The sequence below is a fragment of the Meleagris gallopavo genome, chromosome 21 (assembly GCF_905368555.1).
Source record: "Meleagris gallopavo chromosome 21, MGAL_WU_HG_1.1, whole genome shotgun sequence".
NCBI lineage: Eukaryota > Metazoa > Chordata > Aves > Galliformes > Phasianidae > Meleagris > Meleagris gallopavo.
This window is the reverse complement of record NC_139424.1, coordinates 2,681,081-2,801,376: the sequence shown is the minus strand read 5'-3', so window position 1 is coordinate 2,801,376 and position 120,296 is coordinate 2,681,081. Positions and strand designations below refer to the sequence as shown.

The 120,296-nt window shown below is 48.9% G+C and overlaps 2 protein-coding genes across 9 annotated transcripts; both read left to right on the top strand.

The window, feature by feature from the left end:
* The first annotated feature begins 3,499 nt into the window (after window positions 1-3,499).
* CLIP2 (CAP-Gly domain containing linker protein 2) lies at window positions 3,500-61,984 on the top strand. Of its 4 annotated transcripts, none has more exons than XM_010721814.4 (17): window positions 3,500-3,523; window positions 15,153-15,374; window positions 28,053-28,591; window positions 35,756-35,880; window positions 38,642-38,855; window positions 39,758-39,955; window positions 41,214-41,317; window positions 42,594-42,654; window positions 45,843-45,947; window positions 47,703-48,647; window positions 51,503-51,560; window positions 52,772-52,855; window positions 53,585-53,741; window positions 53,843-54,002; window positions 54,618-54,803; window positions 57,915-57,977; window positions 58,604-61,984. In XM_010721814.4, exons 2-17 carry the CDS (start codon window positions 15,263-15,265, stop codon window positions 58,613-58,615), a joined length of 3,123 nt encoding a protein of 1,040 aa, XP_010720116.2. In that variant the 5' UTR covers window positions 3,500-3,523; window positions 15,153-15,262; the 3' UTR covers window positions 58,616-61,984. The 4 variants fall into 4 exon arrangements, with proteins under 4 accessions (XP_010720116.2, XP_085096903.1, XP_010720115.2 ...); XM_010721813.4 differs by lacking the exon at window positions 3,500-3,523 and adding an exon at window positions 3,670-3,898; XM_031556415.2 differs by lacking the exons at window positions 3,500-3,523; window positions 45,843-45,947 and adding an exon at window positions 3,673-3,898.
* Window positions 61,985-68,226: 6,242 nt separating this feature from the next.
* On the top strand, window positions 68,227-118,774 carry GTF2IRD1 (GTF2I repeat domain containing 1). Of its 5 annotated transcripts, none has more exons than XM_085240732.1 (28): window positions 68,227-68,517; window positions 83,933-84,061; window positions 85,837-85,978; window positions 89,141-89,287; window positions 92,358-92,541; window positions 93,694-94,004; window positions 94,378-94,467; window positions 95,374-95,457; window positions 96,133-96,316; window positions 97,251-97,276; window positions 99,373-99,493; window positions 101,160-101,197; window positions 101,371-101,451; window positions 102,672-102,761; window positions 103,011-103,070; window positions 103,399-103,464; window positions 104,555-104,738; window positions 105,461-105,519; window positions 105,682-105,741; window positions 106,437-106,520; window positions 107,591-107,774; window positions 108,240-108,268; window positions 112,732-112,779; window positions 115,137-115,214; window positions 116,273-116,465; window positions 116,805-116,842; window positions 117,740-117,876; window positions 118,521-118,774. In XM_085240732.1, exons 2-28 carry the CDS (start codon window positions 83,939-83,941, stop codon window positions 118,593-118,595), a joined length of 2,916 nt encoding a protein of 971 aa, XP_085096858.1. In that variant the 5' UTR covers window positions 68,227-68,517; window positions 83,933-83,938; the 3' UTR covers window positions 118,596-118,774. The 5 variants fall into 5 exon arrangements, with proteins under 5 accessions (XP_085096858.1, XP_085096857.1, XP_085096856.1 ...); XM_085240728.1 differs by lacking the exon at window positions 68,227-68,517 and adding an exon at window positions 68,650-69,062; XM_085240731.1 differs by lacking the exon at window positions 89,141-89,287 and having other exon boundaries at window positions 68,386-68,517.
* Window positions 118,775-120,296: the final 1,522 nt, after the last annotated feature.

Sequence of the window (120,296 nt, the reverse complement as noted above, 5' to 3'; positions counted from 1 at the left end):
ACTTGTAGATACCAAAATCTCCTTAAGTTCTAGCCACAGACAGGGAGCTTTTCCAACCTGGCTCCCCTCCCTTGACTTTGATCTTCTAACACACTGTAGTTTACGCAGAGGAAATGGGACTTTCTTGCTTCTTGCAGGTCCTGCACATTCTGTAGCTCTGGTAGTAGAAAACATCTGGTGCTTCTATTTGATCTGCAGTATTACTTGTCAGGCCCAAACAACAGGGAAATAATCTCCTTTTTTCATGCTCTACAGCCTGGTTCTAATTTGTCACAGACCCTTTTCAACCAGGTCAGAGAAAATGATGAATCTTTTCACCCCTGGCAGCAGAGAGAAAAGCCTGGTGGCACATCCTTGAGCAGAAACTGAAGAGAGGAGTAATTTTTTGGCATAAAAGGAAAAAAACAATCGCTGGGCCAGAAGCAATTTTGCTTTGCAAAACATAAGATGGTTTGGATGGTTTGATGGTTTGCAAACTAATGGTGTTGTTGCATACAAACATGACAGTTTGGCAACTGGGAAAAGGTAGAGTTGCTACATTATGACTGTTTTTGCCTCCTTTTGTTTTCCTGAGGATGCACTGAGCTACACAGAGGTATGCACACAGTTGCCAGGGGCTTTGCAAAGTAGCTTCATGCAGTGGTTCGAGTGTAGGATGTTGTGCTGGGAGATCTGATAGGCTTACTTCTGGCTTGAATGTGTATAAGAAAGAAACATATAAACAGAGTAGAAGTACATCATAATAACCACAGTCTGGCACCCTTAGTGCTGTACCTAGCTGTGCTACTGGGTTAGAGCAAGTCTTGGGAGGGTAAGCTAAGCTCTCCCAGTCTTGGTTTCCATGCCTACAAAATGCTGGTGATGTTTGCTCCTCTTTGAGGTCAGTAGGCATGGAAGTCTTTTTATCAGAGCAAAGCTTGCAGTGCAGCTCTCGGTTCTCCTGACATGTAAAAAAACAGCTAAGCAAAGGACAGCCCAACCTTCAGTCCTGACCGAGTCAAACAGCAACCTTTAGGGCAGTAACAAAGAAAGAAAATGAAAATAAATGTGCAATGCTGTGCTGGAGCTGAAGGTTTGCTTTGAGAACTCATCCACTACTTAAACTTGGATCGTTCCCCTGGCCCCTCTTTACCAGAAATAAGATGTTGTATATAAGTAGTACCAAATATCCCTTCAGGCTCCATGTGCTGTGTTTTTCTATTTGTGTGTTGTGTTCCTTTCTTTTGGTCATCTTTGCTTGTAAATGTTTGACGCTGAGGTGCAGACGTTGACAAACATATGTCAGTTTCTGCTGGATGACCATGGATACAGAGCTTTTTCTGTACAGGACTCAATCCCCTACTTGCAAAGAGGAGGTGCTGATAGTCCTCATCATTGTAAGCTGAGATCTTCAAACAAAGGGTTGACAATATTCTGCTGACTAAAAAGAGGAGGTATCCAGAGCTCCAATGCCAGCATGGTCTGGAGTGCATCACTTGGACACTGTATCAGTGTCTGTATCAGACAGAACTTCAAGCCTCCATGTAATGGATGCTGAATTTCTCTGTAATCTACTGGCTGTTGGGCTCCTAAGTATAGTTTTTGTAATAAAAATGACTTCTTCAATAATAAAGTGTGGTCCATTTTATTGTGATGCATTTATGTGGTGTGTTGTCCCAATTTCCTCAGCAAGGAGGGTTACTTTAAAAAGGAAGAATGGAACCTGACTGTGCTAAGGACTAAATTACACTGATGGTTGAAGTTTAAGTAATAGTTAATGTACTAATTTCAGAATAGGAAATATACTAAAAAAAAACTCTTGTAAAAGCTTTTCTTGATTTTCATAATTAATGAGAACTGCTGTGATTCTTCAGTATATTTTCACCTGCGCTTTCTTGTACGGTAAGAAGTGTGTAGGAATGCACAGCAGTCAAGCTGGTAGAAAGACTTCTTTCAGAGCACTTCAGTGCTGTACAAGGCACACTCACCCCCTGGAGGATCCTGGAGCTGTTCTGATGAAATCTTGTTTCTCCCAGTGAACCAAAGCAAGGTCAGGCCTTCAGACAGGAACATATCTAACATCGGCATCACCCAAATAAGTGCCATCAGTTGTGCTGGGTGTTTCTGGAAGGAGGATGAGTGGGGTTTGTATCACTTAAATTTCTCATTTGACCTAATTCTCGAGTACCACTCTAATTGTTGGATGGAAACTGGTGTTAGAGAGCAGAGAATCAGAGGTATCATAGGGGAGCATAACGTTTAGGTAAGCGACAGAGCAATTGTCCTGTCAGCTCTTGAGAGATGCTCCATCCCTCTGCGCTGGGAAATAAAATGGAAAGATGCTTCAATGCTTAGGCCATCTCCTACCTGCTTATTCATGATGGCAGAACACGCAATATTTTTGTTCCTTTTATTCCCCTAGGTACGTGTGCTCAGACCTGCAGGAGTCCAGAGGAGGACTCAGGAGCACCCCGTCTCCCAGCTCCCTTCTGGTGACACGCTGTCTCCATAGGCAACTACAGAGAAGAGACCAAACATCTTGCATCCACACCCGCAAACACCGACTTGTGTTTGGATGCAGGGAAGATATCAGGAAGCTCAACGAGCTGGCAGTTGAAGCAGAGGCGTTGGTGTCGGGTGCTTCAGTTCTATTTTTGACTTGGACCAAGCATTTCTTTTCGATTCAGCTTCCCATCTGCGAGATGGAAAATAAGGCTGCTTGAGGGTGGATCGTTCTGCTGAGAGCAGGGCTGTCAGCAGGTGATGCTTTGTTGAATTCTGCTTTGTTCTGCTCTGCTTTGCTGCCTGCATCCCTGCTGTGCATTCCCGGGCTGAGGATGGAGAAGGGTCACAGCATCCAATGACAGAACTGATGTCAGGTGGGACTCTGCACTGTTGTGACACGGCCTGGGGCCTTTTGCTGCAGCATCTGAGGTGCAAAGGTTCAGCTGCTGCCCTTTGGATGAGCCAGAGTGGCTGCAGGGCCAGAGAAGTACACTGAATGGAGCTGCAGCCCTTGTGTAAAGCACTTTCATTGCTGTCCAAGGCACGGATTTGAGTTTGGAGACAGGCACAAGTGGTGGAGTCACCATCCCTGGAGGTGTTCAAGAACAGTGGAGGTGTGACTCTGAGGGACATGGCCTAGTGGGCATGGTGGGACTGGGCTGAATGGTTGGATGTGGTGATCTTAGTGGTCTTTTCCAGCCTTCATAATTCTATAACTCCATGGCCCAGCACCGTGTGCTTCCATCTGATGTCTCCAGCTCTGGGATTAGCAGCAGACGGGTGGTGAAGGCCAAGTGACAGCCATCAGCTCAGCCCTTCCTTCCTGCCTCTGGGTGAAGGAGCTCCCACAGGCTGCAGGTGCCTCCAATTCACTGCATTCTCCAGTCCCCAGCAATTAGAGGCTTCCTCCTTTTTTTCCAGGAAGTACCTCCAACTCCTCTTGATCGTCTTGTGCCAGTCATAGCTGCTAGAACACGACTTAAGGGAGCCTCTCCCTTCCGGAGCCCCAACCCAGAGCCGCATCTGCGCCGAGCAGAAGGTGAGACCCACGTTCGGTGTTTTTCTCCCTGCTCTTTCAGGGCGCTCCGGCTCTCGGGCAGCCGCTCCCCCCGCTCCCCAGGCCCGCCGCTAGGCGGAGCGGCTCTCCTCCCTTCCACCCTCCCGCTCCGCTTCCGCCGCGGTCGGGGCCCGACAACCAGCGGCATTTCGGTGCGGGGCGGCCCCGGAGCCGCCCCTTTGTTCGCGGGGCTGTGGGGCCGGGCTGTGCCCGCAGCGCCCGGCATCCTCCTTCCTCCTCCTCCCCCTTCTCCTCCTCCTCCCTTCTTTTTCCTCCCCCTCCTCCAATCATCGCAGCTCCCTCCGGCGCGCAGGGAGTGGCACGGCGGCCGCCCGGCAAGGCTGCGGGCTGCGGAAGGTAAGGGGGAACCGCGGGCTGGGATGGGGGGCAGCCCCAACAAAGGAGGGGCGGATGGATGGACGGATGGAGAGATGGAGAGATGGATGGGGCTCAAGCTCATCTCCGGGGCTGGGCGCTGTCAGCACGGATCTGCCGCGGTGTAGCATTGTCCTTGGGTCGGGGAGGGAAAGACACCGTCCTCGTTACGCGCTCTGTGCCAGGGGCTGCGCTGTGCGCTCCGGGTGGGGCCGTGCTGCCGTATTGCCGTGCTGAGCCCTCGCTGTTCGCCCACCTGGGAACGGCCCGAGTCCGGGCGGCGGCCCCGTGGCCCTGCTCAGCTCCGGTGCTGAGCGATGGAGATCGGGGTGGGCGTCAGCATCGAGCGCCGAGCGAGTTGGAGCTTTGCAGCCGGAGAACTGTTTTTCTTTTGTCTCCGGCTGCTGGCTGGGCTGGGTCTCCCCGCTGCCTTTTTGTTCTGATACAACCTAGCTATCGACTAAGGCTGTAGGAGTGGCTGCGGTGGGATTATTTTTGTTTGCAGCAAGGAGATGTGTTCCTGCGTGCTGCTGGGGGGTGGCAGCACAGATCTCGGAGGGACCGAGCGGCTCCTTCAACTCCTGGCCCGTAGCACCGAGCCGGGGGGGCCCGGGCAGAGGCGTGATGCTGTCTCGGGGTATCGGGGTGGCTGCAGCTGCAGTAGGGGAGAGCTGGGAGACAAAGCGTTGTCAGTGCTGCTCTGTGTCAGCCTCAAAGGGCCACAAAGCCCAGCTCAGGAGCAGAGCATCCTGCTGGAGCGGATGGCAAGTTTCATCGCTGCTGGCTTGAAGGTTTTCCATGGGGGGGTGACTTGTATTTTAAGAATGGGTCGGTGCGTGGCTGTGTGTATTCGGGGTGGATATACCTGCATACATATGGCCAGGTTTGTCAGCCTTGTCACTTTTCCTACCCCTGCTGGGCAGTGTTCTCCCATCCAGCGGTGCTTCAGGGCCTCTTCGGCCCCCCTGCCCTGCTGGGGAGGGGATGCTTTCAGCATAACACAGCCCCTTGCCTTGGACTTAACTTGGGTCGTTTTAAGAAGTGACCTACCTGCTGCTAGAGCCTGCTGGGATGAAGGAGGAGCTGCGTGCTGGCAGAAAGGTGCCAGCAATCCCAGGGCTTCAAAGCACGGCGCTGCCTCGAAGTGCTGGCACCAACCGCTGCAGCATGGCAGAGGCTGCACTGCAACCAGTTTGTTTCAGGGGCACATATGTGCATGGCATGCCTTCAGTTAAGGGAAAACCTGAGTGTTCCAGAGGTGCTTTTAGGGTAAGCATAGCCTGGGTTGCCTGCTGAGACCAAGGGCTGTGTCTGCTGTTCTTCTTCTCCTGCTGCCTGTGGCCCTGGAGGTGCCATAATTTAGGCCAGCAAGGAGCATTCCTGGTGCTCTTCCTCTTTTTCAGAAGAAATGATGAAGAACTTGGAGGGGTTTCCCAGTGTGGAGGGATGCGTAAGGGTTTGTACCCTGCACATCTCTGGGTGGTGATATGGGGAAGGGCAGGGTTTCACCTCCCGAGGTTGCTGGTTTTATTTTGCAAACGCTTTCTCTTCCATGAAGGTTGAGAGAGAACAAGAATATCTCATATTCTTGTCATGATCCTGATGAGGACAAGAGGCAGCCTATAAAGCAGGTTCCAGATGCACGCTGTTGGTACTGCTTTGTAGAGTGCATGGCAGCATCGATACAGTGAGTTGCAAAGCTCAGGGAGAGCCCACATACAAGCATTGGAACCTGTGCATGACTTGTTGCTCACCTACATCAGACATTGGTGTGGGCTTAGCTCAGATTTCTGAAAAAAACAGACCTTAGTAATGCCTTGTGACCTGTTTTCCCCTCTGTCTCCCAGGGGAGTGCAAGAGCAGCCGTGCAAGCTGGTGATAAGGGACAAGCAAGTGCTTTCTGCTGCTGTGTTAGATGGCTGGCAATGCCTGCCTGTTGTATCACTGCTCTGCGTGACTGGGAACGTGGAGTCCAGCAAGACTGGGGCCTTGTAGTGCACCTGGCCTTCTGACACCTAAATCAGAGCTGCTGATGAAGAGGGCAGACTGCCAGTGGTCACTCCAGGAGCCCAGAGTGAACACTTTGTTGAGCTGTGGTGCGAAATGGGACAAATCCAAATTGCTTTATTCATGTTTGGGTTTAACTTCTCACTCTCATATTGCTGTAGCTAACAGTGGAAAAATGACTTCACTGCATGTGACCGAGTCTGGCACCTTCACATAATACTTAGTGCTATTCCTGAAAAAAAAGAAAAAGAAAAAGAAAAAAAAAAACAACAACAACCAAAGAAATCTCACTTTAACAAAAAAAAACAAAAAAAGCAGGATTCCTGCATCAGGCTGTGTGGAGATGATTCCCTTGACGTGGCACCGTTCTTCATTTTCTAAAGGAGTGAGATGGTGTCCATAAATTAGCTGTGGTTGCTTCAGACAGAGCGTAAGCCAAGAAGTACGTGCAGAGAAATAGCACTGAGCATTGTCATGTTGTGCTATCAGTTCTGGTGTGATGGCATTGAATGTGATGCTGACTTGAACTGGGCGACTTGTTTGTTTGTTTTGGGAGCTCGTGTTCCCAGCTCTAATGCTAACTCCCTCGGTGACTCCATCTGTGCCTGGGGCAGCCAACTGGTTATGTTTAAGAAGCATTTATACTCTGTCTATGATCAATCAGAATGACTTCCCAACTCTTTCGTGTGCTGGTAGAGGTGGGGAATGGTTCATCCCCACTATGTGATCTTGGGAAAATCCTTTCCGTCTCTCTGTCAGCTCCTCCCAGGTGCGTGGTGTTGCAGCTTTGAGGTCTGAGGATGAAAACTGTGGGTGTTGCATATCCAGACCTCGGGGTTGAGGTGCTTTTAATCCTTCTTCTGTGCTCCGCCATTCAGTTTCTTTAAGGAAGATAATGCAAGTAAAAGTGTATTGCTTGTCCCACAGCTCTTTTTGGAAATCCAATTGGATTTTTCTGAACAACTGGTGTAGTGCAGGGAAAGCATACGTGGGTATTGGTTACACCAGAGGGAATTCACCAAAATCTGGGATGATGAAAACCCCACGGGGTGATCTGACCCATCTGTCTGTCCCGGGTCCCTTTCCCTGGCTGATCTGTTCTTCTTCCACTGACATATTCCTCCCTTGTTATTTACTGCATCATGTTTTGGGAACGCTTGTAGCCGCCAATTAGTGCTGGAAACTTTTCAGCAGTGCTGCCAGGCGGGGAGCAGCCGTTTGTTGCAGCAAGCAGTGCTTTCCCAGCCCTGCAGATGCTTCCATTCACAACCTGCAGTCACATCCCCGCAGCAGAATCTGTCCTGGGTGTTGGGACAAGCCCTGGGAAAGGAGGCTTCTCCTGGAAGGTACAGAGGCAGCTGTTCCGTGAGGTGTGTTTAATGGGCTTTTTAGCCTCATGTTTGCCTGCTGTGCAGTGTTTTTGATGCTGCCTCTGGTCAGCCCCCTGCATGAAGCCCATCCTGGTGGTGGAAGTGCTCCTAACTATATTTAGCTGATAGCTGTTTGTTTTATAACACCGAGGTCTGTGCAAACTGGAGTAGGTCAGCTTGCAAAACCTCAAATAAGTATTCCTATTTCTCTGGACTTCTTCTTCCGAGTTTGTCAACATGGGATGTTCTAGTTGATCAATCCACCAGCCATTGCTAACGGAGTTTTAATGATGGACAACATGACACAAACCTGGAATTAGAGGGATTTTTGCCTTTTTTGTGCTGGTTGTGTCTTCTGCTGAGCTGAACCTGCTTAATCACCTGCTGTCAGTACCCAGAGCCCGTGTCTGATGTTGGAGCTTTACAGCTGCGTTGCTTAGGTGTTCCCTTTGAAGCACTATGAGAATCCCATTGGCCAAGACTGTGGAAGAAGAGATGTCTCAATCCATGAGATTAAACAGCCGTATTGTGGCAGTTTATTTGCTGTTGGGAGGAATAGTAACATCTGGTGTTAGGAGCATCTGAAATAAGGTTATGTGTTATTACTTCCAGCACACAAATGTGGAAATGTCAACCCAATGGATGCTCTTGGGTGGGTGAGTGTATGGCTCAGGTTTATGGAACGCTATGATATATTCTGCCAAAAATGAAGAGAGTGCTCTTTCTAGAAGAGGAAACAACTTGGTTTTTATTCTTCTTTTTGGGGTGAAACAGGACCAGACTGGCTTAGAGATGTGCTATTACTCTGCATTATAATCTGCTCAGGCTGTTGCCTGTAGCCCCTCTATGCTTGGCTAGATATGATTATGTCTTGGTCTGCTTAGGAAATCACAGCTGTGGTCCTGCCCAGCCACCCAAAGCTCTCAAGTCAAACCTCCCCCATGTAATGCAGTGGGCAGCCATCCTGTGGCTGTGCGTGTGGCTCAGAGCCTGAAGGCATCAGGCTGCAATCTCAGTTTCTTTGCTCCTGATATAGTCTGAAGTCAATGATAAATTGCAAGGTGTGGTGCAGGGCAGAAGGAGGTAATGTAGCAATGCTGTCTGATAAGGATCCGATTGGATCCAGCTTCCAAAAATGATTATGATTTTTCATCATCGATAAGAACGGAAAATGACAGAACCACAGGATGTCCCAAACTGGAAGGGACCCATAAGGATCATCAACTCCTGGCTCCACCCGAAGTTTGGATAAGAATTTGAGTAAGAGGTGATGCATCGTGTGCTGTGATGTTTGGGAACTACCTGAGCTCCTGGCTCTTCTGAGTGCTGTTGTGCTGGGGTTGCAGGTAACGAAGTAGGAAGTTCTGAGCAATGCACACTGACCAACATAGAGCTGTTACCAGCCTCCTTGTCCTCACCACTGGTTCTGTTGGGAGCTGTGTAGATGTTGGTGCCAGCTGTGGTCCAGGCAAGTTGTAGTGCTTGGTGAGGCTGGGAACAAAGCTGCTATCAGTGTGTGTGGCATGAGGTCAGCTTCATAGGTGGGGGAGGAGAAGGATGCTGCAGGGAATACCTCCAGCATGCCCCAATGCTGCCAGCACAGGGATGGAACTCTGGGTGTAAACCTGAGTTCCAGTGAATAACAAATAAGGTGTCAGGGTGAACTTTAATGCTGTATTAAATCAAGGACTCAACAGCAGGGAAATTCCTTGAGTTCAGCTCCTTCTGCAGGGCTGAGTTATGGCAGCATTCATTGGGTCCAGTCTGAATTGCAGTGTTATCAGCTCTGTCCCTGCAGGATGGCAGCTCTGCTGTGTATCATTCCTTTCCCACGTGAGCAATGCTGTGTTGCTGTCCTGTTATTTCTGTAGGACGCTGACCCCTCCTCCAGGGCTTAACACCTGGCAGCAGGGACTCCTGCAGCTCCCAAACCTTCCCCACAAATTGGGGATGGTTCTGCTCTGTAATAAATATGGAATTGTTGCTATCTACAGTGCCACTCTTCATCAGATGTTCTGCCACAAAAGGAGCTGAGCTCACCAGCACACCCAGAATGACTCCAGTGGAGTCAATCACCTCAGGTCTCTCTTTGTGGTTTTTAGTTATAGAATGCAGTAGGATGCTTTTATACATTCCTCCTATAATAACCTTTGTTTTACCACTAAAACAAAGTGGTAAAACAGGATGATGAGTCTATTGGAGTGCTTAGAAGTGGTTTTAAAAAGGTGTGAAGGCTTTAAATGAAAGGCCTGCAGGCTTTCCCTTTGCATTCTGTGCCAATTATGAAACTTGAGTGAGGAAATAAACTCAACACAAGGTTGTCTTAGATGTTAATCACCTTTGGGAGATGTAAGGAAACTGATGGTAGCCATGGAACGTTGTGGCTGAGGATCCTGGTGAGTTCTGCAGCATGGGAGGTGGCAGGGGATGCCATGCTCTTCCCCGTATCTGATGGCAATGCAGTGTTTTCATTCCTGAGGCACTCTGCCTGCTTCTCTAGGGGAGGAGGAAATGTTTTCTTGGGAGAGGACTCTGACCTTAATTAAGGATGAGTCTCTTATTTCCTCTATGCTTCAATGAAACGGAAGGATTTAACCCTAATCTGACACGTGCTGCAGAAATTGGTTTCTGATTGCTTGTTGGAAGCAGTAACTAATCAGAGAAGTGCGAGGGGATGGGATGATTGCCTGGGATCAGATGGGGCATCAGAAGGAATTAAAAGATAAAAAAACCCCTTTCTTCTCAGCATAAGCTTTTCTCTTCTAGCAGAGCTGCAGTTTGGCTTTATCAGATCATGGTGTTTTTGTGTTCTGGATTCGTTTCCTGAGCCTTTTGCAGGCCAGACTCAAACCATTCAGTCTTTAGGGTTTTGCTTTTAAGGCAAAATTCTTCTCTTAAACCCTCTCCCCCATCTTTTCAGCACAGCCAGCATGAGCCTAGGGCACCAAATCTTAACCTGTGCTTGCCTGTGGCATGCAGGGAAGTGGGCAGCAATGTAATTATTCTGAGCTTGAGGTTTATTGCATGAGATTCTCAATTTTCTGGGGGGGAACGGAGTGCAGAAAAGCTTGAAAGCATGGAGTGAATGCAGCACAAATGCCCAGAAACAAGAAATGAAGCAACTTTACATACATTTAATAGATACCACTACATTTAGGCCAGTGATGGTTTTGTAGAAAGTCTAATAAATGAATACAACACTGAAAGCTTTTTGCCTTTATCTTTTGTGCTTACTGAAGTGGTGAAAAGCTCCTTCAGGTGGACCCCCTCCTTCTGTAGCCATTGGGTTTCAGGGATGCTCTGGGCTCTGTTTGCAGCATTGGCACTGACTAGTGCGGGAGGTTCCTGCAACCAGTAATGCTATGGACAAACCCAGAAACCTGCTGAAGGCTCTGAGGTGCAAAGCCAGAATATAGGTAGAAAGTTTGGTTCCTGCATTTGTGCTTAACTCTCCTGGATGTGCATGCAAGGGATGTGTCCAAACCCAGGTGCTGCTGAGCTCAGCTGTGTGATGTTTGGCATCATATGAGGTTGTTTCTTTTTCCTTCAATTTCTCCATATGGAATCGCTGTTATTACCTTGTCTCTAGCTGAAGGTGGAATTCCTGGACTTCCCAAGCTTTGTCTTTATTATTAATGTAAGCATCTCTGTGAACACAGCCACGCAACTGCATCATTCTATAGCAGCCCTGAAAATGGCTGAAACTCTCTTTGTGTTCCTTCTGCTTGTATATGTGCCCCCACAGGGCTGTGTACAGAACCCCTGGGGTTCCTCATCCTCAGCCTTCATATGCAGAAAGCAATTGCATCACAAAACATCATCTGAGATGGAAGTGGGTAAAAGCAGGCTTCATTGTGCAAACCTTTTTGTATCCAAATAATTGCTTTAGGAATTGCTGGTAATGTGCATCAGTCAAGATTGCCTTAAACAGAAGTTTAAGTTGTACTGCTTGTCTGCACTGTCTGTCATTCAATTCCCATGCAATACAGCAACCATCATTTCCTTCAGTACGATAACTGGTCTGGGTCTTAGAAAAGCTGTATGCATCACTGACTGTAAATTTAAATCTGCAGGTAAGGAATCAAATTTTGCAGATTTAGAAAATTAGAAACCTCAGTTTTGGCACTTAGACTTTGGGCTGTGTACTTAATGTTAACAAAACAGCTCTGTATTTCTCTATAAAGCACTATAAGCGTTGATCCATTCCAGCAGTGCTCAGGCACTTGAATCTGTGTTCAGCACAGATTCTGTGCCTTGCCCAGAGTGCTGTGTTGGATAAATTCTTCTTACATCCAGACCCATCCAGAAGGCAGCACCAGCCACAGGATGGGACTTGGCCCAAGTCAGTCTGTCTAGAAACCTGTTCCCGTGTTGTGTTTTGTTCAGTACATGGAGGTGAACAGATATTCATGAGAGTTTCCTTCTAGGGAGCGTGCTGGGTTTGAAGATCTGCTTTGTTGGTATGGCCATCTTGAATTGGGATGGTGTGGATGCCCATTTGCCACATGCAACGTGCCTTGCTGAGGGCAGGAGGGATGGGTAAAGCAGAAAAACTTGAAGATGAACCTTTTTCAGCCTTGGCAATATAGGTTTTGTTTCCACCCCCTCTACCCTATTTGAGAAATAACTGAGATCTCAGCACCTCCTGCTGTTCCTCTGTTTTTGATATATGCTGTTATGATGCCTGGCCCATCTTACAGATACTTCATGTATCCAGTTATATCACTGCTGGTGAGAGGTATTTTTTGGGAGTACATCTGCATTTAGCTGAGAGCTGTTCTCCTTGAATCTGAGCCTGGGTGACTCAGATTTGGCTGTCCCCTTTTCCGATGGAAAGATGGAGAACAGAATGTTTTGGTCATTTGGAGCAGCTTTTGTATTGTGCATTCCTGGGATGGTTTTTTGTTGTGGGAACACACAAAGCCATTCATCCTGGTATGACAAGACTGCAGGAAGAATCCAGTGGAGATCTTGAAGACCTTTGTAGTCTGCATCATTTTTGACGAAGAAGGAAAAACAAAATAAGCTGAACTGGCCCCTGAGTGTTTATAGGGGCAGATATTTTTAGATATTTTTGTGGTGGCTTTATTTTATTTTATTTTTTTAACCTTGTGGCAGGGGGAAATCTCATTTCTGTGAAGTTAGGCTGGAATATTAAACTTGGGCAGATGATATAAGGAATAGGAAAAAATGGCTCAAGTGTTTCTTACATCCCATACAACAGCATGTTTGTGCGTGTTCAGAACTGTGCTAAGAGCACCTGTTGGGGTGCTGAGGATGCAGTACAGAAGCTCAGAGCAAGTTGTTATCTCTAATGGAGCAGGGCAGTGCCCTGTGGAGATGCTGGCCCACGTCCCAGCCTGAGATGTGACTGCAGGATCAAAGCTGCATTGCTTGGGTCTTAGAATCGTAGGATGATTGGGTTTGAAGAGACCTTAAAGATCATCCAGTTTCAACCCCATGCCGGGGCAGGGTTGTCCCCCAGCAGGTCAGGTTGCCCTGGGCCGTGTCCCACCTGGCCTTCTGAATGCTCCCAAGGGTTGGGCATCCATAGCTTCTTTGGGCGGTCTGTTCCAGTGCCTCACCACTATCTGAGTAGAGAATTTCCTCCTAACCTCTAACCTGTGTTTCCAGTGTTTTAGCTTAAAGAGGCTTGGATGGCTCAGGGCAGCCTGGGTGAGGATAATGACCTGATGGTGTGACTCAGGATTGCCCAGACTGAGGTACTGGGGTTGCACACAGGGTGGCACCTTGGGCACTTATCGAATTTGTTGTGTGACGTGGAGCCCTGTGAGTATGGATGTGCATGGGCTGTATAGTAGAATAAAAGCAGCTCTGTGTTTGCAGGGTAGCTTAATTAGCAGCCCATGGAGTTTTTGTTTTTCAGCATCAGTATGTTGAAAGCATGTGTTTGCATCAACGTTTCTGGCAGAAATGTAATGCAATGGGAATGCACTTCCTCTTATTCCCTCCCACCCCGATAAATAAAATCCAGTCCACCTGAGAAGGAAGGCTTTAAGTATCTCCAGAGAAGGACATTTGCCCACCTCAGTGGGCAGCCTGTTCCAGGGCTCTGTCACCCTCACAGTGAAAAATATTTCCTCGTGTTCAGATGGAAATTCCCGTATTCCAGTTTGTGCCCCTTGTTCTGTCACTGGGTGCCATTGAGAAGAGCCTGGCCCCATCCACTCAATTCCTGCCCTCTGGATATCAATAAACACTGATCAGATTCCCCCTCCGCCTTCTGTTCTCCAGGCGAACAGCCTTTCCCCATACAGGAGATGCTCCAGGCCCACATCATCTTTGCATTCACTCCAGCAGTTCCATGTCTGCCTTGAACTGAGGAGCACAGAAGTGCACACAGCACTCCAGATGTGCCCTCCTCAGAGCAGAGCAGGAGGATCACCTCCCATGTCCTGCTGGCCACACTCCTTTAATACACCCCAAATTTTTTTGATCTTCATGGCCACCAGGGCACCCTGCTGGCTCATGGTCACCGTGTTGGCCACCAGGACACCCAGATCCCACTCTGCTCCCTCTCTCCCTGGTCTCCTTTTGTTATTCTCTCATCTCTAACTCAGTGTGGGATGGCTGACTTACTGCTGAAACACTCTTTGGTGTCTCAGCATTCCAGGAGATTTCGGGAACGGTTTTGGAATTTTTCCTTTTTTTTTTTTTTTTTTCTTCGTTCCCATCTGTGTGCCTGTGGTTCTCCCTGGAGAGCTGCCAGCCCTCCCCTCTTGCCTGTGCTGGGATCCTTACTCACTCCTTAATCACTTCTCATCCTGGCCATTGCACTTCTCCCCTCGCAGCATCTGTAAGACTTTGCTACGTCAGTTCTCTCAAATGATGCAGACACAAGGCTGTCTCATCCCATGGCCCAGACCTGGGTGTCCTCACCTCCTGGCTGTGCTGCTGTTCCCTTTGCAGTTTGTTGCCATTGTCCCTGTCTCGCTCTGCTGCCACCTCCTTCTGCCCACATCCCTCCTCAATCAGCCAACCGTAGCTTCCTTTTTGCTGATAGTCTCAATTTTTTGATTGTTTTTCTTTACCCATTCGGAATGTTTTTGCATTTTTTCAGCAACTTAGTCATTTCCTTTCTTTCTTTCTTTTTTTTTTTTTTTTTTTTTTAATTGCCATCAAACTTTTTGCTTGAAAAGTTCAGTGCTTGTTAATGCTGCGTACTCACATTAAGATGTCTTATTCCCTTTATCTTCCCCTTTGGGGGAAGCCTTGTTTTCTCTACCAAGATTGGAGATTTATCCTTAATGGAAGGAGCTAAGAGCCCAGTGATGAACACTGACCTCTTCCTTACTCCTCGTGTTGGTTTGGAGGAACTGAGGAACTGCCCTGAAGCTGTGTGAACATGGGGAACATGCAATGAGCTGTAGTGCCATGGGGTTGTAATGCCCCTTTGGGAAGGCCCTTGCAGAACAGGAGAAGTAGATCTTGGCTAACTGACCTAGAGAGGTCATGGGCATGGGTTGATGGTTGAACTAGATGATCTTAATTGGTCTTTCCAGCCTCAATGATTGTGTGATTCTAATGGATGAGATGAGACTTTAGAATTTAAAGAAAATCAACAGTCCCAAACTGAATTTGAATTCTTGTTTGGTTCTGAGAATCTTCTGCTCTAATCTAGGTTGCCAGGTTGGAAGTTACTTAGCAAGATTAAGGAAAAGGCTGTAACACAAAAATGGGAGACCAAGGAAATCTCCCTCATTTTACAGGTGCAGAAAAGAAAGATCATGTCACCTACATGAAGCGGGGCACTGCTTTCTGCAAGCCTGCTCGTGCTCTCCCACCCATTTCTGTCTTATTTCTCAATAATCTGACTTCCCTGTGCTCTTCCCCCCTAGGTCTGTGGCGATGGAAGAAGAGACCCAACATCGAGGAGCCTGAGTGCTGAACAGCAGGACAGCACTTGGAGACACTGGTAGCAACAACCTGAGATACAGAGGCAGCAACCATGCTGAAGCCAAGTGGACTTAAAATCCCTGGCAGGACAGGGAAGCACTCCAGCCCAGTGGGACGAGCATCAGGGACAGCAGCAGCGACTGTCACCACTGGTACAAAGGAAGGTAGGAACTCCATCAATGGGGGCATGAGCTGAGCCAAGTGATAGCCAGGTTTAAAGGCAAAGACCCAGTGGTGCTCAGTGGGGTGAGAAATTGCTCATCTTGTAAGGAGGCTGATCTTGAGCGTGGATCAAAACAAATATGAATGGGTGGTTAGATGTCCTCCCTTGTCTGATTGATGTCTCCTGTCTGGATTGGATGTGATCCTGTCTTAGATATGGGTGTGATTGCTCTGGCAGTCGGGCATAGCCACAAAGCATGGGATTGCCAACATGCATAGCCCCCAACCCAAGTTTGGGCAGATTTGATTGACAGTGTTTTTTTAGCCAAAAGGTGCACTGGTGTGGTGCTGTGAGGCAGAGAAGGAATTGTAAAATTTGAAGAGCTGGTAATACTTGTGCAGATGGGAACCTCACTCTGGGATGCCTTAAACACTGTCCTATAGCCATTGCTTCTGGCCTGTGGTAATGTTTTAGTGAGAACCAGGCACTGAAGGTAATTTGTCCTGCACTAGTTATCTCAAATTAGTGCCTTTGTTTCAATAGAACGATTGGAAGCTCTGGGATATTTATCTAGACACACACACGTGTCTTATTGTCCATTTATCTATATCCTGGGTATACACAAGCTGTACAGACTGCTGTATAAATTACACTTCAAAAGGGTTTGAGTGTTGTTTAGCATTTTCTTCTGGCTGTTTTGAATGCTGTGGTTTTTGTTTTGCTTCATAAGGTCTGTGGGGTCTTTGCATGGAATGCTTCTGCTCAGTGTTGAGCAAACTTGGCTGTGCTTTGTTCTCACGTGGCAGGGGCTGTGCTCTGCTCACGGGCATACATCATCTCTGCTATTCTTAATTTGAACAATATTGTTAGAACCAGTTTTAACTTGTCGTTGGTGCAAGGTGTTGTTTGAGGGGCTGGTGACCACAAGAGATTATGGGCGGAAGTAGAGATCCTTCCCAGTACTACAACATTGTAGGGAACATCACTGTTGTTTCCCAGCTGGCCACTTGACTCTGCTGGTTCTTAATATTAGAGTAATTTCTTAATTTAGCATCCAAATCAAAGAAAATAAAAGCCTCCTTTATCTGTTTCCTAGAGGGATGCTCAGGTTGACAAAGGAAATTCATAGGGTAAGGATTATGTGTTTATTTTGAAGTTGTTCCCTGGATTCATTTCTGTATTTCCCCCACTTTTTTTCTCCTTGCTGTATGTCTGTAGCTGAGAAATGAACTCTTAGGACTCTAAGTGACTAATTACCACTGGGTGTGAATCTTTCAAGGCACAGTGGACTGATAGTTGCGCTTGGTGTGGAGCTGCTTTCAGTTGGTTTTTATCCTAAGAAAAGCTGATGGGGCAGACCTCAAGGCTTTGCACAGAAGCATCCCAGCAAACACAGCGAGTGTGTTGCAGGATGAAGGAGTCATTGCAGAGAGCAGCACTGGGGGCTGATGGGACTGCTATGCTGAATGCAGCACTTGTTTGCTGCAGCCTTTGTGCCTTGTTCAGCTACAGCACTCTGCCAGCATGGGATGCTCAGCAAAGTCTGGGGCAGAGTCATTGCTGGGTGGCAGAGCCCAGCCACAGTGCAGGCAGTAATGGGAGGAAGAAAGAAGTCTCCTAAGCTTGAAACACATTTGTAAAAGAGAACCACAGATCTGCTGAAGTGCAGAATTCAAATGCAATGGTATACAGTCTGTTGGCTCTGAGCTGCCTCCTGCCTTTGGTAACCTGGGGCTGGCTCAGGAAGATCCTGCATATGGATTGAGTCTTCCAAATGGGCAGTGAAGAGAAGGTGTTCGTTCTTCAGTTGTACCTGAGAGTTGTCAGAAAACCATTTGATGCAAATGTATATTGGGAAGCTTCAACTTTTCTTCCTTGTGCCTTCCCTTGAGCCCACCAGTCTTGTCTTGTCTTGTCTTGCAATAGTGGTAGGAAATATGCTGTCTTTTATTCTTTGACTAGAATATGCATAGGTGATTTGATTGCTTCTTTTCTACTATTCTATTCACGTTCTTCTGTAGAAAGTCAAGAGTCTCTCATCCATCTCTCATCTCTTCCTTTTCCAGGCAGTGGAGATGTACCTTGCTGAGTGCTTCCATGTACTCCTGACAGCTCATATAACAAAAAATATGATTGATAGAGACATGAGATGTGTCTCTGTGTATGTATATATTCACAGTTTGTGGCTTTGTGCCTTTGTGAAGACCCCATATGACATAGTCATAGCATGTGAGGAAGAATGGGCATGGCATATCTGAGTTTTGCCCTGGACGCTCTTACTCTGGTTCCACAGTTTCTTACTACTTCTTTGTCATTGAACTTTCTCAATATGGAGATTTACTGCATCTCCTGCCTCATGTGACACTTGGGAAGGTCTGAGGGCTTTTTGTGGTCTATTTAAATTGGAGCTAAATGGGTATTTCCACTGAAAGTCAGCAGGAGAGAGGCAGCTGGCATGGGCTCTTGGAAAACGTCCGCCTCAATGAGTGGTGTCCATGATGACTCTCCCACTCCCTTTCTCTTCCATAAAGCTGAAACAATGGAAAAAATAAGTTTTATTTTGTTCTGGTGACTGTTTTTCTTAAAACCAGACTGAGAATTCATCTCTAGCTGTGTGAGGACAGGATTTCCCACACATGTGTTGGCCTATTTTCTGTGCTTCAACTAAAGAACGTTACTGCCTTCAACCCTGCGTGCAAGCAAAGTTTCTGTGCAAAAGGTGTGGGACACTCTAAAGGGCTCAATATATCATTTGGATTTCTTTTTCTAAAAAAGCTCATACGTCTTATTTTCTACCCCACCCCCTCCTGGGAAAAGTCTGCTTTTGCCTGGAGCTGCAAAATGGAGAGAGAATGGAAGCTGTGATGAATGGGCCCACACAGCCTCCAGCTGGTGGAACAGGTGAAGGGAATGCTGGAGCCAGCTGATGGGAAAGGCTTTCCTCTCCAAGCAAGCTGCTGTACTGCTGCTCTGAGTGCTTTTGTCTGCTTTGTGGGGTTCTTAAATCTCGTCTTCAGTCGAAGAATGTTGGCAGAAGGCTGGTGGAAAAAAGGAAAACCAGTATATGTAGACAGCATTGGGTGAGAATGGGACACTCCTGGTAGAGGCAGAGCAGCCCACACCAGTGTCTTTGTCTGCAAGACTGGAGTGCATCCAGTCTGAGCCTGGTGTAGATGAGCTGTGATGGAGTTGGATGCAGCCATAGTGCTTGCTTTGGGCTGTGTGATCAACGGTGTGGGATCTCCAGAGCTGTTGTTACCGTTCCTTGTTGAGAAATTGTTGTTTGGTGGTTTTTTGTTAAACAGGATTTCTCACTGTTTTAGTTTAGGCTTTTTATTAAGGTGCAAGAAGGAGGGCTGTTTTTTCTTGCTCACCAATGTATTAATTCTCACTTTGAAATAAATGTGAAAGACACAAAACTACTGTTTTGTCTGAAACACAATCAGTGTGGTTGTGGTGCCCGGAGCAGCTGATTGACCAGAACAGACAGAGGGAGCTGATACTTGTCTATTCAAAGCTTTGTGCTCTTGATTAATATTAAACTTAGGGTGTAGTGCACTGGTAAATTGAGAGAAATTACCCTACACCATGGGGCTGAGCCTGCCATTGTCATAAAATCATAGAACGGCCTGGGTTAAAGGGACCACAATGATCATCTTGTTCCAACCTCCTGCTATGTGCAGGGTTGCCAACCGGCAGACCAGACTGCCCAGAGCCACGTCCAACCTGGCCTTGAATGCCTCCAGAGACCAGCAAACATCTGGTTTTGACACTTTGGTTCAGCCTTCAATTAAATCCATGCTGCAAGTGTGAATGGATGTTCCATGGGTTGGATCAGCAGTCAGTACCCGGACACTGGTGATGCAACAGTCAAGTTTGATTGGGCTTGGTTTTATCTTCATGGATCCGTTGAAGTTTAATTTCTAGGTTAGATGCTGCAGCATCAGCAGATATTTATCAGTCTGTAGTAACAGCCATGTTTCCAGCACACAGCATTCACCTGCTTGGGAGTTACCTGGAAGAAAACAGCTGTGTGCTTTCAAGTGTTGCACAGAAGAAAAACTGCAGATAGTATTTATGGTTTGTTAATTTAAGATCTGACAGAAAGAGGTGGCTGCTAGGGGTATTTGGAAAGTTGATAGGGAATTGATTATGGGATGCTTAGGAAGGTTGTATTCAGCTTGGTGCAGGTGTTTGTGATGCAGGAGGGGGTGATGCCTTGCAGTATGTTATCCCCTGCTCCCATTCTGACCAAGGGAGGGACCTTGGGAGCTCCTTTCCCAAGGAGGTGATTTGGTGCATGCCAACAAAAGGGCATTGAATCCCCATTGAATCTATCTTGGTTTCATCAGCTTTACAGATAGCATTTAGAGATGACTGAGAGTCTGATTTTAATTGTCTTAACTGTGAGATGCTCTTAGTGGGATTTGATGTAGTTAATCCTTAAACATTCGGTGCGCCCTCTGCAGAATGAGATGTGAGCACATGCTGAAGGCATACGGAGGTTGGATGCCCTCCTGCTACCCGTCAGCAGCTCCTTGCAGGACACCATGGAAGGGAAATCTCTTCCCACAGATGTCCAGCCTGTGGGGGGTTTGACTATAATGAACCAAATCCATTCAACTTTTTTGCTTTACTAAATCATCTGAGCACTGGAATGATGTAAGAGCAGGCAATGTGCATTATGTATCTGGAGAAAGCCCTGTGCTCAGAGTCTGTGCTGGAGCCAGAGCTGTATGAGGCTCTCCCAGTCCCTGTGATTTAACCTTTCTTTCCCCTACTGGGAAGGATTCAGTGATCTTCATGGTCTTTTCCAACCTTAATAATGGTATGATTCAGTTGTTAGCAGTAGGGGCACTCCACGTGGCCGCTCAGGTTGTATCCTGTGAGTCAGCATCCCAGATTGCACACACGCAGCATCTTCATTACATTCCTTGCACTGGCTGCTCTTGACCCTCAGTCTGGACCCAGTCTGATTGTTAAGTAGTCATTGCTCGTGATGGAACAAGCTAGGCTATTTTCTGGTACCTTCTCTTCTGGAGTTCATTGGCAATGAGCTAATTCCATCACTTTTGAGTGAATGAGCCCATGGCTCTTCTACACACAGCTGCTTGAGCAATGTGCTGCTTGGCTGCTCTTCTCCCACTTGCTGTAGGAGCAGCAGCAAAGCCCATTTGAATGGGAACAATGCCCGAGCAAAAATCCTGCGCTTGAAGGCTGGTGAGTTCAAAACTCTGCTGGTTGATTGCTTGGCCACTCTTTGCAGTGTTTGGTACTGAAGATAAATTTCTACAGTTTTGAAGGTGTCCTGAGACCGCTCCTCTCTCTGTGCAGCCGCCAGAGCTGTGCCTGGGAAACCATTTATAAATGTCTCGTTAAAGACCCGTGTCTGCCTCTCTCCTTGTTTTTTTTTGCCATTGGATCAGTTCACTGAGAGCAGCTGTCTGCACTTCTGCAGCAGCACCTCCGGAACTGAGCTCCTGCCTTACAGATTCCCACAGCCGAGGAAATCACAGACAACTGCATGGACACATGTGCAGGGCATGCAGGCATTGTGCTGAGCTCAGTCCCGACCTTTTGTACGCTCACGTGAAAAGGAAAATCTCTAGGAAGCCACACTTGTGCTGGAAGTGCCACTGGGCAGAGAGCTGTGCACACCAGTGATTTGGGGACGGCGATCTCACCGTGCATTGCTTGAGCTGGCCCCCATCAGGAACCCCCTGCAAATTCGTCTCATGTAAGTGCATCCACCACACTGTTCTCATGGGATATCGTGGCTCTGTGCTTTCTAGCTGCTTTCTGACTCTCCCAGCGCGTAGTTCTTAAGGGTTTCCATCCCAGGGATCTGGGTAGGGTGACTGCTTTGAGGGGCTTGGGGATGGGGCGTGATAAGTCTTTACAGCTAAGTGCTTTTTCTAAATGGCAAACTGTATTTTCTGTTAGGATCAGCTGTAGTCAATAAAGCATGTAATGCTTCCAAGTGGAGCGTTCCAATCAGTGATTTTTTGTTATTTACTTAGGAAAGAATGAAGCCTGTGTGGTTCGGTACACCGTGGATTACTTTAGCCCTAGGTTGTCAAATGGGTCTGTGGTTTATTTCTGGAGGCTGGGGAAGGAGGCATGGGTGCTCTATTCCTTCTGAAAGAGTGGTTGGGCACTGGCAGAGGCTGCCAGGGGAGTGGGGCAGTCACTGTCCCTGGAGGTGTTCAGGAGCCATGGAGATGTGGCACTGAGGGATTTGGCACTATTGGTGGGAGGTGATGGTCGGTCTGGATGATCTTAGAGGTCTTTTCCAGTGTTAATGACTCTGATTCTGTCAAACCTGAAACACCTTTAATATTATGGGATTTTTGTTTGCATTCTTTTCCAGGAAAGCAGGGTGCTGTTGCTCAGGAATGTGATAGATGGACTCTGTTTTCAGGCTGGAAAATATCACACAGCAGATTGAAGTACAAATGTTGAAAGAATATACTTAAGGTTTTAAAAATAATAATTATGTAAAAAAATAACACTCTAATCTGGATGAATAGATCTTTCCATATGCTGCATGCTAATTACCACTCAGTGAAAGAAATCGTGTGCGTGTTTTGCTAGTCACTTCCCTTGTGCCCTGTGCTGCCAAGAAGGATCTGCTAAGTGTATTTTCTTGAATACCATTGTTTATACAAAAAAAAAAAAATCCAGGAATATAACAAATACCTTCTCCCAGTTTAAGAACAGCCAGCCTGATATTATCTGATCTGGTGTAGCTGTTATGAACTCAGAGTTCCAGCACTGCTGTCTCCAGTGGGCACCGAGAATGCTTGTCTCGCCCATGGCAGAGCAGCTTTCGTACCAGCCACCTCCTGAATGAGACCTTTATGTGAATGCCTTTATTCAATACGTCTGTCTGAGGTTCAGTGCCCTCCCAGCTGCCTCCGAAAGACAAATATCGACCTCAATGGGCACCTCCTTGCATTCAGAGCAAATCCACTTTGCAGCAGCTCCCATTTGCTGTTGCTTGCTCATTCATAGTTCCCATTTGGTTTCTTATCGTCCTCCTTCTTTTCCTCCTCGTTGCTGACTTTTTTTCTAGGTATTTTTGCCTGCGCTGTTGAAGTTTGCATCAGATCTTGATATCTGCACAGTGGGGCTTATTCCAGGGAAGAACAGCAGGGACGGCAGATTTTCAGGGTGCCAGATGCAGAGTTCATCTCCATGCCAGCCCTTACATTCGTGTCCCGTGAGATAAGCCATTACAGACCCAACTTTTCAGCTTTGAACTTGGAAAGCTTTCAGTCGTTGTTTCCCAGTCAGCCATAAATCTCCGGGGCTGCTTCCTCCCACAATGTGCTGCCAGGCACTCGGCCGTTCCCTGTAAAGCATTGCAGCCATCCTCTTCCCTCTTTCTTTCTTCATTCTCCCACAGCTTGAAAAGGCCGTGATAAATCTTGCAGGAAACAGCTGCTTCGTCGATGTGCTCAATAATTGGAATTGGGGTAGAGCGGTGTGGGCTGGGTTTCGCTTGGCTGCCAACAATATCACTTCTGTGTCTTCCAAGCTGCTCTGATCCCTCTGTGGGAACCTGGAGAACCACTGTGAGCCAAAGGAAGCTGTGCCACAGGTTGGACCCCTTGTTTCTTGCCCGGTAGAGCAGACAACAGTGTATTCAACTCTGAAAACTGGTGCTCTGGACTGCCCTTTGGTCCATGGCTGTATGGAACCTTTCAGCTAGCCGTGCCCAAGCCACGGCTTGCAGTCTGCCACCAGTGAGGTGGTGCATTTCAGCAATGATGATGATCAGTGACCTCCACATATTTTTTTTACAAGCAAAAAGGAAGGGCTAATGGTAGTGAAAATAGCGTTTTGTAACTGAGAATGTTACTATCAGAGTTATTGTGCTCTTTGTAGTTGTTGTCATTTCCATGGAAATAAATAAAAAGCATTACTTTTGGAGCAACCTACATATATGCAGCCCAAGACAATTCCTCATCGCTCAGTGTGGCCCAGGCAAACCAAAAGGTTGGGCACCCGTGCTCTGAGCTGTGACCATTGATTTGGTAACTGGTGTCACGTTGTGCATGGAGGTGCTCCCCAGCCACAGGGCAAGCTGCCCAACCCAGCATCCTATAGCCTGTCTACAGTTTTAGATATATGGGCTGATTTTTGGGTGGTCCTATGTGGAGCCAGGAGTTGGATTCAGCGATCCTTATGGGTCACTTCCAACTTGGGATGTTATATGATTTATCAAGTTAAGCTGGTGTTGCGTTAGGTACAGATCTATTTGTTTGCCTTGTGGTTAAGAACAATCAAACCCAACAACAAGAAAAACCCTGGCAATTAAAATGCTGAAGGAAAGCCCTCTCTGGGGGCATTGTATAGCTCTGCTGTAAATATAGTGCATTTTCTTCCTTTTTCCCTCCCTTCCTGGCACAAGACACTACGCTGGGATATCTTTTTTCCTTTTTTCCTCTTTTAAACCTAATGTGCCTCCATTTTATCAATTAGCTGCCTGTCTCCCGATTCCCATGGCAACACAACAGGCTGTTGAGTTTCTGGTGCTGTTGGCAGTCGGGGTGCCTGGCATGCATCGCGGGAGCCGTGAGATGACAAAAGAGTTCTGCAGGGAGTAGGAAATACATGGGTAATGCTCACTGTGCACCGCTCCTCATGCTAAACTACTTCTCTTTTCCTCTCCCTCCTCCCCTTCCAAAATAAGTTTCCTTTCTCTTTGTTTCAGTTACACGGTGATAAGGACTGAGTGTCGGAAGACATGGATGTGTTGGAGGGTGTGTGGCTTTGTTGGGTATGGATGGCACTCATAGCACGGGGCTGTGTGTGTCATTGGGATCTTGCTGTGAAGGTTATCCCTTCTGATGCTGGAAAGAGATGGAAAGCTGAAGCAGAAGGCAAGGAGCAGAGCTTGTTTGAAGAGGGTTTTTCCTCCTGTACCGTGCTCCAGGGATCCCAGACACATGGCTTTCATTGGCACGGTAATGAGAGCCACGTGAGCAGGCTGAAGCTTCAGATCCAAACCTTTAACCTCCCCTGTGCTGAGCTCAGAGGAGTTTGTCTGGCTTCTGTGCCTGAACCAGCACGGGGTGCCCGGTCAGCATCAGCTTTGACATGGGAGGAGCTTACAGAAAGGGCTGCAGCAGGGCTGCCTTAGCCTTACAAAAGCAAAAGGGAAAATGGAGATTTAGAGTTGGATAAGATGTGCGTTTAGCGGATGCTGCGTCTGACTTTGATTTCTAAATCGTTGTTCAGCCCTGAAAGCTGTGACCTACAGGAAGACCATTTAAATTGGAAAGAATGAGCTTGACTAATGAGCACAATAGGGTTATAAAGCTGGAAAGCCGGAGCAGAGGAGATCCCACACACTGTGCTGTGTCTCAGAGCCTGCTAGGAGCTGAGCCAGGCAGGAGCTGCTGTCTGTCCTGAGGTTCGTGTTGGATGGAGCAGCAGAGAGGGAGGCAGTGATCTCTGGGTGTGAAGGAGCAGGAATTTCTTCTTTACCATCATAAGGTAACTGCTGGTGGGAGGGTTGGAGCAGAAGATACTCGAAAACTGTGGGGTTTTGTTGTTGTTGTTGTTGGTTTTTTTCCTTGTTTCTCTAGTGTAACTCTGTTCTCTGCTTTGTACCTGAGAACTCTACTGTTGCTTTGTTGTTAGCAACTTTTCATGGAGCTTTCCTGCTTCGTTGGTGACATGGTGTCCAACCAGGACAAGCAGACATCCAGGTGACATAGGCATGGTGAAGCTGTTTGGGTGCCTGTAGGCTGGGGAGAGCTCAGGAATTCTGAACACCTGGGTGGCTTCCCACTCAGCTCCTATAGGAGAGGTAACCCCCGGTGTCAGCTCTTAGAGGGCAGTGCCATTAACCAGTTCTGCTGTCAGCTAATTTCTGCTGCGGGCTATTCTAATATGCTCTTGGGATCAAGGACAGATCAGTCAATGCTGCCTTTTGCCTTTGTTTGGAGCTTGGCCTAGCTCTTGCTGAAGGGGGGCTGTAAGAATGAAGGAGACAGGCTCTTCAGCTGTGACAGGACAAAGGGAAATGGCTTCAAACCAAAAGAGGGGAGATTTAGATGAAATATAAGGAAGAGGTTTTCTGCAATAGTGGTGATGAGGCACAGGGATGGGCTGCCTGGAGAGGTGATGGATACCCCATCCCTGGAGATACCCAAGGTCAGGCTGGAGGGGCTGTGAGCACTGATGGAGCTGTGGGTGTCCCCGTGCTTTGCAGGGAATGGGACCAAATGCTCTTTAAAATCCCTTCCAACTCTGAGGATTCTATGATTTTCAGCTTGCTCTGGGTGTAGTGTGATCATCTAATTAACGGCTCTGCCAGACCTGAAGGTAGGAAGAATGGGTTTAGTTTGACCACTGTTGTTTTGTGCACTCTGTTTCCAGGGAAAACCTTTTAATTGTGCTGTTGGAAAGTTGGTAGCTTGGTAATTTTTGTGTATGGGTAATGAAAGCCATGCATTGGAATACCAAGTTCCTACACTATAGCTGTAATGAAAATAAACCTTCTGGCAGTTCTTCTCTTACATGCTGTCTCTTGGAATAGCCGTATGCTAAACGACCGTAATGCTTCTGAGTGCATGCTCTCCTCAGAAACCTGTAATTAGACACTTTCTCCAAGATGCTGTAATTGCTGCAGTTTGGCAGGCAACTAAAATGAACAAAGTCTATGAAGTCCCACTAAAATGTCGGCTTTATTTCTTTTACTGGAATTCTGTTTGGCACCAGGAGTCCAATGGGAACTCCCACTTTGCTTTTCTTCTGTCCTAGATGATTTTTGGAGGTGTTTGCTCTGGTGGGTGCTTCTGGATGTGGGTGTAAGTTGTGCTGCAGTGTTTGTTCAGCCCTGGGGCAGCCTTTCTTCCTTTCTGTGCTTCTGAAGGGCTGAGGTGATAAAATGCTGCAGACATATCTGGCTATTAAACTGTGAAAGACTTTTATACCAACTCCGGAGTGCTGATGCTCTGTTCTTTCCCCTGGAATCAGACCTCCAGCACAGCTCAAATTACTTCGGGTTGAGAGCTTTGTGTTCTCTGAGCTGTGCAGGAGCTGAGCTGGATCTGTCAGACCCCATTACTTGGAGAAGAGCTGTGGAAGTGGTGCTGGCTGAGCTGTAGTGATGGCTGAGGCTGGATGAATTTCACAGTTCAAATAAGCACTCACTTTTGGATCATCCCTGCCACTGTTAAAATTTCTTTGCCCACCCTGTCCAAGAGCTGTTGCCCACCCCCCTCTTTTGACTTGGGGAAGCTTTAATGAAGTCCATATGCTCTTTATTTTAGTTCCTCTGGGGCCTAGGCTGAAAGCATGATGTTTGTAGTAGATTTTGTCACTGGGGTCAGCAAGCGTAGGGTCACTGCTAACTTGTTTGCTGGAGTTGTTGCTGACCCTTCAGGTGCAGCCATGTACTTAAGGGATATGGTTTAGTGGGCACAGTGGTGATGGGCTGCTGGTTGGACGAGATGATCTGGGTGGTCTTTTCCAACCTTAATGATTCTGTGATATTACAGGAAGTTTGGCCAATCCCAGATAAGCTGGCCATGACCTCTGGGGACAGTGAATTTCCAGCATCATCTGCAGCTTTCCTTCTCCCAGCAGAGCATAGCTGTAGTTCTGGCTTCAGCTTGAGCAGCTGATGTAGAAATAAGAGCATTCCCTATTGCAGGTCTGAATTCTGTACACTGAATGTCAGCCCTGGAAGAGCTGTGCTAGTTGGGGTTTGTAGATGCTTCCTGTTTATAGATGCTCTGTTTATATTGAACATACCCCAGGTGTCTGCTCACTGCTGGCTTCTGCTCTGCAAAGGGCATGGCAGCAGCTGGGGAAAGCAAATAATTTGCAAAGGCAGCTGTTGGATCCCACAGAAGCTATTAACGTCCTCCAGTGGGACACTCAATGCTTGGGTTAACTGTATGCAGACCTGTGGTTCTATAGAGTTGACTAAAACATCAGTGCCCACTCTTGTTTTAGGGTAGAAAGGTGACTGGCATTGTTCTTGGTTCCTCTTTTTTAAGCACCTCCCAACACTCCTGTTCTGTTGAGCTTATTCAAGCTGCTATGCAAAATATCCTCAATGCTGTAATGGAACTGGGAATAAATGTATGGTATAATGGGGGATGATGACACGGAGTTTGTCGTTTATTTTATGTGAGATCTGTAGAAACTGGGCAGCACGTAGAGATTTCAGTTCAAACTGCCTTTCTGCCAAGGAAGATTTGTAATTAATGGGGTTGCCCAGTTTCTAACCTTTGCCTGATGTAAATGTGCAACCTGAGCCATGCTCCCAGATGTTTCCTTTTTGTAAATGCCCTATGCTGGTGTTTTGGCTGCCTCTCTACAACACCCTGAAAGCAGGCTGTGGTGAGCTGGGGGTTGGCCTCTTTTCCCGAGTAACAGCAATTGGATGAGAGGTGATGGCCATCATCAGTTGCTCCAGGGGAGGATACTGGGGAAAAATTCTCAGAAAGAGTGGTGATGCATTGACACAGGGAGGTGGGGGAGTCAACATCTCTAGAGGTGCTCCAGAAAAAGGAAGCTGTCACGCTGAGTGGCGTGGCCTAGAGCGGTCATGGATTGATGGTCGGACTAAATGATCTTAGTGGTCTTTCCAACGTTAATGATTCTGTGATGTAGGATTCCTCCTCATACCAACCCCTTTTCCCTTGGTTTGCAGGCTCACCTCTTCACAAGCAAAGTGCCACCTCCACCTCCAGCGCCGAGAAGTCGGGATCGAAGGCTGCCGAGGTGGGCGATGACTTCCTGGGAGACTTTGTGGTAGGCGAACGGGTCTGGGTGAACGGAGTGAAGCCAGGAGTGATCCAATACCTCGGGGAGACACAATTTGCTCCGGGCCAGTGGGCGGGAGTCGTGCTGGATGATCCCGTGGGTAAGAACGATGGCTCCGTTGGAGGCGTGCGCTACTTCGAGTGCCAGCCGCTGCAGGGGATTTTCACACGACCGTCCAAGCTGACGCGGCAGCCCGTGGCTGAGGGCTCAGGGAGCGACGGCCCCTCCGTGGATTCGCTTACAGCTCAGAACTTGTCCCTGCATTTGGGGACGGCCACGCCACCGCTCTCCACCCGCGTCATCCCGCTGAGGGAGAGCGTCCTCAACAGCGCCATGAAGACGGGCAACGAGTCGGGATCCAACCTGTCGGACAGTGGGTCTGTGAAGAAAGGGGAGAAGGACCTGCGGCTCGGGGACCGCGTGCTGGTGAGTTGATGGTGGGGGTAGCCTTCAAAAGGTGAAGGGTAAGAATTTGTTCCATCCCTGGGTGCTTCTGGTTAAGTTTGGGGTGAGGGAAGGATGATGGGTGGTGGTCAGATGCAGGGCGGAATGTGGCATTGGGAAGGGGGTTCCTTAGCCAAGCATTAATTGCAAAAACAAACAAACTTCTGCATTAATTGTTATTTGGGATGCTGTATCTTGTGGATATCTCTTTTTCTTTTAATTGGTGCAAGACAACTTACTCCAGAGTACTGCTTGCTCGGGGCTTTCCCAGTACAATAGAGTGCCATTGAGAGTGACTCAAACATGAGAGGGAACTAGAAGAAAAATATTACTTTCTATCCCAGCAATGCTCTCCATAATGGTGTGTATCACAGCTTTTGAGGGGTTTGCAGAGTGTGTCTTGTTGTATGTGTTCATGCATACTCTTTACTCCCCTTGTGGTGCTCCAGTTTCTAAGATATTGGATGTGATGTTAAATCCTTTCCCATACAGAAAGAAACTTGTGATTATTGTTACTGAAGGGTGGGACATTGCACTGAAGGCTGGGTTATCTGTGACTGATATCTGTTGTTTTAGAGTGACTGGTGGTGTACTTGTGCTAAAATGGCTTACTGGAAGTTTGGCCCAGCAAAGGAGTCGTTTCTTCAGTGGAGATTGAGAAGGAAAAGAATATCACAGTTTTGTTCAGCGTGGCTGATGAATGCTGTGATATCAAATGTTGTGAAGAAGCCAGCATTCGGGCACACACCTCTTCCTTATCCATGGAACCGAAGGATGAAGATGACTTCAGCCAACGGGGGTAGCAGATTCCAGGAGTGGGTCTTTGTGCATCCTGGACAGCCTGGCTCCCAGCTGTGTAGTTTATTTGGGACATGTGGTTCTAATACCAATAGCTACAGCTGGGAAGTGTAGGCAGACCTCCCCTCTGGTTACAGACAAGGGTTTGGCTTCATGGATGGATGCATCATCCCTGCTGCTGGTCCCACTGCTTCCAGGGGCAGCAGCAGAGATGCTCTGTTCACACACACTGATTGGGTTCAACATTCATAAGCTCATGGGGAAAAAAAACAACCTTAGGAATCTGTCCTTCTCTGGCTGGTTTGTCTGCTTCCCTCTTGTCCTTCACCTCTTGGAGGGACAGTGCTCAAGTGAGGACTGCCCCTTTTAGCAGCAGCAAAATATGCAGACTGAGCATTCAACATGCTCATGTCACAGAGACTGCTGGTGATTTTCTCCCTGGCCTTCTGTTTTTTGTTTCTTTGTTTAGATTGTATTTTTGTTGTTGTTCTGTTTGTTTATAAATGAAATGGAAGCCCTCCCTCCAAGCCTGCTGCCTTATCCACCCCAGATGTTGTGAGAGAGAATTTTTGCTGTTCTTTGTTACTGTAATGAATAACTTCAAAAGAACAAATCTGAAACAAGCAGAAGCTCTCAGCTTAGGGAAATATCAGGAGCTGTTTGCATGCAGTAGCAGAGATCTGGGAAAAGAACAGATAGAATCACAGAACAGTTGAGGTTGGAGACCACTAAGATCACCAAGTCCAGCCATCATCTGGATTTGAGCCATTTTTGCATTTCTATGTCTTTGTTCTTAGAGCCTTTCCAACTGAAGCAGTTGCTAAGAGTAACCTAATGGAGTTTTCCACTAGAAGAGTTAGGTAATGTTTGCCTTTGGCACTTCTGAACTCAGACTTTTTCTCAGAGATGCAAAAATTGCATTAAAGAGGTGAAAAAAGCCCTCCACCGTGATGCTGTGGAACTCATTTCTTGAGGTCTGGCAGATGAATGTGGAACAATTAACCTTTGCTTTAGTGAGAAGGGAGCTTCCCAAAGTGTGCCAATTGCCTGAGTGCTGCTATTAATGCGAGTCTGCCTTGTTGCCTTTCTCCAGGGACAGGACGGATGGAAAAGGAGATGGAGCAGTTGAGCACTTTCTGCTTGAGAGGAATCTCTGCTATGTTGTTTTTTTTTTTTTTCCCCCTAAGAAAATGCATTTTACATGCTTTGAGGGGGAGGCAGTTGAACAGCTGAACTGATTCCACCCTAAAGTGCTTGCTTAAGGATGGTGGGAAGGAGGTGATTTCTCAGTAAGGAAGTCTAAATAAAGAATATCCTTTTCATAGAGTTGTTCTGTCCTTTAGCCATCCTTATGTTCCCAAACTGAGGTTGCACAATTCCATACTGAAATGTAGTAACAAACATGACTACCTAAGGGCCGTGGTGTTTCCTGATTGACTGTATTCCTGTGGAGTGCTGCCCCAGATACTCCTCAGCTGGATTCTGTGGTTGTGATGTTGCCAGAACTTGGAGGTGGCTGAAGCTGCAGTTGCTCCTGCAATGGACAGCACTGGAGGTGGGATGTGATGGAGCCTTGCCTTGCTGGCAGGCGACTTTGGCTGCTGGGAAGGTGCTCTGGGCTCACCTCAGGCATGTAATAGCAATCACTTTCTCATCTGTGCACTGCAGAGTGGTTTTTGCCAGCAGCGTGTTGCCACCTCTTGCTCTTGGCAAATGGCAGGAAATTCTCATGAGTAAACTAATCGTGTCCTCTTCTCTAGCACCCCTTGCAAACCTACACACCAGACTTGATTTGCCAGCCCAAAGCTGCAGAAAGCCTTTAAACAGCTGAGTGATAAATCCTTGCTATCAGCAGCTCCCTGAGAGGGGAACTGCAGCCTTTGCCTCTCTCGTTGGGCACGGGCAGCCGTGAGCTCTGCTGGCAGCTTGCTTTGAGCTGTGTCAGCCCTGGGACTGAAGTCTTGTTGCTGTGAAGGCATGTGGGGCATTAGGAAGGAACTGAGGAACTTAGTGAAACTAAGAGATAACAGCACATAAATAAAAAGCTGCTGCCTTGCCCTGCTGCAGCGTTAACCCTTGGAGGCTTTTTGTGCATGCACACACCCTCCTAACCATTCATTTAGGCCAATGCACTGGTCAATGCTTGTCTTCTGTGTGCTAAATTTGACATTAAATAAGAGTTGTGAGTGCCTCGTGGCAGAGCAAACTGTATTATTAACATGGGCGGACTTGGTATCAAAGGCAGCCCCAGGAAGGGATGCTGTAATTGCAGGCTTTCCCCTTGCAGTGCATCCCGAGGGCATTATTTTCTCACTGCTGCCTGAAAGATAAATGTGTATGGATGCCTTGTGTCAGCAGTGCTGTGCTGCGGGGATGGGCGAGCCCCAGAGGTAAGTGTTTGGGTTAAAAGAGGTTATAAAAATTCCTTTGTCATGAACAGTAATTACACACCTGAAGAAGAACCAGATCTCCACCTTACCCAGCGGAGCGCTCTGCCTGGCTGCCAGCTGGGATGTACCCCTGTAAATGCTGACATGCATTTCCCATAGGTGTGTGTTCATCCCCCTGTACTTCCAGGTGGTTATTTCCCGTGATTTGAAGGGTCTGGATGCAAAATGCTTTGCTTCTGCTAAAGGCATTCTCTGTAAGTCAAGTCCTGTGTGATAATCTTCTGCCATCGGTGCTTGGAAGAGCTAAATGGCAAGGAGCTGGGAAGCAGCTTGTAGCACTCAGCTCAGTAGAAATATGCTCCTGAGATGAGCACAAGGAAAAGGCAAATGCCTGTCTGAGGGAAAGGATGGCTGCTTCAGCTTAATGCTGGGTAAAGCCTGCCCCTCAAACAGGAGCAAGAAGCACTCCTCCGTAAAGATGGGCTCCAGTTCTTGTTGGTATCATCCATTGTCGGTGTAGAATTAACAAGAACAGCTCGTGCTGTTCATTAGAAGTAGTTGGCAATCCCAAGACGATTCCTCTTCACTCAGTGTGGCCCAGGCAAACCAAAAGGTTGGGCACTCATTCTCTGAGCTGCGACCACTGATTTGGGAACTGGTGTCACGTTGTTGTGCATGGAGGTGCTCCCCAGCCACAGGGCAAGCTGCCCAACACCCTATAGCCTATCTACAATTCTAGATATATGGGCTGATTTTTGGGTGGTCCTGTATGAAGCCAGGAGTTGGATTCAACGATCCTTATGGGTCTCTTCCAACTTGGGATATTGTATGGTTGTATGATGGTCCTCTGAGTAAAGAAAGCACAGATGTGTCAGTATGTTGTGCTTGTTCATGTTCCCACCTTGGTCTGCAGCCTTGCCTTGTGGAAATGGCTTGGAAAGGAGCAGAGAAAATGAATGAGGATGGAGTATGAGATTTATGAGCAGGCAGCACAGCATCATCTCTGTGGTTTCTGCCTGGGGATGTGCTCAAGCAGGGGGCTGCAGCCTGTGAACTGTGCCTGACACTGGAAAACAGTCCCTGTTGATCTGAATTAGTGTTTTTGTTTTTTTTTTTCCCCTCTCCCTGAGCAGTGAATTGCAAACAGTGCATCACTCACAGGCCCTGGCTTGAGGTTCTTGCTGAGAGTGAAAGCAGGGTGTAAGGGAAAAGAGCAAATGCAGATGACAGGAGTTGGACCTGCAGCAGCCAGATCAAGACATGGCCTGGTGCTAATTGGACAAATTGTTTAAATGATACATTAGCAGCTCTGATGAAGACAGTGTCTGGGAGGATCAGCATCATTGGCTTTCCAGCCCTGGGACACTGGTCTGAATCCAATTTTGTCATTCTGATGAGAGAGCCATAGTAAAATAGGATGTCAGTGTTACTACAGATAGCAGGAAGGTGGGTGGACCTCTTTGATGACACAGTGCTTTTCTGGTGCACTCTGAAGGATACAGAACCATTTTGTATCTGTGGCTTCTCATCATTCTGAAGGTCAAGCTCAAGACTTTGAGACTGCTGGAGAGATTTTGTTGAGGAGGTCAAAACACAGATCTCTGGACAGAGGCATGGAAAGGGAACTCCATACACTCAGTGCTGGAGGTGTATTTGTGGCCCTGAGTACTGTGCCAGGTGGACAGTTATAGACAGTTGTTTCATTTTGTAGTGAAACTGCTTCTATCTTCCTCCCAAGGTGTGATAGTTCTGATTTGTTGAAGGGTATAATAGAAACAAATGCTTCTGTTTTGATGAGCCCATTTGCTGTGTCTGCTGATGTGACCTGCCAGCTGGCTTTTTCCAAAGCATGTTGTTTGTTTTAGCAGTGTTAACAGATTATCAAGGCTGAATAAATCTGTGTGTCTGTGTTGGATGAGTTCTTGAGGCTCTCCATCCATGGGAGTTTGTTGTGTTTGCCAAAAGTTGGGAGGTTCACCATGGGCTGCCATGCAAGTATGACAGAATAACTCTTAAAAGAGAAAAATAAAATGGAATCACGTAGCCATCTGGGGGAGTTCTTTGCCCAGAGAGCTGTTGGTGTCCCATCCCTGGAGGTGCCCAAGGCCATGGGTGGGCCCTGGGCAGCCTGAGCTGATGGAGTGCATCCAGTCCACAACATGGGGTTGGAGTTGGATGGTCTTTGGGGTCTCTTCCAACCTATCCACCCTTTGACTTGCTGTGCTGTTTGGAAGTGGCCCTTTGTAGAGGCCCCAGAGCAGTGTGGTGAGAGTCACAGTGATGGAGGGAGCTCATCAGGTTTTTTGAGGGAGCCTCCCAGAAGTGTTAAATTCTTATCGACGACATTAGGATGAATTACAACTCCACTGAACTCATCTTGCAGCTCAAGGAACGTATTAGAAGGACATTAAATCATTGCATTAATATTAAGAGAATAAAACTGTCCAAGCTCAAATAAGTCAAAAAAGAGGACTGCTGTTTGATCATGAGTAAAGAATTTTACTGAGACTGCTTGAACCTATAACTGGCCGAGTACCCAATACTGAAATTAGACCATTTCACTCCTGCGCACAGTTTAGGACCTGAAAACTTCCTTGTGTTGCTTTTCCTCCTTCCTGCAGTGAATCGAGTTTTCTCCATAAGTAACACTTGGCTAAATTCCTAATAAGGGAAATTACAGAAGATGAACTTGAGCTGCATGCAGCTTGGCCTCCTGGGATGAGGGGTAGGACCCATCCTGCAGAGCTGTGCTCTTTCAGGTGCAGTTATTTTTAGGTTGGGAACACTCATTTCCATTTGCATAAACATGTTCAGGATATTTAGTGATTAAGGATTGATAAACCTGTTACATCCTCAGCCCAGAATATATAAGACTGGAGATTTGTGTTCTGTCACTGTTTTCTGTAGGATAATATAATTTTGTTGACACCCATTAATGTAAAATTTAATATAAGGTAAATTAATAACCACCAGTCGTTGAAGATAGAAGCTGTAGATTTAATTTTAAGATTGTTAAGCTTTCTTCCTTGAACACAGGCTTAGCAGAGGCCAAAAAAGGTTTAAATTATGTGCTGATTCACTTGAATCCTTAGAACATCCCTCCTACTTCTCCATCTTTCTTGTCTCAGCACAAATATCTAATGAAACCCATAGGTGTAAAGATAGTGGCAGCTGGTAGAGCTGCTGCTCAGTGAAACGTGTTCTCATTGCAGTGATCAAAACATGGCTTTGTGCATTCCTGACCTGCGCTGTCCTGGGGTCTGCTCTGCACGTTCAAAGTTTTAAGTGTACAAATGGGAGCAAAAGGTGTGATTTATTCTTATTTCTCCATGGTGGAGGTGGAAAACCAGGTGGCAGTTGAAGCCTCACAGTACAAGAAGATGGTATTTTAACTCAGTGAATTGACGTAGAGTGCGTAGGTATAAGCAGAGCTCTTTCTGAACAAAATATCTGTATTTTGAGAGGTTTGCTGGAAGGGCTGTTGGCTATGTGCTAGCAAACTCTACATGGGGATGAGCTGACAAGCAGTGAGAATGCTTTGCTGCTCAGATTATCCCTTTGAAATCCTGTCCCAGAGCTGCCAGCTGAAAGAGCAGAGAGCTGAAACCCCATTAGTGCGGATGCTCGTTCTTTGCAGAAGGCTGTGCTTGGAGGGCTGAACTCCTCCAAGGCCTGACAAGCGACTGTATGCAATTAGTTGATGTTCTTGTTGTATTTGTCCTGACGTCTCCCAGATAGGCATGTCAAAAAGTGGGAGATTTGCTTGTAGATGGGAAAGATATCTTTAGTGCCAGGAGGCTTTGGTATGAAAATTATCTGTTCTGGTTTCATTACATCTACAGTGGAAAATCTGATAGATATTATTTTTCCCCCTTCTCTCTCCATAGCTATCCCAGCTTTAATTGACCTGCACTAAAGCCATTTTTGCCTCTAACCCTCAGCATTTTATCCCCAACAGGTTGGTGGGACGAAGACAGGAGTTGTGCGCTACGTGGGAGAGACAGATTTTGCCAAAGGAGAGTGGTGTGGAGTAGAGTTGGATGAGCCCCTGGGGAAGAACGATGGGGCTGTGGCTGGGACAAGGTACTGAGCTCCCCAAAAAACAGCTCGGGCACGTGGGGTCCAACCACCTCTTGGGTGATGGCACCAAACACCATTTGGGGCTGGGAGGAATGGCTGGGGTGCTTGGTTGGATGTGGTGGGGTGGGAGGAAGAATCCAGTTCTTGCTTTTGGTTGTCATCTGTTCTTGTATTTAATTCTGTAATTCATAAATCATAAATTGCTAGGGTTGGAGAAGACTAAGATCCCCAACCCACTCCCACCATCCCTGCTGTCCACATCCCTCAGTGCCACATCTCCATGACCCTGGAACACCTCCAGGGATGGTGACTCCACCACCTTCCTGGACAGCTGATGGATCTTACCAGCTCTGCCTCAATGGACTCTTCCACCATTTTTGTTTCAAAAAAGCCTTTGTTGTATCTAGATAATCAGGCAGGGACACCCAGCAAGCTTCCCAAGCAATGATGTTTCTGATCACATAGAAATTGGATGAGGGAGTGCCCCCAGCATCGCATCCTGAGTTTGGTGATGTTCAGATCTGAGTTACGTATCAGTGCTTTGACCCTCATCCAACACAAGTGGAACTGATTTCCTGTCCTCCACAAGCCCCTTTCAGGGGAAGTACAGTTGATTTCTCAGAGCTTCTTAAGGGAATCTCACATTAAAAGTGAGCTTTAACTTTGAAACAACTCAGAAACTGAGAGTTCCTTTGCTGTTAGGTCTCAGGTTCTGTAATAAAGGTTTCTTGTGTTGAATCAGCAGTCATATGTTCTGATTTAAAATCAGAGAAATGCTGCCTTGTTCAATGTCAGGGCAAGAAAGCAGTAGATGATTGGCAGCAGATGGCTGAGTTCCAGCCTATTCTCAAATGAAAAGAATCAATGTGATGGAGTGGATCCAAGTCCCTGCTTTCTTTATCATGCAAAATAAATTATCTCTAAGCTTAATCTTCAGGTTGTCAAGAAATGATTTATTGTCTTTGTGCATATGGGATGTGAGGAAGGCAGATGTGAGTGGTTGGAGTGCTTTCTGCTTCTTGTCTTCACACCTCTATTGCTGGGTTTTGAAAGCCCAGTTTTTGAAGGCCATCTTTCTTCTGGAACTGCTGTGTCATGGTTTTGTTTTGCTATGTTGTGTATCGTGTCTGCAAGATGTCTCTTGTCTTGCATTTCATGCTTTGTTCCTGCTCTTGATTCCATGGCAGGATCAAGGAATTGGAGTGAATTCAGAGTTTCTGGTTAAAGAGGGGAAACTGAGGGGAAGTTGTAAGGCACCCCTGCCCTGTTCATCCCAGCCAATGATGCAGATCTCCTGGCATAGTAAACGCATGCCCCTGCTCATCCCTTGAGCCTTCATCTAACCTTCTGGTTTTGCAGCAGTGAAAATGCCTCATTGGCAGCTGCCAGCACGCACTGATTTTGTCAGCAGGGTTTTAGAGGAAAGCCCTCATAATAAACCTGACTCCCTTGGGGCATGCAGGCACCCCATAAGCTGCCTTCCCAGTGTTTGCCATGGCTGCTAGGTGTTTCTGATACTGCCCTGAGTTCATCCTGCCAGAATCATCTGGGAAGACACTGCCAAGGGTTCTGCTTTGGTGCCTGTTGCCATCTAGTGAGCATGCTTGGCCTGGCTGCCCAAGGCTCTGTGCTGCAGTAACTGGTTGCTACAGCTGTGCTAAGGTAGGGAAGGTAATGAGGGGTAAATGAGCGAGCAAAGGATTCCATCTCTGTTGAGGTGAGCTCTCTGGGTGAGCTGATGGTAGATCAGCTGAATTTACTGATTCTCCTCAAGCTGAAGAAGGTTTTCTAGCAGATGTTTCTGCTGACAAGTGTTCAGGACCCAATTCCTGTTTATGAACTGTGTAAAGGTTAATTGCAACCACTTCCAATCTGGACTAAAAGTAGGTGGGTAGATGCAGTGTGATGCAGGTTCTAATTTGCAAAAAGCTGCTGAGGGCTGTGAGGGGCTGTGTTGTAAAACCCCAAGTACCAGTTTGTGCTTAGAACGTGTAGACCAGTGCCGTGCTGTTGGGCTGCCTGTGTCAGTTGTGGTTGAAAAGATGATGCTGAGGAGGGCTTTGTCTGGTTTGCAAGAGGTCATTCAGATTTTCCTGCTTTTTTTCCATTCTAGATTAAGATCTGCCTGTGGCACGCTGGATTTTCCAAGAGCCTTTAGCAGCAAACGGGGCGAAGCAGTTTTGGATCATAGGGTCTTTTTTTTTTAAAGATTATTTTTTTGGGAAAGGGGGGAGGAGGGGTGGAGTTGAGCAGGTGTTTGAAAACAAATTGCTCTCATCTGGATGGGGATCAGGCTGTTCTCTGGCCTCCCAAGCACACAGAGCTCTGTGACGCAGCCCTGTGACTGCTTCCAAGTAAAAGCAGTTTGGAAGCAGCTGCTCATGTCTGGAGAAAGAGGACTTGTGCTGGGCAGAGCATGAGCTGAAAGCTGCTACTCCTCATGCTCTGGAAGGACAAATTTACTGGTAAAACACAATGCAGAGCTGTATGGTTTGTGAATACACTCTGCTATGAGACTTTCCTGCTAGTGGGGTGGAGAGCACGCAGATGCTGGTTTGAGGAGGCCTGGTTTGCTTCTCAAAGGCAGGAGTTCGTGTGCTCTCATTGCATTAGTGTATTGGGATACTATCTGGGCAACCACATGGGTCTTTCCTGGTAGCTCATCAAAACGTGTAGCAATCAGTGCGTGGCAATGCCCTTCTGCAGTGCTTGAGCGAGGTGGGTGCTATCACCCTTCTGATACAGAGCACCTCTCCTGTTGCAGGTATTTTCAGTGCCCTCCCAAGTTCGGCCTCTTTGCTCCCATCCACAAGGTGATTCGGATTGGGTTTCCATCAACCAGCCCTGCCAAGGCGAAGAAGAGCAAGCGGATGGCCATGGGAGTGTCTGCCCTAACCCACAGCCCCAGCAGCTCCTCCATCAGCTCTGTCAGCTCCGTGGCTTCGTCTGTTGGGGGCAGACCCAGCCGCAGTGGGCTGGTAAGTGGCTTTTTCCACTCTCCATCTGCTGCTGGGACTCAGCTCTGCGAGGTGGGAGGGCTGGAGTTCAGTTTCAGCAGCTGCAATGGGGCAGCTGCTCCTTCCCTGTCAATGAGATGAGGAAAGTGGAGTTTGGGATATGGTTTCCGACCTTACAAATTGGACTCCTTCCACGGATGTGAGAGGTGTAACCAGACACTGAGCAATTGTGACCATTAGAGTCACAATTTGCAATAGGCTGCACCTCAGCTCTGCTGCTGTCAAGTGCGAGTTTTGTTGTAAGATCCTTGCACAAAATGCCATTGCTCCCTGCCCATGTGTTTGTGTAGCAGTGTGCTGTTTAGCAGCTCTGCCTTCCAGCCCTGCAGTGACTGCATTTTAGCACCAAGGGCTGACATCTCCTGGATCACATGCCTTATGCTTTGGAAGATGCTCAAGAAGGCAGACACCAGAGCAGCAGAAATATTATTAAAAGCTCTGACGTAGTGTGTGCTGCATAGCACCTGCAGTCCTCTTGGCTGGGGACAAGGGTGCAGTATCCATCACTGGGAGTGGATCCAACCAAACAACATCACTCTCCTTTTGAGATCAGTCGTCCTAACTGAGCTCGCTTTGGGACTGCACCAGTGCTGGACATCAACAACATATATTTTAAAAGGCAGGCAGTACAGTACATGCAAATCTTTCTTAACCCAATTCCCACCCTTTGGGAAGTGATTCTTCCATTGTAGCATGGCAGAGCAAACTTCCGCAGACTCATTAACCTGACCTGTGGGGCCCAGAGGTTCCAAAGCTTGAACTGCAGTTCTGTACAGCCTAATAAATGATCAGTAGCCTAGACTTCAAGCTGTTCTAGACTGGGGAGAACATGGCTTTATTCTGTCTCTTTAACTCTTCTCCAGCTGACTGAGACCTCCTCTCGTTATGCCCGTAAAATCTCTGGCACCACGGCTCTCCAGGAGGCTCTGAAGGAGAAGCAGCAGCACATCGAGCAGCTGCTGGCAGAGCGTGACCTGGAGCGGGCCGAGGTGGCCAAGGCCACCAGTCACATCTGTGAGGTGGAGAAGGAGATCGCCATCATGAAGGCCCAACATGAGCAGGTAGGAGGAGGGGTGGCCCAGAGGGTGCTGAGGCCCTGACGCTGCTGCCCAAGGAAGCTGTGGGTGCCCCATCCCTGGAGGTGCCCAAGGCCCTGGGTGAGCACTGGGCAGCCTGAGTTGGTGGGGGGCACCCAGCCACAGCAGAGGGTTGGAACTGGATGGGCTGTAAGGTACCTTCCAACTCAAGCTGTTCCATGGTAAACATGTAAACATGGTTCCATGTGCAAACTAGGCTCTAATTTTTTGCCTTTTGTGTGGAGGTAGCTTCCCATACAGCAGGCTTTCTCCATTCCTGCCTTTGGAACACGCTCTCTCTTTTCCAAGGGAGGAGCACGAACAGGGCTATGCCAAACCAAGGACAGAAGGTAGTTTGGTGGCTCAATAGATCTGGGTGCTAAAATGCAGTGGGAAGCAAGCACAGTGCCCTGAGCCACCTGCTCTGGCCTTGGCTGTGGTTGCACTGCAGCGTTCTTTGATACTATCAGATGCTGCTGAGAACATCAGCTCAGTTGGTGTAAGTCCCTGCTTATCCAGAGGGGATGATTTGATCATATTAAGCAACTGTAAGGAAAGCAGGGTGATCGTGCTAGCATTTTGATTTTTGTTCAAGAATATATGTAGATGGTATTTTATCCACCTGAATGTACAAAGAAAAGAGTTGCATGTTTATGCTGTTCATCAGTGCATGGCCCTCTAATAAACTGTTCTTGCCCTGAGTTCCTTGCTGCTGTCTATAAACCCTGCTCAGCTGCAGGGAGCAGGGATGGGTTGCACTGACTCTCTTTGTGGTGGGCTACACCTGCCTGCCAGAACCATGGGAGGAAATGGTAAATCAACTGCAAGCTGACGTCTTCCTTCTGGAACGATATTTTCTGGTAGTTATCAGTGATGAATTAATGGAAGCCTAAAATGAATCTCCTGCTCAGTGATGAGGGCAGAACTGGATCTGGTGACTTTGGACCAGATTTTCAAAACTGTTTGGGCTACAAGTGCTTAAATCTAATCAGAGCTGGATTCTCCAAAGGGTTCCAATCTGAAAAGCACTGAAACATGGATCAGATTTACAGCTTGGGGAGATTGAGCAGGTTTTTTTGATGCTCATGTCCTGGACTTTTTGGCAAATCTACCTTCTTACAATAGCAGCCTCTGAAATAGATCATCAGAACCTTCTGTTCCCTTGTTCTGATCCTTTCTTTAAACAGCTCTGTACCTCAAATGTTGCCAGCTTTTGTGAGTCGGGCTCTTTTTGTTGCTGCAGTATGTCACAGAGGCAGAGGGGAATCTCCAGCGAGCACGAGCACTGGTGGATGGGATGCAGAAGGAGAAGATTGAACTGCTGAACCAACTGGAAGAGGAGAAGAGGTAAAAATAGGAGTGAATGGGTGTGGGAGAGTTGAAACCATAGAGGAGATGAAGCTCTTAGTTGTGAATGGCATTGGCTGGATGTAAGGACAAGAAAGTGACTGGAGAGACATCCTGGGATGTCTCCTTGTATTTTACATGTGCTGTGCTCCCCTGTCTTGGCTACTACAGTCTGCCTGTTGTGTGGTTGGACCCATATTCCTGCCAAATACAGGTAGTTTTTTGGACAAAAAGCACTTCTGTTCCTGATGGGGACCCCAGTTACAATTTTCAGGCTGCTTGCATGTCCAAGAGCGTGTGACAATGGCAGATATTGCCCTAACTGTACGTTGTGGGCAACAATTCTCTGCCACTGCTGGCTGATGGCCAAACAGCCTTGGTCTCCTGCTGGGCTATGAAGCTATTGAAGGCTTCCAACCATCTTCATTCTTTTTTGGTTCCTGATACTGAAGATACTGAACGGGGAGAAGCAGCATATATATCTCTTTGTGATGTGGTAATTTGTGGACGTTCTGAGAAATGGAAGTCAAACTGGAATACAGTGCGATTCCCCTCGTCCCAGGGGCCCCGTGTGATGATGCATGCATTTCCTTTCTGGATGAGAGGAAAGATCTGTTTGTCATTCTTGGAGGCCAATTGCTCCATACGTATAACTGAGCCCTCCAGTGGGAACGAAGGCATTTCTGTGTGTTAACTGAGAAAGCTGGAAATGGTGCTGGTTTCAGTGGGACGGTGCTCCTCCTGGAGAGGAGTTGTTCATTCATGCTCTCTGGGCAGGCAGCTCATTTTCCCAGCTCCAGGAGGCCCTTTACCCCACGACAGCTGAGCTATTTCCTAAATATCAACAGATGCCTCCTCTAATTAGGGGAGGTTTAGACAAGGAAGCTTGTTTATGAAGTTAGATATGTACTCTCACAGCTATTTTTGTCTCTGTAACTGAATCAGAGCCCTTACATCTGGCTGCCAGCGTAACATCTTCATTACTGCTATTTTTTTTAAATCAGTAAAGAGAACAAAGAAGACTGAATTCAGCAGAAGATTGAATTACTGTGTATTATTATGAGATTTTATGTTCAGACTTTGCAAAAGAGTCCCAGGCACTTCCAGTTTATGTGTGTTTATGCATGGCAGATTGATGCAACCTCTGCATTTTTAATGTAAAGTTCCTTCTTTTCTCATCTTTTTATTGCACAAGGATGGCCCATGTGCAACGGCTGCTTGTAGGGTGCTAATCTGGGTGTTACTGATTGCTCTTTGTCTCTTCTTCCTCCCACAGGAAAGTGGAGGACTTGCAGTTCCGTGTGGAAGAAGAATCCATTACCAAGGGGGATTTGGAGGTAATTCCCACTGCCCTCACTGGGATGTGGGGGCCAAACTGGGAGCTGTGTGTGTAGTAATTCCTACCTGACTCTGAGCAATGCATTCTCTTTACTGATGGTTGTGGATATGCTACAAAAACTGTGGCGATTGATCTTTGGTATGTTGCCCCATCACTGGTAACAGTAGGAGCTGCCTAGAATTGCTCGTGTCCAGCCAGCCTGGCTTTAGAATTTCCCATGAGTTGTCAAGTTGTGTTAAAATTTGTTGCAATTAATAAACTGGAAGTGGTATTAGGAGCTTGTCCTGAGTATGTGCAAAGAAGGAGAAGGAAATGTTTCTGTGAAAGTGAGGCTCTGCTCTGCGAGTGTTACTTGTAGGGCTTTCCTCATCTTTAGCTATGGTGCTAGATTGATAACAGCCAGGAAAATCAAAGGACCTACTTCAATTCTATTAACAGAGGGCCAGGAAAATGTGAAAACCAGGTGATGGAGTATGTTGCTATGCATGTGACTGTCTTGGTATAAACTTCTATTTATCCAAAAGATATTAGAATAATGTTTGATGGTGTAAATCTGCAGTGCCCTGATGCAGTCCTTCGCCAAAGGACAGCAAAGTGCAGTTCCTGCCTTAGTGAGTGGGGAATGAAACGGGTTTGATACTGAGCTGAGCTGATTGCTTTCCCCCAGTGCTTTAGAGAAGGGTCATTGATCCATTGATCCCTTTGGGATGAGCACCAGGTGTGATGCTCAGAAGTGATTCTCCTTTTCTCTGTGGTTTTTGGCTCCAGGGTTTTTGTTTTTTTTTGGACAGTTCCATCCTTGACACATTATAAACTTGGAGTTTTTCAGCATTTGGAGCTATGGATCCAATATTTAGACATTCGATAAAGTGGGAGGATTTCTGTGTTTAGCCTTGAAATGTGATCATGATTTAAGTCCTCTTTTGATCCTGGTTGGCACTGCTGATGCTGTAGTGCTTTGGAAGATGGAAGGCGATGGCAGGGAAAACAAACAAACTTGGCAGAAAAGCTTTTTATAGTGGAAAACTCCTGTTACAGAAAAATATTTCCTTGGAGAGGTTTTATCTTGTGCTTCTTGCCTGGAATCTGCATGGCACTTCACACACCACTGGAAGTTCTGAGACTAATAATGGGAATTAAGTCTGAAATGCAGTTCTGCCCTTCCTCAAAGGAAAACTTTGATTTGAGGCTGACTCTTGGGGACTAGGCAAATCAAATGGCATAAAATTAAGTAATAAAGCAGAACTTCATGCAAATCTTAAATGAAGCTGTGTTTAAGGGCTGTAGAAAGTCGGTCCAACTTTCTTCCCTGTTTTTTTTTTTTTTTTTCTCCTCTATTTTCATATTGATTTTCAAGACTTGGAAAACAGTGGGTTTGATGGATGCTGAGAAGGAATATCAGGTGGTACTGAGGTAGCTTAGCTGGAAATTTGAGTGCTGACCTCAGGAATCCTGAGAATGTCCTTTGTGGAGATTCAGAGATGAGTTCTGTGATGGGTCAGCATCTGTGGGCTAAATGACTTACCAGTAGTGAGGGCAGTTCCAAAAGTTTACATTACTGAGGGGTATGTGGGTATTTTGAGCAAGAGTAAACTAATGAAAGTTCATTAGTGTTAATGGAACAACCATCCCTGTGAATGAATTCCAACCTGGAGCTCCATCTGAAGGTGGGGATCTTTGAGCTGTGTGGAGAATGGGAGAAGCCACAAAGTTAGAGTACCAAGGCTTGAATTTTCTTGAATTAGGATGTGTTCAAGCAACTTCAGTGCATTGCAGTGATGTGAACCGAGAAGTTTGATAATGTTTGTGTTTTTGAGACTACACCTTTTTTCCTCCTCCTGGGCTCCAACAGACCATGTATGATATGGAGTAATCTGAATATAACTGGTAGCTGAGATCTTCACAGTGTATGTAAAATGGTATGTTTCAAGACAAGAGAAACATGGATTTTTACAAGTATCAACTTCATTTGTGGACAACCAATCAAACATTTGCAAAAACAAACAAACACACAAATCATAAAAACAGTTCCAATAGAAAGAGCAGAAAGCAAATAGTTCTATTGAAAATGAAGGTCAGAAAACAGGTTATAAATAGATTTATATCTATATATAAATCTATCTGGTTCAGAACAAGTTCCTTTTATGGTAGGTCCAGTTTATTCCAAAGGAAAATGTTTTTGTAAGCTGAAGCATGCAAGAGGTAAAGTTTGCATCCACTTTTCCCTTGTATCCCCTCTTTCGTTTATGGGAAACTTAATGTGATGTGACAGTGATGGTTGCAGAGTCCAGAAGTTTGCCACCAAGGACCTCTATATGGTGCTTCTGCTTAAAGGGAAAGCACTGTATGAAGTCAGTGCTCTTGGATTTGGTCAGGTTATGACAGCTTCTTGTGCTTAGCTTACTTATCTGTGCTATTTTTCTCAAGCTGTCTTTTGTACAAGGCTACTAGTCTTAGGTTTTTGAAATTGCTTTGAAACTCACAGCAGCCCTATTCAAAATTAAGCCCTGATTTGTATTACAGCCCAGTATCTATGTTTCTTTGATTTATGCTCAGTGCAGTGTGGTTTGGTTTTAGCAGATGCTGAGCACAGTATGACCTCCTGTTGTGTTTTTTCCACCTAGTGCAGGGTTCAAGGTGTCTCCAGAGCAAAAAAGGATGGGAACTTCCAACTTCCTTTTCAGTCAACCTGAAGAGCAAGAGACCTCTTTGTGTATCATCACTTCTTGCTTTGGAACCCAGAACTGCAGCGTGCATGGTGCACAGTTTGAGATTTTTATTTTTTAGTAGTCCTACTGTAAATCTGATCAACCTTGTGAGGAGAGATGTGGGAGAATCACTGCAAGATCGTTTTGTGATGCAAGGATCTTGTACTGGTGGTCTGCAGCAGTCAGAGTTCTGCTTTTTAGGAATTACCTACTCCTAATGCAGAGGGCTGTTTTCCCCTTGGATTGCATTTTGTTGTGAATAGCTGCTATGAGTACCATGTAAAATCCCACAGTGACCATTTTCTGTTTGGTTGGATTTTTCCTGCTTGTTTGGATCTTTATTCTCCTCCTGTTGTGAACTACCTTTCCTTATCCTGTATGCCAGAGATGATGTTGCAGCCTTCTCTTTCCCTCTCTCTCCCTCTCTCTCCCCTCCCTTTCCCCATCTCTACTCTTCCTTTCCCCCCTGTGTGACCAGACTCAGACGCAGTTGGAGCATGCCCGAATACGGGAGCTCGAGCAGAGCCTGCTGTTTGAGAAGGCACAGGCTGAGAAACTCCTCAGAGAATTAGAGGACACCAGGGTAATCCACTCCCACTTACCCTGCCTGCAGAACAGCGCTTGCCCCCACATTGATGCTCGTGATACCGCTTTGGGTTTCATTTTGGTTTATGCGGTTGATTGGTTTTGGCTTGAATGTAGGCATCCCTGATTTTTATTTGGTTTGGTTTTTCTTTGCTCTTTCCCTTCCTGGAAATGGTAGCACTGTCTGATTTCTAGCTTGGCTTCTTGCGGGGAGGACTTGTTTCCCAGATTGAGCTTGCTTCTCTGCCCCATGCCACCATTTGACCATGAGCTCTTCACAACTCATCATTCAGTTAACATGCTCGAATAATACCTGCAACCCTGCACAATTCATGCTGCCCAGAGGCTGTAATAGGAGATAACATTGCAATCAGCATTCCCTTTGTCCCCGCTCCAGCCGTAGGAGCTGTGGTTCGAAATGAAGGAGCAGTGGTGAGACCAAATGGGACAGCTCCAATCCTTGTGCAGCAACGTATGTACGCACTGCCCATGTGAACCTGCACCCAATCCTGAAAGAATCATAGAATTGTTAAAGTTGGGAAAGACCTCTAAGATCATCTCGTCCAAATGTCCACCTAGCACCAACACTGCCTCTAACCCATGTCCCTTTCCTAAGACACTCCAGGGATGGTGACTCCACCACCTCCCAGCAACATGTTCCAATGCCTAACCACTCCTTCTGAGGAGAAGTTCTTCCTAATATCCAACCTGACAGCTGCCAGATGTGGAAAGATCTTTCTCATGCTGTTGGGTGGTATGGGAATGGCCAGCTCACTGTGATGAGCCTGCTTCTCAGCAGTGGGTTTGTTAGAGTTGAAAACACAACTGTAAGGTTTTCCAAAAGGTTTCTAAATGGTTGGAGTGTCCCTTTGCCCAACCAAAAGCAAAACTGTCCAGTCCTCCTGGGCTGGCGGTTGTGGGGGGTATGGTGAATGAAGTGGAGTTGTTTTGACACTGGAAGATTCAGTTGGTTTCCTTGTTTCTTCTGCTTTTTTTCTAATATTTTAGCTGGTCATATCTCCTCTTCTACATCCATCGCCAGAGCACACCCAACTCCCCGTGACCAGCAGGCATTTCTGCCCTGTTAGGTTGTGTTCATGTTGTATGGCACCGATCCATAGGCCTTATGCTCCCTGTTAACCATCATTAGATTTGTTGTCCTGCATCCTCTTGCCTTCTACCTTATTTTTTACTTTCCTGACAAACTCTAACAAGTACTCACGCATAAAATCCCTTTTCCTTTTTACACCAGGGTAAGCAAATGACAAGCAGAGGTGGGGTCTGTAGGCCAAGGTTTGCTGAGCAAGAATGGAAACATTTTGCTTAATGCTGGTTTCAATGCTTGCGGTCTTCCTGCATGTGCAGTCACATTTCCTCTGTGCATCATCTGGCAAGGTGCCTGGTCTGGAAATATAATGGCCTTTCAGGACATTATTTTTTCATTAACTGCTGGTGCTGCTCTCTAGCAAACTTAAAGGGTTTTGTCAAAGGTATGTATTTCTGTCTTGAAAATAAGTGGCTCCTATTAGAAAAGCAAACTGTAATTGGCCCAAAGATGTAGCTGTCAGTTATCGGTGATAATTACCCTGGTGCAAAACTGTGCTCAGGTTGGAGGGTGCTGGGTGTCCTTCCCCTTTTATTTGAATTTTGACTAATGTACTTCGGATCTATTTCCACCAAAGCCAGTTTCCTAAAGGGATGGGTGCAGCGATGGGCAGCGGGTGCTGACTTTCTCTTCTCTGTCACATTGCAGCTAACCACGGTGGCGGAGCAGTCCCGGATCCTGCAGCTGGAGGAGGAGCTGAGCCTGCGGCGCAGCGAGGTGGATGAGCTGCGGCAGTGCTTGCGGAGCTCACATCAGGCAGAGACCCCCGAGCACAGCCTTGGCTTGCAGTCTGAGGCACTTCGTCTGCGGGATCAGCTGCTTTCTGCCAACAAGGAGCACCAGAAGGAGAGCAGCCAGCTGAAGGAGAAGTATGAGAAGACGTTAAAGAAGTACCAGCAGGAAATGGAGAAGCTGAAAGCCGTCAATGAGAAGTATTCGCAAGAAATTGTTGACTTGAAGCATAAGGTTCAGCAGGCCACCAATGAGAACATGGGGCTGATGGACAATTGGAAGTCCAAGCTGGACACGTTAGCTTCTGACCACCAGAAGTCTCTGGAGGACCTCAAAGCCACATTGAATACAGGCTCTGACACCCAGCACAAGGAGATTGTGGAGCTGAAGGCGGTGGTGGAGAGCATCAAGATGGAACACCAGCTTGAGCTGGAGAACTTGAAGGCAAAGCATGACATCGAGACGGCTGTTCACATAAAGGAGAAAGAGAGCCTCAAGCTGAAGCTGCAGGAGGCTGTGGATGAAGTGGAAAAAAGTAACAGCAACTGGAAAATGCAACTGGAAACCAAAAGCAATCAGCACCTTCTGGAGCTCCAAGACGTGAAGGACAAGTGTCGGGATGCTGAGCTGAGGGTGCATGAACTGGAGAAACTTCACAGCGAATACAAAGATCAGACACAAGCAATAGCTTTCTTGAAAGAGCAGATTTCTTTAGCTGAGAAGAAGATGTTGGACTATGAAACGCTACAGAAAACAGAAGCCCAGAGCAAACAGGAGATCCACAGATTGCAGGAAAAAGTGCTTGTCTTAGAGAACAAGCTGCAGTCCATGGAAGCCTTACATCCTTCTCAGCATGCAAATGTATGGCTTCTGGGTCGCTTTGCTTAGTTGTTATCACTGTTAATAATTCTTCATAGGAGTAGCACTCAGCTGCTGTCTTTTGCAGTTTGCTGAGGTTTCTGTGGTTTTACTTTCTGTTGATGATGCTTTTTCTGTGCTGCAACTGCATTCTGGGGATTTTCCATCCTTGAAAGCCATTACGGTGGTATAGAAAGTAAGAGTCAAATGCAGGTGGGCCGCATTTGGGTTCAAAGCTGTGTTAGTGCTGTGATAGCAGACAGGACTGTCGTGGTTTGGCAGGGAGAGGTGTTCATTCTGAGAAAGCAGTGCCCTTAGCTGAAAAAGCATCATTTCTGCTGTGCATCTGTTGTTCTCTGAGGAGCTGCAACAGGCTTCAGGAGCAAGGTCCTTCAGGGGAAGGTGGAGGATAGGATGAAGGAAGCACTGCGTGTGCTAAGGGAGAACATGGAGTGTGGTTTGAGAGCCTCAGCAGGGTTGAGCTGGTGTGCTGGGTGGAAAGCCTGGCCTCATGGCATATTTGGGAGATGTTATGAAATGCTGTAATTTATTTGGGTTGTAGTGGGAGAGCTGCTAGCAGGGTTCATAGTGGCATCAGGCCAGGGAAATAAAATGCCTGATTGAATGAGAATCCTGAGCCTCCCCCAGGAAGGCTAGGAGAAAAGCAGTGGTATTGTGAAGTATATAACTCACTCACAGGCTTTTCACTGGAGTAAAGCAGGGAGGTTGCCACCCGTGGCCCTAGAGCAGGACCTCTGTTTGTGTTTGGCTTTGGCAACTTGAGCTTGTCCACGTGGGGATGAGGAAAAGGAAAATAAGCCATGAAATGTGCACATTTTGAGAACATTCATTTGAAATCTATTACCAGAGATGTAGTCTGTTCCAGACTGAGGTGCCAATGAAGTGGATATAATGTCTGTGTTTAATTTGCCAGCATGAACAACCCCACTAAAATCATTTGTACCACTAGGCAACAAAGTAAAGCCAATGAATTAGCGTTGGCCAAGTCGGAGCTTCATGCCTGCAGAAGGACATCCTCCACTGAAGACAAGGAAAAAAGGCTGAGGAGGGATCTGCAGCATTAATGGTCCTGCAAGGGTTGCTCAACATGTTTCCTCTAGTAAAGATGGTCATGAACAATAAGTACAGCTGTGGCTCTGGGAAAAGCGAGTTGTAATTACAGTGCATCGTATATTATAGCCAAGATTTAAACAAGAATGAATGTAAAAGAAACTTGAGGTTTGTTCCAGAGCCATTTAAACAAGTGAGAGGGCTCTGGGGGATTTTATTGGTATTGGATTAGAACCAGGGAGTCTTGAAGTAATTATTTTTAAGTGTGTGTCGATTAAAATCAGGAAAACTTGGGAAGAAATGCATTGATGAAAGCCTTTGAGTGTCATAGAATAAATTCTATCTTAAAACATCTTAGCTAATTTAATGTGACTGTAGTATTAGCTATCCAAATATTTTGAGCAAACAAATGTCTCATGACTGTGAACGTGCCTTCTTTCCTATGTCTCCAAGTGAGAACAGAGCAGTTAAATAGTTTTCTGTGCCAGAAATACATCAGGCAACGTGTTTCCCCTTCAGGTGTGCTCCTGCTTCTGTTCAAGCTGGGTCCTGCAGTGTGCATGAGCTGCTGGGGCTGACCCTGGGGCTTTCAGCAGTGGTGGCTGCAGCCGTTGCTCAGTCTGAACATTGTGTCCTAAAGTCCCACCCAAGGCTGCTGGATGGGAGGAGGCTTCAAATGCTGAACTGTAGCCTCTGCAATGGAAAACATTTTTAATATTTACTCGTTTGTTAGTAAGCAGGTAGAAGTCAAAGGCTGGTAGTTGCATGGTGCCAAATTGGACAGGTAATGAAATTTCATGCTGTAGCTTACCTGAATCTGCCTTGAGATGAAGCCTGAAATCTGAGAAGTGGGTGTTAGGCAACTGTGTGCAGCTCAGTGGTGTTTTAGGGGAGAAATTACCCTGGATGAGGCAGAGGTGAAGTCTCCTGGGATAGGATGGATTTTCCCTTGTTAGGGGATTGTACAATGGCCACCCTCTCTCCAGGGTGTTTAGGATTCCCTTGGAATCTCCTGGCCTTTTGCACTGAGTCTGGAGAGATAAACTATAGGATTTTGTGGGTAAAAAAAAAAAAAAGGAAAAAGTGAGAAGAGATGCATGTGAGAGGATTTCCATCTGGATGAGAGCCCATGCTTCTGTTGGGTACCATGCAGCAGGTGCTCAGTGTTAATACTGCTGTGGATGTTGTCCATGTGTAGGCTGGGCACAGTTTGATGCCATTTGTCTGGCTTTTATTTGAGACTGTCATGTCTCGAGAAGACTGACAGTCTGTGCTCTTCCTGAGGTCTGCACTGTAATTGTTTTACTTAATTGTAATCATTAATGCTTCAGGCACATTGTTTCTCTTGGCAATCCTATGGAACTATGCCTGTGCCATTCCCATGTGGGGTAGAGCTGTGTTACTCCAAGTTGTCATCTTTAATAAGTGTATTTGCACCCAGTGGAAGTGTTTGCCATTGTCTAAGTCTCATGAGGTTACAGATGAGATGGAGATCTTTGTACATTTTTCTGAACAGGGGCAGTCTTGAAGTGTTGATGAGAACACATGAACAGACATCCTAAAGGGTGTGCTTTATGGAGGGGTGCTGGATCAGGAGACCTCCAGTAGTACCCAAGTAGAGAAGCAACTCCACAAAAGTCTGTTTTCCTCTTGGAAGACTGTAAAGCATCCAGAGTTGGGTGCCAGTCCAACTTCTGATGCTTGGATGGGGCTTTGTGGTTGTTGGTTTTGCTTTGAGTCTTTGAGTTAAGGGCCGTTTTATATCTCATATTCTAACTTTATTTCAGATGATTGATACTAATGATATTTCAGAAGAGAAGATAAGGATGAAGCAGACCATGGAAGGTATGTCATGAAACATTCCAGCAACTCATGTGCTGTCCCTTCCTCTGCTGTTCTGCTCTTGCAGGCACAGCTACACGAAAGGAGCTTGAGAAGTCATGTTTTTCTTTTTTTTTCTTTTTTTCTTTTTTTTCTAGATAGCATTTGCTCTCTGCCCTCTCTAATGAGCAAATTAGAGTAGTAGTAGAGGTGGAGGTTTTCAGTTTTTGTTATGCACTCATCGTGTAAGTGGTGCAGGCTGGGGACAGATATGGAGAAATGGGCTCGCTCCGTCCCATCCTTATGTTACAGAGGTAAAACATGGTCACTGAGCATGCTGTGCTTCTATAAGTGCACTGCTCATGGTAGATATTTTTATTAAGCTTACTATAAATCATATCCATCTTTTGAATAAAGCCCAGAATTTATCCACTCGGGAAGTTTAGATGATGTAGCTTGGAAGCTGAATTGCTTTTAGCCTCCCTGACCAAAAGGGTGAGCTGTGACTCCCAATCCCAGTAACGACAGAGCTGCACGATTGCACCTGAATGACCAGACAGACTCTGGGCTCTCGCTTCCTCTTGAAAAGGATGTCCTGTTGTGTGTGCCTTGAGTTTGGTCCTTTGTGGAGAATTTGGGGCTGATCTGAGACACGTGAGATCTTTTCTGATCACCCCTTCCCTTATTCATTCCTACAAAACTCAGGTTTCCTCGTTCTTTCTTAGGGTTTATTGGTTTCTTTTTAGCAGAAAAGCCTTGCCAGATGACAAAGAGCTAACTTGTCTCTTCCATTTTCAAATGGCACTTGATTTATAGTTATATCTTTTTCTCAATTATTCACCTGTTTTCTGCAAATCCCTTTCTAAAGCCCTTCTGAGGATGCAGCAATCTAAAAGGAGATCACAGGGACTTTTCCAGGAACTTAGATATTGCTCAGAGTTTCATTACCCTTTATTTTTGCTCAATTTTGCTTTCTTAAACCTGTATCATTGGCTTCCTATCTGTGTAACCTGCCTCCTCATGCCTCCTAGTGCTGAGTGGTGATGAGATGCAGGGTGAAGAATGTGTGTTACCCCTCTGCTGCTGCTTCTCTGCTGATGTGGAGTTGCCTCTGGTGCCCATCACATCCCATTGATGGCACTCTGAACCTTGACCCTAGACTCAACACCTTCCTGATTTGCACAGAAGTTTTTCTAGGCTTCTAATCCTTGTCTTTTCTTTTCATCTTACTGAAGACCTTCAAGACAAACTGAGTAAAAGAGACAAAGAGGTGTCATCGCTGGTGTCCCAGACTGAAGCCCTAAGGGCCCAAGTAAGTGGTAAGTTTCCCTAATCCAGTGCAGGTGGGAACAAGGTGCTTCTCTGCTCATCCTTCATCTTGCTGTTGAATAAGAGCCCAGGTGCTCAAAGACAGGTGTAAAACATGGCACTGTCTGTTAGTGGGTGTTGCTGGTAAAAATTTGAGAGTTCTAGTCCAAGAGAACACATGATAGAATCATAGAATGGATTAGGTTGGAGGTGGCTGCAGAGATCATCTGCTTCCAACCCCCTGCATGGGCTAGTTGCAAGCCCTATCCAACCTGGCCTTCAATGGCTCCAGGGATGAGGGACCCACAATTTCTCTGGGCAACCCGTACCAGCACCTTGCAGCTCTCTGAGTAAAACATTTATTCCTAACACGTAACCTAAATCTTCCCTCTTTTATTTTAAAGCCATTCCCCATTTTCCTGTCTCACACTACGTAAAAAAGTCAGTCCCCCTCCTGCTTTGTAAGCTCCCTTCAAGTACTGGAAGGCTGCAATGAGGTCTTCCCAGAGCCTTCTTTTCTGCAGAAGGCATTTACATGAGCAAGGAAGGGTTTGGGCTCACTGGAAGAAATGGAGAAACAAATGGAGCTTGGTGTGATGTTCCTGAAATCTTCCCTTAAGCGGGGCCAGATCTAGAGCTTACCAGCCCTGTGGTTTTAAGACTGAGAACTGGGAAAGTTGAAAGTAGAAGTAAAGGAGTAAGCAACTTTTCTTCTCCCTTGTATCTTCTGCTCCTCCTAGCTTTGGAAAACAAATGCAAAACTGCGGAAAAGAAGGCAGATTCGGTGTTAAAAGAAAAGAAGAGGCTAGAAGGGGAGCTGGAAGCCTTGACCAGGAAAACACACGATGCATCGGGGCAGCTGGTCCTGATCAGCCAGGAGCTCCTCAAGAAGGAAAGGTCAGTGTGCAGGACCGTGTGTGTGTGTGTGTGCTCAGAGTGCTGTAACCACCATTAACCCCAGCTGGAATGTCCTCACCTCTTGTTGCTGCTGCTTCCAGGAGCCTGAATGAGCTGAGAGCACTGCTGCTGGAGGCAAACCGGCACTCACCTGGGCCTGAGCGTGACCTGAGCCGGGAGGTGCACAAGGCCGAGTGGCGGCTGAAGGAACAGAAGCTCAAAGATGACATCAAAGGGCTGCGAGAGAAGCTGGTTGTGCTGGTGAGAGCCTCAGAGCCCCTCCTGGCCTTGGATACGAGGCTGGAAGGCTCTGTGCTGTGCTGTGGGGCTCACGCCCACCGCGTCTGCTTCAAACCACGATGATTGTGTTCGTAAAATCGTTAAGGTTGGAAAAGACCGCTAAGATTATCTAATCCATTTGCTATTGAGCATCTGATGGGAGCTTCCCTGACTGTGCCTGGTGTAGCAGCACCTTGTTAAGCAATGACACATGCATCCATCCTGCCCCACTGCTTCCCTGTTCCCACAGATCTTAGATCCATGGCTCACTAGGGCTAACACTGTTGGGAAGAAACCGAAGGGACATCAGTTCCCCTCACTGCTTTTTCCTAGATCAGAAGATGTGTAAAACAATGTTCTCTAATTCCTATGTACTTCAGTGTCCTCCAGTGGTTGAAATGTGAACAGCATTTGCACTGTTGGGAACAGATTGGAGCTGTGCTGGTTGTGTTTGACACCATACAGCTGTGCTCTGACCCCATCTACTGTTGAAACCAAAACACGGTTCTATTGAGTTACTGCAGATTTGTACTCTTTAAGTTTCCACAGCGATTGGTTCTAATGCCAAACATCCCTGTTTCCACTCTGTTACACAAGGACAAGGAGAAGTCAGTGACGGACCAGAGGCGGTTCTCCCTGATTGACCCCTCGTCGGAGTCGGAGGTGATCCGGCTGCAGCACCGCCTGGTCAGCACCGAGGATGTGCTGCGCAACGCCCTGGAGCAGGGCCACCAGATGGAGAAGCTCATGGAAGCCATGAGGCTTTCCTCGGAGAAAACACAGGTAGGGCACACAGATGTCTGTTGCCCAGGTCACTCATCTGTCCCAATGAAGATTTCGTGTGAGTTCTTCTTGCTTTCAGGAAGAGAAATATTTCTTGCTCTTGGATTTAAAAACAAAATAAAACACGAGCTGTTAGTGGGATAATTCTTAACTAATTTATAATGTCCTTTAGAATCATTTTTACAGTGTGAAAGTTGAGCCTTTCTGCCATCTCTGCTCTTTGAGAGAGCTTTTCTTGCTCTCCTTAAGCACAAACTTCAGAAGCGACTCTGGGAAAACATTTTTCATTTCTGCTATGAACTCCTGGAGGCAGGAGTACCTGATCCTTACCTGATCTAAGTATCCTTACCTGATCCTAAGTACCACAGCGTTCCCACTCAAGTTGCTCTCTTCTCTTCCCAATTCATTCTAGTATACCTGTGTTTCTTCTCAGAAGGCAGAACTGCTTCTGTTGTTGTCTTGCATCTTTCCTTGTGAAAATGAGGGCTGCAAATAAATAAGCTCTTCACGTTTGGCTTTTTCCACCGCCTACCTGAGGTGTTTAAGTCCTGACTGATTCCTCCAGTGCAGTGACCTGCCCCTTGCACCAAGCTTTTAGCTTTGTAGGGTAGGAGAACGGCTTGGGTTGGGAGGGACCTTAAAGATGGACTCGTGTCCTCTTTCACTCCAGTTGTATTTTCTCATCTGCTATCAGGTGATGGCTCAGGTGCTTCTCTGATACTTGCTCACTTAAGTTCTGAGCTTAAAAATGTCTTTTTTTTTTCTGCAGTATTAAGTGGCAGTTCATGTTAAGATGGACACAGAAGTACACAAGCTGGTGGACAAGGACAAGGAGCAGAGTTTTACCCAATGCAAGTGTAGATATGTTGTGCTAGGTGATTTGGGGGTGCTGTGTCTTATTCTCTCACTGCCTTTGTACAGTTTGCAGATGCTCCAAAGGGCCCTTTGCATTGCATGGAGGCAGGCAGGGGGATGCAAGGTTAAAAGTGCAGTCCTGACAGCAGTGCTGTCTCAGCTGAGCATCAAGCTGGTGCTGACATTTCCTTCTATCCTGCAGTGCTGTCTGCTGGTACCAGACAAGATAGCTGTGGTGATGAAAAATTTGTGGCAGTCCAGGACATGCCATAATACTGTCAAGACCTCCAGAGTGATTTCTGCTCTTGCCGTTAATTGCTGCGTGTTAAATGAAAATGCATCATGACAGCCTTGGCTGTTGTAAGTTATGGGAGGGGTGGGGAAAGTTTGCTTTAATGCTAAGTCCCCTGAGATCAGGAAATCCTCCTTTCCACCTTCCTGGCTCCAGAGGTGGTGCAGATGGTGATTATTTCTTCCCCAGCTGTAGAAAATAACCTTAAAGTGAATTGGAACGGACTTCATGAGGTCAGCTAATCTATCTTTGGCATTACTGTGATACCTTCATGCCAAGGTAATCCTTGAGATACGACAGGATAGCATTATTCCTTCAACTACAAACTGCAGTACCGAGAGACGGGGAGAGGATTATGGAGGGCATTGGGCTTCACACTTCCATTGATGTCAGGTTTATGAAGTGCCCAAGTTACGAGGAAGTCTGGATCAAAGCTCTCAGGTTTCAGCATGATGTCTGCTTGTCCTTTTGCCTATAGAGGGGAGCTGTTAACAGGGATTTTGGGCTGAGCCTGAGGACATAGCTGGCCTAAAGAGCTCCAGGTGCAATACTTCTGGAATCGGTAATGCTTCTCGAGGAGCCACGTTTCCGCTGTAGCCCATTCTGCAGTGCCTTCTGACCTCCTGTCTCCTCTCTGACAGCAGCTGCTGCCCAGGGATCTGGCTTGGCATCGCTCTCCCTTTGTCTGCAGAGCCTTCACAGTGTGCTTGAGGAGGAAATCTCTAATTACCACAAGCTGCTGCTGCTCTCCCTTTGCAGGCTTAGTCAGCCCCTGCGCTCTGCAGCCCTTGATGTGCATGGCTGGCCTTGCTATTAGGCAAGGAGACTCAGGAGCTGGGGGAGCATAATGGCATCGTGTGTCTTTGTCTCGTTTTCTTGTAATTGCTGCCTCGCTGTGCAGCTGCAAAGTACTCGTCCTATAATAGAGGAAGAGGGTCTTTCTGTCTTGGGAGACCCTGATCTCCCAGCTTTGCAGGAAATGACAAGGATTTGGCACTGAGACCTTTCCTCGGAATATATGTGGTGATTGCTCTGGGAGCCTATTTAATTTCAAGTGAATTACACCACTTTGTATTCATTACTGTGAGCATGCACTGAGATCAAATTTCCAACCTGATTCCTGGCACCCCAGCTGCTCCGTGTGCAGATGGGTGTTCTTCAGACAGGTAGGAGATGCTGGCATGCACGACACCTGCACTGCTTTGGCCATGGGTGCAGCAGCAGCTTTATTCCTCCATCCATCCAGGCAGGACTCAAGAAGAACATTCAGTAGGGGTTCCTAAGTGATGCATTTAAGCCTGGCAGTCTTGTCTCATCTCCCCATAACTTCTGGTTTTGCTGTCACCAGCAATCCACCGACAACAGTGAATCTGATTACTGAGACCCAAACAACTGATGTGTGGCATGCTGTGACTTCAGGCTGCAGCTTTCTCCTCTTGTTTGTGCGGGTTGTACTGTCATTTGGAAGCTGAAGGGCTCCGTATTACCCCTGCTGAAGTAACATTATAAATGTTTAAAGTTCTTGGGTTTTCTAAAGATAGAACAGCCTGTCCTGGCTGCCAGGCTTGTCCCCAGGGATGGGAAACGGGGAATGGCGATGTCCTTTTTGCTGTGGTGATGTTCCTTGTGCTGAGCTGTCTGCAGCTAAAGCTGCCCTTGGCTCGCAGTTTGTTTACCAGGATTTAAGGGTCAGAAGTGAAGAATTGCTCTGTGTCCACGCAGGAGCTCAGGGGATGTTTTATAGCTGGGAAGGATGTAATCCCTAATGTGGGGACTGGGCCAGGATGCAGGGATCAGGAAGTTTCTTGCCAAAACCGATGTGATGTTTTTGCTTTCCTCTGTCCTTGTGTGGAGTGGCCACTGAGTGTTGTTGGGCTGCCAAGGGAGAAGGCAAACCTACCTCAGTCCTTGCAGGCAAGCACCAGTGTCCCTCTTCAGTAAGCACTGTCTGTTCTCTATTGCAGCCTGTTGGAAATTCTGGATCTGCTAATGGGATTCACCAGCAGGATAAATCCCACAAGCAAGAGGTAAGTTACGAGCGGAATGTTGTTTAAAGTGGTGACTGTGCTTTCTTGCCTGCTTTGCTGGGGACAGAATTTGGATGGGGACAGAATTTGGATGGGGACAGAATTTGGATGGGGACAGCTCTGCCAACACAGCAAGTTGCACCAGTGCTTCCCACGTGTGGAGAGAACACTGTACCATTACAATCTCTGGAAGTCAGAGGAAACCAGGAGGACGCTCCTTGGTGTGCCTCCCTCCAGCAGCAGGCACTTGCTCGGGGGGGAAGCAGCTGGGAGTTTGTCCTCTGTCTCCTGGGTCGGTTGCCTGTATGACTTCTGGCAGGATGAGCCAGGACCTGCTCAGTCTCATATCTGCCATCCTCTTCACAAAGTGACGTTCCTGGGCCGTACCATCGTGCTCTCTCCTGCTGTTCATGATGCAGGATAAGGTCTGAAGCCTCAGACTTCAGCTGCCTCTCAGGGCAGCCTGAGGAAGCAGCACTATGGCTTGCTGGGCAGTGCAGTGGGTCAGGACACAGAAAGCCTGGATTCCCAGTCCCGCCATCCCACTCTGCAGCTCAGTTTCCCTTTCTGTCAAAAGACCTCAATGCTTGCCCTCATTTTTGCTAATTAAGTCTCTCTTCTTCCAGGAGAAGCTCTGATAGAGAAGAGGGGAAGATGATCATTTCATGCCGGTATCAGCTCCTGTGCACAGTCAGGAAAAACAATACCACATCTGGCTTTAGCACCTCCAAAAGACTAGACACAGTATTTTCACTTTAAAGAAGGACAATGTTTATAGTGTACTAACGGATGTAATCGGGACAATCCTGGAGCCCAGTTTTCCAAGATAGCTGTTGTTCCAGGAGGGAGCAGGAAGATCTCTCTGGGTTTGGTTTCTTACCTGTGTTGGTTTGGACTGTGGAATTTGTGTTGCTTGAGCAGCCCTTGTCCTACCAGCAGTCTGAGTGATGGCTGCACCCTATGGTAGCTGAGGTGTCAGTGAGTCCCAGCAGCCCCACGGGAGCTGCAAAGGGATTTGCTTTTGGTGTTGAACACTGAAGCATGTCCTGAGGCTGCACGCTGCCCACGTAGTCTGTCCCTTCCCTCCCACTCACCCCAAAGACCTGCACAGTGCAACCTGCTGGGCTGGTGGCTCACTGCGACGTGTAGCTGAGGGAGATGGGATGTGTGTGTTTCCTTCCCTGCCTTGTAGAAGACATCTGGTTCTGCAGCAAGGAGGCTTCACCTGGTTCTTGTATCATAGCGTGTCATGTGAGATGGTCTGATTTCAGAGGGGTTATTTATTTTGTTTCTCACCCGCTGCAGTTTGGGGAAGGAGTGGTGGTGTGTCCCTGCGGAGCACCAGGCAGGGCTGCTCTTCTGATCCATTGCATCTGTATGGGGGGGGGCTTCAGAGACCAGACCCAGACAGCAGCTCACTGCTGGGAGCACTCATGCAGTAGGGGCTGTCTGCATTTGATGGCTACAGAAATCCTGTGTGTGACACAAACACGAGCAATTGGAGCAGAAGGAATCCAAGGCGAGAGCCCACAAGGCTCTCATGTCTGTGCACAGCAATGTAGGCTCAGGCAAGCACCCAAACTTCCATCTGGAATCCTGAGTGCTCCGAGCAGCAGGTGGGTGCTGCTGTGTCCTTCTGCTGTGGCTGTGGTGCTGGCAGGCAAAGGAAGCACAAGTTTGCTTGGTTGATTGTTCCTTCTGTTGGAAGCTTTGCTCCTCTCTCCATCTTTGCGCCAGAGCTCCCAGGGACATCAGGATGCGTGCAGTAAGGGGAGAATGTGTTCTTAAAGCTGTGAGGCAGCACCCCATGAAAGTCCAGTTCACATTCACTGTTGGGTGCTACAGTGAAAACAGGAGAAATAACAGCAGTCTCTTACCAGGCTTCCCTTGGTTGCCTGAATCCTCCAGTTCTCAGAAGTTCTCCTGGTACGATGGGGCTCCTGTGAAAGAGGACAAGACAGAAAAGGGCAGTGGGAGAGATCTGAGCCAGGCTATGGGCAGATGAATGTCACTGCATGTCAACTTTTTGCCTTCATTTCCTATGAAATTGTGCAATTTTTGTTAGCGTGTTGCCAGATTGATGTAATGCTGGACCTTGCTCACTGGTTGCAGGGTTGATGAGTTCTTCTGTTCAAAGGGAGCAGGAGAGGAGAAAGAGGTGACTTCAGGGAGTGCAACAAGTCAGCAACCACAGATACGTCTGGCTTAAGGAAGGGTGTGGGATCCATTGGCTGGAAATGATGCTGGTCGGATCCCACCCTGCCTGGTGGAAGTGTTTAGTCAGTTCTTACCACCTGGAAGATTGCCACCAACCTGCCTAGCACTGGGACTTTCCAGGGGACCAAAATCCTGGTTGGTGTATTCTGTTGCTCAGGAAAATCCCAGGGACAGCATTCCTTGTTCCAGCTTGCAGCAGCCAACACCTCAGTGCTGTTCCTGAGAATTCAGGGTTGGTATTCCCCAAAGTTCTCCTGAAGTCCCTGCAGCAGCTCCTGATGCAGGTGGGCGAGCTCCATTCTTTTGTTACTTATATTTCCCCTGATGGGTTTTTTAGTGACTTCTTCTATAGGTGAGTTTGAGTTTTCCTCTTCCCTCTTTGAACTCTTTGAACTCATGCTGTGTGCAGGGCAGGATCCCCAGGAGTGTTTATGGGGAGCATGTTCCATTAATTCATTGCTGCTGCAGCTTCTCCAAGGCAGCGGCAGGTGGGGCAGAGATGGCCTAAAGTGAATGCTGCTGGTCTTCCCTGGCTGTATGTAGCTGTGCTGCTCCATGCAGCCAAACCAGGAGGTGGGGGCTCTCCTGGCCATGCTGTCATGGGCAGCAGGGTGTAACTTGGTCCTCGTGTGCAGGTCTGTGGGAGCTGCTCGCTGGGCACAGGACGTGCTGTCACACATCTGGGTTCCACCTCATCACTAAAAGGTGGCTGGGGCTGAGGTAAGACCTCTGCTGGGACTCCCAGGGGCAGGCAGACTCCAAACCAGGGACACGCTGGGAAAGGGCAAGGAGGACGTTCCCCAGCCCCTCTATTTATTTGTAAGTTTAATTGCTATTTTTGCCTATATGTGGTGGTGTATAAAGTATTTCACAATATTCGGTCTTACTGGCTTCGTTCTTTGGGGGAGATGTCCAAGGGCATCGCAGCACGGACGCACCCATCCCTTGTTGGTGGCCAGGGACCAGCCCTGTTTGTGCCTTTACTCCAACTCCAGCCCCGAGGGCGGTGCGGGGGCTGCGTCCCACCCTGCTGAGTGATGGGCTTCTGCTGAAGGCTGAGACATTGTCAGGTACACCACGTCTCTGTTTGGTGATTCCTTCTCTCTAACCCTCTCGACCAAAGGGAAGAATGGGTAAATCGGCGTTGGGTGAGTTCAGCTTTATCCCTCCTGCAGTACCCGAGCTGAGGGATGGGTGCTGAGGCTCTGTGCCGTTGCCTCCCCCCTCTGCCTTGCAGTAGAGATGCATGAGGGTTTTGTTATGACAAAAAATGCAAATGACACTGTAGAAGTCTTAACAGAAATTCCAGTACTCCGTTGTTCTGCAGCTTTAGCAGCTCAGCACTACCTTGTAGGGAATGATTAATACACTAAGATCCTATAGGCCTCATGTAAGTTACCAGAATAAAGATGTTGCTAGATGTATAAATGGATGATAACCTTTTACTCGTACAGTATGTATGACAATTTTGTAGATTAGTCATTTTTTGGCTATCAGATTTTGTTAGTATGATATATAAAAAAAGACAAAAAAAAAAAAAAGGTTTGACTGCTAATGTCTATTTTGTTATTTGATTCATTTTATTTCTTCTGTACAAAAGCTGTACAAATCTCAGTCTGTGTAACTCCTCCCCATCTGTATCCATGTACAACCCCCCCCCTCCTGGCTTGCTGCTGTTGGTGAGCTCATTACTAAACAATAAAATCTGTGGCTGATGTTGGGCCCCGGTGCTGCTGTCCCTCCCCAGCAGCCCAGGGCCCCTGAGGCTTTGTTTCTTCCCACTGTCCTTACTCTGGGCATGGAGTTTTGGGGTCTCCCTTAAGAGTTGGATTTGGGCTGCAGGGTCCCTTGGTCACCACGCTGCTTGCTTCTTGCTCAGGGACCGATAGCATCCAGCAACTGTTGGCTTTGCTGGCTCCCAGTTCTTGGAAGGAGAACAATTCTAGGATGTTGACCCCTGTGATGTGCTCATTGCCTCTGTCACTGAGAAGAGAAGGAGGTGGGGAGAGCTGATAGCAGCCTTTCAGTATCTGAAGGGAAGGCTGCAAGAAAGAAGGGAGCAGGTTCTTTAGTGGGGTCTGCTGTGAACAGACAAGGGGAGATGGTTTCAAACTAAAAGGGGGCAGATTCAGACTGAATATAAGAAAAAGGGTCGTGAGCCTGGAACAGGTTGCCCGGAGATTGATGTTGGGGTGGTCATTGCAGTGGATGCCCCAACCTCGGAGATGGGTGAGGTTTCAAGGTCAGCCTGCTCATTGCGGGGAGGTTGGGCTGGATGGCCAACACGAATCCTTCAGTGATTCTATAAAATCATTTACAGGATGATGGGGGTGGAGCCAAAGCCTTTTCCCTCTCTGGGTGTCCATCTGGGTGCCTCCGTCAAGATGGCACCCCAAACCTGGGCATGTTTACCATGCATTTTGCCTTTATGGGCTGCTGCTTTCAGCTCTGCTCAGGGCACCAGGCCCTGCTCAGGGCTTTGCTCTCTTGTAGCTCTGCTGTGCAGTTCATCAGCTGCAATCAGGTGCCCAAACCCTTGCTATCTCCCAGAGATAACACCGCAGCGTGCGCCTTTGTTTGCAGACACAACATTTCAGTGCCATTAATCGTTCAGCAAAGATTAATAAAACATGAAGTTTAAAGATGCCTAAATCACAGTGGGGGAGCTGGTAATCTCTGCCAACAATAATATTTGCACTTTATTTTCCTCTTCCCGTGGAGCCAAGGAGCGGAGCACCGCGAGCGCACAGCGGGATGGGGTGGTGATGTGGGTTCAGCTCTGGGGTGGAAAGGGAAAAGAAGGGGAGTCGGTGACCCCTATGTGGGGATGCATGGAGAGGACTTCTCTACGTGGATGCAGCCATGGGGTATGTCCCTATGAGTTGTCTCCTTGAGACGGGGATGGATGTAAGAAGGGCACCCATGGACCATCCAAAGTGCAATTCTGCATCTGCCTGCTGTCTCAGTGCTGAATGGTACCAGAAACAAACTTTTTTTCCATCACAAGGGTATATCTTCCCCACCTCTCTCTTGTCTAACAAGCATCCTTGTCAAAATAGCTTATTTCCTTCTAGAACAAAAAGTCACCTGAATACATTTGGAAGCTGTGTTGCGCTATCAGAGTAATCAGAATTTAATTTGATGCAGTCAAGGCTCTAAAAAGATGTTATCAAGGGGAACATCAAAGCTGGATTCCTGCACTTGGAAATGCAGTTGGAATGCTTAGTCCAGATTTCTTGTTTTATCAGAGGCTTTCAAAAAATCAGTCTAAATAACAACAACAAAAAAAAAAGAATATTGAGAGTATTTGCAAATTAATGTCTTTTGTAGCTGAACAAAGGCCACTGTCTAACCTATTTCTTTTGCATGTCTGGGACGGTCTCTTATTAAATCCTAATTATACAATTTTGTTGTGTCTAATCACTTCTGCGCTTGCAGGAATTGAAACCCAAAAATTCACTGCTGTTTTTGCTGCACTGCATTTATCTTCTGGGTGAAGAAGGGCTCATCCCAATGAGTGGGGACCTATGGGTACGGGGACCTCCTTTCTTTCATCCCGTGCCCATGATCTATCCTTAGGGCTGTGGGTTATTCCCAACACTCAGGAAGGCTGTTGAGAAGCTCTTACATTTTTGGGGTGTTTTACTCCCTTGTGGAGGTACTGCTGTATGACAGCAGCTGATACTGGGGTGGAGGGTGGCAGAGCAGTGACCCTAAACCCAGTTACTTCAGCCATCACCGGCTCTATGCCAAACCCAGGCTGCTGTGCTGATGGATTAGCGGTGATTCACCCCTTCAGCTGATGTTCCTGCAGAACCTGAGCCTGACACCATCACCTACTGCCTTGGGGATAGTTCTGTCCCCAGCTTTTGCCCTCAGAACCGTGGCAAGGGAGCTTTGGGGAAAAGGAGATTGGGGCAACATCGTTAGGGAAATAGCACAGATCTTGTGTTCAAACCTTTTGAAGTGTTAATTAAAAAGAATTATGCAAAGGAGAGAGGATTTGAAACATTCATTTGAATCTCAATAAAGCATCTGTATTAAAAATAGCAGTGGGATCAACTACAGTTATAGGCATTTTTGAGAAAATTGGGTGCCTGTGTCCCCATTGCCATTGGGGTGCTGGAGGGCAGTGGGTCCTACATGGGAGAGCCTGGGAAAGTGCTTCCTCTCTAATATTTAAGCATCTCGGAAGCATGTTATCTAAAAGAGCCCATGGGATGCAGTGCTCAGCTCCAAGCAGAGAGGGCAAGTGGGTGCCTGGCTGCTGGCAAGGTGGCAATGAGGCTGGGAGCAGCCCAAGGGCACTCCGTGTGGGGTAGGAGGCACCTGGGGCTGATCTCAGCCCCCAAATCACTGCTGTTGACCCCCAAGTCCTCTTCCAGGCTCGTACCTCTCCATCAAAGCCCCTCATTAAAATCCCCTGCACGTCCTGGCCCTCGCTTGTTCCAATAAAAAGCATCCAGGGTATTAATTATCAGATTGGTGGATAACATCGTTAAGTTTACTTTTGAGCTGCACAGATCCACTGGGAATGCCAATCCCTCCTGCCCTTGGCATTGGGGCTGGAAGGCCACGAGTGGGTGGGTGCCCTGACCACTACTGGGACTTCATGGGGCAGAGCATTAATGGGGCACTGGCAGCAATGGTTTGGGGTCTTTGGGGTTGTTCCCAGTACGGGAGAGGTCTGTAAGGATGTAGGTCCTATGGAGAGATTGACTTTGCTGGGCAGCAAGCTGGGGAGGTGCCATTAGGGGCTGAAAGCAGGTTGGGTAGGGTGAGGAGCAGCCCAATGGATGGAGCTGGACCCAAAGCTATGCTGCAGAGCCACACTGAGGTCTTATGGGCTGGGAGGAGGTTCCAGCTGTAACCCATAATAGCGTTTTATTAAAAATGCATGAGTAGCATCCTAACCTTGTTCCCACGTGGGTGATCCCACCACTGAGACCATCCCAGCCCCATCTGGATGCTGAAATGTGGACCTTGGAGCCAAGAGGGTGGTTGGGTTGCTGGAGCCCCTCAAGGCATCAGCATCCCTCCCTGTGCCTCCTGGCACAATCCTGGCTCCCCTGCTTTCTGCCTGCCATTCCTTTCTGCTTCTTGGATTAAGGATGGATGCTGGATTGGGAAGTGGCAATGTCACTGCTCAGCTCCTCAGGATGCTGTCTGGGAGTGCCTCTGCAGGGTTCTCATTAGCATGGAAATAATTCAAGAGCGAAGGCGAGACAACTGGAAAACCATTTTATCTGTTGCTCCGGAGCAAACTATTTTTGCAGCACGGCGTTCAAAGAGCCACACAAAAATGCAGACAGCTGGCAGCACAGATAGATATGTTAAAGGCAGATAGAGATTGTAAATATTCCATGCAAGCCTTCCTCGCTGCCCCAGCAGGCAGGGAACGGAGGGACTGATTTTTTTGATCTTTCTACGGATGTGTTTGGAACCAATGGATACCAGCTCTGGTGGTGCAGTGTTCTTGCCAGAGTTGCTCAATAGAGCGGAGATGTTGCTGAGGAAATCTTCCCTGCTTTCCCTGCCCTGGGTTTTGCTCTCTGTCCCTCCCGCATCCCACATCTGCACTCCCCACCCGAGGCGCCCACTGGCAGCGCTCTTGATCTATAATTCAGAAACCATTTTGTTGTGCCTGGGTAGTCCTCACCCGAAATACACCAACACAGTGCCCCTTTAGGGAAGGAGAACTCAGACTCGTTCATCCTATTACATTTCTTCTGACCCTTCTGAAACTTTTTCTCTATTTCCCGTTCTAAAGAAGTGTCTTTTTTGTGTGTGTGCGTGCTCTCCAATTCCACCGAGAGAAGGAAGAAATCAGCATATCAGAGAAAACAAGGATCCTTCTGATGCCCAGCAGTCACTAATTAACAAATTATAAAAAAAAAAAAAAAAAAAAAAAAAACCAACAGCATATATCTCTTTATGCAGATATAATTGTTTTCTGGCTCTGTCGCCTTTTCTTTTGACAGCGCTGTGACAAGGAAGGGCTTTATTTCTGCAGTGAGATCAGATTAAAACATCCCTCTCCGAGCGTGTTCTCCTCGCTGGGTGTTTTTGTTACGCACATTGTTTCAGCCCCAGATAAGATGTTTTGCCCACACGCTTTCATCCCATTGAGGCGGTTTTGCTTTTCGTCGGAGACTTCTGCAGATGTTAAAACTGCAGCAGAATGTGCAAAGCTTTGCCTTCCAGCCCTGTGGGTGGATGTCCCTGTAGGACACGTGGATGCTGCACCAGGAGAACATCTGGGGCAGCTCCAGGTGCCCCCCCTTCCCCTGGCACCCACAGGTGAGCTCCCAGCCCTGCCCATGCTGCGTTCCCAGCCTTCTCTTCCTGTTTTTCAGGATGGTTTGGGACTCTCCCTCTGCAATGCTCCCCAAACCTCTGCCTATTGCATAGGGCACGGCCAGGTTGCAGCACGGGGATGACATGGGGATGACACAGACAATGTCCATGGGCTCACATGGGTCCACAAAGCCCATTTCCCCCTGTGTTCCCCTGACACAAGGTTTCCCAAGCAGTGACACAGAGCAGAGGTCCCAGTGAGGCACTACAGGAGCCCCGTGCAGCTGCTTCATGGCAACGCTATTGTTTGACCCAATTAAATTAATTTTTGTGTGCTTTTTTTTTTTTTTTCTGTCGCTCTGGCTTGAAGATAATTAGCCAAATGATGCCCTGATTTCTTTCCTCTAACATCTTCCATTTAATTATTCAGAAAGGCGAGCTGGTTGTTTCACTCAGTGTGTGGGTGATGTGAGGCTGAGGGACAGCAGATGCTCCCGGCGCTCACCTGGGCCCTCACTGCACAGAACTGTGCACCATAAGGATCCACCCCTGTCCTCAATGGGATTCGGTTGGGATTTCATAGAATCAAGAAGGTTGGAAAAGACCACTAAGATCACCGAGTCCAACCAAACCTCTGACCACGTCCCTCAGTGCCACATCTCCATGGTTTTTGAACAGCTCTGGGGATGGCGTGAGCCCACCACCCCCACGGGCAGCTGTGCCACCGCAGCACCGCTCTTCTGGGGAAGAAATGCTTCCTAACATCCAACCTGAACCTCTCCTGGTGCAACTGGAGGCCATCACATCCCGTCCCATCACTGTTACCACCTCACCTCTGCAGGGGACTCCAGGTTGCGCAGTGGCCACGATTCGAGTGGGCTTGTAGATTGTGGGCTTGGGGTTTTACTCTTGTTTTGGGCAAGGCTGCTGGTTTAGTGCTTGCTTCTTAGCACAACCCCACGGATCAAACGAGCTCCCAGCCCATGAGAATAATGCCAGGTGGTTGTGTTTGGAGAGGGTGGGAGCTCTGCCTTGCTGAGCCGTGATCCTACGTTGGGTCCTCATCCATCCATCCATGTGCTGGGGTGTTGAGCATCGTCATGGTGCTAGCTGGGACTTGATGGGGGGCACAGGGGGCACTTGTGTGAGAACATCCCTCCTCCTTCATCCCTGTTGGGATTTGGGATGTTTTGTGCCAGGTCTGATGCTACGGGAGGAGCGTTGGGGCCGAGCCCCATTTCAGCTCGCTCAGAAACTCAAAACCAAACGCTTGCCAAAGGCTTTTCTCCTCCATTCAACCTCGCAGCACTCATCACTCATCCAAAAAGAAAATCCAGCGAACCGCATAACACACACCTCAAAGAGGGAGATGGCGGGGGGGACGGGGGAGATGTTCACCCAAAGCCAAAGCCAAAGCCAAAGCCAAAGCCAAAGCCAAAGCCAAAGCCAAAGCCGTGCCAATCCTCCCGCCCAGGGGCCGCTCCCCGGCACCAACAGGTGGCGATAGGCGCCCTGGGACGGCACGGCTGCCGCCGTTCGCTCCGCGCTGCGGGGCGCTGCTCGGGGTCCCCGCCGCCCTCGGCCCCGCGGATGGGCTCGGCACGGCTCGGTACGGCTCGGCTCCCTCCCCCGGCCGGGCTGCGGGCTGGTTAATCCTGTATGTAAATGGCAGCCAATGGATGTTGTTGTTGAGCGGGGCTGGGATTAGCGGCGGGGCGAATGGCTGGCACTCTTACTGGGATTACAGAACAAAGAGCTCTCCGCTCCCGAGCAGGGCGCCCTGCCCGCCCCGGCCCGGCCTCGGCCTCGGCCCGGCCCGGCGGGCAGCACCGGCCCCGCCCGCCGCCCGCGCGGGGAGGAGGTGGAGGAGGTGGCGGCGGCGGCGGCGGCGGCGGCGGCGGGAGGCGGTGTGGCCCGGCCCGGCCCGGCCCTGTCCTGCCCCGGCCCGGCCCCGCCGCCCGCCCCCGCCGCTCCCGCGCACAGCCGCCGGGGAGGCAGCGCCGCGCTCCGCCGGGGCCGCCCTGCGGTGAGCGAAAGTTTCGGCCCCTCCCGCGGCACCGGGGGGCGGCTGCGGCGGGGGGGGGGCGTGGGGACAATGGGGGAGGGGGGAGCAGAGCGGCTCGGGGGGATCCGGGCTCGGCCGCGTTGCGGGGGGGGAGCGGGGAGTGCCGGGATCTCCTGTAGCGGCGGTGGAGTCGGGAGCGCGGCGTGGGGCTGCGGACGGAACGTGGATGTGTGCTGCTGCTGGGGCACGGCTGGGGAACGCGAGATCGGAGACCGGACCCCGGGACGGGATCGGGGAGCGGAGCTAACGACAAACGTGGGGACGGTATTGGGGACCTTACCGGAGCCGACCCGGTATCAATACCGCACCTGCGGACAGATGTAGGAGACGGCATTGGAGACGTGGGGATCTCCGGTGCTGGGCGAGATGGGGAGAAAGTTCCTCCCCGGGGAGCGCCCGGTGCCCTTGTCCTTCCAGCGCGTGGGGTTGGCCGGGATAAGCTGTAAAGCGGAGCGATCCCATTACTGCGTCACGCTTTGAGCCCCGCAGCCGGCGGCTCGTTGCAGGTAACCGCGGCCGGGCATCGTCGCACGGAGCGGTGGGGTTGCGGGGTTGCGTTCGCTGTGAGCTCCGGGCGGGCAGGGATGGCGTTGTCGGGGCTGCCGCTCCGTGTGTGCCCGGCGGAGGGGCTGCGGTGGGAGAAGGGGCAGTTCGGTCGGATTCCCGCTGCTGGGACCCATCCGAGCCTGGGAATTTTCTACTTTTGTGAAAATCGCCGCAGCGCTCGATTCTTAGAATTGAAGCAGCCTGAGCTCTCCGCCTGCTGCGGTGTTGGAGCCGCTCGGTGCTTCTTCCGAGTCCCGTGGCAAAGCTCCGAGCCCTGGCGTGGCCGTGTGTGCCACCCTGCGCCGGCATCACTCAGAGCTCCCCGCTGCTTCTCCCTTCTCCCCTGCAGCTGTCACCTGGATGCTATGGGGACATCGGTAAGGGTGACTAAAGGAGATGTGTGCCCATAGGGACGCACTGCCCTATTGCGCTGTCCCTCCTGCAGCGGGTTATTTGCGTCTTCTTGGAGATGCTGCTGCAGGGCTGTATGCTTCCCCGTGCTTTTGCTGGCCTTTAGGAACCACCGTATGGAACACGGACACTGGGAATGCTTGTGTGCTTTCCTGACCCTGCAGCCTGTTGATTGGCTTTGGGGAGAAAACCATGAGATGAACTGAGCTGGTTAAGGAGGATCTGACCACCGCCGCACATCCTGCCTGTGTGTCTGGGTTTTGTTCCCCAAAGCAATCCCGTGTTTGTGCCACTGCTTCCGTGCTGCTGCAGCTGCTCGTGCAGGGGAGGAGAGGCAGGAATGTCCCCGGCTCGTTTAGGTTTGCTAATGAGAAGCTGGAGAGAAGGGAAGGAACCTGCTTGGGGACGTATTTAGCAACTTGCCCTCCAAGCCTGGTGCTAGGGACGCCTTGCCCTTGCGTGCTGCTCTGATAGCCTGGCATGGGGAAACAACTTACAAGACCTTGTGTGCTGCAGAAGGGCTTGTACAGGCTCTTTCTGTGTCCTGGCCCTTCAAGGACGTGTCTGGTTGCCCTGCACCCACACCTGCGTGAACAGCGTCGCATCAGCCCTGAGCAATGCTCTGCTGGAATGAAGAAAATACCCCAAACCCCCCAAATCCAGACCGTCACAGTGGTTTGAGCGATCTCGTGCTGTTGGAGCTAATGGGGGATTCCCATCTGCTGTTCCCACAGGAAATAGCTGGGATTTTTTGAGGCAATTATCAATGCCCTGTACTTCCTCTGGGAATTTGGTTGGCTGCACCCAGGCGGTCACGCTCAGCGTAGGAATGCAGAGGAACGGCAGTCGGGGGCCTGGGCTTGTCTTCTGCCACCCATGGCTGTGCCAGTGGTCCCCGAGCTGGGCAGTAGAGCCCCGTCTTGGAGGATGTGTTTGTTCCCTTTGCTGCTGGAGCCTGGGTTGTAAATGGGAGATGTGTGGTGGTCATCATGGCAAAGGAGTGAGTGGTGGGGGCTGTTTGCCTTCCCCTTGAGAAGAGGGATGAGATGACCTACTGGAAACTCCTTCTCAGGAGGGAAGTGTCCATCCAGGAGATAAAAATGCTTTCATTTATTAGTTCATTTATTGGGAAGCTCCCAGCTGAAAGCAGTGGGGAGAGATCTCTGGGTATCCTTGGTGCCCACCTGGATGCTCAGCAGAGCAGAAAGCAGGTCCTTTCTGCTGGGGGGACAGTGGGTTGTTGCAGACCAGAGACCTCACTATGTCCAGGTGTTGCCTTTCACTTTCTGGTGTGTTTTATTTAAATCTCATGAAACATCATCTTCAGAAAGAGGTTTGGAGCCTATGGCCTGGCTCCAGGTTGTGCAGCGGCCATGATTCGAGTGGGCTTATAGACTGTGGGCTTGGGGTTTTACTCTTGTTTTGAGCAAGGCTTAGTGCTTGCTTCTTAGCACAACCCCACGGATCAAATGAGCTCCCAGCCCATGAGAATAATGCCAGGTGGTTGCGTTTGGAGAGGGTGGGAGCTCTGCCTTGCTGAGCCGTGATCCTACGTTGGGTCCTCATCCATCCATCCATGTGCTGGGGCGTTGAGCATCGTCATGGTGCTAGGTGGGACTTGGTGGAGGGGACAGGGGGCACTTGTGTGAGAAAATCCCATCCAGGAGCTGTGGGAGGTTTTCTGTTGTATCCCTGTGTGATATGGGAGGGAAGACTGATGGTTTCATGTTTCCAGAGCAGTCTTAGCTTGAGATTTGCTGCCAGTCGCCACTTCTCAAATACTTTGATGGTGATTTCCAAGGGACTTACCTACAGCATCAGTAAAGCTTTCCCCGTTGGTGAAATGCTATTAAGAAAAGCACTCAGTGCAAGAATCACCTTCTTAAGAGCAGATTGTACCTTGGTGGGATTTACATTTGTATATACAAACAGCTTCTGTTTGAATTTTCTGGCTTTTGTGGCTTTGTCTGTGCTCAGTGCTATTATGGCTGTTTTAAGAAGAGAATTAACTTCAACTAAACGAATAGGAGACCAGCAAAGACTATTGCTCTGCCTTTGCAAATTCGCAGCAATCTAATCATCCTTTACCAGGACTTTCTTCCTTTAAGCTAATCTCCACCTTTCACTTGAATTACGAGGTGCCTCCATCTTCATTTTCTCTAAATCTGCAACATCAAAAGGAGAAAATACCCATGTGGAGGCTCAGAGCCTCTGGGGAGCTGTGTAGAATCAGAGAATATCCTGAAATGGAAGGGATGATGCAGCCCAGCTCCTGGCCCCACACGGGACAACCTGAATGCTGTGTGTGAGAGCAGCATCCAGCGTGAGCCTGGAACACGTTGTGGGGCATAAATCACACTGGAGGTGACAGAGGTGAGAATCCTGTGGGCAGGAAGCTTTGTAACATGGCTGTGGAGTGTTTATTGCACTGTTCTGGTCTGCTTGCTGTCAGTTGTTGTGTTCTTAGCTGGGGACAGGTGATGTTCCTGGAGAGCAAACATGCACCTGTGGTGTGTGTGAAGGATTTACATGCTTCATAGACTCGTTAAGGTTGGAAAGACCACTGAGATCGTGTAGTCTGACCACCAGCCCATCCCCACCTTGTCCCTCAGTGCTGTGCGTGCCCTTTTCTTGAACACCTCCAGGGACAGTGACTCCACCAGCTCCCTGAGCAGCCTGTATGTGGGAATTATCTGTATTATTGGTATTGCATTAGTATTTACCTGGCCAAGTCCCGGGCTGGACGTCTGCATTGTGCCAAGCTCTGCTCCTTAGCATTTTGAAGCCTAGCCGTTAAAGTACTGCACTGTAGGTCTTTTTTGGTGCATGCACATCACTGGTTTTTCCCATGGAAACATCCCTGTTGTAACGTGACCTCTGGAGTGATGATTTTTATTCCTGTGGGTCCTCCTCTGACTGTCTTTTTCTTCTTGACAACTGGGTTGCTGAAGCCCAAGAGTTGGTTTCTGTCTCTTCTCTTTATTGTTTGAGGAATATGATAAAACATCTCGTTAGGCAAATATAACCATGTTACAACCCACCATCTGCTGAAACACCGCTGCGGGTGGCGTTAGTGCCAGAGGAATGGCAGCAGCTCCTCAGCAAGCTCTTGGTGGTGGGGCTGGAGAGACATCGTCCGCTCTGGATCTTGTACCTCCTGGCAGGAGTGACAGTTGTTGGTACATTGGATGGAGGAAGGGGTTTTTCCTCATGGCTTCTTTCCTTCTCATCAGCCTGGGCTGGTTGAATGGCTCTACAGTTGCCACAGGAGCCATAGGAGCATAGTGGGGTTGTTGGATGGGACCTTCATGAGGGTCACCTGCAGGTCCCTTAGAAACCAGGTCAAGCTGATAGTACTGCCTTCCCAAGCCACTCTCCAGTTTTTCTATAAGGAGATGTGCTCGTGCAGCAGGGAATGTGGAAGGGCTGAGGCTGCAGCAGAGGTACTCACAGCCTGGTGTGCAGGGATGCCCCTGAGATGCCACCATGTCCATGGGGTGGTGGCCATACAGCTTTGTGCTTCCCCAAGTGTCATCCTTCCTTCCATGCAGGATCATTCAGCCCAGTGGAGTGGAAGAACATGGTCCACACAGGGTTGGGAGCAGCTTGTTGGGTTGTGGTGGTGTCCATACAGGTGCCAGAAGCCCTCCTGCAACCTCCATAGGCGAGGCTCGCTCCCAGTTGGTGAAATATATCAGGAACTGGTTTAAAGGGCCTTTGGGGTTTTTGGGTCTTAAATAAACATCCGGGTTCCTGTTGGGGTTGGGGCTGTGCATCCTGCGGGGGGCAGGGAGCCGTATGGGTGCCTGGAGCCTCCTGACAAGGTTATAAATTAGCGTCATTAGAGGAAGATCGCCGAGAATAAATCGCTCTGCACCCTTTCGGGGCATCTCAGTGCTGTAATTTCATCTCGCCTTTCTGGGGACAAATGCCTAGAAAGCCCCTGGATGATATTACAGACACCCAGCCTGCAAAAGGGGCACTTCACCCTGATTTATAACTCACCAAAAAAATGCAGACACCTCCATACCCCACGTCAAGCTTGGCCAGGGGGGATGAGCATGGTGTGAGAGCCCTGCATGGGGGTCATTTAGGTTGACTGCGGGATGCTGGGGCATTTTAGGGACTGCTCTGTGCCACTGCTCCATGCCAGCCAGGATGCCATGTGTCCTGTGCCTCTTCCTACAGTATTGCAGCATGCCCAGCCTCAAACCCCCACGAAACAACATGGTTAACGCCAAGCAGCCCATGCGCTATTAATACAAATGCTCAGTGAGAGTGGGCGACCTTTAGCAAGGCATTAAACATTTATTAAAACCATTAGGATTAGTGTCAGGTTGCATTTATTTATTTTATTTCACACACACCAAAAAAAAAAAAAAACCCACAAAAAAACTACCACCAAAGCTCAGGAGAAGCAAATGTAAGCAGCAGCCCCGTGAGATGGCTGCATGTGGTGCAGTGCATCCCTGGCACTGGGATGGGTACAGAACCCAGCATTGCTTTGCTGGAGTGAGGGGCTGTGTGCAGTTAATTTTTTCCCACCTGCCCAAAGGTATTTCCTTTATGATGGGATGGGATTATCCTGGGCCATAGTTGAGCTCCCCGCATCTCTCCGTTGGGGTTTTCCCAAGCTGCTGCTGTGAGGATTACGCGCTCTCTTGAAAATGTCTTTGTTTTCTGATGTTTGCTATTGTAATTTGTGTATGATGCTGTCTCTTATTGAAAACAGAGGTCTTTATCTCCGTGGGAATTACACCTGCATAAATACAGCCCCATCCATGGCTGTGTGCACCCACTGCTCCGTGATGAAAGCTGACTCCTGCAAAAGTTTCCCTATGTTACCTGCAGGACCCCACTCCTGAGATGCTCTTTGCAAGCAAACTGCTGGTTTTACAGGCGCGTCACCCTTATGTTTTCTTACTCATAGAATCATTGACTGGCTTAGCTTGGAGGGGACATTAAAGATCATCTCGTTCCGAGCCACCTCCCATGGGCAGAGTTGCTTACTCCTGATTTCTTTCTGCACTGGTGTCTGAGATATTGCTTCTGCTCTTTTGAATATGTACATTTTTAGGTTCCTCGTTGGTGGGGGCAAAATGAGTGTTTTCCTGCTTGATGACCTCCCAGTGCAATGGAGCCATTGGATGGAAATGCAAACGCAAAGGGGCTTCTGTGGGCGGCTGCTGGCAAAGGACTATTTTTAACTCAGCCAGGATCTTACCGCATTGCTGCTGATGCATGGGAGCACGTAGGCATCCTTTCTCATTTTTTAAACCCAATAATTAGAAAAGAAGGCGCAGGCTGGCTGTGCTGGGCCAGGTGCTGAGAGGATGCTGGGGTTGCTGGGGCAGGCGCCTGCCAGCAGTTGGAATGAGCCCTTTGCAGGTGTGGGTGATGCAGGACCAGATGAGCAGGAAGGGAAATCACTGCTGTCAGAGATCTGGGATGGATGGATGGATGGCTGTCTCTGTGTGTTCCCGTGATAGCTGCCTTGCTGCACATCCCCAAAGGGGAATGGGTGCATGATGACATCAAGCTGGGATGCGGGTGCTGATGGCTCCTTCCATTGCAGCAAACACTCTTAAACTGTCAGTTTGTGACGGGTATTTCTTTCTTATTTTCTTTTTCCTTGCATTAACCTGCTTTTAGCCAGCGATGTTACAGAAGGCGTTTAAGCCCAGAACGTTCCTTCTCAGTATTGATTTTGCTTTCTGCTTCAATCTCTCTTTATTGCCCTTGGTGTTTTGAGGAGCTGGAAGGAGAACAAGGAGAGCTGAGCTGACTCTTCTCAGAGTTTTGTATTATGGGCAGTGTGGTGTTGGATGGGAGGCTGAGGGAGAAATCCTTGGGGTGACTGCTCCCTAACACAGCTCCCAAAGATCTTGCTGTGGGGACTGGGCATGTGGCAGGGGCAAGGGCTTGGGTAGGACCTGTGGGTGTCCTTTGGTTCCTTTAGTTTGCTGAGGTGCATGGAGGGTTCTCCAAAGATGCCTGGAGGGGGTCTGCAAGGGTGCCCGGGGGAAGGTCTGGGACCAGGTAGCATCAGCTTTTCCTCTGACTGGGCATTCAGAGGAGCTTTGTCTCGGCTTGGTGAGCATCCTGCAGCTCTTTTGGGATCCTAATCCAGGAGCTGAGCTCCTATTTGATCTTCTCTTTTGGATTGAAAGGCTGCTCCCCTGTGCTTTGGCTGCCGTGTCTCTACCTGGGTGCTCTTTTGGGCATTGGAGTTTCTTCATAAGAAGTGTGAGATCGGGTGGGCTCTGTGCCCATAGGTTAGATCTGAGCCCTGGAAGCAGCAGGGATGACCAAGAGCCTCTGAGCAGCCTGGCTTCCAGAGAAAACCTTTCTCAGGGCAGCTAGCTTGCATTCAGTTGGATGCTTTATAATGGACCGGCATCACTGCCAGTTCCTCCTTGTGTGGCTTTCGATGGAGAGCCCAACTGGGGCAGCACCTCTTCCAATATTTGCCTTCCCATCACAAAGCAGCTCTGCTGCTCATGGCGGCTCAAGGGCTCTCCAATGTCCCACTCCGGAGGCGGCCGCGCCAATTCCCTAATTGCTCTCCACCCATTTAAGGGGAACTGATTAAGAAATTAATTCCCAATCTCAGGCGGCGCAGAGCCCCATTTGAATGCTTTGATCTCCGCAGAGCAGGGACGGATGCGGGCGAAGGCACTGCTTGCCATCCATCTGCTGCCAGGGAGAATCCAGGTATGGACAGCGTTAGGGCAAGAGTGACTTGTGCAGGTGCAGTTGGGGATGTCTGTGTGCAGCTTGTCCCTTTTGCTCTGAATTTTCCCCCCAGAATAGCTTGGAGGTGCCCTTTGTTGATGCACATGAGCTCAGAGCTCTGTGTGCAAGCAGGGATGCTCGGGATGGGGGAAATATTCCTATTTTTGTTCCAGTTCATATAAATTTTGTGGTCTGTGGGTACCAGGGGGTGCAGTGAGGGTCTGTGCTTGGAGCTGCCCTCTCTGCACCAATCCCTTCCCATCCTCACACGGCGTTTGGCCGCTTCGCTTTGCACTTTTCTGGGTGCTGGAAACCCGATTAAAAGCATCACAGTTCTGCATGGAAGGGAAATGTGCCACAAGGCAGGTTTGCTTTTTGCAGGATTAAAAGCAAATAAATATTTATACGGTATGCAAAGCAGGCTGATAAGATATGCACATCAGTGAGAATTTGAAGCGGTTTAGTTTTGGGTACAAGATTAAGGGGAGTGTGCGTGTTTGTGCATGATGTAGTTTTAAAGGATGTTTTCTTCCTGCTGCACAAAAATAAAAATAGGAAGGGGGAAAGCAGCGTGTTCTTCTTGGGCTGGTCTTAGGTTGTGTGATCTCCATACATCCCCTGTCTTTAACTGCAGGGATGGAAAAAGCCAGGGAGAGAGGGCAGTGCAGGCTGCATTTCGTATGCAAATATAATGCTGGCCCTGTTCCTAATATTCACTGTGTTTACACGTAAATGCAAACAACTGTTGACTTAGTTTCAACAGATAATGTGTTTCATAACACAATGGAAATTAGAATTAATCTGGAGGTTAGCAAGGCTGCATGTGTTACCAGCACAACTGAGGCTGCGGGGGCTCGGGGGTGGCTTTGGTGATGCTCAGAACCACCAGCCCATGCACAACAGTGCAGGAATGACATTCCCCATTCATCAGTTCTTGCAGATTTTCTCTTGGAATCCCTCACTGCTCGTGTTGGCGTTAGGAACCCCTCTGTCAGTGGTATCCCAGCATGAGAGCAGTCCGGAGTGGTGAGAAGGGTGGGGATGGGATGAGAAGGGATGTGTGTGGGATGAGTGGGTTAAATGTCCTACAGAGGGAGGAATGTGGGGCAGGGAGTGGGTTTGGGACTGCTATCCTGAGAGTTTGTATGGATAGGGATGACATGGGGATGGCTCCTTGTGGGAACTGAGGTGGTTATATGGCTTGATGCATGCAGAAGTGCTGGTGCTTGTGCTGTGAGGCCAGGAAGGAGCTAGTGGCAATACCTGGGTCACCTAGTCCTAGTCCTGGCTGTGACTCCTTGCAGAAGCATCTGGGAGAGGCCCTGGCTGTGTCTCAGGGCCGCCTTCAGCCCCGGGCAGCCCCTGAAGGGCTCTCAGCTCCTTGCGAGGCTTCCTCATAGCCTGAGGAGGAGGAGCAGCTCCGCCTGGGCGCCGATGGTTTGGGAGCGGTGTCATCGCTGTCTCTGGGTGTGTGTCTGTTCATCTGTCTGCTCATCCCCAGTCATTTGCTGCTGGCTGGATGGCTCCCACCAGGCGCCCGGTGACAAAACTGGGCTGTGTGTCTGAGCCCTAATAGCCACCAGTGAATCTCTGCAGGATCAGTGGCACTGGTGGGGATGTCCCAGTCTGGCTCTGTTGGCCATGGGGATGCTGGGGCGTGGGGAAGGCATCCCATCCCAGCTGATCTTGCTGCCCGTGTGGGCTGGATGGTGGCTGTAGGACTCGGGGCTGTTTGTGTCTGAGAGCCAGTGGTGATGCTGAGGTTGGTAACACCAAGTTGGGGTGAGTTCAACGCAACTTCGGGGCTGGGGAGCCAGCAGCAATTCTATTGGAGCTTCTCTAGGTCTTCCCTTTAAACAGTGAATGTAAAGAAGGAGCTAGCAGGATAGAGGAGCAGTGTGCTCCCATGTATCAGTGCTCAGACCCAAAATTTGCTTTTCCGTGTCCTGCGAGTCGCTGGTGACTGCAGGTTCTGAGCATCCTTTAATCCCTGCAGAAAGCTGATTTTTTTTTTATTTCTCATTGAGCTCACTGATGCAGCATGGAGCCAGGCATGGGGCTGGCAAGCAGCACGTCCTGCAACAGGGGGGAAACTCGCTACTGAAACAATAAGCAGAGAGCTGAAATATCAGCGATAAAATTAAACTGTAATGAGATTAAACAGTGGCTCTTCTATCAGACCCTCCTTTTGCAGAGATAATTACCTGAGAAGTGCAGCAAGCACATTGTGAGCATGGCCGTGGGCTGGGATGGGCTCAGCACTGAGGATGTGTCCAGTGCACACACCTTGCCCTGGTGCACTGACCCAACCCAATGGGGATGCACAGCTGGAGGGCTTCGTTCTGCACATCCCTGTGTGCACTGGGGGTACGGGATCTGCGTTCCATTCCCAGTGTGTGGGATGTAGGGAAGCATCCCAAAAGATTGTGGCCGGGACCTTGTGTGAAGGACTGCAGTTTGGGGTTTTGCTTCTGCATCCATGGGCATGAGGCATCGCTGCCACCTGCACGTGGGATTCCTCTTTGATTTAGAGGAAAAAAGGAAGGGGAAAAGAAATCTGTGTGGCTGTGTGATATAAAATCTGAGTTTGGATCTCTGTAAGTGCACGGAAAACAACAGGCTTTTTATGTTGGCTCTTGGGGTAGGAGGAGAGCAGGCTAGAATAAAGATTTACAGTGTTTGGGAGATTAAAGGCCCTTGGTACATTGTTCAAATACCACGAGATTAGTTTCCAAGGAGACGGATACCAGTTGCCATAGGCACCGGGGGGCCAGGAATTAGGATTGCGATTTTTTATCCTGATCACGCAAACAGTAGCTGAACGCTGCTAAAACTCCAGCTTTAAATAACACGAGTGTTAGCTTACATACCAAGAAAGCAGACTCTGGAAACTGGATCCCGTCCTCTCCCTGCTCCCCATCGCCCTTGGCTCCATGCTTGGCTGGAGCCGTGCTTTGTGGTGTTGCACCTGGGTTTAAAACCCACGGGTTGCCAAGCGGCACGGGGCACACACAGATGTAGGTCCGTGGGTCAGGGTTTGACCCCCTGTCACTCAGCCCTGTGCCACGGCCGTGATGCTCATTACCAGCACTCGCCTCCTGCCCACCGGCCCCATTTCGGCACTGGTGTGCCACCCCAATCCCAGCCCCAACGGCTCATCCCGGCCTTGTCTCATCTTTCTACCAAGGGCTTGCTCTCCTTCGGGGATCTATTCACAGCCGGCAGCTGCAGTGGTGCAGCAGAGCGAGCTCCCCATGCCCTCACCTAATTTTAGCAGCCATGGGCCACTCGCTTCTGGGAAACGCAACCTGAGCCCCAGCAGCACCGCAGCACGCATCCCGAGCGCTCCTCCCGGCGCAGCATCCCTTCCCTGCCACGCTCCGTGGTTTTTTCCCCCATTTTTGTTTATTTGTTTATCGTTTTCTTTAATAGATGAAGAGGCTGTTGCTCAAAGCCAGAGCTTCTGCGCCTGCCCGGCGAGAGGTTGCAGCATGGTGGGTGGTGTGGGGATGCTGGAGGGGCGCGGCGGAGCCGGGGTGAGAGGTGCTGCCTTGCCACGGTGACACAGAAGCTGGCTGTTTGCAAGAGATCTGGTTTGTTCTGTGTTTGTGTTCGGAGCGGGATGGAGCTGTGCTGTGAGTTAGTTGGGGCAGTGGCTGCGATGGGTGCCTGGGGATGTTTTAGTTTGGTGCCGGCGTGTACATGAGGAGCTTTTCCAGCAGGTGCCCTGGTTTTTATTGATAAAATAAAGCAAGGGAGGAGGTGTCTGATGGTTTGGAGCCATTCCTCCCCCTGGAAGGGGTTAAATAAACCCCAACAAACTTGCTTAGTTTGGGGGACCTGTTCCCAGCCCTGGTGCTGGCATGGAACATGGTTGGGGTACCCCAAGCCGTGCCAGAGGACTGACCTCAAACGCTGTCGTTTTTCAACTTGTGCAAACAGATGGAGTGAAAAAGGAGATCTGTGGGTGCGAGGAGAGACTTTGTGATGGGGCAGTGGTTATGGGGCAGCGGATGGTTGTAGGGCTGAGGCATGTACATGTGCCCTTGGTTGGTGTGGGAAGCGCAGATATCCCAAATACCAGAGCCCCAGGAGGGCTGCGTTGCAGCATGAGGATAAGATTGGGGATTTTCGGGCTTTTGGAGGTGTTTTGACATTTGAGGTTATTTATGGCCATTTCATGAACGCCTGTTATCGCAGTTATGTGCTGGAGCTGGCATTGATGCTGAGCAATCTGTGGCAGGAGGGCTGTGCTGAATTAGGCGTAGGGGATTACGTCTGAGTGGGTTACGGGGCCGCCGGGGCATGTGGAGCATTCATTTATCTCCTGCAAGCCGCACGTCCAGAGCAGTTTGTCAGCCCCTTGGTGGGGTACAGCCAACACTTGGCAGTGTGTGAGAAAGCTGCCCGTGCTGGGCAGACACCCCCAGCACTGCGGTGATGATGAGTTGCACATCAAGTCAACGTGAGTCAAGCGTACGGTGCTCCGAGCCAACCACCAAAAAGCTGACCTCAAAAGCCCCCGAGATGTATTGGGGTGGGGAAAACGCCTGCAGTCAGCGTCCCCTTCTTACTGCCTTGCCGTGGCTCTCGTCCCGAGCCCGCATCCCCATCAGGGATGTGTCAGAGCCAGGGGATGTGGGGACTGTCCCTGTGCAGGAGGATGGATGCTGGCTCTGTGCTGCGGCACCTCGGCAGTGACATTCATTGTCCCTTCGGCTCCTATCGGGACAGCTCATGATGAATTTTAAAGCACGTTTAATGATAGTGTGGGCTAATGACTTACGTGTCCTCCAGGGCTGGTGTGATTTTTAGAAATCCCCTTTAAAGGCGCCTTCCCAGAGCAGAAGGCAATTACAGCCCTATCACCGCCGTCTCATTGCTACCTGTGGGTCCCCATCACATGCGTCCCTCTGCCGCCAGCCCTTTGGGTGATACTTCATGGGTGACTCAGGAGCCCAAATGCCATCATCAGAAGTCCTTTTGATGCTGTGTGGCTGACCTGCCCCCGGCACAGCTCCAGCACCTGCCCCAGGCTGTCTCTCTCCAGCCCGTGAGGGATGGATGCCCTATGAATCCCTCTCGTTAGTACGTACCCGTTTCTTTGATGTGCACGTGGCCATTCCCGTCCCATAGCATTGCTAACCCTGGTGCATGCAGCCCTTCTGCCCAGCACAGGGCTTCATTGTGGGTCATTACCCAAATAATGAGCTTTATGCATTTTTTTCCCTCTTCTTGCCGTGGAACTTTCGATGTACCCCTCGCTTTGCCCTAACGGAACCTGTTTATAATTTGAAAGTTCCAACAACACCATTTTCTGCTTGGAAATTTCCTCGGGGGGGGGGGAGGGTGGTTTGTTCCAGCTTTGTTTCACTTGTTTTGTTACTCTGTTTGCTCCTGGCAGTTTGGAAATGGTGACAAAGCAGGCAGATGTTTATTCCTGAGAGGGGTGCACAGCATGGACAGGCTGGGGACCATGGCACAGGGACAGGACGGGGCTGGGGTGGGGATGCATTGTCCCCATCCCCATGGCAGCACCTGGACATCGTCCCCATCCCTGCAGGACCACGGCCCCTTGCTCATGGTTCTGGCCAGCTCGCGTGTACTGTGCCTCTGTCCCACCTGCAGCCAGCCCTAAGTGGTGTAAGAATGGTTTACCCCAGTTTCCCTCGAGCTTAGTTTCCCTCTGATTAGACAAACAACTTCAAGCTGTACATCTTAATTTGATTTGAATAAGCCTATCGCTCGCCATGAAGTTTTTTTCCTCCCGTTTATTCCCCCCCCCTTCCCTTCTAAATCTGCTGTCACTGCTATGCGTGACCGTAAATGATTAAAAGCTTTGTAGGAATATTTCTTCCCCCCTCACCCCCCCTCCGTGAAATCCCAGACATATTACTTGGGTCATGTCTTGCTGTCCCTGGAAGGCTGTGGGATGAGGCTGCTGCAGTTGTGCTCGCTGCAGGGCTGCCCCAGCCCCATCTTCTGGGGCTCTCTGCATCACTGCCAACAAACGTATAACGGTGGCAATAAGGAATAACAATTAGGACACTCAAAGATGCACATCATCAAAGTAAGGCTGTTTTCCATGAATGCTTGTGGAGGGGGGGGAGGGGGGTGCTGAGCAGTGGGAGCCTCCAGGTGATGGATGGCCCAAGCCTGGCGTGTGGCATCGTCGCACAGCATCGCATCCCGCGGCGGCTCTGCAGCACTGCCCGATGCTCACAGGGTGGGCTGCCTGCAGGACGTGCTTGTGTCCCTGCTTCATTTTACAAGCTGATGAACCTTTGGGTCCTGCCCCCCTCCCCATCCTATTGCCAGCATCATCCTTGGGGAGAAAACTCAGCCGTCAGCTCCGCTCGGGCAGGCAGCGTGCTCAGAAATGTCAGCTGCTCAGAAGAGGATTTTTCTGGGTCAGTGTTGGCGCAGCAGAAGTGCTGGCACAGCCTCATTCACCACTCTGTGCCCAAACACACCCGCACGGCCCCGACCCCTGTGAGAATCCTCCTGGGTGTGGGTCCCATTGGCACCCTGTGGGGTGGCCCTGCTTTGAGTCTGCACAGCAGATCTCATTCTGTGCCCGCAGCTTCATTCATATTCCTCGGCTCGCCCTGCCCGGCTCCCTCTAATCTCATCTCATTAGAAATTCCCCGTCCCCTTTTATCTGCTTGCAGCTTCAGCGCTTGATTCATGAGCCTGGTTGGATGGCCATCGTTCCATCTTCTTTGCTGTCCTTTTATTTGTAGGGTGGAAGCCAGGCAGCGCTGTGTTGTATGGGTTCTGTGCATCTCCCCTTCCCCACATCACACTGCTGCTCAGAGCTGCTAGTAGATATCAGTGCTGGGATTGAAGGATGAAGTGCATTTTGGTGCCTATCCCCTCCACCTGTGTGAATGGGTGCTGTGATGTGGCTCAAGCCAGTCCCATTTTCCACATTTTTTCCCCATTTTGGAGCTTCTAGGGTTGGTTCTGCTCCCCTCACCTCCACCCCCCAGGAACCCAAAGCTTCTCCTGGGCGAGGAGGTGATGATTTAGTGGACAATTAAAAAAAAAAAAAAAAGGGGAAATACCCTAAAAAGATCAATTCCCTTTTGCTTTCTCCCCAGACTGAGCTCCTGTGTGTTGTCCAAAGTGAAGGCATTTTACGCCATGCCTTGAGGACACCTTTGCATGCTACTTGCTCTCCTGAGTATAAAGAGAGCCCATGGGGATGGGGAGCATGGGGACACATATGTCACCCAGTGCTGCTTGGTGTCACTTCTCCCACATGGCACAGCTCTGCTTGGGGTGTCCCACCTGGGTGGCACCTGCCCAGGGATGAGTCCCCACTGGCGCTGTTGGGATGCGTGGCATCGGCGCCAGGCTTTGCTTACAGCTTGGCAGCACTCGTGGTTGTCTGTTCTGCTCCTGGCAGGGCTGAGCTAATTTGTACGTGGGTGTCTTCCACACGCCTTTGGTTTTCTGCTTTTCCTCTTGCTTCTGCCCACTCGTGTGCTCGGTGTCTGTGCTGGGGCCGGGTGCCATGGTGCTGTCCGTGATGCAGGAGGGACCCAGCAGCACTGATGGTGTGCTGAGTGCTTGCTAAAAAGACAATTTCTTTTTTTTTTTTTTTCTTGGGGGATGGATTTCATCATTCTTTTTTGCTCCTATCAGTAACAGCATTGCAATTTTTTTATCTTATTTTCAGGTGAATATGGCACTGGCAGGGAGGCCTGTAGATGTGACCCTCGGCAGCTCCAGACCTGAGCAGTGGAATATGGTTTTTCCCCAGAAAGATGAAATCATCACCAGCTTAGTGTCTGCCTTAGACTCCATGGTAAGGGTCCCCACTCCTCTCCATCCCTGTGCCCGTTCCCAGCTGCTGAAGACATTGCTGCAGCCTGAGCAGGGCTGACATTAGAGCCCAAAGTGGGGAAAGCCTCCATACCCCCAACAAAACCACCCCTCACCTCATTGAGCTCCCATTAAAAGGGCTGTGCTGAGGGATGTTGAGTTCATCACATTCTGACAGCCCTGCTTGGATCAGCCCGTGCTCATCTCAGCTCTGCAGTGTTCCCCATTAATATTTATGTCGGTATCAACTGAATGTAGGGGCTGGTTGGGTTTTTTACTTGATGTTTTACCGATGTTACCGTGCACTTTTACACAACAGGAGAACAATGGCTTTTATCTGGCAGAACAAAGAAAATAACTTTCATATCTTTTGACGTAGAATTCCCAGTGGAAACCTTGCATAAGTCAGGCGTGCTTACATAAACAAGATAACTGTTGGGATTAATTCTCATGGACCAGAGCTAATCTGATTTTTAACTGTGAATGTGATCGAGAAGAGAAGGTGCATGTGTAGCAACAAATATCTAATGGAAAGCAATGTGCTCAACAGCCCTCCCTTTTCAAGCCAAGTGCTCGATGTATTCATCTTGAAAGCATCTTCATCTCCACCAGGAAGGCATTTTTCCCCAGATAGCAATTTCCTTTCTTTTGACCACTGTCACCCCACTAAAGAGCAGGTTCCCTGGAGCTGACACAGCCTGATGGCTTTGATGTGTGTCTATGCCATCATCTACAGCAAACCGTGCTGTCGTAGTTGGGCTTCTTAATGAATGCCCGTTGTTCTGCTGCCTCTGAACCTCCCTTCTCACAGTTGGTTTAATATTTCTTTTCCGCACGTTGAGTTTCTTGATCAAAATATTCCAAATTATTGCCGGGTTCTTGAAAGGAGGCTTCTTAAAAATACATGTTTTGGTGATGTAATGAAATACTCCCTTCTTGAGGAAGCTCAGCAGGAGGGAAAATGACCAAACAGAGTTTGCTTTAAGCCCAACCAAATGAAAATCGTGTGCAGGGGAGCTGGAAGAAGGCGGTGGCTGCAATGGGGTTTGGTCCGTGGGCAGCAGCTTTCCTGCTCCATCCTCAGCTCACCTGGTGTGCTTTGGGTCACCTGCGCTCAATTTTTGTCATCACTGAAGGATGAAAGTGGGAAAATCCCCATTTACATTGTGAGCTTTGGATGGTGCCATGGCAGAGCTGTGGCCATGGGAATGGGACCCAGGCTGCAGGCACTGTGTAACAATTACAATGAAAAACAATAATGAAAATGTGTATACATGTGTTATGTATAGCAGGAAGGACATATTACATAAAATGGATTAATGGAGGAAGTCTTTTCCATCTCTTTAATGTTTTGCATAACTGTACAAGAAGAATCACTCGACTAATCCAGACTTTGACCATATTAGTGTTCTGTAGCTGAAATAAGATTCTTGTGCTCCTTATTTTATTAGGGCTGGTGGAAAACCACAAATTGTTGTTTCTTTGTTCTATGCAGGAATGTTTTCTTTTAAAGAAATAGTATAAAATTGTTATTTCGGGGAGGGAAGGAATAGAAGTCACATGTTTACCAATAAAACAAGCTTCTTTTTGCATATCTGAGCCTTTTTGGCATTGTAAAGTTGTCAAAGTATTTGTGGTGTAGGGAGTGCTGTAAAACCCATGAAATTCTGATCTAAAACATTGCTTATGATGGGGAGATGGCCACGGGTGGCTGATGCAAGGCAGTGCTTGAGCTCTAACCCACTCACATCTCTGCAGTGCTCCGCGCTGTCCAAGCTGAACGCCGAGGTGGCCTGCATTGCTGTGCATGATGAGAACACCTTTGTGCTGGGCACTGAGAAGGGCAGAGTCTTCCTCAGTGCCAGGAAGGAGCTGCAGGCTGATTTCCAGAAGTTCTGCCGTGAGTATCTTGGGTGATTTGAGCTTGTCTGCCTGTATGACGCGCTCGGGTTCGTTCGTTGTGTGGTTGAGGGTGGGCAGGTTATAGGTGGCATGGCTCTGCGTGTGGTGTTTGTTGGGCTTGGCAGAATGAAATCACAGATTCATGGAATCACAGACTCTTAGAACTGCAGAATCATAGAGTGCCTTGAATTGGTCAGGACTTTAAAGATCATTCAGTTCCAAACGCCCTGAATGGATTTCCTCCGGCATGGAACTTGGTGCTCCATTAGTTCATGACCCCAAAGTTGCATGACGAGGCTGGGGCTGGGGGTGGTGGGGCAGATGGAAGCCTTTTCCATGGAGGGCATCGTGTGTCCCGACCCCTTTGCATCCTTTGGTCGGTGAGGTTTGTGGCATGGCCATCTGTGAGCAGGAGGAAGTCTGAGGGAATTAACAGAATTAAGTTCTCCTAGGGGATCAGCCTGGAGCCAAGGCTTTTATTGGCTTTTGGAATGACGGGAGCAGATTTGGAGAGCTGGAAGCACTGGTTGGATTTTTGAGGCCAATGGGAATCTTCATTCCGTGGGATATCCCATTCCATGTGTATCTCAAGCAACAGCCACAATGTTCTAGGTGCCACCAATTAACACACCCCAACCTGCACACTTGCATTTTGGGATGGCTTCATCCCTCCACACAGCTGGAGCTTTCTCGTGGCTCCCTGCAGGAGTAGGGGTGGGGTTCTGGTGCTGCTGGTGAGCCCCAGGGTGGGGGGAGGTGGCCCTGAGCCAATCTGCAGGAGGGCCACCACACCTGGTGGGACAGTGGTGAGGACAGCAACCCACATATGTGTGCACGCATGGCCTGGTGTTGATGAAAACCATATTTGTGCTTAATCCGTTGGAGAAATTGTTCAAGAGCGGTTCATTGTAGTGAAAACATGAGTGCTGTAAAGCTGCCAGGGTCACTGTCTGCTTGGCTGATTCGTTGCACATGTGCTGGGTGAAGCACAAGGCTCGCCTGCAGCGCTCAGCTTTGCAGCACCGCATCCCTGAGCATCTCAGCCCTACTGACCCCACTCCTCCATCGCGCTGCAGATGGGAGGCTGGCATTTCTTCCACTCTATTTGGGGCTAGGAAAGCTGTCTGCAGTTATTCTCCAGCTCGATGTGTTTTGTTTTGTAGGCAGGTTGTTTTTTTTTTGAACGGTGGCATTTTGGGAAAGGTTCTTCCCACTGTGAAAAGAAGGCAGGAGAGGAACATAGTTGTCAACAACAGCAGGACAGTGAGCGTAATGGAGCTGAGCCTTACAGATTTTGGCACAGGCTGCCCAGAGTGGTGGTGGAGTCACCGTCCCTGGAGGTGTTTAAGAGCCGCAGAGATGCAGTGCTGAGGGATGTGGTCAGTGGTATGGTGGGGATGGGTTGGTGGTTGGGCTGGATGATCATAGAGGTCTTTTCCAACCTTTATGATTCTATGAGATGCCAGCTGTGAGGCCCTGCAGCTCCCATTAGCTGATGACTGCATGGACGTCTCACTTTTAGTAATACATTCACATAGATTCTGGTCAGTTGCCATCGGCATCGAATTGAAGCTCCCCTCGCCTTTGGTTTAATTTACACCTTTGTGGAAGTGGAGTTCTAACATCTGGTACAAAGCATGAGATTCTGACTGTGGGGTTTGTAACAAAGCGGCTGATAGTCGAGACAGGGTGAAACGTGATAACTCTGTCTTGAATTATAAATGGCCGAGGCTCAGCTCCACTACATAAAGCTCTTACAACTGGCATGCATCGTAAAGCATCCCTGGAAATGCCTCTGATTTATAGGCTAGCTGCCCCCTTAGAAAGGATCTGAAATAATCTAAACCAGACATCACTGGGAGATGTAAGAAGGCTCTTATCTGCCGAGCTGCTCCTCCGGGCACACAGACCTCACTTGGATCTCTCCTTTATCTGGAGCTCTGGCTCAGCCTTTCCTGACGCACGGTGGGACTCGACAGTTATAAAGATGGATGTTATTGGAGGCGAGTTTGCACTCAGATGGGAGGGAGAGTCTTAGAAGGGTGTGAGTTTGAGTGAATTTCACCACTTTTGTAGGATACTCGGGGTCTCCTTCCTGCTGTTGTCTTTACCACCAAACCTTCCAGCACCTTAAAAACAATTATTAAAGGCTCTGGAGTAGAAGGCATGGTCACTACTCAAGTCAACAAGTGCAAGGACAATAAGGGACAGCATGGGGGTGGCACAGGGATGCTGAATATCCCCATGTTCTCCACTCACCTGGGGACATCTCAGGGAGCAGGTCTGCAGGGGGACAGGCAGCGTGGTGCCACTAAATCCTTCATCCTGCCCTAACCATGAGACCATCAGCAATCTCTCAGAAGCCGTCCAGCAGTGGCAGAGCAAGGACTTTTTTAGTTCTTATGATTTACTCTAAGTCTGTCCTTCTGGATATCAGTATAAACCGTGCCAGCTCACCTGCCCTTAGTGCTGGGCTGCTTCTGCTGTCCCCCTGTGCCAGGAAGGATGGCTGAGCCCTCTGTGAGCAGCAGCCAGGTTGGATGGCTGGTGAGAGCCTGTCGAGGATGATGAAGGAATTAGTCCTTTGCCACTGAAAATCCCTGGTGAATCGGTTTAGCTGGAATGGCAATAATGCACTTGTAGTGTTTAATTTTCTGTGCATTTAGAGACGCGAGGAAGTCGTTGCTGAAGATATGCTTTATTTGAGGTTTAATGGGGGAAATTAGCAGGAAATAGCTGGTATTACCAAGTTATGTGACGCTGAAGGGTAAAAAAGCCTCTGAGAAAGGCGGATTTTCTCTTTCGGAGAGATTGAAGGCTAAGCAGATTGAAACCAGAGAAAAGAAGCGCGCTGGCCAATTAATCACAATGGTGTCAGTGCAGCTGAGTGTGTAAAACAGGAGTGAGGGGGGTACGTGTGAGCTGAGCATGCCCACGGCTCGCTGGGGTGCACCATGGCAGTGCTGCCTGTCCCCATGCATCTTAAAGGACTTTGCTGACACCGGAGTCTGGCAGCTGTGGGTCTCGGTCTTGCATGGACAGGCTGTGTGATGAGCTGTTGATGTTGGCCGGCCTGTTTCATGGTTTCGTACAATCAAAGTTGCTGGCAACGTTGTCCACTGAACCTTCTCCCACTGCAGCATCTCCTGTTTTGTTCCAGGAGTCCAGCAGCGGAGGGAGCAGGACGCAGAGGCACAGAAGAAGGCAAAGGAGTGCGGGCGAAGCATGCTCAGGGTCTCCCCGGACCAGGGATCAGACGTGTACCTCCTCAGGAAGATGGTAGAGGAAGTGTTTGATGTGCTTTATAGTAAGAACCTTCACAATTCCATCTGGGGATTTGGACGGCCCTGGGGCTCGCTGCACTGCCAGCACCAGCCCACCTTGTGGCTTTGGGACCACTGGCACCCAGAACAGCAGGCCCTGCTCCTGCGTGGGGTCAGCGCTGTGCTGGGAGCAGGTCCAGTCACTGCCTTGTCCCTTTGCAGTGAAAGGGGCTGTACCCCAAATGGGTAGCACTGTGTGCTTGGGGGGAGCACCCTGCAGCTCCCTGGCCAGCTGAAGCCTCTGCTGTGGGCTAAGTGGGGTCCTCAAATGCACCCTCATCCCGAGTGCTGCCCATACAGCACTTCACAGGTGTCCCAGGCTCTGCACCTCGCTCTCCCCTTTCCATGGCAGCTCTGCTTAAAAGCAGAAAGATGATTTTCTCAGCTCTGAGAGACAAGCTGGTGCCATTCCAACACATGCATCATCCCCAGCAATAAAGCTCCTGCAATTAAAATGTAGATGACCATATGGCTGCTGCTACGTTGCCTGGTGGGTTGCAGGGCTCCCTCTGGGCCCAAGCTGTGGATGCTGGAGCTGTGGCAGCGCTCCTTCTGCACTCAGAACATCCCCTCCGGGTCCACACTGGGGAGCACTTGTAGGACTCCTGGTTGTGGTGCAGCTCCACGTTTCAGTGCCCACTCCCACCTGCACACAGCATTGCTGCTGTTTGTTTGAAGCACGCAGCGCAGGCTTTGGAGGTGGAGGGGAGGCAGCATTGCTTCCCCTGGGGCAGAGGAGTTGGGATCGGAAGTGGAGGTTTTCTGAAACCACTTAAAGGGCTTGGATGTGATATTCCCATTAAAGGGGGTAATCAAATCCTCTTGCTGCCTTTGAGAGCTCATCCCAAGTCACGAGGAGAAGGGAATACAGAAAGCCAAGCGGATGAGCTGGGGCTGCTCGGGTTAGAACTGCAGGCTGTGTTTTCCTGCTGCAGGCTGTAAAGCCAACGGGGAATACAAGAATTATTCTTTTATATAATTAGGTATTTAGATTATGTAAGTTTTATCGGGGCTCATTTGCATGGGGCTGGATGAACTAGATGGCCTGTGTGTTAGGATAAGGCTGGAGATGCTGTTTGTGGTGTGGAGGACGTGTGTGGGTTTAATGCAGTGCCTGACTTGCAGGATGCATCTCCCAGCAGAAGAGCTCCTGCGGTGCTGCACTGCATCCCCAGGCTGGTCCCAGAGTAAAGCCTCTCCTGGTTGATCAGGGAGAAGCAGTAGGTGCCCCAGGGGGATTTTGTTTCCAATACCGACAGGGCTGTTGGAAATTAGGAGTTATCTCTTTTCCTTCTTTTTTTTTTTTTTTTTTTAATTTTCTTATCCTTTCAGTTGCTTCCCATCAACAGGGATTGGAAACAAAAATCTTAGAGAATGCTCAGTCAAAAAGATGGCATATTCCCTCCAGAGCCGGGTAATCTCCGCACCAACAGGATGACTGATTACCGCCAGCTTCTATTAAACAGGCATTAATGATGATTATTGTCTCTCTTTAGCTAAACCGTGAGCCTCAGCGTGGCAGCACAAGGCTTGGTGAAGGTCACTTTGACAGGAACACGCTCCCCATAAAAATGTGTTCAGGGAGTTGTTGAGTGCTGGGTTGATAAGGGGCCGCTTGGGCATCGTCCTCCTCCCATAGCAAAGATGGTGGGAGGTGAAAAGCTGCTAACGCCGGCGCATCGAGGCAGCAGTGCCATCTGAGCCTGCAGAAAGTCTTCTTGCAGTGTTGTGGTTCAAAGGTTTGGTTTGAAACTTCTGTTATTGGCTTAATTAAAATATTATCCAGCCCAGCTATAAGGAACCTTGATGGCTTGTGCGAGTCACACATCATTAGTTATCATGCGTTGCTTCAAAGAACATGTTGAAGAAATCACTTTTAATAAGGACTTGCTGACAGTGCCATAGGATTTCCAGGGTTTCTGTCAGATCTTTTGTGTGCCTTTTTTTTTTTTTTTTTTTTGAGAGAGAGAGAGAGAAAAAAAAAACAGAAGATTTTAAGGAGAATCACTATTTAAATGTCCCATAGTGTCCTCTACTCCTGACCACAGTGCTGGGGCATGGATGGAGATCCCATGGGACAGGAGCTGAGGAGTGAAACCATGCCATGCAGCCAGATATTTTGCATCTGGGCACTGCTTTGCCAGACAGGTCACATTCATGCACGGCTGTTTCTTTTGCTTTGTGCTTCAAGCACCGGGCTTAGTGGCTGCAGCCAGTTGGGTTGGCGTCCAAAGGAATTGCTCAGGACAGAGCAGCTCAAGGGAATTGGCAAATTCCCCCAAAATGCTTTGGCAGAGCCTGGTTTTCTATCTTCTCTGAGATTCATGCTACCTTGGCCATCCCAGATGTGGGCACAGGGCCTCTTTAGTCCTTTTAGCTGATCTCTGCATCTCAGCGATGCTCTGTGGTCATCCTGTGCTGCCAGGGAAGGGGAAGCCGTGTGCTCCTGGCTGTATGGGGATGTTTGGTTATCAAAGGTATAGAGGTGCCTCGTGCCAGCCCTGAACTTCGTGGGACTATGGGGCTGCTGAAGGGAAATGGGTGGGCAGAAGTGTCTGTGTTCACTCTGCCTCCAAATCATGGAACAGAGGGAACTTTGGGGGATTTTCTTCTCTTTCCTTGTAAGCGAAGGCTGCTTCACAGCAGTGGGGATCATAGTGCTTTTCTTTTCCCAAGAGGTAAAGAAAAAGTACTGACAGTAAGATATGCAGAATATTTCAGTAAACATAAGATGAAAACCCACGCGAGCTGAGGATGACACATCTCCTTTGTCAGCACACACCCCTTGCTGGCACGGCTCTGGGGTCCCTGGGAGGTGGGCTCACACCAAGCGACCCTAATTGAGGATTTCACAATGCCACCTCCACAAGGAGACCTCAGTGCTTAGAAAGAGCTTGAAGATCCTTCAAGGCTAAGCAACAGACTGCTTGCTTCTCACAGTGTCTCCATCAGGCTCTGCACGGCGGTGCCTGCAGTCCTGCTTTGGGTTTGCTCCTCAAGCACTGCCTGGGGGGCCGGGGGTCCCCGCTCTGTGTAACTGTGCCCTTTCCCCAGGTGAAGCAGTTGGGAAGAGCAGCGTGGTCCCTTTGCCCTACGAACGCTTCCTGAAGGAGCCGGGACTGCTGGCGGTGGCCGGCTTGCCCGAGGGGATCAGCTTCAAAAAACCCATGGAGTACGACGTGAAGTCCCTGATGGCCATTTTAGAGCACAGCCACAGCATCCGCTTCAGGCTAAAAAGGTAACTGCAGGGATCCTGGAGGGGCTGGAGGAGGCTGAACCCTTGGCCCGTTGGCTCTGATCACACTGCTGTGCGTGGAGCTGCTGTTACGAGCATGTGGCAGTGCACAAGGTTAACTGCAGTGTTTGTGCCGCTCTGCCAGCATCTCGGCTGCAGTACACTCAGTGCTTTCTCGTCTCCAAAGAGATTTTCAGTGTAAATGTCGCAAGCTCCTTTCTAGGCTGAAATGTGTTTCTGTGCCAGAGGATGAGGGAGATGGGGGACAGCAGGGTGAGGTCCCCCGGTTGCCATGGCCGTGTTTTCACAAGTGACTTGTTGGTTTTAGATGCTCTGAGCTCGCCTGACTTGAGGCACCTTGGATCATTCAGAGAAATGCTGAGCACTAACAAATACCTCCTTTGAAGGCTCAGCACTTCTGGAAAATCAGGCTGAGATGGCTAAAAGTAGGACACGCAGAATTTGAGCCGTTCAGTGAAGCCGTGGCTGCCTGTCTCATGTGAAGCATGTGCACTTCCTAGGTACGAAACGCATCCTTGGGCTGATTGAGGTCCCTGGTGAGAGTGCCGTGAGGCCGCAGTGCTGAGAAAGGCACAGCTCAGACACTTGGTTACAGTCTCACAAATTGTTTTATTCCTAAGCACACCAGGCTATGGGACTGGATGGCTTTGCCAAAGCCATAAGCATTATGCACTGCCATAAGCTAACCTGTTCTGCTTAAAGGAGAAGATGGTGCAGGTTCCCAAAGAAGCTATAGAGGGTTGGGTATCTGCTGTCATTTCTGAAACCCTGAGCAAAAAGGATTTAAGTGCAGCGGGTCCCATCCTCTTGGGCACGGCCCATTTGTAGGCTCTCCTTTCCCCTTCCATATCTTTGTTCATACGGCTTATTTTTCCTGCTCACATCCAGCCTGAACATTGGCAGAGGATGCGATCGACTTCCATAGGCACCCAACTCACTGCCTGGAGCCACTGTCCCCATCGATTTGAGCTCTGTGCACCCTTGCCTTGAGCAGCTTTCCCCTTCCAAGGCACAAGGTTTTGGTGGCAGCTCCCAGCACACGCAGGCCGTGGTGCTCGACTCTCAGGTCTCCAGCAGTGCCACAGACCCAGCAGAACCTGTTTTCTCCTCTTTTTCTCCTTTTCTTCCCTTCAGGCCGGCGGATGAGCCCAGCAGAGAGCCGAACCCTAGCGTAGAGTTGACTTGTACCTCCCTCGTGCCCAAGGGCAGCCGAGACCCCGGTGCCAACAGCCACATGGCCAAACCCTCTGGCCAGGACGCTCCCCCCGCCGTAGCCGTGACCAATTTTTTATATGGTGTCTCGCTGCCTACGCAGATCGCCATGGACCTAAAGCAGGAGGTGTCCTCCGGTCTGCACGGGGCGACCGTGGCCAGTGAGGTGCTGCTGCCCAGGCCCTCGGGAGAGCTGAAGGTGCCTTCCTCACAGGAGTACAGCGACTGCTGTGGTAATAGCCTCGAGTTTGCTCGCAGACGAGGGCCTGGTGCAAAGCCCCATGGAGCTGAGAGGGAAACATTCGGGGCCGGGCGTATGGGGCCAGCGGGCTGGGGCTGGAAGCTGGACACTATATTGGCCCTGGGGCTGTGCAGCCCTCACAGAGATGAGGAGGCCCTGCAGTGCTGCCCCAGCATTGCATTGGGTGCCTCTGTGCTATGGATGTGCTTTGCTTTTGGGGGTTGGGTGGATGAAGGGGGTGAGGGATGTGTCACAGATGCCTAGCCCCGGGCTGGTATCACCAGCAGACACCCAGGAGCTTGCTGAGGTGCCCTAAGCCCCTCTGGGGCTCTTAACATCGCTTTCTCATCTTCCCTTGTGTCCAGGACAGAAATCAGCTGTCTCTGGGGGTCCTCTCATCCAGAACGTGCACTCATCCAAGCGCATCCTCTTCTCCATTGTCCATGACAAGACAGGTCGGTGTCCCACCGTGGAGGTTTTTTTTTTACAGTAAGTGTAATGAAGTACTGGCACAGGTTGCCCAGAGTTGGTAGTGGATGCCCCATCCCTCGAGACACTCGAGGTCTGGCTGGATGGGGCTCTAAGCACCTGATCTAGCTGACCCTGTTCATTGCAGGGGAGTTGGGTCAGATGACCTTTAATGGTCCCTTTCAACTCAAGGCATTCTGTGATCCTGCACCTCTCTGGGAAAGGTTTCCCCACCTGGAGGCACCAGTTAGGCCACCACACAGATGACACTGGGGAGTCCCAGTCCTGATGGGGAAGCAGGGCACGGCTCGGGTGAGGTCGTTTTCCCGAGCTGAAAGTTTTATGCGGTTTCGAAACAAGTGGAACCCTCTCACCCCAATCTGACTGTGCCAGTGGTGCCCAGAGGGGATTGGTGGGAGGAGGAGACTGCCACATCCCCACCTAACCCCACCCCAGGGATGTGCAGCCTAGAAATGCTGACATGTTTGCACCAAAACCCTCACCTTTCTGCTTTAGGAGTGGGAAAGTTGGGAAAGAGAATGTATGGGAAAAGCTCCTTGGTGAAACTACCATTGCTTTCAGAGGTTTGCTTCAGGTGGAGCTAGCTCTGTCCAGGAGGGTCTTTCATTTCAGGGCTGAAATGTTTTATGGGGTCATTCCTCAGGAATCTGCTGTGCACGTGCACAGCTGCAGCAGAGCGTGCTCCAGGCTGAGGATGGGGAAGCCCAGACCTTATCTGCCAACCTGGCAGAATCTGCTTTGGAAGGGGGAAATAATTATTTTTAAAGCAACAAAGTCTCGTTCCTCGTTCTCAACGCTTTGCACGAGAAAAGTGCATCTGCTGTGTATGAACCATATGGAAGTTCCTTATTTCTTATATTTTGTTTTGATAGATAAGTGGGACAGTTTTATAAAAGAAACTGAAGATATCAACACCCTTAGGGAGTGCGTGCAAATTCTGTTTAACAGCAGATATGGTGAGTAGGAGTTAATATCCCATTATGCATCTGCAGTGCTTGTGGTTTGCATATCATTATATAGCAATCATTTTTGTTCCCTAACACAGCAGCAGGAGCCATATGCTAGAGCTCCCTTCTTAACACATTTAGCCCAGCAGCTCCCTGTCTGGGTGTCTGTTGAAGGTTATGTCAATATTTCCATTTGGAGCCTCCCCTGTTGAGGAATTTATAACTCAGCCATAAATTGGCCTGGTGTGGAGCATGGCATGGCCAGGTCAGTGCCCACCAGCACTGCAGGCAAAGGGGAGCAATGGTGTGCAGCCATATTAAATTAATGTGGCAGAAAAAAAAGGAAAATCGTTGCTGTTCCAAGTGCTTTTTTTTCCTGCTTGTGCTGCTTATGATGCTGACCATGGCAAGGTGCTTTGGGGTTACATCTCCATAGGGTTAGGATGTGGCTCTGGATGGGCTGTGGGCTGTTACCTGGGATATAAGTTGGGAGTTATACAGGAGTTATGTGTGGGCTATGAAGTGATAACTGAGATATGAGCTGCGTGGCTGAGACCTGCTGGGGAAGAAGCAGTAGATAAGACAACACACGCTCTGCTTTTCAGACCACCTTGAGTTCACCTTCATTTTTATCATTCCTCAAAGGAAGAGTGTGTGTTTGAGTGAAAACCTTTCACCTTGCAGCTGAAGCCCTGGGGTTAGACCACATGGTCCCTGTCCCATACCGGAAGATCGCGTGCGACCCCGAGGCAGTGGAAATCATTGGCATCCCTGACAAAATACCCTTCAAAAGACCTTGCACCTACGGCGTCCCCAAACTCAAGCGGATACTGGAGGAGAGGCACAACATCCATTTTGTCATCAAAAGGTGAGTGGCCATCCTCTGCAGGAGCTGCCACTGGCAGGAAGGGACTGCACTGGATGAAGTGTCTTGGGGTTAGCTTGGTATGTTTAACGTGAACGGGGCAGTTACAGCACATTTGGCTCATGGTTTGGCTCTCTCAGCACATCTTTGGCTGGTCGGGTGCCCTGGGAGCTCCACGAGGACACAGCCATCACCACAACTGGGAATTTAAGCTCTGTTTGTTGCTTCTATGCTCAGAGGGTTTGTTTTACACCCAAAACTCATTTTATCCTTATTTGTGGAAAAGAGTTTAAACAGCTGTTGTGTAGGAGATAAGCAGGGGGTTTTAGTCCCCAGCTTCCATCTCTCTTTCCCTTTTTGTAAGGCCATCCATAGCCCCTGTCATCCTGCTGTGAGGCATTGCTGCTGAAATCCCACTCAGCGTTTCAATTGGCATTGGGACCCTTCCATCAGAGCACAACTATCAGATGTCATTTGGTGTCTGGGAGGAGAAACACCTGTAGTTACTGCACACCCCTGGGTACTTGGAGGTGATCATTTGTGGACATCTGAAATCCCCTGTTGTAGACACCATGAGGATGTTTCACATGCAGGCAGGGTGCTGTGTCCTGGGCACTGCTTTTCTGCTGGGGTGAAAGCTTCTGCTTTGGTCCCGTCGTCTTTTGGGACCAGCCTCGAACAACCTCATTTAATAAGTTAATTTAATGAAGAGAATGACTTATATGGAGATTTAAAAGTGCTTTGGTTAAAAAGCATATGCTGTAAGATTGCTTGGTTGCACAACAGGCTAAGAGCTTTTTTTTTTTTTTTTTTTTTTTTTTGAGGGAATGAATAAGTTGACTATTTTGATTCAGTTTAATCCTATTCATAAATAAAACCTAAAACTCAGTCATTAGAAGCATCTCTTTCTAATCCTTTTCTTCTCCTTCCCTCCTAGGATGTTTGATGAGAGAATTTTCACAGGTACGTTCTTCATGTCTTTTGATTTATTGCCTGTGAATTGAAAGATTATCCAGAGAAGCAGGGTTGAAATGCAAACAGCCAAGTGTAGCACTCATTTTTACACTCAGTGAGAAGAAACCTGGTCTGTGCCAAACCCAGGCTGGCTTTGCTTGGGCTCAGAATAGGCACTGTGCACCCCTCAAATTGTGCTCTGAAGGTTGAAGGGAGGAATATGTTGGGTGTGAGGCTGGGTTGGCTCTCTGCACACAGCTGCAGGAGGCACGTGGGGTGTTCCTTTGCTTTTGTGGGTAAGAATTGTCAGCACTGGGTTCCTCCCTGGTAAATGATTCTCTTAATTTAAACTGGGAAGTGCTAGCATTGCCCAGTGGCTGGCTGTTTTTTAAAAGAAAAACAGCAAAAATCTATTTGATCAGTGACAAAACACTGGGAGAGATTCTCCTGCTTTCTTTTCCCCTTGCTTAGTCCTGCTTGTTGGAGATCGAGAAGCCACAGTCAGTGCTTCCCAATGAATAAAGCAAGACAGGAGTTGGGGAGGCTGCCACATCCCAGTGCCCTGATTTGAGGAGGGACTGCAGGAGCAGCACCAGGCACTCCCAGATTTATCACCCAGCCCTGCTCCTGGGCTTGGCTCACAAGTAAAGACGTGTTTGGGGTTTTCCTTTCTTCCCAGCTGCCAGCCAGCTTCCCAGACAACATCTCTGACATCTCCACAGGCCAAGTTAACAACCTGAGGGTGCTCCCAGGCATTGCCCCAGCATAGCGTGGAGGAGGTCCCACCTCCATGGTTCTGGAGTCCCATTTGTGATCTTCTTGCTCTAGAAAATGATTTTGAAGCTGTCGCCCACCCCTAAGGTTTGGAGCTCTGAACTGCACCTTGGATGCTTGGATTTTCCTTGCAAATCCATCACAGTTTGCCTCGGGGGAGGCGTTTTCAGACACAGGGGATGATGGAGCAGCTCTTGCCTGCCCACGCCTGCGAGCTGCAGCAGGAAGGCTCTGTGCTGGGAGCTCAGGGTCACTTGGCATGGAGCTGCAAATGGAAACGTGGAGACGAGGAAGCAAATCCATGCGGGTGACGGCCCCTCCTTCCCCTCCTGCTCCCTGCAGGGCTACCAGGAGCAAAATACATTAAACCTGTCTTACTGTGATTCGTGTCAGCACATCTGACTGTGCAAAAAAAAAAAAAGCATCTGCTGAGTCAGGAGGTGCCAGTTTTGCAAAGGCACTTTTTCAGTGCGGAGCCGTATTTTAACTCGCCGACTATAAAGCATCCCAAAGCTTCCCCTTACAGTTTTGCTCACCCTTTAATTAAAATACCCACCACTGCTAGGAAACCTATTTTTGCTACTCCCCTGGGTAGCAGCTGAAGGCAAGCTTCGCTGCTGCAAGAATAAGATTCAGTCCATAGAAAGTGCAAATTAAAAGGACCATCGGTAGATAAACAGCATCTTTGAGGCTCTCTATTGCTGCTGGTCCTGTTGCCAGAGCCTTGCCCTTCCATCCAGGCTGGGGCCTAAAGCCAGAAATCTTTCTTTTCCCATGGGGCAGGATGTGTTTTGGGAGGGTGGGGATGTTGCAGTGACACTTTGATTCCAGCCAGAGGCCCTTTACAGCTATTTAAGAGAGCACCTACATGGTTTTTGAAGCCTGGACGCATAATTCCATTCCCTCCTTCCCTCAGCACCAATTCTTCAGCTCTTCCTTCGCGTTCCCTGCCTGGTTCTCATTTCCTACCTTGTCATCAGATCACCCTTTTCATCTCCAGGGTCATTGCTGAGCCTTCATTTCAGCTCCTTTCATATTGCTGAGGAACAGGGAAGGGGAAGAGGGGGGTGTTTGGTGGTGACTGGATCCTTTTGTCCCCTCTTGTGTCCCTGCAGCAAATCTTTTCTCCCTTTGCGAGCCCAATTAAATCAGCACCCTCTTCTTTGCAAGCAGGCAGCTCTTAAAAACCCATTCCTCTCCTTGACCTTAGCTCTGGGGCTAGAGAGGAAGGACATGGAGGTGGAGATGCAGCATTGTTGCACTTTAGCTCTCTGGTTGCTTATTCTGGTTTTGCTTTTAATTCCAAACCCACTCTGCACGTTTGGCACCAGGAAGTAAATTTACCAAAGATCCAACCAAGCTGGAGCCCTCCAGTCCCCCCGGGGAGATTTCCCCCGAGCCGCACCGCGGGGCCGTGCTGGACCTGGCGGGGACGTCACAGGCTGCCAGCAGGTAAGTGGCACTCAGGTATCAGAAGAACAAAGCTTGGAATTGTTGATTTGGGGTGAAATTGGTGCTGTGTTACCTACAGGAGTGATGTGAGCCGTCTCCTGCCCCGCACAGCTTTGGGATTGGAAGCATTTAGCAAGGAGAGCAGAGTGGTTTGAGGTGGAAGGGACTCTTAAAGGCCATCTGGTCTGACCCCCTGCAATGGGCAGGGATGCCCACAGCTCCATCAGTGCTCACAGCCCCATCCAGCCTGACCTTGGGTGTCTGCAGGGGTGGAGCATCTCCCACCTCTCTGCACAGCCTGTGCAGTGCTTTACCACCCTCATCAAACACACCATCCTTGGGGGTGAGCAGGGGAAACTGGTGCTGCAGATCTCCCCCAAGCACATTGCAGGGCTGAAGTCTGGCCTGAGACTTCTTCATTTTTCTGTTCATTTGTTAACATTTGCAATTAGGACACTTCTTAATTTTTGCCCCAGGAGATCTCACCGTGCAGTTAAATCGGTGTGACTGAAAGCAAGCAGGCAGAGAGACAGAGGGGTGCTGAGCAAAGCAAGAGGTGGAAAATGAGTGGCACATTTCTGCAGTAGCATCCTTGTCCCACCCTTGCCGATGCTGCTCCTGCTCCATCTCAGCAGCTGAGGCCAGGCAGGGGTTGCATGGGGCAGACAAACCACTGCAGAAGACATTATGGGAGAAGAGTAGGTGTTGTAGGGGCAGTTTCTATGCAGCCAGGTTTGGGTAGTGCTTCCCACCGTGATGCTGGGCTGGGCTGACCTGCTGGGCTGGGCTGACCTGCTGGCCTAAACTTGGCACAAGCAGCAGATCACCCTGAGGTCCCTTCAGAATCTGTCAGATCTATGGCTGTGTGTCCCTGTTTGTGTTGTGTGGTTGCAAGCTGAGTGAGGCCACATACCCTGCTTTTCTCATTCTCTTGCTTGCAAAGGGAATTGTGCCTTGCTGTGGTGGTGGTGGTGCAAAACTTGCTTTGCCCTCCTGCAGGTAGAAATTAACCCTCCCAGTGCCTCGATGACGCACGCCTGCAGGAAAACCATATGTGTACTTGACAAATAATCAAATCCTGCTTTGTTCTTCCTGCCAATGAGGAAAGCTCTGTTCCCAGTAGGAGCACAGCGTTTCCATACCTGTGGTCCACCCAGGTCAGAGTCCGGGTCAGCACAGACGTGAAGCTGCATCAGAAGGGCTGTCCTTCCCTCAGAGCACCAGCACTGTGGCTCTCCGTGCCGTTCCTTCTGTACTTTACTGCCAAAGCAGTTGTTCTTGTTTAAGAAAGACGGAGAGAATATCCATCCCGAGAATGAAAAGTAATCTAATTTGGATGCTGAACACCTTACATAAATTTCTAAGCATGTGAAGTTAACTGTAGACACAAGTTTGGGATAGTGCCCAGTATCCAGGGGAGAAAAGCTTTGGGCAGAATAAATATTTACCAAATCAATTGACTTTTTGCTTTCTCTCTATTTGCTTTTCGTCCGTGAGTAACCACATTGTAATGAGGCTTTATGCACTGCTCTGTGCTGCAGTGTGATGGAGTCTGCAAGGTCTGAGGCTGTTAAAGCCCCTGGGATGGGTCCAATGCACGTGCGTGGGTTTAAAGCTTTCCCTTTGATTGCTCCATTAGCACCTCTCATCTGCCTTTCCCTTCCAGGTCAGAGAAATGTGGCGTTCCTGAAAGCTGTGAACCAGGTGAGGAATCATTCATTTTCTCTTAGTGCTGGGGGGCATTTTGTGCCATCCCAGGAAATACGAGGTGCTCAGTGACCTCTGGCTCATGGCTGATGCAGTTGTCCACCAAGATGTGCAGACACAATGTCTCTGGCTCATGTTGGAGATTATCTTTGCTTGTCTTTCTCCTATAGGTACCTCAGGAGAGCTGGGTGGGATCAGACAGATCAAAATCGAGCCGGATGAGCTGGACATCATTCAGATCACTGTTCCAGGTGGGCACCGAGCTCCCTGCTGCTTCTTTCTCCAGGTTTTGTTTGGAGAAGCAGCCGTGCCTAGAGCAGTTAGCAGACCTGGGTATCACACCAAATGGTAGGGCTGTCCTTAGGGTTTAATGAGTGGATAGGTAGCACTTTTCATTGTCAGTGTGCTTTACAACCATCAATTAATCATCTCAGCAGAATTAGGGCAGCAACATGACTCTCCGGGAGCCTGAGTGCAAGTGATGCTGGGGGCAGCAGTGATGCCCTGTCCAACTTGTCCAACTGTATCTGCACTTGTCTCGTGGCACCCAAATCGCTGCAATCTCAATTGCACCCAAATGCACCAATCCCATTAATACAGGGGCATTCTGGGAGTCTCTCCAGGATTATCATGGAATGGATTTAACATATGGTTACCATAAAGGAAGGAAAGGAGCAAAGTATGGCGGTAGATCAAACATTTTAATTTTCAACTTGGCAGCTCGTGGAAGAGAAGAAAGTTAATGCATGGCAAGCTGGCAGCATGTGGGAGGAGGAGGTGTTATCACTTCTCCAGCACTGGGTAGATCACACTTGAAGTTCAGAGTCCACTTTTTATTACCTTATTTGAAGATATAGTTCAATCAAAGGGAGTACAGCTTAGGGCAATGAAGATGATTTATAGGAAAGTGCTCAGGTGCAAGAAGAAATTGATGAAATTTGGATTATTTATCCTGCGAGAAGATGATTAAAAAGTGACCCGATTGAAGTATTTAAACTAGCTAAAGGTTTATTTAAAACTAAATTAGGATAGCTCTTCGAGGGCGTTGGGCAGTCTGGTATTTGGGGATGCAGGCTTAAATTGAGAGGGCATACATATATACATAAGGGAAACTTCAGGAGGTGTCATTTCATGGAGGAAGGTAGCATTAGTGGAATGCTCTTCTCAAGGTGGAGGAGTTAAATCAAGCAGCATTAACTTTTTAAGCCAGAACTGAGTGTCCAAATGGAGTTAAGCCAATTAAATAATTTAGGGCTGTTTTTGCTTTTCACCTTCTGTAGAGGTTAAGATGAAACTTTTTCCCTTCGGTCTGAGAGAGATGGGGTGCATTTCTGGGAGGCCGTGGCACATGGGGCTCCCACCCAGGCTGAGGATGCTCTTTGTTCAGCCCTTGCTGTTGGGCCAACTGCCTCTGAAACCTCTTTTGAGGGTCTCCTTGAGACAAAAGCTGCCCATGCTGTGTTGTCCACAGATCGATCGCCCAGTTCAGATGAGCTGCATGACCCGGGGACCACGCACATGGCCTCGGAGGAGTCGAGCTACATCCTAGATGCAGTAGCAGGTAATGGAAATTACGTATCCAGGAGACTGGTCATCCAAAGGGTGATGAGCCGAGGATGGAGTCAGGCCCTTCTCACAGAGTCCAGATTGGAGCTCATTAGGTGCTGCCATGGCATGAACCGAGCTCCTGGGGGAAAGCATGACACTGCCAGACCCAACCTGTGTCTTTGGTGACCCAGAGGGTTCCTACTGATACGTGGTCTGATTTTGCTGCTGCTGGCCACTGCTAACCCTTCTTTTTCCTTGGCAGGGACAGAGAAAGGGCCTGGTGAGGAGCAACGGCATGAAGAGAAACAGATGGAGGGATCAGGTGAGGTTCTGGTGAACCAAGGCTTTGGGAGGTTTGATGGACACAGTTGTGTTTGGTGGGCTGCCTGCATTATCTGTGAAGAACTCAGCCTCCATGCAGAGATGTACCTCTGTATTTTGGGGACTGAGCACTGCTGGCTGGTGTGGGGACTCTGACTGGTGCCAGTCCACTCATGAGTAGAGATCTCTCTCCTTCCATCTTGCATTGGTAGCATCTTTTGCCCAGATTCACTTCTATTTTTTGCCTCCTTGGGGAGATCGGTGCTGTGCTGGAGGCAGCTGATTTCTCAGAGCATCCCTTTTTTTTTTTTTTTTTAATTTTTTTGCAGATGGTATAGGGGACGTTTTGAGTCATTTGAGGAAACAAGTAGAAATTTTGTTCAACACGAGATACGGTAAGTTGGTCATTAAGACGTTCGTAATTCCAAGTGTTGGCTTCGGCCGTGAGGAGATCCTCATTGCTAAGAAATGCCACCTACTCTTTCCAAACCAGTTGCTGAGTAAAGGTGCAATCTAATTTGTTCACTTACTGTCTGCCAGGCTTGTGAGCACGTTTGAAGTCTCCCTGGGCCTCGTTATTGCAGCTCTTCCCCTTGGCTTTCTCAGTGCCTTTGTGCTGGCACAGCCTAGGAATTGCTATGGTGACCTTCAGCCTTCCTCCCTCTGAAGTGGGGGCTGATGGGTCCACCCAGCACTGGTTTGAAATACATCCAGGAGGATTTCCCATCTGACTGGGCTGTGTGGTGGCCAGTAGGGCTGGTGGGATGCAGGGACATGGCGTGCTTTGCCCTGGGGTCATGTATCCCATGCCTCCACCTTCTCCTTCCTTACAAAGAAAGGCAGAAAGGTCTGTTGGATAATAAACAAAAATCAGGTTATTACCTGCTTTCGGTGCCTAAGGATGTGTCCTAGCTTAATTAAGTTTAGCAGGGTATTGGGAGGTGCAGAGAAAACATATCTTTTACCTCCCGCTACTTTTTATTCAGGTTACTTAACTTGGGAAAAATTCAGCAAGGTCACATGTGCATTTGGTGAACGGCAAAAAGTTTTTGCTACTGCTGGGGACAGGAGGGAAAACAGGAGAGAAAACTGAGCTCTGTGCGTCCAGCTCCAAAGTACAGAGCTGTGAGAGCCATCCTGGGCTGTGTGTAAAGGGAGAGAAGGAGAAGGACCACGATGCTCTTGGGGAGGGGCAGGGGAGAGCTGCAGATCAAGCTGCCAGCAGAGCAGTGGGCTTTGCACAGTGATGGACTGGGAGCCACGTCCCCCATCTCCATGTCTGCCTGAGGGATGGCAATGAGGCCTGGGAATGGAGTCCCCAGTGCAAACGCTTGTTTGCCACCTGGTTTTATCACATCACTGGGCATCTCTACTGGGCACAGGGTAACCAGAAACTCTCTGAAGATCTCTTCAACTTGTGCTGATGTACCATATCTCTGCTGCATTGATCCAATGTCAAACAAATGAGATCTGTTTCTCGTGCAGCGAAAGCCATAGGAATATCAGAGCCGGTCAAAGTTCCCTACTCCAAGTTCCTGATGTACCCTGAGGACCTGTTTGTGGTAGGTTTGCCAGAGGGCATCCTGCTGCGGCGTCCCAACTGCTTTGGGATTGCAAAGCTGAAGAAGATCCTCCAAGCAAGCAACAACATCCAGTTTGTCATTAAAAGGTGAGCAGGAGGAGTGGCCATCCCATGGGAAGATGCTGCAGGTTGGAACTCTTGCTGCTAGGGATGCAGCAGCCATGCAGTGTCCTGGGCAGTATCCATCACTTGGTCGCCTACAGTGAATTTGCTTAATTAGGAGCAGCCAAAACCTTGAAACTTCAAGAGGCCAGATGTGGGGCAAGGAGAAGGCTTTCCTATGTGCAGTGGCTCATCCAAGGCCCATGCATATCTGTGCATGCCACAGGCACCAGGACGGATGCTGTCCTTGTGATGAGGAGCAGGGGCTGTCCTGGAAGGTGGGGGAAAGAATCCAGCAGAGATGGACGAAAAATATCTTTAGGTATTTCTAAAGGTTTTTTATCCAAACAACGATGACTTTCTGTACATTGAAAGCAGTTAGGCAGGCTTTTCCTGTCCCCAAGAAATGTTGGGACCGCATCTCATGCAAGTTTGGAGGCGCTGATTTAAGCTACTCAGCTGTCACAAGCTTAATCTTATCCCATGGAGTGTTACATTGGCTCACTAAAGAGGCTGTCAGCATGAAAATTATTTCTGAAGTTCCCCTGCTGTATTGCAGGAGCTTTGAAATTGCATTAGCCAGATATGTTTAGTGGGTTTGCTGCTGTAGGAGCGTTATCCTCAGTGATAGATGGGGCAGTAAAACGTTGATGGCTTTGCTGGATGGGGATCTGATCACGCTGTGTCTGCTTCTTGCTGTTATTCAGACCGGAGCTGCTGGCGGAGGGCATTAAGGAGATGGCTTTGGACAGCCCGGGAGCTAAAGGTAGGGCTTGAGACCTGTTAGTGATGGGGTAGGAGGGGAGGGAGAGCACGTCCCTGCAGCACGTCCTGTGCCACCTTGCTTTTGCCCTGTGCAAAGGCAGCCATGGTGGTGCCGTGGCCCTTTGGTACTGCTGATGCTAATGGCTCTCTGTCCCCTGCCCAGCTGCCAGCGACTGTGGTGATGCACTGCTGGATGATGCCGTGAAGAGACAGGGCTTCCAAGGTGGGCTCTGAAGGGAACAGCTGTGGAAATGGAGGAGCTGTGAGATTTCAGGGCTTGGAGAGTGGGAGAGGAGGAGATGGGGAGAGAGTCGAAGGGAAGATGGAGGGCGGGTGCACAGCCATGGCTCCACACAAGAGACTCTGAATGGAGCCCTAATTAAACAGCTTTGCTTATCTCACCATCTGACCTTGTGAGACACATAACGAAGTCTTCTAAGATTTGGACTTTGGCTATTTTTTGATTTCTTCTGTAATATATAAACACCGCTCCCATCCGCAGTGCATCTCTCCAGTGGGGAGGGTCTGTTGGGGCAGCTCTGTGCAGGGAAAGGGGCAGCAATGGGGATCCCGTGGTGTGGGATGGGTGAGCTCTGCCCCACTCCTCAACCGGGGATGGAGGCCTTGAAAGGGTTTTGGCCCGTCAGGCTTTCGAGTGCGTTTTATTTTAACGCTGGTGATTATCACCACTGAATCTTTGATTTCATGCAGCTTTTATTCTTAGCAAACAGGCGGGGGGAAAAAAGAAAAACATATTTCTGTTTAGATTATTTTTAAGGACTTTGAATGACCTACTCCAGAGATTAGCTAATTGCAAGATAAGGACTTTCCTATAATTAGAAAATCGTATTACTTAAAAGTCACAGAGTGCCTTTTAATTTAACAGCAGAAGTCCATAATTGTTTCTTTATTTTACAGAAAATTATGATGCCAGGCTTTCCAGAATAGACATTGCTAACACACTGCGGGAGCAAGTCCAGGACCTGTTCAATAAGAAATACGGTGAGAAATCGGGGTGGGAGCTGCTTTCATTCCCCTCTGGCTCATCCCTGATTTTTTGCCTTTACCCCTCCCTCTCTCCCAACACCTCCTTCCCAGGTGCTTTCATTCAGCTTCCCCTCCCCATCCGGAGCTGCTGTTGTTGTGCTGGGTGCACCAGGGTTGGATATTAGGAGTAATTGCTTCTCAGAAAGTGGTGAGGCATTGGCATAAACTGCCCAGACTTCCCTGGCGGTGTTCAGGAGCCGTGGAGATGTGGCACTGAGGGATGTGGTCGGTGGAGGGTTGGCAGTTGGACTACATGATCTTACTGGTCTTTTGCAACCTTAATGATTCTATGGTGGATAGGAGGTAGGGAATGTTGGGAAGAGAGTAAAGGGATCCACAGCAATGCTGTGGTACTGCTCTTCCCATCTGCCAGGGGGATGTAAGAGACAACTGCTGTTATCAAGCAAGACAGGGAAATGTCATTATCTCATTTTCTAGATGGGGTTGAGGCTTGTCCAGGTTCCTAGGTGATCACTCAACAAACCAGTACAATTATTGCAAGGAAATCATAGAATCATAGTATGCTTTGGTTTGGAAGGGGCCATAAAGATCATTTAGTTCCAACTCCATGCCGCAGGTTGGTTGTCACCCACCAGATCAGGGTGTCCAGGGCTCCATCCAACCTGGCTTTGAATGCCTCCAGGAGTGAGGCACCCACAACTTTTCTGAGCAGCAGTGCCAATGCTTTACCACCCTTAGAGTAAAGAATTTTCTTCCTAACAACTGACCTAAATTTCCTCTCTTTTAACTTAAAGCCATTCCCCTTCAATCCTGTAGATGTGAGAGACGGAGCGTGGATGTGATAACCACCCTAATGTCCCCAGGCAAACAGCTGTGGGTTCCCCATCCTTCCCAGCAGCTCTGCCTCAGGACCCATTACCCCCGTGGTTAAAGCTGAATTGCTGCTCCTTGACCCAGCTCACTTGGCTCTACAGTGGGGTTTTGGAGGACTGGGATGGAGCCAGAACCACTGTCAAAATTACATCGCTGCCATCCCACATGCTTACCTCTTGCTTCTCTTCCAGGTGAAGCCTTGGGGATTAAATACCCCGTACAAGTGCCATACAAGAGGATCAAGAGCAATCCGGGCTCGGTGATCATTGAAGGACTGCCCCCTGGCATCCCCTTCCGCAAGCCATGCACCTTTGGCTCACAGAACCTGGAGAGGATATTGGCTGTAGCTGATAAAATCAAGTTCACGGTGACGAGGTACGGCCCCGAGGGCTGCCTGCCACCCCACAGGGGAAAGGGGAAGGGGCTGACATGGGGTTGCCATGCCTCTACCTAAATGCACCGCTTTGGTAAATACCACACAGATCTCCAGCCCCAGAGACAGCAATTCAGTTGGCAGCCAATGGTTTGGAGTGGGCTATAAAGCGTGGCATCCTTTGGCTCTCTCCTCCCATCCGCTGTCCAAGGAGGAGGTGAGGAGGTGCTCAGGGTGGTGCTGGCAGGGCTGCAGCCCCCAGAACAGCTCAGGGGGATGAAACAGTGCTGGGTGCATCTGCAGAGACATCCGTGCTGCTTCTCTTGGAGACCTGAGGTGGGAGAAGCTTGAGGAGCTTGGGGGAAAAACAGGTTTTCCTACACATCCATTACTTGCTGAGTGTTTTCCCAGGTGCATACTCAAGTTGTTGGCTGTGAAATCTTCATTTTGCCTTCTTTGCTTTACAGGCCTTTCCAAGGACTCATCCCTAAGCCCGGTAAGAGACGGTGCCTTTTTGCCTAAGCAGTGCTTTGCCTTGCTGTTTGTTACTGGTCAGAGAGTTGCAAAATGTGAATGGCACACTAATTTTATCAGCTGGAGGAAGGTTGCTTATGATCTTGCTTGCCTGTGTTCCCTTTTTTGTTGTGTTTTTTTTTTTGTGTATGTTTATGTTTTGTTTGATGCATTTGATAACGTTCCCCTGACCGAAATAGCTGGGCTCAGCTTCACCCACGTGCACAGCTGCTATTTCCTTGAAATGACAGCATTTTTAAAGAGCTGATCTAGGGCAGGAATCTGCTTTCTGCACTTAACAAAACGCATGGTCTTAAAAATAAATATGTGTAGCAATCAGATGGCAAGTTCAGCAGTTAGGGAGTGCTGCGTGCTCACCTGTGGGCTTGCACCTCTCCTGTGTCCCACCGTGGCTGCTCCATTGCTCCCTGAAAAAGAGAGCTGCTGCTGGAAATGCGTCCAGCAATCCGCCTTTGTTTCCAGTGTCTGTAATTACAGCCAAAGGAAGAACACAGATGGGTGCAAAAAGCGTTGTCGTCTTTTATTGATGGCTTTCCATTTTCTTGGCCAGCCTCCATGGAGATGGCACAATTTAGGCAAGAGAAATCTGACAGAGGGGAAAACATTTATACGGCCTCATTGGAACTGCAGGAAGGTGTTAGACTCCAGAGATGGCTCTGACAACAGCAGTCTGTCTGACATGCAGTGCATGGTCCCCATTCCCTGCCCAGCCATCTCCATGGGGAGGTGCCCCACGACCCCATGGGTTTTGGGTTAGGATTCCCATCTTTTGGTGCACAGCACGGAGGTCACACCTCGCATCAGCCAGATCTTAAATGGGACAGAATTTGGCTTTCTGTGGAATCACGTGGATGGGAATGAGCTGAGGACGCACCACTGCTCCATCCTCATCTTGTCTTCCTGCTCTCCTGCTATAATCTGGATAATTACGTTAAGAGACACTGATCTGACACAAATCACACCATTAACAAAGGAGCATATCAGAAGGCAAATATTTCAGCCTGCCAGCTGGCTTGGAAACGCAGTATGATAGATAGAGATGTAGAAAAATTGGATTTTATTTTCAATGCCCAATATTTTTCTTCCTCCTTTCCTAGCTGAATGTGTGCTCCATGGGTTTGCCCACGCTAGCACAAAATCCAAGATGTTTTATCTGTGTGTTGTCTTACCTGAGGGGGCTCAGGAGGAGTTCACAATGTCTCTGCCCCCTAAAAGCCCCACTGACAGCAATTAACCTCTCTCCTGTTTCTCCATCACCGTATGCCGCAGTGGAGGGTGGTAACGCAGTTGTATATCTCCATGCATTAAAATTGATTGCTTTTCATCTGCCTTAACAAAATGAATAGCCACAGATTAGACGAAATTCAAATGTAAGAGAGGCTGTCATGTTCCTTTCACCTCCATCTCTTGTAGTGGTGCCCTGCCACGTAGCACTGAGACCAGCAGAAGTGCCTGCTTGGCATTACAGCAAAATCAATGGCAATCTGTTTTATTTCACAGAGGAGCATTAAAATGAAAGCAGTGGTTACTCTCAAACAGAATGGCATTGCAAAGGCTTTGAAAAGCTGGAAAGCCCAGGAGATGGCTTTATGAATTATAAGGGAGGTTGTGTTTTTGAGTCTTGCCAAAAGTTAGGTGAGAAATACATGTTTTAAGGGAGAAAGGAAACTTTAGAGAAACTTTTTTTTCCCTTGAATCACTTGGGTGAGATGGGGTTTGCCTTCAAGCTGCGTTGTGATATTTTGTTTGCTATATGGTGCAACTCCTGCATGGAAATACCCACAGGGCTGCAGGGTTTCTTGTTGTCTGTGGGGATCCCATTCTCTGAGTGCAGCAGATGAATGGATGTAAGTCTGGTGCTCTTTCCCTGCACGTTATCTCTGTTTCTCTGCAAGGTGCTCTCTCTGCATATGAGCTGCAGGGATCACACTGGCTGCTGTGTGTGTGCAAAGAGCTCTGTGCTCAGCAGATGAGGTGTTCATGGGAACGGGCCATTTTTTGGGTGCTTCCCGTTGTCCCAAGGAGGTGAGCACTGCCCTGCAGCACAGCTTTCCAGCAGCTTTGGGAGGTTCAGCTGTCGGAGGTGCTGCTGACCCAGGTGCCTGCTCTCCTTGTAGTGAGCATCACTGTGAGGATGGGGGCTGCAGTGCAAAGCAGCCAAAACCCAGCTGGGCTCCCCCTGGGGTTGTGTCCCATGGGCACCATGGGTTGTTCTCTATTCCAGTTTCCTTTCCTCCCCACCACTGGTATCCAATTCACAAACACTTTTTGAAAGCAGAGCAATCTTTCAGCATTAGAACAAAAGTGGAAGTGATGGGGTGAAGCTCCAGTGCTATAAACACTGCACTTATCCTTTCTTTTCTTCTTTCCCGAGGCACAGAGATACAAAACAGGCTTCATTTCAGCCTTTGGAAAAAAAAAAAAAAGAAAGAAAGAAAGAAAGAAAAAAAAAAATCAAGCATTCTGTATGTTAATTTTTATGTGCTTTGATTGAAAATGTACACCAGCTCCATCTGTCCTATTCCCCAAACTCCCTACCACCCTGATAGATTATTTCCCATACTCCAATTAATAAAGTAGGACAGGCAGTGTTCTTTAATTAAAAAAACCACACATCCAGGCATCCTTTTTCTTTTTCTTTTTTTTTTCCTTTTTTTTTTTTAATCAGGAGAGCACCATCCTCTACAGGACTTTGATGAGATGTGCCTCACGTTGGAAGCCCCTAATGACAAAAAAAGGAGAGCAAAGCTCTCAGTGCACAGCGTTTGGAGCAGAGCACAGCTCCATTGCTGCAATCCCAGGACTGCCCCTGTGCTTAACCCCTACCAGAGCTCCTGAGTGCTCCTTCCTTCTGCTCTGCCTCCCCTTCAGCCAGGGTGAACGATTGCTTGTTTACCTCTGAGCTGGTTAGTGATGTGAATCTGAGGGTGGAGCACCAAGCGGATGATGGTATAAATGGCTTTAAATGAAAAGAGGGGAAATTTGCATTTGGTTTTGGGAGGAAAATCTTTCTCAGAGGGCTCTGAGGCCCTGGCACTGCTGCCCAGAGCTGGAGGTGCTCCGTCTCTGCAGGTTCCCCAGGCCATGGATGAGCCCTGGGCAGCCTGAGCTGGGGGGGCAGCCAGGCCATGGCAGGGGTGGAGCAGAGGGGGCTGCGAGGACCCTTCCAACCCAACCATTCCACATGGTTCTATGATAAATAACTCTGTAGCTTCCAAGCCTGTATCTAAACACCTCTGTGCTTCAGATTGCCTCGAACTTTGCCTTTCATTTCCTCGTTTTCTCTTCCATTAACTCACACAGCATCCCTGCGTTGGGAGGGCAGTGCTAACACCCAGCTGATCCCAGCCTTTGTGCTTTGTGCTTGCTTTGCTCTTGCTTTGCTCTTGCTTTGCTCCCCATTAGCCTCATACCCTCCTTCAGTCACCCCAGATCTCTGTTTTTTGGGGTCATGCTGTGTCATGGCTGCACCCCGGCATGTTTCATGCTCTGTGCCCAAGGGCAGCGGTGTGACCCTGGGGGTTGGCTGAGCACACGTGTACTAGCAGGGCAAGGAAGTAAATTATCTTTCTTAATCAGCATGATTTAATAGCAGCACCTCGAAATCTCCACCTGGTGGAAATGTTTGGGTTTATTTTACTGATTTATTACCAATAGATTTTAATAACAGTGGTGGCTGACTTCACCACATATCTGTGCTCAGCTCCATCCCAGCACCCCGATCCCTGCCCCAGGTTTTCCTTTCCCATGCTGGCGTGCCCTGCTTGCATCTCTTCCTCCTTGCACTATGTATTCACCAAAAAACATTGGCCAGAGTTTTGCAACCTCGGCTTTCCCCAGCCTGCTTGAAATATTCATGTCTGTGCCTATTCCGAGACGCTTCGTGTTGCTCTTATCTCTGCTCAGCCCACCAGGACGTGCTCCCCTGCTTGCCCAACCCTTTCCCCATTTGTGGGACTGTCAGCACATTCTGGCCCAGCCCCCCTGCTGGGGCTCTTCCCCAGGAAATCCATTTCTTTTTGATGTCGCTTGTTGTGTCGAAGTCAGCAGCCAGGCTCAGCCTCTCCTTAGGGAGCCCTTGTCTCCGTTTCCCCCCATTGCTGCAGAACTAATCCAATTCCCCTCTGCTTTCCATCTGCCACAACCTCCAATTTTCCCGTGCATCCCTCGGGCTCCACGCTGTAACCTCACGGGATGCTCAGATACTGAGCATGTCACTAATCAGTGCAGAGCACAGTCCAGGCAGCCCGTGGCACCCAGCCTCCACCACCTCTGTGCCACGAGGCCTTGGGACCAGAGGAATTTTATAGGGAGAGCATCGCCCTGGGTTTTGCTTTTGTTTATGAACAAGAAACCAAGCTGTAGCACTCATTGCTCTCTTTTTCTTTCTCTCTTTTTGTTTTCTTCTTTTAACTTGTGCTGTAGCCCCTAGACGGATAACGTCATTGGAAAAAGCGTACGCTGCTTTGAATGGTACGTAGCTCAGTTGATGCATCGTAGATGGTAGCAGACAAGAAATGCATTTTAATGTGAAATGAAAACGTGTAAAACTCCCAAATTTCAGGTATTTTTTCCTCTGTTTCCCTGTGATGCCGAGAACTGAATGATGCAGTATGTGTTAACAGTATTCTGTTGTTGTTATTAATCCTCTCTGCACGTCTGGCCACGTGTCTGGATGCTTAGTGCCTGCTCCCACAAGTCCCACTTGGAAAACACGCATAGGTGGAGCTGCTTCTGATTGTATTTAAGCCTGAAGTAATGTTAGCATGTTAATCCAGAGGTACAGTGAGAAGAACCTGTGGGTGCCCCATCCCTGGAGGTGCCCCAGTTCATGGGTGGGTCCTGGGCAGCCTGAGTTAGTGGGGGACACCAAGCCCATGGCACAGGGTTGGATCCGGGTGGGCTGTAAGTTCCCTTTCCAACCCAAACTGTTCTATGATACTGTGGTTTCAGCTTGGATGTTAGGAAACATTTCTTCTCAGCAAGAGCAGTGCTGCAGTGGCACAGCTGCACAGGGAGGTGGTGGGGTCACCATCTCTGGAGGTGTTGAGAAAACATGGAGATGTGGCACTGAAGGATGTGGGCAGTGGTTTGATGGGGGTGGGTCAGCAGTTGGTGATCTTAGTGGTCTTTTCCAACCTGAATGGTTCTGTGGTTCTATAAAATGCCTCAGTGGCATTGATTATTTTCCAAAGCCATATGTCAGGGCAGGCTGAGGTCCCTCCTGCCCTGGGGTGATGGGATCACAGGGCCCTGGGAGCGGTGCCACGGCACAGAGCCTCCTCTCTGGCTTCTCTGTTACGCATGCTCAGTTCCAGCTTTGCCATGGCACTCACGTATCCCTGGATGGGAATCGAGGAGCACTGCCCATTGCACAAGGCAACTCAAGGCAGAACAAACCCTGGGATTCTGTTTGTGCCCGTTGGGTCTCTGGGGGGCATTAGTGGGAAGGAAAGAGCTTCTGCGTTCGTCAATCTGGGAGGAAAATGAATCAAGTGAGAACATGTCGCTTTGATGCTTCTTTGTCTGCTACCATCTATACATCCATATGGGTGTCTGCATACATCCCAGAAACTGAGCATAAATGACAAGGAAGTCACAGAGGGAGCCTGCAGGGTTTGCCCCCCGCCAGCCCCTTGCAGCAGCTGCCTCATCTCTGGAAATCAGAGGTCCTTGGGGATGCTTCTTTTAGTTTCTTCTTTTTTATTTATTTTTGCTCCATTCATTTCAAGCTCCTTTTGTTGCCGTTTCTGGGTTTGAAACACAACTTGGCCCGGATGTTCCTTCGTAGAGAGTTCTCCCCTTTTTTTCCGAGTTGTGGGAAAACACATTGGGAATAAGAAACCATTGTTTTCAGGCTCAGCAGCTCAAGAGGAGGCTTTCCTGAGAGTGCAGAGCATTAAGGATGGAGCTTCTGCCCCTCACCCAGCCCTCCAGCAGCACAGCAGTGATTTGTGCCTAGAAGGCCACATCCCCACTTCAGGGAGGCAGGGACCCACACGTGTGTGTCCGTAAAGCAAACTTTCAGGCTGTGTGATAGCTCACAATCAAATTAAATCGCCCCAGAGTGTGGGCAGAAGATGCTCGGGTCCTTGCTAGCTGTGCCACGGCTTGCAGCGCCCACCTGGGCCCTGGGCAGAGGTACCTGTTTTTCACATGGCAAGCTTGGTTCTTGGTAGGAATGCCTCTGTGATTCCCATATTGAAGGAGGTTTGTATCCCAGGGCTGGGTGGGCTGTCCATGGCAAGATATGGAAGAATTTCATTTGGTGACTCTAGTGTCTGTGGGTGGCAGAGCACCGAAGCAGGCAGGAACCAAACGCATTCATTTTGTCCTGGAGCCCCTTGAGGCTGCTGTGTAGCTGTGAGAGGTCTCCTGGTGCAGGCATGGTGTTTAAAACAGGAGAACAGAAAAGAAACCGGTTGGCATGATGAGGGTAATTAAAAAAGCCAGTAAAGCCAAGCTGATTATATGGCATATTATAAAACAATACTGTACTTAGGAACCCGGCTATAAAAGCACTATCATGTTCCTTGATGTCACTTGGGGGAGCGTTTGTGGCACTTGGGGTCTGAGTCTCCATTGCTTTGCGTATTTTGCAGTCATTTCCAGCACCGCAAAGTGGATGTAAAAGGCTCTCAACCATGTCAGCTTGCAGCAGACGCAGATCTGGCCGCGTTTTATAGCTCCCTTGCACAGAAGGTGCAGGCAGAGAACAGCGGTGCTCGGACAGGGCAGCACCTCGAGCTCAGCGCGATGGCAGCAGGATGGTTTCTCTGTGGGTCAGAAAGAAGTGGGGGATTTAATTGGCTGCCGTTTTTGCTTTGCAGATGAGGATGACGCCAACAGGCTCGGGGAGAAGGTGATTCTCCGAGAGCAAGTGAAAGAGCTTTTCAATGAAAAATACGGTGAGCCTCCCACCTGCACGCTGAGCAGGGAGAGTTTGTTTTTGCTGACAGCAGCCGTAGTTAAAATTAATTAGGCCGAAAGGCTCTATTTATAGGCTGAGCACATGGCAGCCTGCCGCAGCACGGGATTCTTCCTGCTGCAGCTTGGCCCTGGGGACGTTCCTGCAGGTGGGACCCTGACCTTCCTGTTGGTATGGGGAGGGAGTTGTTCAGTGCCCTCTGCGGGCTCCCTGTGCTGCCAGCTGGGTGTTTGGGAGAAGGAAGAGGAATATCAACTGGAACTGGGGGGAAATAGGAACTGGCGAGAGGTGTTGTCACCAGCTCAGCCCATGGAGCTCAGCCCATGGAGCTCAGCCCATGGAGCTCAGCCCATGGAGCCCTTGCTGCTCCTTGCTGTCACTTAGTGGATATTTCCCAAGTCCTGGTGGTTGCTCAGCCCCACAGCGGCAGTTTGGTCACATCTGTGGGCAGCCAGTAGCCAAAAGTAACTGAAAGAGAAGGGAGAAGAGCCAGCTGACGGTAAAGAGGAGGTGAGAGAAGCTTTTAGGACCATGACCAGCACAAGAGGGAGGGATTCTTGCTGTTCTGGACAGTGCAGGAATTAAAGGGGTACCAGCGTACCAAGAGAAATGGACAGCAGGTTTAAGCTGCACAGAAGGAAGCATTTCTAGTGCTGCATGTGATTACATGGTCGTATTTCTTTGCCATAGGATGCTAAAGAGATGGAGGAATTAAAAAAATGAGTGATTCCTGAAGCCATTCTATGATTCTGCGATCTCTTAAACGCGGCATGCTTTATGTGATCACCACCCCAGTGAACCCCAAAACTACTGATAGCTGAAGAAATGCAGGCTAGCAGCTGATAGGCAAGCAGAAAATTGGGCAGGCAGACACGGAGCAGCTCAGTGAGACATGGCTGCAACATGGCAGTGCAGCCCCACGGCTGTCCTGTGCTCATCACAGCAGCTGTGGCTTCTTCTGTAACTCTCACTCCTCAGGTTGGTGTTGTCCCAAACCCTGTGGGGTGAAGCTTCATGTCCTCTGCTCTGCCCTTACAGGAGAAGCTCTGGGTTTGAACCGACCCATCATGGTGCCCTATAAACTCATCAGGGACAGCCCCGATGCGGTGGAGGTCACCGGCCTGCCGGACGATATCCCTTTCCGAAACCCTAACACCTATGACATCCACCGGCTGGAGAAGATCCTGAAGGCACGGGAGAGCATCCGGATGGTGATTATCAACCAGCTCCAGTAAGTTCTTCCAGATCTGTGACCACTAATTAGGTATTGTCCCCGTTTCTCCAGCCATGAGTTGAGTATGTCCCCATAGAGCCACCAGCACAGGACCGTGCTGCTGCATACCCATGGAGAGCCTGTGTGTGCCACAGGAGGTGCTCAGCCATTAATCCCCTCTTTCTTACACAGTTTGAGATGACTGTGTTGGGAAGGGGCGTGACATTGGCACCAGGGGCTGCCATGGGTCAGATCAGGGGATGGCCCAGAGACCCAGTGAGTTGCTTGGGATTTCTTCCCTCCAAAGAGGGGGGGAAGGTGTCTGCAGGCTCTGACCCCATGCTGTCTCTTACACAGGCCATTTTCCGAAATCTGCACTGAGGCCAAACCAACAGGTAAGGGCTGGAATGTGTCTGTGACTTTCCTTGCAGTGTAGCAGAGAAAATAAATGGGCAAAACGGATGGGGAGCCATGGGGAGCAGGCATTAGTCTTTCCTGCATCCCTCACCGAGGCCAGGGGAAGGATCTGACCTGGAAAATGGAAAGTCAGACTCAGCATCTGCTCAGAAGCAACCTGTCGACTTTGGTGACTGTATTGCCATGAGCTGGCAAGAGACTTGTGCTCTTAGACTCAAATTTTAGCGTGTTCTGGAGGATTTAACAGTCCCTTTCCCATTAGCAATTTATTCACCACGAGCAATTTATTCACTGGTTAAAGCCCTTAATTTCATCTGTCATTTATCCATTGAGCTTCTAAGGAAACAAGGTTTCTGTGATCCTTCTGAATGTGTTTTTCTGTGTCCCATCCTCCCCAGTAAATTTCATTTAATCAAATGTGTCAGAATTAGCAGCTCTAGAGATAATTAGGATCCTTTTTATTTTATGAAAATAGGTGGCTAGGGAGAGGAGACAGACCTGGCAAACCTGCAGTTTGAGCTGATATAGAATGAGACAGATTAGAAACCTTATATATGCATATATATATATATATATATATATATGGATACATCAGATAGGATATCACATATAGATGGGTATATCATATATGTGTATATATACAATTTATATATAATCATAGAATCATTAAGGTTGGAAAAGACCACTGAGATCACCACATCCAACCACCATGCCCACTGACCACATCCCTCAGTGCCACATCTCCACAGCTCTTGAACACCTCCAGGGATGGTGACCCCTCACCTCCCTGGGCAGCACTTCCTTCCTTGGGCTGTTCTCCCCTTGGCCACACTTGTGGGGCACAGCCACCTCATTTTTTCCTTCTCTCCCTGCAGAAAAAGACAGCAGTGTTCCCAAGCGGAAGAGGAAGAGGATCTCTGAAGGGAACTCAGTATCTTCCTCTTCCTCATCTTCCTCTTCCTCCTCTTCCAATATGGAATCTACGTCGTCAACAAATCAGATCTCGCTTGTGGTAAAGCCTTCCATGTATTAAGTGGCTTACTGTCTGCCTTTCAGCTTCAGGACACTGCTCTTTGCTCTCTAACCATCAGTGCTCATCCTGACAAGCACTATAAAGCTCAGTGGCATGGCCAGGCATGGAGAAGGAGGGGATGCAGCCTTGAGGCTGCCCTTCCCTGCTGGGTTTGTCAGCTGTGTCGGTGGAGCAGTGCCCCATGGGGCTCCATCCTGCCCAAATGGAGGTAGTTGTGGCCCCATGGCCCCATGTGCCTCCTGGTGGGACCCAGCATCCCCCTTCAATTCCTATTAAAGGAGCAACTCTGAGCTCCAGCACGCATCTAAACTACAAAAGCAGGAAGTGAAAGCAGTGGAGCTGCATTCAGCCTGTCCTCCCTCAGGGCTTGGCTTCAGTTGTGGATGGTACCAAATGCTTCTTAGAAAAAAAAATATATATATGTGAGAGAAATATAGTCTTAAAAGGCTTTTTTTATATCAGGTTTGCTGGTGGAGTTTTGCTTTTGGGTTGGGTCTTTTATCTTATTTGGAAAGTGGGAGCAACTGCTCATGTCTGAACATGTCAGAGATTTGATGTATGCATTTGCTGGTGTCGTGTGCTAACGGAGACTTTTGCCTTCTTTTTCTCTCCCTCTCTTTCAGCAATGGCCCATGAACATGTACATGTTAGACTATGGTGGTCTAAATGTCCAGATCCCAGGACCTATTAACTATTAGACCTCAATACCGAATAAGAACCTCAAATGAAAGAATAAATAAATAAATGTAATTTATGTAAAAAGTGTATATTCCAATATGTATCAATGCCTTTTAGTTTTTCCAATGATTTTTACACTATATTCCTGCCATCAAGGCCTTTTTAAATAAAAATAAAAAGTGTTGCCTTGCTCTTAAAAGTACTTATTTTATTACGTACATTATTGACAAATAGCATCTGTAGGAAGGAGGAGGTGCAGGAGGACACCTCTGTCAGACCTCCTTGTGCTTTGGCTGCTGATTGAAGTCTTTGTGACCAAGAGGTTTGGCTCATTTTGGGGCTTCGTTTGCCACTGATGTCTTCAGATTGGAAGCAAAGGTAAAAACTCACTGGGAGCTGCAGGAGGAACGGCGTGCTGCCTTCTGAAATGGTGAAGCTGTGGGGCTTTGGGTCCACTGGGGTGTCCCTGCCTATGGAGTTGCTGAGCTTTAAGGTTCCTTCCAACCCAGACCATTCTGTGATTCTCTGATCTGTGATTTCCTGCAGAACTTTAGTGCTTTATGGGGGGAGGAAAGTTTGTGTGGTCCGTTCAGATTGAGCTCTGGTGGCTCAACCCATTCCATGGTGCTGGACCAAAAGCTGCAAGTGTTATAGAGAGATGGGGAAAGCTTCCTCTGTGCACCACGAGAACCAAATGAAGCAATCTCATCAAATGAGGGTTGTTATTTGAAATTTCCCCAACTTGACCTCCGTTCCACCAGCAGATTTTGGCAGCAGAAGCTGGCGTTGCCGGTTGCTGTTATCATCACTGCAGGTATTTAATGTGGGTTTTTGGGTGCTGAGAGCTTGCTCAAGTGACACAATGGGAGCAAGTGCATGGCGATGTAAGGGGTCAGTGAGCAGAATGGTTTCTGTGCCCACATTCCTGCTTGCAGCTGCCACCTTCAGGCAGAGGTGGCATTGGTCACAGGCATCAAAGTCACTCACAATGGCTTTTCTGAGTGTAACACGTTGCTCTGTTGGCTTTATGAGTCCTCTCTGGATGTGCACAAATCCGTCTCCGTGCTGGCAGAGGGTTCTGAGCACAGGCAGAGCTGTTTCAAAAGGCTGCAATTTTATTTCCTCATCCTCGACTTGCTGTGGAGTTGGATGCAAATGATGGCACGAGATAATAAAAGCCTAAACAAAATGTAGCAGAAGGCACGAGGCTGGCAGCTGGAAGAAGGGCAAAGATCTGTACCCATGACCCCAATTAGATGTGCAGTATGACATCTGATCAGTTGGCATCAAAATTTGAAGTCTTTCTGCCTGGTGCTGAAACCCCATGGCATCTCCAATTAGGAAACAAAGAAAAATGCTTTAGAGGTAAAAAAAAAAAATAGACTTTCTGTCTTCTAAAATGTCTGAAAGGGGCTCGCTCACAGATCAAACCACCCTGAGGAGGTGTCTCCTGGGAGGGCACGTTCATTATATTTTGACTTCTCTTATTTTTTGCAGTGTAGAGGCCTGGTTCCGGAACACCGAGGGCGGCACTGAGGCTGGGTAATGAGCGAGGTTCCCAGCAATGGGCAGGCAGGGATCCCTGCACTGAGCCAAATCAGGGCACTGAGCTGCATTGGGGACTCATGACTGTGTTCAGAGCTGAGTGCGTTCCTAAAGGCTAGAGAAGTGGGGGAAAACAGAGGTGAGGGGGAGCCAGGAGGGCTGTTCCCACTCCTGGC

Bases quoted from the DNA above. Each gene is read 5' to 3' on its own strand.
- CLIP2 (XM_010721814.4), top strand. From the start codon at position 15,263: ATGCTGAAGCCAAGTGGACTTAAAATCCCTGGCAGGACAGGGAAGCAC. The intron at 38,856-39,757 runs GTAAGTGGCTTT...ACTCTTCTCCAG, and splicing joins GACCCAGCCGCAGTGGGCTG to CTGACTGAGACCTCCTCTCG. The intron at 53,742-53,842 runs GTCAGTGTGCAG...TGCTGCTTCCAG, and splicing joins GAGCTCCTCAAGAAGGAAAG to GAGCCTGAATGAGCTGAGAG.
- GTF2IRD1 (XM_085240732.1), top strand. From the start codon at position 83,939: ATGGCACTGGCAGGGAGGCCTGTAGATGTGACCCTCGGCAGCTCCAGA. The intron at 94,005-94,377 runs GTAATAGCCTCG...CCTTGTGTCCAG, and splicing joins GGAGTACAGCGACTGCTGTG to GACAGAAATCAGCTGTCTCT. The intron at 108,269-112,731 runs GTAAGAGACGGT...CTTGTGCTGTAG, and splicing joins AGGACTCATCCCTAAGCCCG to CCCCTAGACGGATAACGTCA.